Source organism: Cervus elaphus, chromosome 29, assembly GCF_910594005.1.
Source record: "Cervus elaphus chromosome 29, mCerEla1.1, whole genome shotgun sequence".
Taxonomy (NCBI): domain Eukaryota; kingdom Metazoa; phylum Chordata; class Mammalia; order Artiodactyla; family Cervidae; genus Cervus; species Cervus elaphus.
In genome coordinates this window covers 28,889,343-29,033,521 of record NC_057843.1, presented here as the reverse complement: position 1 = coordinate 29,033,521, position 144,179 = coordinate 28,889,343, and the positions used below count along the sequence as shown (strand labels likewise).

Here is a 144,179-nt window from a genome sequence, read left to right as displayed (position 1 = left end):
CAGAGTGAGAAGATTTATGCCGTTGCAAATGCAGTGTTAAGAGGAAGGCAAAGGTTTGAGTCTATAAACCATTGTAAAATGGATGTTCATAATAAAATATTGGCAACAAGGTTATCACAAAGCTGTGTATGTTTTGTATGGTGGCTAAGGCCCTGTCAACCCATGGCCTTATGTTTTGGAGGAAGATAACTAATGAAGAACAGGTGTTTGTGTTTATGGGCACAGGCAGCTCTTGACTTGCTCTAGTTGGCTAAGCACAGCTGCCTTGAGAATGGAACTTCTCTTCCTGCCTCCTGTCTCCACCTTTGTGATCAGTCCCCACCCGGTGAGAGACCCATTGCTGGTGAGAGTCTCATTTTTTTTTTTTAAATCAACACCACCTATTATTCAACTGGAGAGCCTAGATTCCCTAAGATTCCCATCATGAACAAGTATCGAGTGGTGGGATGCCGAATAGACTGGCGGGATAGAAAGAATAGAGTAGAAAAAAGAAAGAATAGGAAGAAGATGTCTGTTACGTCCACCTGCAGTCCTAACCCTCAACCCTCACTACTTCTGTCCTATAGTTTTGGGCATGGGAAGAAACCCAAACAGAGGAAGATGGAGAGAAGGGGAAACCAAGTCATCAAGGAAGAAAAGCTTCTTCCTTCCCTGCCTTGTCAGTAATAGGAAATGAAAGAGGAGAGAGACAAGGTGGAGGGAGGAATAAAGGGTACCAGCTGTTCCTCCTCCACCCTTACACTCTCCAGGGGCCCCAGGCTATACTACTGGTTCTCAACGCCCCTTTCTGAAGCAGACTAGTGGAGCCTACCCTCAGTCCCTTAGAGATGGGGAATTCCTTCTCCCCTGTTGAGGAGGGGGCTGATGAAAGGAGGGGCTGATGAAAGGGCCCTTTCCCTGAATCAGATAGGTGCTATGCACCTAGCCTTGGTTGCCTGCAGCCACTGTTGCAGCTGGTATACTGTGGGTGAAACTGTCTTTGATGTATCCTTTGAAAACCTACTGCACATCTTATAGAATTTCTGATTGACTTCTGGTGAGCTTCGGAGCACAGCTCATTTGTAAGTGATGTGTTTGTTTAGAGGCACCTCTATGAAAAGCAGAGCTGACTTTATAAATGTATGTATTATTAATTGATATATATATAATTTATAAATTGTGTGTCCAAAGTGCCAATGATCAGCTAAGAAACTAGCACCTAAGGCAAGCTCAAGTTCATTCAACACGTCTTGTAGATGACCCCTGAACAAGGATACAGGGGCATGGGAGAAGTCAAAAGAAGAAACATAAGGCCACAGAAAACCTGATCTGTTTTCCAGAAATTTACCACTGAGTTCAGTGAAAACATGAAATCAGTGACACCTGTATGCAGACTAAAATGGACAGGAACTCAGAATCTAGAAGTCACTTTGTCAGAACAAGTAGTAAGTAGAGTCTTTCTGGAACTGAAGTCACTGACTTAATAGCTAAGAATCATTTCCCCAACATGTAGTTTCAGTGGCTTTTTTGGTGGGAAGGAGAAGTTGATTTTAATTTTTAACCTTATTTTTTGTTTTTCCTTACATGTAGGATTTATTTATTGTAAAGCATTGCAGTTATATTTTATATGTGGTTAATGATATTAACGTGAAGACTTTCTATACACTGGGCAGGCTTATGTATATTAACTCAGTGAATCCTCTTAGCCTTCAGAGTAGATCCTGCTACCATCTCCCTATATAACAGTTAAGGAAACTGAAGCGCAGAGAGGTTACATCATCTACATTTATCCCACTGGTCAATAGCATATTTGGGATTCAATGCCAGGTAGTCTGATCTTAGAAGCCCAGACTGTTTATGGCTTTTGCAAATACATGCCATTCTGACTCCCAACATTATCTGAAACACCCTCCAAAAACCACTTTTATATGCTATGCTCTCTTCCATTTTAATTTTAGCTGCCCCTCAGTTCTCTCCTTTAAAAATATTATAAAATGCAGATTACTGAGAATATGAAGTTTCCATATTCTAAAGAAAATATTTATACTTTCTCACTTTCATCCATTCCATATGGGACACTGCAAAGTGCAACAGCTATTACCTTACAAAGCACCTCAGATTTCCTTCTAAGAATTTCAGGGGGAAGAAAATTCTTTAAGAAAACACCTATTTCATCCATCTTATTTTTTTTTCTTACCAAAAGGCTATTTCTTTATGTTTTCAGTGGGAAATTAAAAATTAAAGGTGTACACATTATTTTCCCTCTAAACTTCTTCCATCTCATTTTATCACATTATTTGCAAAACGAGGGCCTGTCCTATAAAGTGTTAACTCTCTGATGAAGATAAGAATTCAGCCCATGTTATAAATATGAACCCAGCCCAAGAGCCATCACCTCCGTTGTGCCCTTCCTGTTCTTCCTCCAAGGGCTGACCAGACTGATTCTTTTATCCTTCTGTGCATGTGTGCTCAGTCATGTCCAACTCTTTGAGACCCCATGGACTGTAGCCCGCCGGGAGCAGCTCACAGGAAAAAAATCTCAGTGGAATGTTCTGCAGCCACAGACCCCCAAGCAATCACTCTCTTCTAATAAGTATGGAATTCCTTTAAAAGGTGGGGTTCAGATAATAGAAGACCTCTAAACACAAGAATCTGAAGCACGTGTATGCAGATAGCAAATGCAACCTCGGAACATACTCACCCTCACTTGGTATTTTTCAAACCAGGTATCATGACCCGCTAGTGGTTCAATATATCAATTTAGTTAGACAACACCTTCATTTGAAAAGATGAGAGAGAATCAAACAAAAACGATTAAAAGCACATTACAGGTATTAGGAGTAACGAGTGTTCTACGAATGTTGAATTTTCATTCTACATATTTAAATGTGTGTGTACTAGGTTATGATGAGAGGCCCATAAAAATTAAAAACCACTGCATTTCATTTGCTTCTTACAGTGGCTCAAAGAAGCAGGCAGAACTCAGAGGTTAAATGACTTCCTTATGCTTACAGACCAACTCAGGAACATCCATCTAGTTCTTTGATTATCAGTGCCACGGTCATTCCACTGCCCCCATTGATTCAGGACAAGAAAACAAAGCCAAACGAAAGAAAGCCGTAACACTGTTAACCCAGCAGCGAGAGATTCAGAAGTCTTTCAGCCTTTTTGAAACTCTCAACAGTACATTCAAAGGAAGGTTTCCGAGAACTTCTAATTAAAAGATGAATAAGTTATGGGATCTAACATACAGCATGGTGACTATACTTATCGGTCCTGTCCTGTTACACTTGGAATATGATAAGACAGTAGATCATAAATGTTCTTACCATACACAGACACAAACACAGGTTATGAGGTGATGGAGGTGTCAACAAACCTTATTGTGGTAGTCATTTCATAACATAAAATGCATGAAATTATCACAATATACACCTTCAACATATATAATGGTGTTAAGTTTATCTCAATAAAGCTGGAAAAATAACCCAAGAACTATTTTCTTCATATTTCACAAAGCCTTTCAGAAATGGTAGGTTTATCCAGAAAGGGGAGACTAACTAAAACGTCAAGTTCCTTTTCTCTGACTAGAACTGCATCAACCCCACGCGGTGACGTGGGTTGTGATGTGCTGGTCAGATGTTCTTTGATGTCTCTGGTTAATCCCGACGTGGGGAGGGGCCAATGCACTGACTCTCGCTGATGGCACTGCCGGTTACTAACTGTGTAAATTTGGGCAAACTGCTTAAATCCTCAGAGCTTCCATTTCTCCTGCTATGAAATAGGAGTTACATCCACTCTTCAGTATTGTTGCAAGAATTAAATGAGATCATATACAAGATGTGCCCAGCAGAGGAGCTGGTACCTAGGAGTGCTTAGAGATGGTCATGTCTTAAAAAATGCAACAACTCACAGTTCAATAAATGTAACTTGCTCAGTTAATGGATTCTTTCAAAATACAAGGTAGAGGTGGAAACAGAATGAAGGAAGTGCCCTTGGGGGTGATGGTGAAAACTGATACCTTTGGAACAACTTAACCCCTATATGCTTCCTATTTGCTAAGAGACTGGCATGCTGTTTGGGGAAATGGCTTTGGTCAAAACCTTTTGGATGCTCAATTATTATTCACCTTACCCACTGATAGTCCTTTGGCCAAGCATTTAGAGAATATTAATCAATACATCAGCAACATTTCACTACACCCATGCTGTTGTTTAAAATTCCCTATTAAAGCTTAGAAAAATGCCCATCAGCACAAGCAAATGTTTTCAAAGCACCTGATAAGAAAAGCGCTTGCAAGGGAGATAAAGTGAAGGGAAGCATCCTAAACTGACAAATGTGGCTGGTTCTGAACTGATTGATTGATTTGTTAATTAATTTATGATGGCACAACAATAATTACAAGCTACTGTTTGTCAGCCAAATCACTTGTGATGAAGTCAAAGGTTCACATCTGTGTGCATGTCCCAAGGATCAATGCATCACATTAGCTTGGTTGGCTTTTTTCCCACTAAAAGCTAACATGCGTCATCAATATTCCAGCGTTTGTGTGTGTAAACTAATTGATCGAACATTCATGCTACATAAACATGCGGCTTGTATAACGCGGGGTACCATTTATAAACATCTTTGGTGCCAAAAAAATGAATAGCCTCACATAAGGTAATTAATATCTTATTGGAAAAATAAATGGCAATTTAGTGTTATTCCTTCTACTTATGGATAAAAAAAGCAGTCCCGCCTCTTCAATGTCTTGGTCATTATTGTATGACATAGTATTCTACAGTTCCTCCTAAGAGCAAATCTGAGGAAATTTTACAGAGGAGAAAGAAGTTTGTGTGAGGTTGTTCAGACTTGTCAGTAACAGCTAATGAATTGTGACTCTAGAAAGTTACAAATTATTCCTCCGCAATGCATGCTATAACACACATACTGTTGTTGTTTAGTCATTCAGAAGTGTCTGGCTCTTTGCGACCCCATGGACTGTAGCCCACCAGGCTCCTCTGTTCATGGGATACTCCAGGCAAGAATACTAGAGCAGGTTGCCATTTCCTTCTCCAGGGGAACTTCCCAACCCAGGGATTGAACTCACATTTCCTGCATTAACAGGCAGATTCTTTACCAGTGAGCCAAGGAAGTCGTAATATATATGATGTTATTTTTAGCCTTATATTCTCCCATCTGTATCTACCCAAGGTCCACATTTGAGAAATCCAAGTTTATTTTCCTGTGCATAACCTCTACCAGACAAGCTCTCAGCATCAGCATTAAACCTCGATACTTGGTTGGAACACTGAAAACACCTGGGAGGTAGAGTAACCCTACTTATTTAGTAGTCACAGCTCGTTCACTGCTCCTTCAAGCCAGAGGCTCTGCTTTCAAAGAATGACAGTGTTCCTAGTTGCTTGCAGTGATGGGAGTGTTTGGGAGCAAAAGTTATGATCCACAATTTTTGCCCCCATGTCTCTCTACCATCGTCTCACATTAAAATATCCAAAAAGAAGCTTGGGAGGGGGACAGTAAACAAAAGCAGTTAAACAAAACCATTATCACTAGTTTCTTAGATGTAGAAATGAATCTAATATACTGGCAGGGGCAGGGTCTGGCCGAAAGGGCTCTCATATTTTCCAGGGGACTCCAGAATACTCTTCCCGATTCACAGGTCTTAGGAGGAGGGGTGGGTAAACTTCCAGCTTTGGAGATGAAGCTGCAGAGTTTCTAACACTGGAGCAGCACTCTCAGTGCTGGCATCAGGAAACAGTGTTCTCAGTTTTCATTTTGACACAGACTTGCAGTCTTTGAAAAGGGCCCAGTCCACATAAATGACTGTGTTTTCACTTTACCTCCTTTCTCAAAAATTATTTAGAAGCTGTTAGTGTTATCACTTCAGTTGTGTCCAACTCTTTGCAACCCCATGGACTGTAGCACACCAGGCTCCTCTGTCCATGGGATTCTCCAGGCAGGAATCTGGAGTGGGTTCCCATTTCCTTCTCCAGGAGACCTTCCTGACCCAAGGATAGAACTCGCGTATCATGCATCACAGGCACATTCTTTACCATCTGAGCCACCAGCTTGGGTACTTTCTTTCTCACTTTGCCAAAGACCTCTGTCCCTCCTAACCTATTGATTCCATTTGAGATTTTGGTTATTCTGATGTGTCTTCTGGAGTCCTCATCCAAACACCAGATGTTAAAATGCTAATCCATAACCGAGGGCTTTTCCAACATTACAATAAAGGTAACACACGTGGAAAGATGATTGAAACCTTAGAGTGGGAAAATAATCAATTCTCTTAAATGAAACTTCTATCATCAAAAATAAGAAATTTCAACAAAAAGTTCACTTATTCCAAAGTCTTCTTGCTTTGGTCATTTACCCCTCAAAGTATATTAGCCTTTTCCAAAATCTCTAAATCTGTAGACCCCTGAAAAGTCTTAGTCACCATGATAAAGGTAGAGTTGAGAAAATAGGAAATGGCAAATGCTGATAACAATGGTTATTTCCCTGCTGGCTGACTTGGTGAAAACCATGGGCCTGTCTGCTGGAAGGGAAATACTATTTTGCAGTTTTAGCTCCTGGACCTTATTCCAACTCTCACTGTCAGCTTTAAAACTTTGCTGCTAATTTCACTGTAATTCCTACATGCTTTTAGCACTTAAGTTTCATCTTGAAAAGGGCAGCATGGTGTGTATAACTTGGGCCACAGATTAGACGCCCATCAACATTGATCAACTCAGAACTTCTTGTGTCTCTTAGTCGAATGGGTTAGCAAGGGTCTTGATGCAACTTAACAATTATTCATTAAGGGCCTTTTATGTGCAAAGTGTGTTTGAAAGTGTTAGTTAGTCATGTCTGACTCTTTGCAACTGCATGGACTGTAGCTGCCAGGCTCCTTTACATGGAATCTCCAGACAAGAATACAGGAGTGGGTTGCCATTTCCTTCTCGGGAAGGAAATCCCCTTCTTGGGTAGGGGATTTTCCCGACCCAAGGATTGAATCCAGGCCCCCTGCATTACAGGCAGATTCTTTACTGTCTGAGCCACCAGGGAATTTGGTAAGTAAGACTTGGTCCTCATCCTCTTGGGGTTTATAATTTTGGTTGTACATCTGAGCAATAAATAAGACAAATCTTATATCCAAACATAATAAATATCATATGAAAAACTACTATCATTTATATGGAATACAGGTTAAACACAGCATAGAAATATCAAATATGCTAGCGTGTCTCAGTTCAGACAGTTGTTGATACTGTTACTTCTAACAATTGTGAAAATGAGAGAAAAAAAATCCCATTTAGAGTATATTGTGCTGTCCATTATATTATGGGATGAGCTAAATCATTCCCATTATAATACATGCTAAGTGTGAGTTGCAATAATAACTTCATCAAGGGATTATTATAACCTGAGTTTTTGTGGTACAAGAACGAGCTTATATCAATGAAAAATCTGAGATGAACTGCAAGGTGGTACAGATGACCCCTGGGAAATCGTCCTTATGTCTTCGCCTTAAATATACAAAAGTGGGTGGTGGGTATTGTTATCACTGCTATTGCATGGGATGTGGGTGAACTAGAGGTGCACTGTTAGATGAAGGATTAAGCCCTCTGAATTTAGCAGTAGATTTTGCGAACAGCATCATATAACGTTTTAGATAGCGAGCATTTTCTCTGTGCCTGGTGGAAATTTACCATTATCTCATGCTCCAGAACACTGCAAAATTCTGGGAAGCTTTTCTTCACCTACGCATGTTTAACACAACCAGATAATAATATGTGTACCTTCGATTGGTTTTGCATTTTACAGTTTTCAAGCATTTATTACGTATTATCTCATTGGAGCCTCACAAAAACCCCATGAGGTAAAGAGATATTATCAAAACTCGAAAATGGAAACGCTTTGCTTGCCAATTTCTTTCCAAAAAATTTCCCCCAGATGGCTTATGACTATAGCGAGTCTAATTGTCTTGAGGAAAGATGAATGGAATCACATTTCCAAAGAATTCAGCCACCTCCAACCCTGGAACTGTATAATTCTCAGATTCAGCTGGAGAGGTGGTGAGCTGGCCCAGTGGACACACAGGGAGAGCTGAGCCTTGGGAAGAGGTCAGGCTCCAAACCAGAGCGGTAGGCAGGTGCCAAGGAAGCAAGAGCACCATACCTGACTGTGGTCACAAATCCTGAGTCGTAACCCAGGTCACTGCATGAGACTGTTGACTGGTGGGTTTTGGGGGAGGTGGAGCAGACAAACCTCAGACTTGGTGAATTTCAGTGTTCTTTTGCCCCCCTATTAATGGCATACACTTCAGTAAGTTTCCTGACCTCAGAGTCCAGCGGCCGCATCCGTGAAATGGGGCTGATAATTCCTGTTTCATTGTGCTATGCTGAAGACTGAATGGGATGACGGGTATAAATTGCCTCCCCAAGTACCCAGCAAATACCTGGCAAATAAGAGGCTAATACTAATCATTAAGTCTTCTATCTTTAAAAACATAGTATTTTAGTTTAAATTAGCTTAAAATTAATTTAATATGTAACGTTGACCATTGAATATTGCTAAGCCCCAGGAAATACTTCAGGAGGGTCTGCTTTTAAGAACCTGCTACAATCTGCAATGAAAAATACTGACTTTTTAGGATTCATTTAATGCAGTGGTCCCTAAACTTTCTGGCAACAGGAGCTGCCTGGTTTCGTGAAGGACAATTTTTTCACGGACTTGGGAGGGTGGTTTTGGGATGATTCAAGCACATTGCATTTAATATTCACTTTATGTATATTATTATTATTATATCAGCTCCACCTCAAATCATCAGGCATTTGCTCCAGAGGCTGCAGACTCCTGATTTAATCTACACAATTCCCACCAACAAAATTTAGATAAACTCAAAAGGTCAACATGGTTATGAATGCCCCATAGGAAGTACTAGAGTTATACTTACTTAAGCCACCTCATGTATTTTTGGAGCACCTACTAAGTACGCAGACTAAAAGCCTGTATAGTCAGAGTTTGTTGTGGCCCCTTGTGCCGTGAACGTGGTATTTACACTGCATTCACCAGGTGCCTCACTGACTCCATCTCATTCATCCTCACGACAGGTTGGAGCGACAAATAATGAGTATGATTATCTGCACTTTACAGCTGGCTCTACCAGGCACAAGAGGAGCAAATTCATTTGCCAGAGGTCACCAAATCTATGTTTCCCAGGATTCAGTCCTGTGCCCATAAACATATCCATTATGTTATAACCTCAGAAAATGAACACAGCACTGAGAAATTTAAACACTGCTTTCTGAATAAAGTCATATTTTAGAAAGGTGCTGGGATGAAATTTGTGTTAGAACATAAGAAATGAAAATTGTTATTAAAGCTGTCCATTACATGATATGCTAAATCTGCCACATTATAAAGCATGCTAAGTATAATCTGAAATAACAATAATGATCATAGCTAACATTTACTGAGTTTTTTTCTGCTTACTCTTTGCTAAGCATTTAAAATCCAACAAGATTTTAAATGCTGTGTTAGTAAAACACATAATATAGCTACACATATGCCTTAAGAGAAGTTCTTGTGAAAAGAACTTTTGCCTGAAGTGCACTACCCCATTTTGCACATTGAGACAGAGGAAGATAATTCTCTTTTACTGGGCTGATATGTTTTCACTGGTATGATTTTCCTATATCCAAGTTCATTTTCTCAGCCCCTCAAAATATATATTATAAACCATAGTATAGAAAAATATCACAAAATAATCTCAGAATCAAAAAATGCATACAGGATAGTGCTTGACATCATTCATCATCTTCCAGAAATACACTATAGTTTCAATGACATTGTAAGCATCAGATATCTCTCTCTTTTTTTTTTTGACTAGTCTCTAAACTGGAAAATCAACACCAGCTTTCCCATAGATTGAAGAGATAACACTTCTTGAGAACATGACCCTTTGCTTCCAAAAACAAACTGAAAAAAAGGATAGACAAGCACTTTGTTTCCTTACTCACTGATTAAATTAATAACCATCTAATCACTATTTATTAAGATAGGATCCAAAAGATATTTTCCTTATGTAAAATGTATATGGTGAATTTGTTATGCAAGCACATAAGTGAAAAGAAACCATGAAAAATGAAATAAAAATCATTCTGAGGGAAAAGTGTCTTAGAAAAATATTAACATATTTGTATTTAATTACATCTTCTGTAGAGTTTATTTTTATTTAAATATGCTAAAATGGTATCACAAATGAAAATATATCACTGAAGAATATAGGTATGGAAGATGTGTAATAAAAATCCAAATCTACCTTTGATAAAATTTGAAATATTAACAAAGTATGAACATTATTTACAGATGTTGAAATCATGTTTTTCACTCAGACATCACCATCATCATTATCATCATTTTGTTTTTTGACTCAGAAACTGATATTTAATAAATGCTTAGTCTTTATCCACATCATTTATTGCACAGGAGATGGATTAGATAATGGTAATGTTAACATGTTAACATTCACCCACATGACTAAGAGAAAGTATTGGAAAGACATATTAACTACCTTGGACAGTGAGTGACAACTCTGCAAATGTAGTATCTACATGTTTACCGATGCTATAGATGAAACAGAAATCATTCTGAAGCTTTCACTAATATGGGTATCTCCCGCTTATAACATTGGGACCTAGGTTTGATTCCAATATGGAGAAAGAGTCTTGCTTGCCTCTCCACCTAAAACACTGTCTGGAATATAGTAAGTTCTTAAATATTTGTTGAATGAAACATAAGTTTCATAGCTTTTAATTCTGGAAATAAATGTATAGACATAATATCTTCATGTAACTAGTTGACATGGTTATTATCTATACTGTGTGTATTAGTTTCTATTCCATCGCTAAAGGAAATATAATAAAATTCAAAATCAAATATTAACTTTTGATTTTCAGATATACATTTGCATGGCTGGTAGCTTACAAAACAATGTGAATGTATCAATAGACTAGGTATGAAGTTTCTCATAAATAATTTTAGCATGTTAATTAGGTTGTTTAGGAACTCTTGTAGTGAAGTAAAATAAAATGCAGATTAATGTATACTAGTTCTAGCATTTGTAAGAAGACACATTAACTTTATAATTTTCAGTTAAAAATAATAGTAAACCAAAGTTCAACTTCTCAAAGACTTTAGAGAAATATTTGCTGTGAAAATAGTCTCTTCAATGTTGTTGTATCTATACTGATATTTGTTGTCAAGTCACTTAATTAAAATTTGTATTAAGAATAGGATTTGATTTTTTAGAACAATAAAGTGATGAGTTTATCACCCTACTAAAATGGATTTAAACCAAATGATAAAATTATATAAAAGTACCATATTTTAATAAATCAACTTTTCAAAAAGTAAATTAGATTCTTTCAAGAAAAATTAGAAGTATATTAACCTGAGTAATTTCATTGGTGTTCACCCAGGAATCACCTTTATGCCTTTGATAACGTGAAAACTGGTTAAACTTTCATGTTCGTTTGCCTGTTTTCTTTGATTAAATTTATAGGACCCTAAGAATTTCAAGTCTCATAAACTAACAATTAGTTTTTAAATTAATCTTATGGATTAATATTTATATAATTGTCTTTCATGATTAAAGTAAATTTACAAGTGTTCTAGCCCAATTTTGTGGGATCAAAGGATTAGACTTATGAAATTTAGAAAAAAATAATGTCTGGTGCATACTGTTACCCTGAAGTTCTAAACAGCTAACAAATAAGTCCTAAGTCTTACAGAGAACTTTAAATAAGCAGCAGAAAATAGAATGGAAAGTCTAAAAATTGCTTTTTGTTAGTTTCATTCTTTCAGTAGTTCAAAAGGAAACATATAGCATCATCAGTAACCATTAATGAAATAGTGCTATTTATGATACAGATCTTTAAAACATTTCAAGTGGTATTTCTTTTTAAATAATGTGAAAGGTCATCAACAGAACTCTAAATATAGCCAACCAACTGTAATTTAAACTGCTTACATGATCTTTCTCTTTGAAAGAACTTACATGCAAAATAATCTAAAGAAGTAAAACATACATGGATGCCTTATTTTAAAAACTGCATATATGTAGATTTTCGACACACACACACACACAAACTCATTCTTCTTGTGCTTGTTTATTTTTAGCTGTCTCAATAAAATGTTTTTCCATCCTCTGTTTTACTAAAACATGCCTATCTAGGAAGGGAAACAGATGTAGAATTGGACAACCACGTCTTGTTTGGGTTTTTTCCCTGTCAAGTAGAATTTATGATCATTGTCACACAATAAGAGAATCTAAGTGAAACGGACAATAAGTCAGGAAGCAATTGCTGGATACTCGAACACTGTAGCTTTGGAATTCAGGATTTGGTTACTAAAACTTCATTTGATTAAGCCAAACAAGGATACAATATCCTTTCTTACACAAAAGCCTCAGAGTAATTGTAAAAATAAAAGAAGCAGTGTCATGGTGAGAGAAGAATCACAATAAACTCCTTTGTAAGAATCTTAAAACACCTTTTAAAATTGTTCCTTAAACCCCAAACAGGGAATCATGGTAAAAGTAATTCACATGCACTTTCTCCCTCTTCTGCTAGTGATAAGCAATAATTTCATTTAATTAATATAGGTTTTCCACAAAACATCTGTCATTCCAAGTTTTCAATGACACATTATATGTTAATTGCTTAGACATTTTTTCCAAAATTAACCAACTTTATTAAAACTGAATTGTCCTTAGTAAGAAACTTACATACTATCCACGTAACCTAACAAAGATTAAATATGAAGAAAATACTTCATGCAAACATTTTTCATTTATTATTTTGTCTCTGAACCTGTCCTAAACATTCTGCATCTTCTCAGGCAATAAAAAAGTAATTTAAAAAAATGAGTAATCAGCTTACACACACCTTTGACAATAGTACTCACAACATACTTCTCTTGGGACACTAAGATCTCTCTGTACAGAATTAGAAAAATGAAACTTAATGGCAAAATATTTACAGTGATTATCTGAGCATACCCGTATGAATCTGAGTTTTTAAGTAAAAAAAAAAAAAATTAGAGTAAGACCTTTGACTTTTTTTTCCCCAACAGAGAAAAAATGTTTCATTTAGTAAAAATATTGATTTTAAAACTTGCTTCTGGGAACATTCTTAAATGATAGTGAAGAGACACAGTAACTATTCAAATAACGCTTCCAATTCTTGGTACAGTCACACCCAGCAAGGCTTTTAAATACTCATTTTGTAATATCTTTCTCCAAATATCTGCCAGTTATTTTAAGAGTTCACTGCACCCATGCACATGCCAGAGCTAAAGTCTAAGGAGATACAACCACCCATGGACATGTGCCACCGCAGAGCTTTTATCCCTTGTAAAATGTACTCCAACTGGAGTAAAACGGTTGAGGGAGAGGAGAGATAGAGAAATGGGAAGAGGGAGAGAGAGAGAAATGCAGAGAGGCTTTTGTCTCTCCTTGAGGAACTGGCCTTTCTGAAACTCAAAACAGCAACAAGTAGCAGCAGCAGAGAAATTTTCCTGCAGGCTCCCACATCTCACATTGGTGAGAAGGTACAGGCAAGAGCTGCCGTGTCAGAAAAGCTTCTGCACACCAAGCTCCCAGGAAGAGCCCAGAAGCAAGGGCACAGCATTCACCTTTCAGGAAATTCAAACACATTAATAAGAAACCCTCTTGCCCAGCAGAACCAGAAGCCCAGACTCATCAGAAGGCTTTCTCCTCCATCTGACCACTGGGGCTGGGTTGGCCATACCCCTCCCCATCTAGAATAAAGTCCCCATTGTCTTACACTGTACTAATTGAGGGAAAACAGCCCTTGCAGTAAGCATAATAATTATCAAAGCCAGCAAGTAAAAGCAGTCAAGACGTAAATGAAAGGGGCAGGAGGAGAGGAGAGGAGAGGAAGAAAGAAAGAAACGGAAGAAAGGAAGGAAAGAAAGAAAAGAAAAAAAGAAAGACAATAATGCTCAAATGAATTAACCCAAGGATGAATTTAATATTCATACTGGAATGCTTTCCTGCAGAACGTTTGCCCATTCATGTCACGACTATTGCATACAAGAGACCATTGTCCACACAACAGAAATCAGTAGATTGAAGTTTTTCATGTAGCAATTTTTTGATCTGAAAAGTTTCCTTTCCCAAAGCCATAGCCTTGAATCCCAGCATCCTGATTAAAGAACATTACAACTTCTCTCCTCTCAGTATTATTTTTAAAGTTGAATCACCAGATTCTTCAACGTCCTGAATTTTTATGTTGTTTTTCCTCTTCCCCAAATTTGCAGCTGGACAAATATGGAGATAAAAAAAACCCAGCAACAACAAACCCACACACATTTGCCCGAGCAAAGAAAAATAATGAACTGAATATGCATATCCTCATTAACTAAATTTAATTACGCTGAGTGGCATAGTAATCAGTGGTTGCTCCAGTTACAGTATTCACTGAAAGGGAGGTGGATTCCAAATTAAGGCGAAGCATGGGGGACAGTCGCATACTGATGAGGGAACCGCACACAACATGATACAATACGCTATCTAAATCATTATTCACAGACGCTGCAGAAAGAAGTACATTACCCTGTTCTAAGGCTAATGCAAGAACAATTAGCCAAGAAGGCTCCAGTCCCCCACTGACTGTCCCACCTCCATACATTTCACACCAGCCAGCCTGGGGCCGACTGTACCATTTGCATTTTTTTTTTCAAAAAGTGAACAAAAACTCACACTGTCTTTTTTTTTTTTTTTTTTTAAAGCAGGCCTATGTCCCTGGCCACAATAGCAGGGAAATCCTATCTTACACACTGGTGTGCGGAGCCACGCCAGGCTCCCACAAGTTCAGCCTGAACTTTCCGAAGGCAAGGGAACTTTATAACACGTGCATGGAACAACAAAACAGGGAAGCGGAAAGTTTGGGGCGGGGGGTGAAAAATAATGGGATCACATCAAACTTACCATCCACCAGGTCCTGGCTGACATGTCATAACATAGCTGCCATTTTATGGAGCTGTCCGACGTTTTCCCAGCCATTATGCTGTCAGCGGTCTTCATCAGATGCAGCTCATTGGAAGATAAGACACCTAATCAAGGAAACATCGGCGGTGGCTTTCTGGACTACATGTAGGCCAATCCTTATCACACTGCATCATGGGAAAAGCTCCTTTATTAGCAGGAGGAACTACTGCAACCTCACAGATAGAAAGACAAGGATCAGTTCTTTCCTTTTTTTTTTTTTTTTTTTTGGTCTAAAGGGATTGGTGAAAGTAGCTAGCGTTCTTTGTGTATCATGTGTACAAGAGTTAAGTATCTTGCAAGTGGGCGGCTAACTGCTTTGCTGGGCTATGCAGACTAAAGTTTATTTGCATTCTTCTGTGTTGTATATTGTTTGACATGGTCCATGGTCCTTGCTGAGCAGATGAAGGGAGGGGAAGGGGGTGGGAGGGAGGGAGGGAGGGGAGAGGGAGCCGTAATTGCTCAGAATTAATATCTCCCCCAACAAAGACATAACAGTTTCATTGACACAGTCGGAACATGGTTCAGATGTCAGTGCGCACACGGGCGTGCGGGTGTGTGTGCGCGAACACACACACACACACACACAGTGGAACACACAGGTAGCAGCTGCAGCTGGATTCAGCCGAGGTTGCCAAAGGCTACAAACTCCACTCTCATGCTGGACATATGGAAGCAGTTTAACTCTTTGAAATCTCTGTTCAAGAAGAGCCCTGCCGTCTGCAGAGATAAATCAGCCTTGAGAACACTTTCTCAATCAGGAGGCATCGGGCCCAGGGCTCTCTCCCATGTGAGCATAGCCTGGAACCATTATTTCCTTCATCTAAGAAAAGTGATTAAAAACAATGAGAGGAGAAGGGCAGGTTTGCCTGCAGTCTCAGCTCTGGACTTAATTCCTCACTCAGTCCCTCTCTGTCCTGCTTGTAGAAAGGGATTCCTTTATTTTCCCAGCTGATCATTTTTCCTTCATCCAGGACTTAGAATAAGTTCTTCCAATCAGCATGCACAGAAAACAGGAACCAACATTTACTCAGAAAACCACTTGCCCAGAATAGATTTTCTTCCTTTCTAAAGAGTAAAAAGAAAATCTGAATATTTCAGGGAGAAGGAGTCATACAATTAGAAATCCAGGCCAAGCAAGTACACGCCTGCTCTTCCTTTTCAAATACAAAAAGGCAAAAATACCTCTGTGAGTGGTGGTACTGATTTTCTGGGCCTCTACAGTCCACCCCCAAAACCAAGCCACCATTTTTAAGGCATTCCGTCATCTTTTTTTCCTTTCCTTAGTGTGCACTAAGATTCTCCAAATGACTTTTAGGCTTAGAATTTACATTTGCTGCAGACAATTTAAAAGGACAAATTCCTACTTGATTCAGATAGAGTGAAGGGGACAAAAAAAAAAAAAATATTGCTGTATTACCGGCATTTTCTTTTCTCTGCATGCGGTGTGTGAGGCTGCAAAGGCAACTTGTTTTGGCCTGGGAACTTCAAAGAGGAAAAGTGACTGCTGTGAGGAGCCCATTTTTATATTCACTGGGGAGGCCTGTCAGCCACAGTGTCAGGCGGGACAGGAGCTTACAGAGGCCTGCCTCTGGGCTGGCAGCAAAATAATCTGCCCTTCACAGCCCTGGTGGATCATCTCCCGGCCCCAGACTCTGGCTTCTCCGTCCTCACGTCGTTGGTTGTGTTTCTTCTCAGACGAGTGGGTGGGGGCAGGGGACAGGAGTGCCCACCCAGGCCTCTGCCTTTGAAGTATCCTATGACCCCAAAGCCTCCTTTTTTCTCCTTTCTCTTTCTCCACCTGCTTCTTCACATCTTATTATCATTTTTAAAATTTTGAGCAATGATTGTACAATAAGTCCAGGAATGGAAATCATGCTTTCCGGTTTTAATTTGCTCAGCTAACAGCAGCTCTGCCGAACGCCTCCTGTGTGTCAGGCAGCCCACAGTGGACATGGGCTGTAGAGGTTTATGAGATATAGTCCATGTCCCAGTCCTCTCAGAGCCATCTTTACCCAAAGTTGCGACAGGCAGGCTGAGGGGAAGAGATGGGCTCAGGAAGGCATTTCGTCCGGCTGCTCAGGACCATCATCTCCCTGCACCCAAGACCTTGCTCTACGTGCATTTCCAGGGCCTTCTTGCGGGCCAGCTTGTGGGGCTGGATATGAGGCTGGTGTGGCTTGCACACTTCCTCCCTCTCCCCTGCAACCAGACCCTGCCATGGCCCTGTCACCCTCTCAGCTGCCCTGAGTGGACGGAGGACCCGCGTCCTCCTCTTTCTGCTGCGCTGCCTTCGAGGGGCTCTGTAGGGGCAGAGCCTGATGGTGGGGTGCTGGTGAGAGAACACTCCTCAGCCGCCTTTGCGGCCTGTCTCAGGATCCCTGAGGAATCCTGGCATGGCTGATGCTCAGGTCTGTCTGCTGAGAGTGTCCGCTCTCACTGTCATTGCCCCAACAGGGGCACCTCTGTTGGTACGTTAACAACCACACGTGGGAAATAATGGGATGACGGGGTAGCAGAAGCCAGTGGGGCAGAGGCTGCGGTGCTCCTCTACAAACATGTGAACCGTGGGGAACACAGCCATGGGGCAGAAATAACAAATCTGTGTGCCTCACTTGCTCGGCTGGGAAGCGCCAGGGAACAAGAGACTGGTGGGGCGGGGGGTCCCTGGCAGAGCTAGAAAGGGGGTAAACTCAGAATTAGGGTCACAGTCAGAAGACGCACACCTGGGGGCTGGTCACTCACCATTTGCGATCCTGGAGGATGTCTTTCACCAACGGGGAAACTTCTGAGCGTGCCCATGTCGTCCACACTCAGAGAGACCAGCCCAACGGGCTTATGGGTAGAAGCCAGTGTGACTGGATTCATTAGCTCAACTAACCTCACCTGACTCGGGTCAAAGGTTACCTCCATGTTACAAAATACGAATTACGCTCCCAAAGCACTAATGACAAATGAGGAAGGCTTATGGGGAGGTGAGCGTTCTATCCCACCTGATTTAAATCCCTAACATTCCATGAATCTTGGGCTATTCCCCCTTAAATTCCTCTTTCCAAATTCTTAATCCCTACTCAGTTCTCTCCCCAACCCTAGTCTCCCATCCTCTGCTTCCAGCCAGGCTGCCTGTAGCCACCTCCACCAGTTTCTTCACCTCACTCAGTAAAACAAAAGCTCTGAAAAAGCCAGATCTTTAGCCCTAAGCAATGACCAATTATGTCCTGGGGGATGGGGTGGGGTGGTTGGATTCTTTCTCACAGACAAATAACCTAGAGATTGGCCCAGAGCTGAGGTGGAGGACCCTAATATTTACAGACAGGCTACTATGCCCAGCAGGGCTTCCCTGGTGTTTCAGGCGTAAGGAATCTGCCTGCCAATGCAGGAGATGCAGGTTTGATCCCTGGGTCTGAAAGATCCCCTGGAGAAGGAAATGGCCACCCACTCCAGTACTCTTGTCTGGGAAATGCCATGGACAGAGGAGCCTGGCGGGCTACAGTCTAGTGAACGTTACTGTCAGTCAGTAACGTCTGACTTTTTGTGACCCCATGGACTGTAGCCCCAGACAAGAGTACTGCAGTGGGTTGCCATTTCCTTCTCCAGGGGATCTTTCAGACCCAGGGAGCGAAGCTGAGTCTCCCATTTGCAGGCAGATTCTTTACTGCTGAGCCACCAGAGAAGCCCTACAGTCTGTGGGGTCACGAAAAGAGTTGGACAGGACTCTTGTAGTGAACAAACAACAACAACTATGTCCAGCACTGCTTTGGGGGATTCAGCGTCTCCTCTTTGAGAAGCAGTCTGGGGTGAGGTCAAGGACCCTGAAGCCACGAGGCTGGGATTCAAATCACAGTGAGGCAAGTCAGTCAAACCTCATTGCCTCAGTGTTCTCATCTGGAGAATGGAGTTTTTAATAAGAAAGACCTTCTAATTGACATGAAAGTTTCCATCAATTAGTGTAAGTACAGGGCTTAGCCTCATGCCTCGTGGACCAGACCTGAGTGTGTGGTGGTTGCCATTAGACTTCATTTACAGATAAAGAAACAGAGGCCCATAATTTGACCAAAAGCATAGAGATAAAAATTAAGGGGAAATGAGAAAGAAAGAAACAATACCCTCCCCCTCTGAAAAAGAGAGATGTTTTTAAAACAACATATTAAAAAAAGAGCTATAAGATAATTGAAAAAAAAGGGAGAAATAAAGGGATACAGAGATAAAAAGACAGAAGGACAGCCAGAGAATGAGAAGCAAAACTGAAGCCCTTCTGGTGTCCCCATTGCCCCTGGTAGGGGCTCTGAAGTCCACTCTGCTCTCACAGACCCTCCCCAGGGTCCCTGCTGGCTAGTGGTCCAGACACTGCGTGGCCCTCAGGCTCCTAAGTCCCATGGGACCCATGGATGGGCGGGGTTACTACTGAGGGCTCTTGACCCATGAAGGCTACACGTCTAGATGCTGTTTGAAGGCTCACTCCCTTAAACTCTTGTGACTTATTTTATTTTTAGGTTTCTGGCCCTGATGTTCAATTCTAATCTAAAGCTGAGAATGTTAGCTCTGTGCTCAGTAAATAGCATCCCTTCTAGGGTCATTATGAGGATTGAATAAGACCGTGTAAAGCTCCATCACAAGCCGGAGTTATTTTTAAAATCAGGACAAACCACAGGGCTGTGTTATCTGCTCCAGCTCCGTTCTCAAGGTTAGGGAACTGACACTTCCCAGAAGTCACACTGGAAGGGAGGAGCTAAAATTCAGTCTTCGCTTTCTGACTCCTTTATCTAGTGCCTCTTCCCTTCCCTACCACCAAGAAGAGAGACAGTTTGGAGAGTTTATTTGTTATTTTGCTGGTTATTTTATTTGTTTTGCTTTTAATGTGCTGGACACTACACTGGAGAGTGAACTGGTCAGCAAACGTGAGGATGAACAGAGAAGCCCAGTGAGAATGTCTGGGTAAGACCGATGAAGACTTTAATTTCCTAAACTATCTGCTTGAGGAGGGCAGGGAGGGTGATGACTGAGTCTGCACATCACCCGTGCCCAGAGGCTGGCACACAAACACTCAAATACTTGTCAAATGAATGACTGAAATCAGAAAGTGGTGATGCCTGTGGAGAGTTATTACAGAGAAGAGAAAGGCAGATCTTCCGTGTGTGGGCTGAGGGAGACAGGGGGCCTACAATGCCTCCCGGGGTCCATGCTTGGGATCCAAATGGAAAAACACGGGAGCATAGCAAGTCTGGCTAATAACGGGAAGTGATGATTTTTCATGAAGAACCTGTTTGGAAGAGTCAGACACGTTCTCTGGTCATTTACCTAGACCTGGCAGAAGCAGCCAGGCTCGGGTCGGGAACGTTCGGTGAGCCTCCCATTGGGACCAGGTCAGGGGAGGGTAGCAGAGAAGGGAATGAGAGGCATGTGACAGGGAATGAGGCCAAGGGATCTATATCATTATGATTCTCCTCGGAGGGAAGCAGTCCCACTTTCCAGCCTTCTTGAGGATTCTGGGAGAGATGATGGTCTTTTTCTACTTCCCTCCATCCTTGGGTGCTGTCATCATACATTGCAACCCCGTCAAGTCAGAGCCCTCCCAATCTGAGCTCAGGGAAGAAGGGAATACTCCAAAGGATGAACCGAGAAGGCTTCCTGCCCCAGCGGCTGCCTCTCCAGCACCTGAGCCCATCAAAACAGTCAGTTGTCATCCACAATGCTACAAGTTGCCAACCCTCCTGGTGAGGGGGTCAGAAGGGTGTCACGGCCCCTGGGCATCTCCTTTCGCAGGAAGCCCAGACTGAGCCAATCCCATGCCCACCCACTGGAGAGGGCCCCCGCCCTACCACCTGCTGCCGTAGCTTCCAGCAGCCTTCCCACTGTGTCATCCTGACCTGAGCTCAACTGGTCTCACCCCTCCCTCATGAGTCCTGAAGGAACACCCTGAGCCCTGTCCAGCAAGCCGGACAAAAGGCCGTTTTTGAAGTGAGTAGCAGCCTTCTTACCTGTCCAAACGAGGAGAGGGAGGCTTGAATGGAAACAGCCGGTTCTGGAAGTTGGAGCCATCGCAGTAATGACCCACCTGAAGCTTCTCCTACAGACAGGTGTGTTTCCAGAGGATGATTTGACGGAAATCATGAACAGTCTTAGCTTCCCTTAGAACACTCCTTTTGAAAAGTAAGTGACTCTGGAATTGAAGTGTGCTCATTCTTACTAGCTTTCCTCAAGTAAGTTTCCCCCCAAATGACACTTTTTCTGAACATAACTGTTTGAAATATTTTGTTTTACGTACCCATTTTTGAGAATATGCAGCACCTCTGGCCGCTAACCCAGGAAGACTTTTGACTTAGATTCCGGTAAAGAAAAGGTTTGCTGGATAGAATGATTCCATTTTTGATAAACAGCTCCAATTGTATTAGCCTATTCATTTGTGCTTATAAAATGCTCAATATGGACTCAATAAGTAATGGGAGGAACTTGCACTGTATATACTTTTGTACTCTGAAATTTTATAATGTTCATACATTACACTTATAAATAATAAAAAGTATGGTGAAAAGTGCATGGGACCTTTCTGTACTCTTTTTTTGCAACTTACTGGGAATGTACAATTATTTCAAAAGAAAATTTTGGGAAAAGAAAATAAGTAAATACACTTCCAACTAAATATTTAAACTTGTGAACCCTAAGCCGGGGATGGATACTCTACAGAGAACTGTCTGTTGCTATAAGCAACGCCAGTCCATGGGATGGTACTTTGCTTTTGTGCTTTGGAATGCAAAGAATAAGATAAAGAGACAGTGAAGGCAGAGTAACAAGATATTGCCATGTTGCCCCTTTTGAACAAGGCGAACCTTGCCAAAAGATAGGAGAGTTTCACAGCTAAGATTCCTAAGAACACTCAGGCAGGCTGTGCAAGTTCAACATATGAATAACACAGGTAAACATGAAACCCACAAGTCCTGATGGAAAGCGGCGATAGGCGGCCTGGAGTGCCCTCCAGTGAAAAAGTTCTTAAGAGGGGATAAAGGCGACTGCTGATTTCTTAATCACTGCCTCAAAACCTCCCACTGCAGAGATCCTCAAGGGCAGGCTTCTCACTCCCAGGCTGCCATTAAGACAAATCTCTCGACTGCCCCAACATCCACTCCCTCCACTCTTCTCTGCATGCTATAGACAAGTAAAGGTTGGTACTAACCAACTTAGGGAAAGGGCCAAGGGGAAAAGAAAGCCCCAAGGCAGTCTGGGGGGAGGGAATGTGTATTTGGAATCTCAGAAGGGAGGGAAGGATGGATGGCAGAGTTTCACTGTTTCCCCTCCTTTTCCCAGACACAATTGATCCAGCAAATATTTATTGTGCCAGGCACTGTGCCATGTGCTAGTGAGCAAAACTACTACATGCTGCTCTCCCTGGAGCTGTTTATAATCTAGGGCTGGGGTCAAGGGGTGCTGTTAAATACAAGTAAATACAAAATGACATTTATGATATGGGTGCTTTGCCAGAGAAGTACCATGAACATTTGTAAATGGGAAGGCGGTGGGTTTGCAAGACTCAGGGAAATGGGGAAAATCTTCCCAGAAGTGACCAAAGGAGAGAGCTGAACACTATTCCTCACAATGGTGTTCAAGACAAGGTTAATCCTCTTCAATGTACAGAACTGGAGGCTCAGGAAAAATTAAGTCATTTGTCCCAGAGTAAATATTAGAATTTGGAATGCAAACCGGGTCTGTCACACTCTAAAACTAATCATTGTTCTGAAGCTTGCCAGGCTTTTTTCTCAGAAGCTGATACTATGTTTCAGGTTCTAGTCTTCCTTAAAGCAAGCTGACAGGGTGATCACCTTCTGGGACTAGAAGCTTGGATGAAAGCATCTTTGATTCACCATGTTCGAGGGGCAGTTCTGTCTTGAGAAAACGAAGATTAGAACTGAAAGTTCTGCTGAGGGTCCTCCCAAAGCTCCTCCTTTTACAATGCACCCAGGAGGACTGCAAGCCATAAAGACAGGATTCCTGCTGCCATTGATCATCTCAACAAATGGCAACCCACTCCAGTACTCTTGCCTGGAAAATCCCGTGGGCAGAGGAGCCTGGTGGGCTACACCCCATGGGGTCACAAAGAGTCAGATATGACTGAGCGACTCACACACACACACAAAGTTCCTCTGAGATACCATTTACATACAATGTTCTGTGCAAATCTTAAGTGATGAGTTTTTGCAAACACATCCACCTGGATAATCCACATTCCTGGTAAGATACAGAACATTTCCAATGCCCTGAAAAACTCCTCATTGCCCTCTTCATGGTATACCCACTTCCCCCAAGCCATACATGGCTACTGTTCTGATTTCTATCACTATTTATGTATACCTTTTCTAGACATCTATATACATGGAATGATGCAGTATCTGTGTGTCTGGCTTCTTCCCCTCACCTGTGTCTGGCTTCTTCCCCTCAACATAATGTTTTTGAGATTTATCTGCATTATTGTACACCACTGGTTTGTTACTTTTTACTGCTGAATCTTATTCTATTGTATGATTTTACCACAATTTGCTCATCCAGTCTCCTGTTGATGGACATTTGGGTTGCTTCCAGGTTTTGACTATCATGAGAAACATTATAAACATTCAGGGACAAATCATTTTCTGGGCATGTTTTTAACTTTTCTTGAGTAAATAAGTAATGACATTTTGGGACATAAGATAAATGTATATTTAATAACAAACTGCCATACAGCTTTCAAAAAGAGTTGTACCATTTTACACACCTTTGGGTGATCTACAAAAGTTCCTATCATTCCAAATCCTTGTCAACTCCTTGTGTTGTCAGACATTTTAACTTTAGACTTTTTGGTGAATGTGTGAAGGCATTTCATTGTGGTTCAACAAGCATTTACCTGATGACTAATAGTTTTGAGACCTTTTTCACTCAGCCATTTGTATCTCATCATTTGTGAAGGGTCTACTGAAGTCTAATGTCAATCTTCAACTTTTTATTATTGAGCTGTGGAAGCCCTTTGTATATTCTGGATACAAGTCCTTTGTTAAATATTTGTATTATGAATATTTCTCACAGTCCAGAGCTTCTTTACTTTCATGTTTTTCATTTTGATGAAGTCCAATTTATCTTTTTTTATTTGCATTTTATGACTAGTGCTTTCTATTTCCTATTGAATAAATTTTTACTTACCCAAAGTTCATGAAGATGTTTGTCTTGTCATCTAGAAGTAAAATATTAGTTTTTATATTTAAGTTTATGATTCATCTAAGGTTAACTTTTCTGTTTGAGTTAAGGTAGAGATATGTCTTCATATGCAGAGGTGTTTTTGTTTTTCATATGAATACCCTATTATTCCAGAATAATTTGTTGAAAATAGTTGCATTGCTTTTGTACTTTTGACAAAAAGCATTTGGTCTTATTATACATGTGGACCAATGGCTGGACTTTATTTGTTCCATTGCTAGATTTCTCTATCCTCTAACAAAAGACACACATTGTCTTGATTATGGTCACTTTTGAAAAGTGTAAGCCTATCAACTTTGTTTTCCTTTTTCAAAAATATCTTGGCAATTGTAGGTTCATTGCATTTCCATATGCACTTCATAATTGGCTTGTCAATATCTGCTTAGATTTTTTACTGGGACTGCACTGACTGTCTAGATCACTTCAGGGAGAACTGACATCTTAACAATTTTGAGTCTTTCTATCTATGAATATGTTATACATTTCCCTTTAGATTTTCTTTTATTTTTCTCAGCAATATTTCATAGTTTTCTCTGTAGAGGTGTCACATGTCTTTCTTTAAATTTATCTCAAATTTTGGGATGCTATTGCCAATGAAATTTTATATTTTCCTTTCCAACTGTTCATTGCTAGACTGTAAAAATACAATTGATTTTTATATACTGACTTCCAATTTTCAGAAACCTTGCTTAATTTGCTCATAAATTCTTGGTGGTGGTGGTGTTGGTATGTGTGCGTGTGTTGGAACATTTCTTAGAATTTTCTTTATATGCAATCATGCTATCTGTGAAGAGAGTTGTACTTTCTTCTTTTCAAACTGTATGTTATTTACTTCTTTTTCTTCCATTATTTCAATGACCATAGCTTCCATGTACAATGTTGAATAATAGTGGTGAGAAAATACCTTCTTGTTCCCGTCCTTGAAAGGAAAGGCTTCAATATTTCATCATTAATATGATGGAAGCTATAATTTTTCCAAATGACCTACATTGAGGAAATTCCTTTCTATTCCTAGCTGGAAAACAGTGTACTTTTTAAAAAATCAAGAATGTGAGTTGAATTTTGTCAAACGCTTTTTTGCATCTACTGAGACAATCATAAAATTCTTCTCCTTTAATCTCCTGATATTGTGGACTAATAATTAATTTTGGAATGTTAAATCAATCTTGCATGCTTGTAATAAATCCCATTTGGTGAAATATTATTCTTTTTATACATTGCCAAATTTGACTTGCTAATATTTTAAGAACTTTTGTATCTGTAGTCATAAGGGGCATTTTCTGTAATTTTCTTGTAAGCTCTTTGTCTGTTTTTTATATCATTGCAACCAAGCGTCATTAAATGAACTGGGAACTGTTCTGTTCCTCTATTTTCTGAAAGAGAGTGGTGTCATTTCTTCCTTAAATATTTGGTAGAATTCACCAGTGAAGCCATCTGAGCCTGGAGTTTTCTGGAAAAGTTTTAAACTAAATATAATGTTTTTAACAGCTACAGGCTATTCAGACTTCCTATTCATTATTGTGTCAATTGTGACAAATCATGTTCTAAAGAAATACATTCACTTTATCTAAGTTTCCAAATTAATTGGTAGAAAATTACTTATAATATTCTCTCATTATTGTTTTCATGTCTGTAGAACATATTATGATATAGTTCATTCATGAAATTGGTAATTCATTAAATTATTTACAGTGTTCTCTTATTATTGTCTTCATATCTGCAGAAAATATCACAGTAACTCTTCTTTCATTCTCAAAATCGGTCATTCTTTTTCTCTCTTCCTTTGCTTAGCCTTTGTGTGTGCTCAGTCACTCAGTTTTGTCCAACCCTTTGTAGCCCCATAATCAGCCTAGCTAAGGTTCAATTAATTTTCCTCATCTTCTCCAACAACTAGCTTTGACTGTTTCCTCTATTGTTCATGCTTTCTGTTTCATTTATTGCCACTCTTAGTTTTATAATTTCCTTTGTAAAAATTGCCTTTGGATTTAATTTTCTCTTTTCCTATTTACTTAAGATTGACCACAGATCACTGATTTTATACATTTTTTCTTTTGTTATATAGTCACTGAAACCTACAAATTTCCCTCTAACCACTGCTTTAGCTGCATCCAACAAACTTTAATATATTATCTTTTATTAGCATTTATTTCAAAATATTTTCTAATGTCTATTTTTTTGGTTCATAGATTATGTTCCAGTGTACTTTCAATTTTGCAAATATTTGGATATTTTACAGACAGTTTACTTATGTTGAGTCCTAATTTCATATTGGGTGGCCAGAGAACATCTGTTATATAATTTCTTTGTTTTAAATGTATTGAGATTTGTTTTATGGCCTAGACTAGGATACTATTATTCCTTGCTTTTAGACCCTTAAAATGTGGTCCTCTGAATCTCTTGCTCATGTCTTCATGTTCCCACCCTTTTCCACACTCTGGCCTTTCAGCTTCTTATTTTGCTGAAACACCTGTCAAGCGCCAGACTCACAGCCTTGTATTCCTTACAAGCGTCTCTTCTTTTTATGTAAACTAAACTTTAGATTTTTTTTCAAAGGCTTGCAATCAGACTGATTCTTTGAAAGATAGCTTTCAGGAATATATTCCAAACCTCTAAGAAAATGGAAATCTGGGAGTTAAGTTTATGTTTTTATATATCATAGAGAAATACATGGACTGAGAATAACAATAGTAATAAATAATAATAATGAACTCTTTAACATTTCCTCCAGTGATTTACATCTTAAATGGTATCTGAAACGAGATCATCACAAGGGAAAGCTAGCCTAATATTAGTATCTTGAAGGTGTGGGTTGTATTCACCATCCCAAACATCTGTTTAGTCACGTTTAGTGAGTTGTAAGAAGACACTGCCGTTGTTTCTCAAATGGAAACTCAAGTACGCTCCTGCAGCCACTTAGCACTATTGTTGGGTAGCAGTAAAATGTGTGAAAGGATAAAATCGAAATGGAAGTAGAGTGGAAATTACTAGTGCTGTGCAATTACTCTCCCTGGTATCCAGGTAACCTCTCATTTCTGGGCACAAGGAAGACTACACTTCCCAGACTTCCTACCTCTAGACCAGATCACATGACTAGTTCTGGCCAATGGCATATAAACTGAAATTATGTGAATCACTTCATGTTATGGTTGGAGAAGGAAATGGCAACCCATTCCTGTATTCCTGCCTGGAGAATTCCATGGACAGAGGAGCATGGCAGGCTACACTCCATGGGGCCACACAGAGTCAGACACAGCTGAGCAACTCACTCATCACTCAGGTTAAGGTAATAAATAGTACACAGGCATCCTTTCAACATCTTATTTTCCTGACTTGGCAACAAACGATTTCCTACCTGGAAAATCATTGTCAGTTTAAGTTCCTGAATGGCTATGCAGATGGCATCACCAACCCGACTCACTTTAGATATACAGCAAGAAGTAACACCTTATTTTGTTAAGCCATTGTGGTTTCAGGATACAATTGTTGCTGCAACCCAACCCAGCTCCTTCTGACTCAAAGCATCATCCCTGGACCAGCATCAGCATCACTCGGAGACTGGGGAAAGCTCAGTCTATACACTGGACCTCTTGAATCAGAGTGCGCCTTTTAAGAAGATCTCTGGACAATTTATATATTAGTTTTCTGGGACTGCCATATCAAAAAAAAACACAGAAAAGGTGGCTTAAACCACAGAACTTTATTTCTCACAGTTCTGGAGTCCCAAGATCAAGATGTCAGAATGACTGATTTCCCTTGAGGCTTCTCTTCCTGGCTTTCATGGCTGGCAGCCGTCTTGTGTCCTCACGTGGCCTTTTCTCTGTGTGCATGAATTCACGGTGTTATCCTAATCTCCCGTTCTTATAAGGCCACGAGCCAGATTGGATTAGGGCCCTCCCCGGTGGCCTCATTTTAACTTAATTACCTCTTTAAATCAGTCACATTCTGAGGTATTTGGGTGTTTAGAGTATCAACACCGGAATTTGGGGGGAACACAAATTTTCCCTAACAATTCATATTTATTAGGAACACTGACCTAGCCAAATGAATAGCAAAATGTCATCCTGAGACTATACAATGACTACTGTGGTCTGATTTGTGCTTCAATTCAGTTCAGTTCAGTTCAGTCACTCAGTCATGTCCGACTCTTTGCGACCCCATGAATCGCAGCATGCCAGGCCTCCCTGTCCATCACCAACTCCCGGAGCCCACCCAAACCCATGTCCATTGAGTCAGTGATGCCATCCAACCATCTCATCCTCTGTCATCCCCTTCTCCTCCTGCCCCCAATCCCTCCCAGCATCAGGGTCTTTTCCAATGAGTCAACTCTTTGCATGAGGTGGCCAAAGTATTGGAGTTTCAGCGTCAGCATCAGTCCTTCCAATGAACACCCAGGACTGATCTCCTTTAGGATGGACTGGTTGGATCTCCTTGCAGTCCAAGGGACTTTCAAGAGTCTTCTCCAACACCACAGTTCAAAATTTGTGCTTAATTTAACGTAACTGCACGGTTCCTTCCTGACTTTGGGTATTTTATAATCATTTAGACCCACCTTCCCATCAGTTTTTGAAAGAAGTAATCCTCAGAGTGCTCCCATATTCTACTTCCGAGGGTTGATAAGAAACCAATGGCACAGCTCTGAAATGCAGATTTTGTTTTGGTAGTATGGTCTTGACATCCCAACATCAATTCAAAGGCTAAAGGATCCTTACTGGATGCTTCCAAAATAAAACAAGAGCATATGTTATTTTCTTTTGCAGAGATCCAAGCTCTACCTACTGCTACGCATCACACAAGGGAGTTTATCTGTTGAATGCTGGACATTTAGACTAGACAGACATCTTCACAATGGTGCCAAAATTCATATACTGAGGTCTAAATTTAGATTTAGAAGGGAATCATGCAAAGCTTAAAAACATACTTTGTCATTTCAACTCACAGACTCTTAAGGATGTAGAAATGTAAGCCAATAATTTGCCCATGCATGGGTTGACTTTACAATGTGCCCACCAAGTTACTGTGTACCCTGCATGAACAGCTCCAGTTCTAGGGGTCCACTGTCTTCCAAGCTGGCCTTCTCTCTCTTCCCACAGAGCTGTTTTTTTATCCATTGCTATCCTTGTGGTCATATCCACTGTTCCCAGCCATGACCCTTTGGTCATATAGAAACCTAGTGCTTTCTCATAAAATTGCCTTCTCAGGCAATTTTTCTCCTTCTCAGGCTAACCATATCTATGTGACCTTGGGAGAAAAACAAAAGAGGTAATCTCTTGGGAGAAAAACAAAAAAAGGTAATACTCTTTTAAATCCTAACACCATACTTCTTAATAATACCATAATAATAATACCATACTTCTTAATAACAAAACAAAGGGTCCCTTATAAAACTTCTATTCTGTGACTCTGAGCATTGATCCTGCATTTCTGATTGGCAGGTCATTTGGCATTACTTTAAAATTTCACAAATTGCAAGTTCAGAATACCATTAAATCCAGAGAACAGATACCAAGGAGCACAGTACAGGAATCTAGAGCTATGCTATCCAACATGGCAGCCACAAGTCACACATCTGAATGGTCAGGCAGCTCTTGGCTTTAACTCCAATTCTGCCACTTGGAAATGCTACTTAACCACTCAGAGTCTTCATTTTTCCCTCTGTAAAGTGGGAGTAATAATAGAACTCAAAAACAGAACTCACTTTACATTACCGGTTCTTGTTATGACTTCATGTGATAATGTGAATAAAGTGTTTAACACAATAAATACACGTTCCTTCTCAGAAGGTGAGAGATTATATAACAGGACTAATGGTAAACATCAAGTTGGGGACAGTCCATTCAAACTCTATCAATTTTATAACCAAAGTACCAACAAACCTGATGATCAGTGGTAGCTGGGAGAGAAATTGGACTGCGCAGTAGCCAGGTTACTATGGCTGGAGGCTGTCATCTAGATATTAAAAAAAAAAATGCACAAAATAATAGAGTGGAAATGCTGGAAGTTAGAGCAAGACTAAAATGAGATGTAAGAGTGCAGTCAGAAGTGGAGGGTATAGCCATGCAACGGGCCATGAGGGTGGGCATGGGAGGAGTACCACCTGGAGGCCTTGCAAGCCTGGGGTTGGAGCCCCAGGGTCAGTGTCTATCTTGAATATTTAAAACTACAACCAACAGGGGCTCCTTCTGCCATTACAACAACAAGCTAAGGCTTCTTTCCCTCTCCCACTTAAAGAAATAAAATTCTATTTTCACTATTCCAGATTCCTTTGCTAAGGATAAACTGTGTGTATATGAACCAGCACAATTTCCTCATTGAACCAACATCATTTCTCTTTGACCAACTGCGCATGAGCTAATCCACTTTTACAGAAACACGAATGACTGTAGAGCAGGCCGTAGTGGGGAAAGGAATTGAGCGTAGAAGTGGGAAAAAGGTCAAGTCCTGGCTCACCCGTAAAAGCTTTATCAACAGCATGTATCATTCAACTTCTCTGAACTGCCAGGTCCTCTCGCCTGTAGGATAGTGTTCCATGCCTGATAGTTGCATGGATTATTTGGAGGTTCAGACAAGAAACTGTGGAGCACAGCACCAACATAAATTTCCTGGGAGGATGGAATTTGAATGAGGTCAGTTTGGCTCGACTGTGACAGAGACATGGGCGTTGCCAGCTGCAGTTCGGCTCTTGGGAGTTCCTGGATGATTTAGGAGGTACAGGGTCTTTTTCTGCTTCCTTCTCCTTACGTCACCAAGAAACTGAACCCCAATCACCCCCTCATTCCTGCTGCCGCACAGGGGACTCAGGAACCTTGGACAGGTGCAAGGATCTCTGATCAAAGAAGCCCACAGATCTTTGGGCCAACAGAAACCTATTTTGCTTTTGATTTATGCATTTTCCCGTACTTTCTGCAAATGAAGCAACACTTGGGAAAAAATCCTCTCCCCTCCCTCTCTCTGCTATACCCCCAAGGCCAAATCCACTCATAAATCCTACCTGGACACCACCCACCCCCATTAACTGTTAAGGTCAATGTTTCAGAAGGGACCCATTTCTCTGTCTACTCTCCCCTAAATGCAAAGGCATGATGGAGAAGAAAGATGACTCAATACTGCTTTGTTTTAAGCACTTTGGAGACAACAGACCAGTTTTGTACTGGGTTTTTTAACATCTATCACTTGAGATAGAGAGCCTTTTCTCTGGTACTGTGGTCCTTATGCAGTCCATCCTTCTCTCTCTTCTATCTCCTCCTCTAATTTCCCCACTTGGCTTATCTCAGACCACAATTCACAGAAAAAGAATTGCAGCTTCCTGCCCTCCCAGCGGAATGTCACCTCCACAGCTACAAAGGGAATGTGGTCATTAGTTTGCTGTTACGCAGTGGGGCAGAGCCTGGATCAAGCCTGGAAGATGCCAGAAGGCTGGCTTCTCAGTGGTCTTATCTTTGCAGATGTCACTGTATAATGGAAGAAACTGAACTGAGAGTCTGCAATTCCTTCTGCTCCCAGGAGTTCTACAATCAGCTGTATGAACTGGGTTAACTCACTTCTCCATAGGCCTTCACCTAGTCTCCTTATCTATAAAGTAAGAATGGTGAGTAATGATGATGATGATGTTAACTATCATCTAACGAGAATTTACTATGAACCAGGGATGTGCTAAGCTTTTTACATGAATTTCCTCACTAGTATTATTTATCACATTTCTACTGATAAGGAAATCTGCCCAAGGTCCTGGAGTTATTTTCTCTGTAGAAGTGTGATTTACATCCAGGCTGTTCCACTGCCTGTGTTGGGGACCTCTGTGTGTACAATCATTTCTTCTCTGAAGGCTTCTTTGTTGACCAAATAATTGTAATACATGCTTCATCATTTTCACTTATCACACTGCAATGCAGAGAAGTTTGAGGGCCTGTATCTCCCATTAGACTTGAATTATGTCTTCCTAAGATTCTGTCCTAGCACAATTCTTGGTACATAATAGCTAGTGAAGATGTCATGAATCAGCAAACAGCTTCTGCACATCATATCTGAAAGCACTAAGGTGACTTAGTAACTAACTGCACCCCATTCTCCCTTTGAATTTAAGCACTCCAACCCACCATTCTCCCAGAGTGGTGCTTTAGCCTCCAACCTTCACTCATGGGGAGGGGTGGGGAGCAATATGTGGATTTCACCAGAGGTATGAGACAATTTCCATGTGATGAAAAATAAAATGTTTAGTTTAACCAACATTATTTTAGTATCACTGCTATCTGCTCCTTCAATATATTTAGACTTAAAGGTAATAAGTTATAAGGAAACACAGCCAGAAAAATGCATAACTCAATGAGATGTGGTTTCCAATAAAAGACAGAAACTTAGGCACAGATTTTAGCACATTTAAGGGAGATATGCTTTAGTCTGATTTTATATAGCTTGGGGAATTTATTTCCATACTTATCACATGGTACTAAAGGACCCAAAATAGATAAATCTTTGGTTATACCAGGAAAGCAGTTCATCTGTGATTATGGAGAAATACACATTTAATAGTTGTTACAATTTAGCATCGGCACAGCCATTTACACTGATAATGTATGAAACCCTCCTTTTTCCTCTCCTCAGGCACAGTGAATGACTCCCTGGGCAGGATTACCTTCCACTAAGCAGATTTCACAGCTCCAAGCCTCAGCAGGGAAAATGTGAGGCTGAACCAATTAAAAAAAATAAAAACCTTCCTGAAGCTCACAAAAACCACATAATTAAACTGCATCACTTAGCATTTTGATTGTTTGAAAATCCTGATACAAAGACTCAGAAATTACCTCAAAATGCATCACAAACATGGTGCTTTTACTTATGTAAACTCTAGGCAAAGATGAATGCAGACAGAGGAAGATAAGTAGAAATGTAGGGACAAATACTATAGCTATTTTCCCAATCTAAGTCCATTAAGTATTATTTTTGGTGTTTAATCATTTTCATTGCTGTTTCACATTTTAAATAGCAAATTGTCATTTTGCTTGTAGAAATACTCAGCAGTGTAACCACACTATTTCTTTCAGAGTGTCTATTTGTACGAAAGTACACAGGCCACTGGTGGTGATCAGATGATGGAGTTTGACACTACATTTTCCTTTACCCTAAGATATGTCATTTAGTTATTTTTGGTACACAGTACTTCCATCAGTAAAAAAGGGACTGTGTGCCTACCTCAAGATTAGAACTTAAGGAAATTCAGCTTGTTAGTCAAAGCCACAGTACAAATACTAAACAGGTATTGGGGACAGCATGTATTGCAACATGCTATCATTGCACTTCTTTTTTGGCCCTGAACCTGAATGCATTTTCCCCATCCACTAACTCTGCAAACTCCGACCTCCCCATCAGTGCCATCCCCATGCACTTGGTAGTATTGGTCTTGTCCTCAGTCTTCTCATGTTACTTTGCTTTCAGACAAAAGTCTGTCTGTAGCCAAGTGTGGTTAGGTTTCATCCACAAACAGAGATCTGGCACAGGAACCCAAGATAGAAAGGTGCTTGATGGAAGCAAAGAATAAAATTAAAATGAATGCTTTCACGGAGGCCAACAACATCAGGGAGGAAACAGGAAAAGCAGAGAAATACAAAAGGGGGCCTGAGAGCAGGGATGAAAAAGACACAAAACAGAGGGGAGAGAAAGAATGAGCATGGTTTTGGGGGCCAGGGTGTAGATATAGACAATGGCTTTTTTTAAAAGTTAGTTAATTAAAATATTACCTATAGAAATCAGATTGCACTCACTATCTCTTCTACATAAAACAAAACCCTCCTTACTATTTCTTTTCCTTCAAGTAGATAAACAAGATAGAAGAGATACCTAAAGAATTAATATTAAAACCTTTTTAAAATCATCAGAAACAAAACATTAGAAATAATCTAATGTTCACATTAGAGTATAACCTGCCAGGCATATTCATAGCTTGTTTATTTAGGTTTTGACTTTTTATACAAAAGAAAATATTTTATATAATGTCTTATAATTTTCTTTTTTTACTTAATAGCACATCAAAAATAGCTTCCCACATCAGTAAACATATATCAATGTCATTATTCTTGATGGTTATCTCATTTTTCAATACATGAGTGAATGAAGTTTCATTTAACCAGTCTCCTGTCGGACATGCAAGTGGACTGGTTTTTGGCAATAGTGCCTTATCAATTAGCTTTCACTGGATAACAAAACCACCCCAAAACTTCACAGCTTAAAATAACAGCCATTTTTGGGGACCTAATTAAACTCAAAAGCTTTTGCACAGCACAGGAAACCACAGACAAAACAAAAAGACAACCCATAGAGTTGGAGAAAATATGTGAAAACAATGTAACCAACACAGGATTAGCCTCCAAAATTTAAAAACAGTTCATGTGACTCAACATCAGAAAAAGGAAACAACCCAATCAAAAAAAAGGGCAGAAGACTTAAATAGGTATTTCTCCAAAGAAGACATACAGATGGCCAAGAGGCACATGAAAAGATGCTCAACACTGATAATTATTAGAGAAATACAAACAAAACTACTGTATACCTCATATCAGTCAGAATGGCCAGCATCAAAAAGTCTACCAACAATAAATGCTGGAGAGAGTGTGGAGAAAAGGGAACCTTCCTACACTGTTTTTGGGAATGTAAATTGGTAGAGCACTTAAGGAAAACAGCATGGAGGGTCCTTAAAACACTAAAAATATAGTTACTATTATAGTCCAACAATCCCACTCCTGAGTACATGTTCAGAGAAAAACAAGGGTCAAAAGGATTCATGCACCCCAATGTTTGCTGCAGCACTGTTTACAATAGCCAAGACATGGAAGCAACCTAAATGTCCATTGACAGAGAATGGATAAAGATGTGGTCCATACATACAGTAGAATGTTAGTCATTGAAAAGAATGAAATAACACCATTTGCAGCAACATGGATGGACCTGGAGATCATCATACTAAGTGAAGTAAGTCAGACTGAGAAAGACAGTATCATATATCGCTTGTATGTGGAATCTTAAATGATACAAATGAACTTATTTACAAAATAGAAACAGACTCATAAAGAATGAACTTATGATCACCAGGAGGAAAGGCGGAGGAAAGGGATAAATTAGGGAGTTGAGATGGACATGTACATGCTATTATATTAAAAACAGATAACCCACAAGGATCTACTGTATAGCATAGGAAACTCTGCTCAGTATTATGTAATAATCTGAATAAGAAAAGAATTTGAAAAAGAATAGATACATGTATAACTGAATCACTTTGCTGCATACCTGAAACTAACACATTATTAAGCAACTATGCTCCAATACAAAACAGAAATGAAAACAACCACTTTTTCAGCTTAACAGTCTCTGAGGAAACCACAGGAGTTGTCACAGGTGACACAGCTGGGGCCTCTCTCCACACGGCTTCTCATCCTCCAGGGGGCTGTCCTGGACTCCTTCACGTGGCTCAGTTCAGGCAAAATCACACAGGTCTCCTGGGCCCAGCAGAGAAAGCAGTTGAGCACGAAGGGAAAGCCCAGCAAAGTGGGCAGTGCTTCGCCTCAGGTCTGAAGCCAGAAAGACACAATGGGAGCTTAACTGAGTAGAGTTCAAGTCTCCGGGAAGGCAGAAACTGCCTACATCCCATTTCCAGTTGCCTGTGTATCACTATATTTAACATATAATATATATATATATATATATACACACACACACACACACACACACACACACACACACACACACACATATATCACTGTATTTAACATATAATGATAGAAATTGTATGCAGTTGAGTAAGCGGTGTACATGGTAGGTCTTATTGGCTGGAAGTCTAAGAGTCTGAAAGGGTTGTGCTCACGGTCCCAGCAGTTGGGATTCCAAGGCTACAGAATAGGGTCTGGTACCCAGTGAGCCCTCAGTAAATATGTCACATGAACATCTAATAGGGTTACTAGACAGGTAAAAGCACACAGGTGCTCAGGACACTGTGTATCTTGATTTTGACAAACAAAATCAAGCGGATGAAAGTCTGTGAGTATATCCTGTGATAAGGGTACTATGTGGGGTGGGTAAGAGCTCTCTTATGTGTATTTTTACCTGATTGACCAAAGACAGCCATACTATGGATTAATAGTTCAGGGTATATGTCAAAGGGCTCTGTCTTTGGTTTTTTTCTGGTTTAATACATTCACAATTTGAAATTTTATTTCTCCAAAGTGATTTCTTTTAAAAAAAATTTTGACAGACCCTCATGGTGCTAGTGGTAAAGAAACTGCCTGCCAAGGTGGGAGACATTAAGAGACACAGGTTCAATCCCTGGGTTGGGAAGATCCCCTGGAGAAGGGCATGGCAACCCACTCTAGTATTCTTTCCTAGAGCATTCCATGGCCAGAGGAGCCTGATGGGCTACAGTCCATTGGGTCTCAAAAGAGTCGGACACAACTGAAGCAACTTAGCACATATACACATGCAGTGTTTGACTTAAACTATTTTAATATTACTTAAATATAGACACAAATAAGATTCAATGTTGCTGGTGGTTTTTATATAACTCCAAAGCTGAAAGTTAAAAATAAAATGCAAACCCCATGAAAGTCAAGTGAATAGCATTAACATGACAGGTGATATTCTCTGGCTGACATGAAATCACTGGTTGAGCTCACGTGGTCCTGACAGTGACAGTGGGTGCTTTCGAGCTCTGTAAGGTAATCCTAGAAGGGCTTGGGGATGTCTTTGAGTCATCTTTCCTCAGCCTGATGCAGTGTCGTCAGCCTCAGCTCAGCTTGGCACACACCCACCCAGTTGCCTAATTTTCTTTTCTCATCAGCCTGGACCACTTGTTACAAGGGCAGTCTTTAACACCAATGGAAACTCATGCACCAAATACCACATTGGTGTCAAGACAACTAGAGCTTTCATTTTTTATATGTTCACTGAAAGGAAAGCAGAAAGTTTCCGATTCCTATAGAGAACTCTTTCAAACAAGAACGGCTGAGCACCAACAAGGTGCTGGGCAGCTGCTAGATGCTGTAGGAACACTGATGGACTATACTGAGCGTGCCCCCACCTGCAGGATGAACTGAACTGGCGATGCTGGGGTTTGCAGCTGACACAGCATTGGGACAGGGAAGCAATACATGAAAACAGGACCTGGTTACAAAGAATCCTTACATTTTCTTCTCATGGTAATATTTTAAAATTTCTAAGTCAACTACATTTACTGTTTAGAACTTGCAAGTGATATGAAGTCTGTAAACCAATAACTGTAAGCTGGTACCCTCTAACCCAACTCCTCAAGAGTCACAACTGGGCTAACCTGAACCTTCCAGACTTTTCCATGAGGTCAGAAGGCACTGAACAAATTGATTGTGTGCAGAATTCCTTAGTCTCTTGCCTTCTTCTCCCCTCAGTGACATTTTCTAAAAGGATTCCTTCTTCTGTGAGAGAATCTTCCTAGATTGAAGCTACCAGGAATCATAGAGGCTGGCCAAAACTCTTCAGTTTTGTAGAATCATTACCTTGTTCTAAGATTCATGAAAAGGATTAAAGATACTGTATACAGAACACCTGGCATACAGTAGACACTTAATAAATGTTGACTGCTATTATTATAATTTAAAATACTGGTTGTTCTTAAAATGTACCAGCTCTTCCAAGTATAGGGTTCTATGTCTTGATTATGGCGTGATGGCAGTTCTTTTTCCAACAATCCTGGAAAAAAAATTGTCTTTTCATGTGGCTGCCCACTGGGGATTACAGCTTTCCATAATCTTTGGAACACCACTTTGCGGTTGCCCTTGCATTTAATATAATATCTCCTTGTCCCCACAGAGGAGATGTTGGAGGAAGGTGGAGGTTTGGTCATTTGAATTGAGACAGGGTGTAAGTGTCGGGACCATATTTCTTTTCCAACTCTAAAATCTAATTTCCTCAGAACTGTGTTTAACAGTTCAGCATTTACAGCTCAAGTTCCTGGCGTCCCATCCGCTCACATTCACCACATCACTTAGGTAATGCTTGGAAAGTACTTTGGAGGAAATGGGCCCAGAAGTGCTAAGTAGAATTACACGATACAAGTCGACAGTGGGGAGCCACAGTGAATAGATAAAATCTCCTGTCTGCACTACATCTCATTTTCTCCAGTAGATTTTATGGAACCCTCACGTGTTACACTGGAAATAAAGCAGGAAGTCACATTTTTATGAGTAATATGTGTGTTGAATATTGAAAAAAAAGTAACAAAGTAGTGAAAGGCATTATTTGCACTCAGTTGGGCATAATAAAAACAGTCGGAAATTAAGGGTCAGTCACTTTCCATTAAGTAATATTTTTAATAAATAAAAAATAAAGATAGGAGGAGGTAAATCGCGAAGGGGAAACCGCTTGGGACATTTTTCTTATTCAGGGAAAGTGGTTCTGGAGAATTTTAAAGGTTCTTTGTGCATGAAGAACTTCCTAAGAACATTCACCCATACATTCATTTGCTCATTAAGTCAACTTTTACTACATTCCTTCAGAGAGTCGAGTGCTGGGCTAGATACTGATGTAGAAGGTGTGGTCTCCTGGAGGCAAGGTAAAGTGTGTCCCTGCAGGACACAGAGAAGGAAATCCTCTGAGAGGTTCATAGAGAGTGTCTCTGGAGGAGGTAACAACCAAACTGTCACGAGGATGAGTGTTTTCTAGGTGGAGATAAACAGGAAGGGATTCGTGGTGGTGGAACAGCAATAGGAGAAGCACAGAGGTGAGAAAGGCAAGGACAGGTGAGGAAATAAGGTTTAATGACCTGGAACCATCATGTTACGTCTAGAGGTGAGGCCAGAACAAGACGCTAGCTCTCATTTCGCAGCACCTTATAGGGATTGCTAAATGTGAGCATCCTTTCTCCCTTTTTCAGAGAGGCCTATGCTGACATATCTGTGGAAATGGTGCATTCCACTCAATTAAATTCAGCAAATATGCCTAGGGCTATCCTGAAGACAAGGAGATGAACATAAAAAGATTCCCATGGTCCAATGTTTGCAACGCAGTGGCATAGTGTTCCTCCACACACTTTCAGCATTCACTTCAATCATTCGTTGCTCTATCAGTGGGCCTCACATGCTGTGCATCACTTCTAAGATCAAGAGCAGTACAGCACCAAGGGAGGTGTGGGGCTCTGGCGCTGGACTTCCTAGGCTCAGATCTCGAGTCCCACAAATTCTAGTCTAGCCGTGTGAGTTCGGGCAAGCTAACAGGTTTCCTTCTCTGCAAAACTGGAACCCTCGTGGTTCAGACTCACAGGGCTGTTGTGTGGATGAAGTGAGAGGAGGCAACATATTTCTCAGTTGGCACCTGGCAAGTTATAAGCAGTGGAGAAATGGGCGCCGTTGTTACAGGCACATCAGATCTGTGCTCCATGGAAGACCCGTGCCGCTCCTCAGGGAAGAAACCACTACCGCCCACTGCTCCTGTTCTGGGGCTGCTCTCTGTACACTCAGAAATAGGTAAGATGATAGACTATATGTTACAAATATTTTGCCACAATAAAAAAAATTTTTTTTAAAGCAAGCAAACAGGTCAGTGGCCAAATTTATGCCTTGGGCCATAGTTTGCCAACCCCTGGTCTGAGGTTAGGGGTGATGATAATCAAAGAATAGAAAGAAAACTTCTGCATTAAGCGTTGGTGAGCACTGTGGAGGCAGGGCATCTTGGAGGCCTCTCTGAATCTCTGAGACTCAGCCATGTGGGTGGTCAGTCACAGACGCTCCGCACACATTCGATGAATGAACTGTAGTTCCTGAACTGCAGAGTCCTGGAGAGGGTTGAGTCTGGAGTGAATCAAACAGGGAGGGAAAGAAGGGAAGGAGTAACAAACATCATTTCCATTGGAGGAAAACTGGTTTCGGTAACACCGAGGCTCTCCCCCAAAAGTAAAAGTTCCAATCACCCACATTAAAGGTATCCCATGTCCAGGGACCCTTAATAAGCCTCTGAAAAGCCACCATGTCTGTCTCCTCTACGGAGCTGCTTTCTTTTCAGTGTTCGTTGTTTTTAAGGTGTCCCTAAGGCCATGTCAGAAAATCTTTTGGGAGGATTTCCAACTCTCCTGCTGTACTGGAAATGCAAGGCATCTAGGTTTAAAATAAGAGAACAAAGTCAGCACCAGTGGCCTGAAGACCCACATCATATGCACTCTCTTGGCGCCATGTTACCTGAGCGGGGGAATGGGTGACAAGAGGGTGGCTTGGTTTCCTCACGCATAAACCCTGGAAGCTGTCACCCTCAGGGACAGCATTCACATCCTCCACTTACGCCCACGCTTCCCCATTCTCTCTGAACTACCTATGGGCACAGTTGTTCTATCAGACCCATTTCTTTAAAAGACACCTCCCCTCAAGTTTGGAAAAGATTTTACTGAGAAATGGAGACGACACAGAATCACATTATCAAGGGGCATCATAAAGGATTCCTGGAGCCTTCAGAACTAATGCCCAGTTCTTAGCCTTCCTCTCAGAAAGTCAGACCCGGGTCGGGGGCGGGGAACTCTAAAATCCATTTCGAAAGCCAAGACCTGCTCCCGTTTTATAAGGTTAAATGTTGAAAGTGGATTTGATTGTTGGCTCCACAAAAATGGAAAAGGAAGAAAAGGGACAAAAATGTGGCTTTTCGGGGTAAGACTTTTATCAAAAGCAGGTACACTGTTCAACACAAGCTGAGAGACAAAGGGCGCCTTGTGTAGCTCCCTCCACAGGTGGTTCTCAAGCTGCAAGGGGAGGAAAGGACTCAGGGAATGTTTTCTGTGTGCCCTGGAAAAGAAAGAGCGATTCACGAGAGCTGCACAGAGGACCTGGCTTTGAGGTGCGCCTGCAGGCCCCGCCGGGCCAGCGGTCGTGTTTCACCGTCAGGAGAGGAGGCCTGCAGGGAGCCAGGCCTGAGGGAGGCAAAGGTTTCCCTGTGGCCCGAGGGCGACGCAGCCTCCCCTGAAAACATAATGGGAGCAGGCAGGCGTTCAGCAGGTCCCTGGGCAGGCCTCCCCAGGTCTGGGCGCCCAGCAGGGAGGTGCAGGTGACGAGAGACAAGCCCTTCTGCTTGGCAGTCTGTTCTCTGAGGCACTTCTGAGCGCCACGGACCGCGCTGTCCACCACGCGGCCACTGGCCAAAGGCCCATACTGAGGACCGAAAAAGTGGCTGCTCTGAAATGAGGTGTGCTGACAATTTAAAGGCAATTCCGAGAAAAGTGAGCTCAAAATAAGGAGCTGTGAAATGTCTCAATAATTTTACAACTGGTTTTGAGCTTTTGAATTGTTATGAGAGGATATACTGAGTTAAATAAAACATGATTGATTTTACCTGCAAAAATTGATTTTACCTGATTTTACCTTTTTACTTTTTAATAATTGTGACTGCTAGAAAATTTTAAATGGTACATATGGCTCATATTATATTTCCTTTGGGCTGTGCTACCTTGGAGAATGCTCAGCCAGAATGGCTCTGACATTCTGAACTAATTTTCTTTGGGGTGCTGGATAAAGGAGAGATTAAGAGGCAGGGACACATCGAGTGAAGAACGTGCTTATGGTTCCGAGTCCTGCAGCCCCTGATTTGACGTAGCTCATTCCTAGAGCACCAAAGCAGCCTGTCTCCCTCTTTGTGGTCGTGTCCCTCATGCCTGATTCACACTGTGGTCCCGGCACCCAGCCTGGCGTGGAGAGGCCCCTGGGTTTGTCCTAGGAAGGGGTGTTTTGTCTGGCCTCAGTTAAGCTCCCTGTGTGTGTGGTCATCTGTAAGTCACCCTAATGTCTGTTTCTGGGGACCGACAGGATATCAGGGAGAGGGACAGAGAAGACTGGGCTGCATGTCTCTCATCCTCCAGCAGCAAACTTGAGCTCGTGGCACGTGGACAGGTTCCAAAATGGCGAGTAGAAGGTGCAAGGCCCCTTGCGGCCTAGTCAGAGCCATACACTGTCCCTTCTGCCACATTCTGTTGACCAGAGCCATCACCAGGCCAGTCCAGATTCCAGGGGCTGAGGAACAGACTCTCTCTCCTGACGGAGGAAGCTTCAGAGTCATAAGGTAAGACCTATGCCTCAAGGGAGGGAAACAATTCGGTCCATTTTTAAAAACCAGTCTATCACAGGGGCTGAATACTTTCCTTAGTTACCCCTTGTCCATTATAGCCTAGACTCCAGCCAAACTGTAATCCTCACTTCCCAAACACGATGCCAAACGCTTTCAGACTTCTCTGTTCTTGCTTGGACTTGTTGTTTCTTTGACCTCAAGTGCCTTTTTCATCCCCTCATGCCTTCACCCTTACTTAAACTGTCTTTGAAAGGGTAACTGATGGCTCCAGGTTTAAAGCAGCTGATTGAAGATGTCTTCTCCTCTGCTCCCTCTTGAAAACCTAGGAAAAGGATATAAAGGGGACTTTCTATAAAGATGCATAAACCCACAAAGGCAAAGAGAAGAGAAACTGACAGCTGGTAAAGTATTTCAACAAAATGCAGGGATGTGGAAAGCAGATGCACAGTGCCTAGCTGAGCAGACCAGAAAGGGATGTGTGATCAAGCGATCAGTCTCCAGCAGAACCCGAGCAGCCAGGAACCAGGGGCTGGGCGCCCGGCAAGGCGGGGTGGGAGGCGCTCAACTGTGCATTTGTTGAGTGTACAGGAAGCCACTGATCCCTGGATCTTCCCATCCTCCCCACCCAGGCAGGTGAATAGCCTTCTTCACCCAGAGGCTCATAGGTTTCATCCTGAAGAGGCTTAGCCTGAGGAACTCTGGAGTTGGGAAGGGTAGACATAGCTCATGGCGCCATTCTGAAAAGAGAGATTAAGGAGATGTCTATGCACAAGAGGGTGAAACTTTCAGCTGCATGCCCAGCCTGGCTCTGGAAAAGTTGGCAACCAGCTTTATACTTCCTGAGCAAGAGCCCAAAAGATTCCTCTTTAGGGAAACGGACCAACTCAAAAAGAAGATGTTAAAATGCTGACATTTGTGAGTTGCTCAATAAAATTATCAGGATAGCTGCCTGATTCCCTCATAGGGAAGCCTCCATGCACAGCCCTAGCTAGCTCTTCCATACAGGTTGTTCCAGGCAGCTTGAAACAGGAACTATTTGCCAAGGTCAAGAGACATTCGAACAAAGCCTCTGCTATGACAGACAGCAATAAAACCAACAACAACCAAAGAGATGGGGAGGTGGGTGGCAGAAGTCGGGTAATAAGAAAGGCAAGTCTAAGTCTGTATAAACAAAAGTCAATATATACTACTTACCTCTGAAAATATTAAGCAGTAGCATCATAGCATATTAGTTAGAAATATATTGGTAGCAGAATTAAAAACTGGAAAGTGCTGGAAATCATTGTTTCTAAGGAGGAAAAAGAGGGCTTGGCTGATTTCATGAAAAGTCTTATAAAACTATTAGATGGACTCAACTCTGTACATGCATTAGTTTGTCAGGAGAAAAGATTATTGTTTTTTTAAATAAACAACACTTACTTAAACATCCTCTCTTCTGAAAAGACTTTGCAGTCTCCCAAGCAAGTCTATGGCTATACTTTATGTGTTTTCCTGTAACTACATTCAAAGAACTATGCTCATAGTTTATTGAAAGTCATGAATGAATACATTGAGGAAAACACAGTCATGCATTTAACCATGTTTTATCTGTAATGTATCTGTTAGACTGCCTACCTTTTTACTAGACTTTATGCTTTTTGAAGTCAGAGCTAAGCCTTAATTTAGCACTGGGCATTCAGAAGATGTTCCCTACCTATGAGGGGTAGGGAATGGAGATTAAATTACAGCTACTTCATAAGGCAAAATTTTCTCCCTTTAACTCATTTTCTATTTTATTTTTAATTTATCAATTTGTAATTAGTCTTGTTCCTAAAAGGAATCTACGCTGACTTGTTAAAACATATCCAGGTACAAAAAAAAAGTGAAGAAATCAGGGCACATGGGAAGCCTGTCTTTAAAAAGTCACACCAACATACTATTTAAAACAAGAAAGAAGGAAGGATTGGGGACAGAGGGATGAGAAACACAAGCAAGACAGCAGGAAGGAAGGACATTTAAGTCACTCAAATGGCCAAAAGAATTTGCCCAATGCTTGCACTTCATATCCGCCCCACCATCCACTCTGGAAATTTCACAGCCAGCTCTTCGCTCAGGCTGTCTGTCCTTTGTGCTAACCAGTCCTTTCCACTGGCCAATGACTGATACCGACTCATCCTATAAGACCAGGTCAGCCAAGGTATAGTCCGTGGATGTGCACCTGTTTTCTGCATTTTTTAAATTTACATTGTTGTGCTAGTTTCTGCTGCACAATGAAGTGAATCAGCTGTCTGTGCAAGTATATTCCCTCCCGCTGGTACCTCCCTGCGACCCCCCACTCCAGCCATCTGTTATCACAGAGCACCAAGCGGGGGTCCCTGAGCCATGTGCAGCAGCTTCCCATTCGCGATTTTAAACCAGTTAATTGAGGTAAGTCTGCAAGCTGAAGGACAGCATTTAGATATGTTATATTATGATATGTTAATTTCATATCTTTGTACTCTAATAACAAAGTTTGGCTTGATTTTTTTTAAAATTTTACTTTCCTAGTCAATCATTTTATTGTATTTGCAAGGTAGACTGAAAATTAAAAAGAGAACAGCATTAGGCCTTTAGTATAGTTTGAAAAGCTACTTTAAGACTCCTTTCAGATATCACCTCCTCCAGGAAGCCTTACTATTTTCTCTCAGGTTCGGGGAGGGTGCTTCTCCTTGTCTATACTTCCACAAAGCCAAGCAAGTTTCTGACCTTGTGCAGTTCAAGTATCCGTTTGTAACTGTTTCCTCCAACAACTGTGAGCTTCTTGAGGGCAAGCACTGTATCACTCTATCTTAAGCTATCTTTGCACCAAGGACAAAGCCCACATCAGATGTTTAATAAATGTTTGCTGAATATAAGAAACTGAGCAGTCCTGCTTGGGTATACACAGCCAATATGGGATTCAGTAGTACCTGCTTATCTAAGTTTCCATTATTAATCAAATCATCCTCTTATTGACGATCTTTCTTTAAAACATGTTTAATTACTAGACACAGCTATTAGATTAGATCTGATAGGCAAACTGCCTGAAGAACTATGGATGGAGATTAATAACACTGTATAGGAGCCAGTGACCAAAACCATCCGAAAGAAAAAGAAATGCAAGAAGGCAAAACTGTTGTCTGAGAAGGCCCTACAAATGGCTGAGAAAAGGAGAGAAATGAAAAGGAAAGGAGAAAGGAAAAGATATACCACACTGAATGCAGAGCTCCAAAGAATAGAAGAAACAGATAAGAAAGGCTTCTTAAGTGAACAATGCAAAGAAATAGAGGAAAACAATACAATGGGAAAGACTAGATAGCTCTTCGAGAAAATTGGAGATACCAAGGTAACATTTCATGCAAAGATGAGCACAATAAAGGACAAAAACAGTAAGGACCTAACAGGAGCAGAAGAGTTTAAGAAGATGGTGCAAGAGTATATAGAAGAACTGTACAAAAAAGGTCTTAATGACCTGGATAACCACCATGGTGTGGTTACTCACCTAGAGCCAGACATCCTGGAGCGTGAAGTCAAGTGGCCCTTAGGAAGCATTACTATAAATAAAGCTAGTGGAGGTGATGGAATTCCAGCTGAGCTATTTCAAACCCTAAAAGATGATGCTGTTAAAGTGCTGCACTCAATATGCCAGCACACTGGAAAACTCAGCAGTGGCCATAGGACTGGAAAAGGTGTTTTCATTTAAATCCCAAAGAAGGGCAATACCAAAGAATCTTCAAACTTTCGAACAATTGCACTCATTTCACATGCTAGCAAGATAGAGCTCAAAATCCTTCAAGCAAGCCTCCATCAGTATGTGAACCAAGAAATTCCAGATGTACAAGCTGGATTTAGAAAAGGCAGAAGAACCGGAGATCAAATTCCCAACATCTGCCAAATCATAGAAAAAGAAAGAGAATTCCAAAAACATCTACTTATGCTTCATTGACTATGCTAAAGCTTTTGACTATGTGGATTACAATAAACTGTGGAAAATTCTTAAAGAGATGGGAACACCAGACCACCTTACCTGCCTCCTGCAAAAGCTGTATGCAGGTCAAGCAACAGTTAGAGCTGGACATGGAACAACGGACTGGCTCCAAATTGGGAAAGAAGTATGCCAAGGCTGTATATTATCACCCAGCTTTTTCAATTTATATGTAGAATACATCATGTGAAATACTGGGCTGGATGAATCATAAGCTGGAATCAAGATTGCAGGGAGAAATATCAACAATGCAAATGACACCACCCTTATGGCAGAAACCAAAGAGAAATTAAAGAGCCTCTTGATGAAGGTGAAAGAGGAGAGTGAAAAAGTTGGCTTAAAACTCAACTTTCAAAAAACAAAAATCATGGCATCTGGTCCCATTACTTCACGGTAAATACATAGGGCGACAATGGAAACAGTGACAGACTTCCAAAATCACTGTGGATGGTAACTGCAGCCATGAAATTAAAAGATGCTTGCTCCTTGGAAGAAAAGCAATGACAAACCTAGACAGTGTATTAACAAGCAGAGACATCACTTTGCCAACAAAAGTCTGTATAGTCAAAGCTATGGTTTTTCCAGTAGTCAGGTACGGATGTAAGAGTTGTTCCATAAAGAAGGCTGATTGCCAAAGAATTGAAGCTTTCAAAGTGTGCCATTGGAGAAAATTTTTGAGAGTCCTTTGGAATGTCAAGGAGATCAAACCATTCAATCCTAAATGAAATCAACCCTGAATATTCATTGGATTGTCCAATATTCATTGGACAAATGCTGAAGCTCCAATACTTTGGCCACCTAATGTGAAGAGTGACTCACTGGAAAAGACCCTCATGCTGGGAAAGATTGAGAGCAGGAGGAGAAGAGGGCAACAGAGGATGAGATGGCTGAATGGCATCACTGACTTAATTGACATGAGTTTAAGCAGACTCTGGGAGACGGTGAAAGACAGGGAAGGCTGGTATGCTGCAGTTCATGGGGTTGCAAAGAGTTGGACACAACTTAGGAACTGAATATTACTATCCTGGGAGCCATTCTGACAAGTTTGTTTAGCATAAAGCTGTAAATCTTTTCTCTGTGTTTCATTTTGTGTTGATTTCATAGATTAACTCTGAGTAATTTTTCTAATTTTTGAGTTCAAATGAAATTTTTGCTCTACCACACTGCTCATATGGGAAAATGAAACCATTTCCTTGTATCACTGTGAGGAAAATAGCATATAGTATATTCATATAACAGTACTATACATAGCACATATTAGACTTACAATAAGTATTTCTCTCAAGGTATGGCAAACTTTAGGCATATAACTTCTTCCTCTTGTATCTGAGGCAAACATTGCTAAACAATCATACTTTATTATATGACCTAAACCATCAGGTTTCCCTGGTGGCTCAGTGGTAAAGAATATGCCTGCAATGCAGGAGATGCAGCAGGAGATATGGGTTAGATCCCTGAGTCAGGAAGATCCGCTGGAAGAGGGCATGGCAACTCCAGTCTTCTTGCCTAGAAAACCCCATGGACCTGGCGGGCTGCAGTCCATAAGGGTCACAAAGAGCCAGACACAACTGAAGAGACAGCATGCATGCTGCACGCACCCACTGACATAAACAGACCCTAGGCTGCTATTCAGCCACCATCAACTGAAGAGAAATGGAAATACACACCTTATCTGTCACCCTCAGGACATATCATGCAATTCAGGATGTGAGTGTATGCTAAGGCTGAAGTGAGTGATGATCCCAATTTCAAACTAGTTTTTAACGAGTGTAGGATAGCAAGTCTAGTCAGCTTGCATTAGATGGTATAGAAAATGAGAACATACTTGTCTTCAGATTTCCTGAAGATGCAAGAACTATCACACTATGGAAGGAGAGGCAAGAAGTCCTTCTGGATGGTAATGCAGTCTCTGATTCTAAGAAACCAGAAGAAATGTAAACAGGTTATAGCTGGATTGAGATCTAACAAACCGGACTTCCCTGGTGGTCCAGTGGTTGGGAGTCTCCCTGCCAATGCAAGGGACATGGGTTCGATCTCTGGTCCAGGGAGATTCCACATGCCATGGGGCAAGTAAACCAATGAGCCACAACTACTGAGCCCATATGCCACAACTACTGAAGCTCAAATGCCCTAGAGCCCGTGCTCTACAACAAGAGTTATTGTTGTTCAGTTACTCAGTCATGTCTGACTCTTTGCGACCCCATGGACTGCAGCATACCAGGCTTCCCTGTCCCTCACTGTATCCCAGAGTTTGCTTAAACTCAGATTCATTGAGTCGGTGATGCCACCCAACCACCTCATCCTCTGTTGTCCCCTTCTCCTGCCTTCAATCCTTCCCAGTACCAGGGTCTTTTCCAATGAGTCAGCTCTTCGCATCAGGTGGCCAAACCATTGGAGCTTCAGTTTCAGCATCTGTCCTTCCAATGAATATTCAGGGTTGATTTCATTTAGGATTGACTGGTTTGGTCTCCTTGCTGTCCAAGGGACTCCCAAAAGTCTCCTCCAGCACCACAGTTCAAAGGCATCAATTCTTCAGTGCTCAGCCTTTTTTACTGTCTGGCTCTCACATCCATACATGACCACTGGAAAAACCATAGCTTTGACTATACGGACCTTTGTAGGCAAAGTCATGTCTCTGCTTTTTAATACACTGTCTAGGTTTGTCATTGCTTTTCTTCCATGGAGCAAGTGTCTTTTAATTTCATGGCTGCAGTCACCATCAACAGTGATTTTGGAGCCCAAGAAAATAAAGTCTGTCACTGTTTCCATTGTTTCCCCAAGCATTTGCCATGAAGTAATAGGGCCAAATGCCATGATCTTTGTTTTTTGAAAGTTGAGTTTTAAGCCAGCTTTTTCACTCTCCTCTTTCACCTTCATCAAGAGGCTCTTTAATTTCTCTTTGGTTTCTGCCATAAGGGTGGTGTCATCTGCATACCCGAGATTACTGATACTTCTCCTGACAATCTTGATTCCAGCTTGTGCTTCATCCAGCCTGGTATTTCGCATGATGTACTCTGCATATAAGTTAAATAAGCAGGGTGTTCAATACACAGCTTTGATGTAGTCCTTTTCCAGTTTGGAACCAGTCCGTTGTTCCATGTCCAGTTCTAACTGTTGCTTCTTGACCTGCATACAGGTTTTGCAGGAGGCAGGTAAGGTGGTCTGGTGTTCCCATCTCTTTAAGAATTTTCCACAGTTTGTTGTGACCTACACAGTGAAAGGCTTTAGTGTCATCAAGGAAGCAGAAGTAGATGATTTTCTGAAATTCTCTTTTTCTATGATCCAATGGAGGTTGGCAATTTAACAACAAGGAGTCAGTACAATGAAAAGTCCAAGCACCTCAACTAGAGAGTAGCCCCCACTCGCTGCAACTAGAGAAAGCCCACACACAGTAATGAAGATCCAGTATAGCCCAAATAAATAAATAAATAAGACCTAACCAACCAATGCATTTCCCTCAAGAGAGAAGAGTTGGTAAATACCCAATTCCCAATAATTTACGTGACAATGTATGAAACCTTTGTGTCACTCCTTAGGATGAGGCATGGAGAGCGAATGGGTGCTTCAGACATAAAACTAAAATGAGAAACAATATAAAACTGTATTAGACAGTGAGTACAATTATGTAATAACTATCCATAGCATAAGAAGACTGGATGGGAATACATCCAAATAAAGGCTGTAGTCTCTCTTAGAATGTAGTTATAGATATTTTTCTTGTTTTCAGATCTTCTATAAGCAGTTTTATTAAAAATGGGGAGGGAGGTTCTAGAGGGAGGAACCATGTATATACCTATTTCTGGTTCATGTTCATGTATGGCAGAAACCAATAAACATTATAAAGCAATTATCATTCAATTAAAAATAGATAATTTTTTAAAAATAACATTAAAAATGAATTAACTCTTTCACATCCTACAATATTCTAAATAAAAGGACACTTAAGAATAGGGCAAACAGGGGTCTCTTTAGCTGTAGGGGCCTGAAGCAGGGAGGTTGAATAAGTAAGCAATGAGCATTTCGTTGGTTTCCTGATTCTTTCCTGGCTAAGTACAGGAAGAGAGAAGAAAAACCCATCTAAAGGAAGCCATATGCCAAAAGCATAGGAAACTGAGATTCCCATATCCCCCAAGGAGAGAGCTTGATACCTCAATGAGAGAAGTGAAGATTGATTCGTTAATTGTGCTATTTGTGTGTGTGTGTGTGTGTGTGTGTGTGTGTCTTTCAAGGTCAGAGGTAAGTCTGGACCATCTGGGATGAGTCTCTTCTTTGCATAACCTGGTTTGATTCCAAAGCACACAATAGTATTACCACATCCACACAGCTTATGAACTGGAAGTCTGCGAATCCTCTTCAAATATGCCAGTGTCAACTGGGGGTTTCTGAAAGGGCCCATTTAAACCTGACCATCACTATAATACATTACTGAGACAGCAGTGTGCAAAAAAAGCATCAAAGGAAAACAAAAGAATGTTGTCCTTTTATTGTAATCCATTGGAAGAGAGGTGACGAATGCTTTGAAACAAAGCATTTAACAGGAGAACACTGAATACTGTGTCACTAGGAGGAAATAGTCTTGTTTATCTACAAGATAAGGGCCATGTGTTGCCAGGTGCATTGCTAACTCTTTCCAGAAACTTGGTGTCTGGGTTGGAAATGACCTGAGTATCTCTTCCCCCAGAGGCTTTGGTTTTCTAATTATTAGTGGAATGTGGTATAAAGGCCAAAGATGTGATCTTTTATTAGGTTACAAGTTCATTGCCAGCCTGAGGTGTTGTATTTTTTATCCACTTTCTTTAGAATAACTGCCTTAGATGTCTCCTTCATGTTGATTCCTAATGCTTTTTTTTTCTCCAAATCTCCTGAAACCTAGATAAACTCAACACATACCCACATCCTCTAAGTACAACTGTCAGGGGCTCTTTTGCATGCTTAAGAGACTGAAGGGATGGGGTTTAGACTGACAGGGCAGGCTGGGCACTCACTGAGCCCATGAGAACCTCTCATCAGCACACACACACCAGCCACGAGGCAGGGCCGGATCCCTACGAAGTTGCCAGAATTCAGCCACTAACTATAGTTGCTGTCAGATGGGCTGCTAGGAAGGGCTACTGCCATGTGAGCCTCCTCCTCCTTGACTATCTTTTCACCCTTGCAGTTTGATAGTCAGCAGTTCTTTTCTGTTGGTTGGTTTTGTATGTTTTAGGGGATGGGGAGCATGATGAGAAAAGGTATTCATTTCTATACTGTTGTGGCTACTAAAAGACAAAGTTGAGGGTAACTGCCAAAGGCTACTCCTTTCTCTTCTTTTTGTTCACTTGATCTGTTTGGACCAATGCACAAGGGAAAAAGGCAGACAGAATGGCTCTGAAAAGTTGCACTGTGTTTTAAAGCTGATAAAAGGATGTGTTTCAGCTTAGGAGAAAAATATATTATAAAGTGCCTGAGTAATTAAACAAATGGTATTTGCAAACATCTGCCATCCAGTACTGTTGCCTGTGTTCAAACAAAGCCTCCCAGTGTCTTTGGCAAACCAGGGTGAGATAAGCTGGGTGCCATTTGCTAAATGAACTCTTCCAGATTACAGTTCTATGGCCTGAGGGAATTCATTCAAACCCACATGGGAAAATTAATTGCCAAAGAGGTAGATATTCCCTAAAACAAAACAAAACAAAACCCTAGAAACAAACAAACAAAAAAAAACCTGGAACCTGGAGTGAAGTTGGCAGTAAGTCAATGAGTATTTTATTAACCTTTGCCAAACCATGTTTATTATTTACATCTGAATCACAGAATCCTAAAGTTATAAAAGGGAAAAATGAGACTTCTGGTTGATAATGGCTTCTAACAGGACTACTGCTTCCCTTGCAATTTCTCCAGTCCATACCTATAAAGATAAACCCAAACAGAAACTTTCAATAGCATCAAAGACGACCAGTCCAATGCACAATATGGGGGAAATGGCTAAAAATGCAGACGCATTCTGAACTTTGGCTCTCCTATTTAATAGTTGAGTAACTTTTTTTCACCTGCAGAGTAGAGATGATGGGGACATTTTCATAGGCTGGTTATGAGGATTGGAGAAGATGTGCCTGTAAAGCTTTCACCACTATGCATGACATCAAGTAAATACTTAGTAAATGTTAGCATGAGTAGCATAGCTTCATGGTTATTCATGTTGTCATTATAAAACAGGATTTCCTCTGTAGTCCTGAAATTGTAGCAAATGGAGAAAGTAATGGCAAAGAATGTTCTAGATTTACTGACAGGTGCTCATTTTAGTTTATCTCCTATTCCTAGTCCCAGTCCTATCTGCAACTAATATAAAGGAGAAACTGGCAGAGAAGTGTGTCCTCTGGGTGAATATTTGGAAAAAGAGACTATAATAACCTCCCCTTCCCCATGGGGGAAGACACCTGGTGTTTCTTCTCTAAGAGGTTGAGGGAGGGAGATCCTAAGAAAAATTCTAACTATGTTTTGGGGTTTCCAACACCTCCATTTTTCATTGACTAAATGACTATCCTTCCCCTGAAGGTTGGTGAGGCAACAGGTCTGCTGAGTATCCAATGTGTCCCTTGGTCTTGGAGAAAAGACAAGAAAGAGATGGTAGAGTTGAGGGAAGAAGTGACTGAGCGACTGCTTAGGTTTCCACTGCATTCACTGCAAGGCTAAAACAATGTTCCATGGTTGCATGGACACCACTTTGAGATGGCTGGCCTTTTTTCATTTCACCTATGTGTCAACAAGGAGCCCCATCTACCATGTAAAAGCAAGTCAGTCACAGAGGCTGCTGGAATCAAAAGGTGGGAGAGAAATCCAATCCCTCAAGTCAAGGGCTCTACAGAGTTCAGGATCCTTTGTCTCCCAGCTCCTCCAAGGAGACCATCAGAGAGCCAGAGCCAGCAAGGGGAAACTGGCCACACATAGAAGTGTCAACGATCCACTGGATGCAGTCAGAGAAGCCGAGACAATGAAGAATGAAAGGACCTGCCTCTTGTCCTCTGTCCTGTCCTTCTTTCCCACTTAAATCCCTTGAGAGGAGACAGCTCTGAAGGGCCATCTTTAGCCCAATTTGCAGTAGGAATGGGGATAGAAAGAGCTTTGAATTCAATGTAAGACTGACACTTAAAACTGATTATGAGTGAGGCTTATTAATCTATTCTAATAATCAAAAGTGACTGAAAACACTGCAGAATCTGAGCAAAATACCAACAAGGGAACCATCACCTGGTGGTGGAAGTGGCAGTTAACAGAGCATAAATATTTAGAAAAAATTTCGTATTTTTGATTCATTTTTTGAGATTTCTTAATAAAGTATATGTTATTATTATTACTAGTTATAAGGCTGATGGGGCAAGATTTAAAAAGAGAACTGTATATAGAGGTTTCAATTCACAACCAATGCTGGCTTTAAATCATGAAACAGAAACTGTCTGAGAAAAGGCATAAAAAGATGCCAATCATTCTACCATGAGCCCACTGACCCAGATGATCAAGCCGACACAAACCAGAAAACGGGGCTACGACCCCTCTCTCTCCACTAGGAGTGCTCTGTGAAAACATTTTTTTCCTGCAGCAGTCTTCATCAGCATCGTCCTGTAACCAAGCAAGTAACACACACACACAAAATACCTTGCTCAGAAATTTAAGGACAAACCACGGTGTTGTCTGAAGTCTACAGCCCACATCACAAGCACTGGTACATGGAGACAGCCTCGACAGTGTACCCTGATTCCTATACTTCATTCCTTTCCTTGGCTCAGAATACCAGAGAATCACACAGGAAAAGAAGCAGCATCTGTTGAGAGCAGAGGTTCATTAGGTCAAAGTTTCCCGGGAACAAAGGGTTGGAAGGGAAACAATATACACTGACTTGTCTTTTAGCTGAAGAGGCATCAACTCAGTGAAGCCTGTGACCAGGTGAAACAGAGATATACCTAGGGAATGCATTCGAGAGTCCAAAGCATTCCTAAAACTGAAGATTTCTAATGTTTTTTAAAACCACTTTATTATACGCTACATGTGTAAAATAAATAGCTGGTGGGAAGCTGCCGTGTAGCACAGGGAGCTCAGCTTGGTGCTCTGTGATGACCTAAAAGGTTGGGATGTGGGGTGGTGGTGGGAGCGAGGCTCAGCAGGGAGGGGATGTATGTATACACACAGCTGATTCACGCTGCCGGACAGCAGAACAAGCACAACACTGTAAAGCACTTTTACTTCGATTTAAAAAAATAATAAATAAATAAAATCCCCACTTTATGGAGGTAAGTTAAAAAGTTGTACATAGTTAATATATACAACTCGATGAGTTTGACGATAAGTTTACGCCTATGAAACCATCACCACCATCAAGGCCATAAACAAGAAAGAAATCTCAGTCACAATATGGATGGACCTGGAGAGTATTAAGCTAGGTGAAATAAGCCAGGTACAGAAAGACGACGATCATATGTTCTCTCTTACACGTGGAATCTAAGACAGTCAAATTCATAAAAGCATAGTAGAATAGTGGTTGTCAGGAATGGTGGGGATAAGAAAATGGAGAGGTGGTATCCAAATAGTACAAAGGTTTAGACATGCAAGATAAATATGTTCTGGAGATGAACTATACAGCTTAGTGTCTGTAACTAAAAACACTGCATTGTATACTTAAAATTTTCTAAGAGGATAGATCTTATGTTAACTGCTTTCACCACACACATGAAAAATAATAAAGCAAGTTGGGGGAAACTCTGGGAACTGAGGGGTATGTTTAATGTCTTGATGTTGAAGATTTTAAATGTCTTTAATGTTAAAAAAAAAGTAATGTAACCTCCTATAACAATGAAAAAAGTGAACAAAAATGTGTTAATCGACCATTCTGAGACATTGGTTGATAGGCAATATCATTAAGATTCTGATCCTTAAAGAAGGGAAAACAAATGAGGTAAATCCTGAAATCCCTTGGATTTCTGTTAACAGACACTCTGTAGGTTGCTAAATAAGGAAGAGAATCCTCACAGAGCATGGTACTCTCACTGAAGTCAGGGAGGCAGAGGAGACTGGAATTTGCAGGGCAGAGTATCATAAGGGAAGGTACCGTACAGAACAAGAACTCCAGAAGTTTTTCACGAGGATGTCTGAGACTCCTGCTGAACACTATGCCACCTTTGTGTAGGATGAGACTCCACAAGGTTGACCAAAAAGTGCTGGGGAAATTATAAGCTGAACCACTTTCCAAGCTCACAGTGGATTGGAAATGTTCACGCTTAACACACATGCGGTAGTACTAGGAGCAGTCTAGCCTTCTTTAAACAAAATTTTCAAAGGATCAGGTTGATCAACAAGTAATTGCCTGTCATATCAAAGTCCAACACTCTAAAGGAAAGATAGTAATCTCCAGTGCTCAAAAATATAAAAAAGTCCAGCATCCAACCAAGAATCACTAGACACAGAAAGAAGTTAGGACATATAAGTCATAACGGGAAGAAAGGTCAGTCAGTCAAAACAGATGCAAAATGACAGAAATGGAGGAATTAACTGACAATGGGCCTAAAACATGATTGTAACAGTTGTGTTTAAGTATTTAAAGGAAAATATGTACATAATAAAAAGGGAAATGTATGACACAAATAACTAAATATAACTTCTATGAATGAAAAACATAATATCTAAAATGAAAAATTCACTGTATGGGATTAATAGTAGATTAGACACTGCAGAAGACAGGGTGCTGAACTTGAAATATCAAAAAAGACACTATTCAAACAGAAGGACAGAGGCAGACTGAAAAAGTCTTAGTAACCTATGAAACAACACAAAGTGTTACAGTGTATGTTTAAAAGTGATGGGGCAGACAAAATCTTTGAAGATATAATGGCCAAAGTTTTCAAATTTGATAAAAATAATAAACCCATAGATTTAGGGTATTTAATAAACTTAAGCAGCATAAACACAAAACAATTAAACTACAATTTAATTAATTTAATTTAATTACACTGTAATTAAACTGCTGCAAACTACAGATAACGGGTAAAAAAATTACAACACAATTCTCACCAAAAAATAGGCATTCCAGAAAACAATGGAATGGAAGGGGCTGAATGTGTGTCTTGTGAGGTGAGGTGGGGGGCATAGAAGTCCTATACTTAGAATTCTATATTCAATAAAAAACATCCTTCAAAAATTAAAGTGAAATAAAACTTAACCAGACAAACAAAAGTTCAGGAAATTCATTACCAGTAGGCCTGAATCATAATAAATATGAAAGGAAATTCTCAAGTAGAAGGAAAAATATTTACTTACACCAAGATCTATAAATGAAAAAAAGAAAAGCACCAGAAATGGTAACGAGATGGGCAAATCTTTAAAATATTTTTCCTACTTGAAAATTTTTTAAAAGACTATTGACTAGTAAAAGAAAGGTAATAACAACATAGTGAGGTTTATAACACATGTATCAGTAAAATATATGCCAACGAGATCCAAAAGGGGAAAAAAGGGAAATGGAAGCAAAACAATATATGATTTTTATATTATACATGAAATAGAATAATATTTAAAAGTAGACCAATAAATTAAAAAGGCATATTATAATTTTGAAAGAAACCATTAAAATTAAAAGAGGTACAGTCAGTAAACCAATAGTGGGGATAAAATGAAATATTAAGAAAACACTAAATTAATCCAAAAAGGTAAGAAAACAGAACAAAGGATAGGACAAACAGTAAATAAATAGCAAGATGACAGATTTAAACACAACTATAAAAGTATAAAAGGGATTCCTGGGTAGCTCAGATGATAAAGAATCTGCCTACAATGTGGGAGGCCTGGGTTTGACCCCTAGGTCGGGAAGATCCCCTGGAGAAGGGCATGGTAACCAACTCCAGTATTCTTGCCTGGATAATTGCATAGACAGAACAGCTTGGTGGGCTACAGTCCATGAGGTCTCAAAGAGGTGGACATGACTGCGTGATTCACTCACTTTCACTCATAAAAGTAATTACATTAAGTGTAAATGACCTAAATGAGTAGCTCTGAAACTGTGGTCTACTGGCCCCTCAACAGAAATCAGCATAGAACATCAAACTGTACTGGCAACCACTGTACTGTTCATTATCGTTAAATGCACAGAGCAAAGACTCAGTCTCACTTAAGAAAATGCTTCATGTAGCAGTACAAATTATTGACATTATTAAATCATGACCCTTAAGTACCTCTTTTATAAAATACTCCCTCCTCTTTGTCTTTCGTAATACTTCATGGCATAAAATCTATTTTGTCTGATATCATTAGAGCTATTTTATCTTTCTTATGATTACTGCCTGCATGGTATATCTTGTGTAATCCTTTTATTTTTAATCTATTTATGTCTTTGAACATAAATTTTGTCTCTTGTAGACAGCAAATAGTTGGATCTTGCTTTTTTTTATCCAGTCTGACCATCTGTGCCTTTTGATGGTTCTTATTCAATTTATTATAAAATAGTAATTGATACAGTTATAAACAGATATGTTTATAATTAGGAAGTTATAGCAATTACAAGTCCATTCTCATCTAACAGCAAAACCTTAAAATAAAATGATGCAAAAACTAAAAGAATTGAAAGGAGAAACACACAGTTCAACAATATATTTGATCATTTCAATAGTCTACTCTCAATAACTGACAAAATAACTAAGCAAAAAGCCATCAGGGATAGAGACTTGAACAAACATATTAATCAACATTCCAAAACTGACACTTGTAGACCACTGCATCCAAAACCAGCAGAATATACCTGCTTTTCAAACATACTTGGAACATTCTTCAAGAGGTATGATATGCTAGGCCATAAAATAAATCTCAAAAAATTTTGTAAACGTTGAAAAAAAGTGTACTTTTCAACCATAATGAAATTAAATTAGAACTCAATAGTTGAAATAAATTTGGGAAATTCCTAAATTCTTCAAATTAAACAACACACTTCTAAATAATCTATGGTCAAAAAACATGTCATGAGGGAAATTACAGTGTTTAAAATTGAGTGAAAAACTACAGCGTATCAAAATTATGGGATACAGCTAAAGCAATACTAAGAGGGCAATTCATAGCTTTGAAAAATCTATGTTAAAAAAGAATAATGGTTTCAAATCAGCAATTTAAGCTTTCACCTTAAGAAACTAGAAAAAGAAAAACAAACTAAACTCAAGGTAAGCAGAAGAAAAGAGAGTGGAAATAAGAAATAATAGTACAAATCAATGAAATAGAAAAAACAGGTGGGATGCATGAGACAAGTGCTCGGGCCTGGTGCACTGGGAAGACCCAGAGGAGTCGGGTGAAGAGGGAGGTGGGAGGGGGGATCGGGATGGGGAATAAGTGTAAATCTATGGCTGATTCATATCAATGTATGACAAAACCCACTGAAATGTTGTGAAGTAATTAGCCTCCAACTAATAAAAAAATTAAAAAAAAAAAAAAAAAAGAAAAAACAGAGAAAATTACTGAAAAAATATCTTTTACAAAAAATCACAAAATTGACAAAAAAGAAAAATAGGTTTTAAAAATTAAGAATAAAAGATGGGACATTGCTATTTAAATGTCCATCAACAGAAGAATGGATAAAGAAGATGTGGTACATATATACAACCGAATATTACTCAACCATATAAAATAATGAAATAGTGCCATTTGCAGCACAAGGATGGACCTAGAGCTTATCATATAAGTGAAATGAGTCAGAAATAGAAAGGCAAATATCATGTGACATAACTTATATGTGGAATCTAAAAAAAAATGATAGAAGTGAACTCATCTACAAAACAGAAATAGACTCACAAATATAGAAAACAAACATATTTCCCAACGAATAGGAGGGGAGTACAGGAAGAAGTAAATTAGGAATTTGGGATTAATATAAACACACTACTTACTATACATAAAATACATAAACAGCAAGGTCATACTGTATAGCACAGGGAACTATATTCAATAGTTTATAATAATATATAATGGAAAAGAATATGAAAAAATAGATATTTATATACTATATAATATGTACATACATGTTACCGAATCATTTTACTTTAGCTGTATAATTGAAACTAACATTGTAAATTAACTATTTCAATTAAAAATGGTTAAAAATTCCGAAAAAAAAAGAAGAAATAGAAAACCTGAGTAGATCTCTAACAAAGTAACAAATTGAATAAGTAACTAAAAATTTTCTAGCAGAGAAAAGCTTAGGTCCAGTTAGTTTCACTGGTGAAATCAAACATTTGAATAAACAATACCAATCCTTCCTAAGTGTTTTAGCAAGTATATTAGATTAAAAATTAGGATTATTTATAAAACAAAATACCACTGTAAGAAAAGGAATCAAATTGATACTCACAACATGAACGAATCTCAAAAACATAATGCTGACCAGAAACCTGTAAAACAAAAAGGACATACAATATAATTCCATCTATGTGAAGTTTTAGAAAAGGCAGATCTAATCTATAGTGAGAGAAAGCTGACCAGTGTTTTCTGGAATTGGGAGTGAGCTTCCCCAGGGAACTTTTTGTGGTGACTGAATATTCTGTATCTTGACTGTGGTCATCACAAGGTATAAAACCAACTGAAAAGTGGGTTTCCCCTGGTGGCTCAACAGTAAAGAATCCCCCTGCAATGCAGGATATCCAGATTTGATCCCTGGGTCAGGAAGATCCCCTGGAGAAGGGAAAGGCTGCCTACTTCAGTATTCTTGCCTGGAGAATTCCATGAACAGAGGAGTCTGTCAGGCTTAACGTCCATAGGGCCATAAAGAATTGGACACGACCGAGTGACTAACACTTTCACACACACACACACAACTAAAATGTACATGTAAAATCGGTACCTTACATTTCATGCAATCTACCTCAGTAAAACTGATTTTAAAATGAAAGATACAAAATATTATCTGACTTTAAAATTTCAAATTATATTCATTAAAAAATAAGTGGAAATATGGAAAGAAAAAATAAAAAAATTCCTTGCTTCAAATGGGTAGAGGTGTTAAAAATACTTTTTTTTTTCATTTATTTTTATTAGTTGGAGGCTAATTACTTTACAATATTGTAGTGGTTTTTGTCATACATTGACATGAATTTAAATGAAGGTCACAGTGAGGAAAATACAGGTGAATGCTTCTGAAATTTTAACCAATAATTATTAGAAGCATTAAATGCACACTACATACCTTCAAGAATATAATTAACATTATATATCATATATGAAAAAGTGAACTGTGCAAAAAGTTGTGGTGATATTCTGTAAATGTAAACAAATTTAAAGTTAGTCTTCTGTGTGTGTATGTGTGCTCCGGCGCTCAGTCATGTCTGACTTTCTGTGGCCCCATGAACTGTACCTCGCCAGGCTCCTCTCTTCATGGGATTTTCCAGGCAAGAATACTGGAGTGGGTAGCCATGCCCTCCTCCAAGGGATCTTCCCAACTCAGGAATCAAACCTGCATCTCCTGCACTGCAGGCAAATTCTTCACCACTAGCTCCACCTTTTTAATATATACTTTTTACAAAAATACAGGTTTATAGAAATACACAAAAACACTGAAGTTTTAAAAAATTAAAGTTACATTGGAGTTTATAGATTGGAGTAAATAGATTCAGCAGCCTAATACAAATGAGCAACACTATCAAAGTTTTCTAAGAAATAAAGGAAAATACATAATGTTGATTTAGGAAAGGCTTTTTTAAAAACAAGGTAAAACCCCAGGCATCTTACAATGCTTAAATTTCAAGATAATTTAATACTTCCATAAACCATAATGATTGTAGCAAATTTTATTATCCATATTTGTCCTCAACAATATCTTCCTTTTAAAATGATTTTCCTGTTAAATGTGAACTTGACACTCTTCCTAAGAAGACTGTCAAATTCTCTTTCACTGAATCTGGGTAGGCTTGTAACTACAGCAGGCTTCTGAGTTCTGGAACTAGGTCACAAAAGGTGATACAGCTCTTAACCTGCTTCTCTTGGGCCACTCTCTCTTCTGGAACCCAGCCATCATGAAGTGAGGAAGCACAAACAGATTTATGGAAAGAACCATGTGGATGTCCTCAGTGACAGCCCAGTTGAAGTCCCAGCTGAGAACCAGCATCAACCATCAGACATGTGAGCAAATGCGGCTCTGGCTGATTGTGGTTTCCAGTAATACATTCCTTCGCAGTCTTCAAAACTTTCTAGCTGAGGCCTGGGACACTATGGAACAGAGGCCTGAGACACTATGGAACAGAGAAAAACTGCTGTGCCCTTTCTGAATTCCTGACCCACAGAATTTGTGACCATAAGAAAATGGTTGTTGGTTCTGTATCACAAAGTTTGGGGTTATTTGTTACACAGCAGTAAAGAAAAACCATAAAAAAAAGAGACTGGGATAAAATATAGAAACATGTTGAATAAGTTAAAAAAAATATACAGAAAATATGAAGTTAATAACACACAATAAGGAAAAGCAAAGAGTCTAGTCAAATATTCAAATGCCATACAGAAGAAACTTGGAGAAGAAAAAAACGAACAGATGCTCACCTCTATTAGAAGGACATAAATTTTAAAGAATAACAGTACCAAGTGAGGCTGTGTGTAAACTAAAGAAGTTTGGAAGGCAATTTGGTATTTCCTATCAAAATTTAAAATATGCACATCCTTTGACTTGTCAATGTCACTTCTAGAAATCTACTTATAGAAATACTAGCAAATGAATGTTAAGATTTTTGTACAAGTGTTTACTGTAACATTGCTTCTAATAGCCAAAAAAAAGAGTATATTTGATGTTCATTGTAGAGGCATAGTTAAATATATTATAGGATATAATATAGGATATTATAGGATATGATGAAATCTACAGTAAAGGTAGAAGGAATGGGGGAAGACTATTATGCCTTCATAGAGATGATCACCAAAATACATTGTTAACAATGAAAAGCACAGAAAAGTTAGTTTGGTCTTCCTTGAAAGCCAAACAACTGTGCATGGGAAAATACTTAGGTTGTTGGGTAGGTAGGCAGATATGAGATAAGTGAAGAAAAGGAAGAGAAATGATGGATACTAAGCTACTGTCAGTAGCTGCCTCTGGGGAGCACAGAAGTGGGGATTTTTCACATTTTGTTCTAAATGGTGATAAGTGCTATGGAGAAAAAAAAATAGCAAGAACAAATAGATAAATGCTGGTGACAAAGACACATGCACCCCAATGTTCATTGCAGCACTATTTATAATAGCTGGAACACGGAAGCAACCTAGCTGTCCATCAACAGATGAACAGATAAAGACGCTGTGGTACATAAACATAAGGAACGCATTTGAGTCAGTTCTAATGAAGCGGACACACCTAGAGCCTATTATACAGAGTGAAGTAAGTCAGAAACAGAAATACAAGTATCGGATACTGGTGCATATATATGGAGTCTAGAAAGACTGTACTGATGAATTTATTTTCAGGGCAGCAATGGAGACACAGACATAGAGAACAGACCTAAGGACAGAGGGGGAGGGGAGGAGGGAGAGGGTGAGATGTGTGGAGAGAGTAACATGGAAACTTACAATACCAAATGTAAAATAGCCAATGGGAATGTGCTATCTGAAGCAGAGAAGTCAAACAGGGGCTCTGTGACAATCTAGAAGGGTGGGGAGGGAGAGTCAGGAGGGAGGGGACATGGGTTCACGTATGGCTGATTCTTGTTGAGGTATGACAGAAAACCACAAAATTCTGTAAAGCAAATACCCTTCAATTAAAAAAAAGTGGAAAAAAAAGAAATGCTAGTGAGGAGGTTTATGTAAATAATCAAATAAAATACATTTCTCATCTTTACACACATGAAATTTTTTTTTCATTTATTTTTATTAGTTGGAGGCTAATTACTTTACAATATTGTAGTGGTTTTTGTCATACATTGACATGAATCAGCCATGGATTTACATGTGTTCCCCATCCTGATCCCCCCTCCCGCCTCCCTCCCCATCCGATCCCTCTGGGTCTTCCCAGTGCACCAGCCCTGAGCACTTGTCTCATGCATCCAACCTGGGCTGGTGGTCTGTTTCACCCTTGATGGTATACTTGTTTCAATGCTATTCTCTCAGAACATCCCACCCTCGCCTTCTCCCACAGAGTCCAAAAGTCTGTCTGTTCATCTGTGTCTCTTTTTCTGTTTTGCATATAGGGTTATCATTACCATCTTTTTAAATTCCATATATATGCGTGAGTATACTGTATTGGTGTTTATCTTTCTGGCTTACTTCACTCTATATAATGGGCTCCAGTTTCATCCATCTCATTAGAACTGATTCAAATGAATTCTTTTTAATGGCTGAGTAATATTCCATGGTGTATATGTACCACAGCTTCCTTATCCATTCGTCTGCTGATGGGCATCTAGGTTGCTTCCATGTCCTGGCAATCATAGAGTGCTGCGATGAACACTGGGGTGTACGTGTCTCTTTCAGATCTGGTTTCCTCGGTGTGTATGCCCAGTAGTGGGATTGCTGGGTCATATGGCAGTTCTATTTCCAGTTTTTTAAGAAATCTCCACACTGTTCTCCATAGCGGCTGTACTAGTTTACATTCCCACCAACAGTGTAAGAGGGTTCCCTTTTCTCCACACCCTCTCCAGCATTTATTGCTTGTAGACTCTGGGATAGCAGTCATCCTGACTGGCGTACACACATGAAATTACAAGAACATCTTTGGAAATAATACATGCCAAACTTAGAATAGTGTTTACTTCAATGGAGGGAAAAGGGGAAAATCCTCTAAGAGTCTGAAAACCAGGAGATGTGGATACCTGAGGCCCTCTTAGAGATTATCTACCACAGAGATCACCCAAATTACTGAAATTATTTTCAAATATCAAAAAATACAAACAGAAAATGAATGGCAAAAATCAGAGCACTTTGTATTGATTGGTATTTTCCATATTGTGGGTGCATTTTCCATATTGAGAAGATTTGAAATGCTTTCAAACACTTAAGAACTCTCTAAATCAGACATCAAGTTATAGTGTAGATAGACCACCCCAAAATTTTGATATTTCTTATTTTTAGCTACCATTAAAATATGAACGTATTAAATGGAACGAGGGTTATTTGGCCCAACTGCTACACAGCTTACATAATTTATAGAACAAAATTTATTAACTTGATGGTCATTCCTTATTCATCAAGATTACTCACCCATAGTTCCAAGGTTGAACTATAAAAACTCCACATTATATTAGATCCTCAATCATTCAACATATGCCAAGAACCAGCACTAGCTAGAGGGGCAAGAAGGATAAGTATCATCTGAACCATTCCACAATTTACTACTAACAACACACGTAAGCACTTATGCACAGTACCATCTGAATGTTTGGATTTGTATATTCCAAGTTTCTCTATTTCTTGATATTCTGGCTTTTTTACATGCAAAACACATTACCATTTGGGTGTTTGATCTTTAAGCAGAGGCACGCTTTTGTTTGGAAAAAAGGACTAATTTGAAAAATACTAGGCAACCAGAGGACATATAAAGAATGTGCTGTGACTGATACAAGTATTTTTTTAAGTAAGCTTAGATGTATTTTTTTCCCAAAGCAACACACATCCTCTATCCTTCCTCAGAGCCCTGTTTGCTCAGCTGGATGTCCACAGGGTCCAATTTTCCCTCCAATTGCCCTTGCATGCTAATATAATTGCTGCTCATATGGGTAATTGGTCAGCCTAGAGCAGCATTTGTATGCATTTGTTCACTTACGGTATCTGGCAGCTTCTCAAATGATTTTGCAGTATTGTTAATACTGTCATGTATTTTTAGTTTTTGTCTCTTTATAACTAGCTAAATAGAGGTGAATCCTTAAGAATGCTATATTTTAAGTGTTTCAAAAGCAGGCATATAGAAATACAAATTCTCTTTTTAAGCAGCTCATGTTCCTTTTCACTTATCAAACGAAGAGTAAATGAACTGGAGTCTCAAGTGGATCATGTTCTGTCTTACCTTCCCTCATTGCTTTCCTCCCTGTGTATGCATGCTCAGTTGCTTCAGCCGTGTCCGACTCTGCAACCCTGTGGACAAAAGCCCGCCAGGCTCCTCTGTCCATGGGATTTTCCAGGCAAGAATACTGGAGTGGATAGCTATGCCCTTCTCCAGGGGATCTTAAATTAAGTAGATGCAAACAAAGTTCAGCTTAAAAAGGAAAATGACAAGCCAGTTTCACTTAAAATGCCCTTGATGAATCAGTAAAAATAATAATTTTACTAAACCTCAGCCTCTGAGTACATTTTCAATATTTTCTTTGACAGCATAGGAAGTAAACATGAGGCACTCTACCTGTATTCCAAAGTATGGCTCTTCATTCTTGAGAGAAAAAAGCACTGGTGTAATTTTTGAGTTGCAAGCTGAACTAACCACATTTTTCATGGATAGCATTTTTCACTTGAAAGAATAACTGACAAACTTTCATTTTTCAGACAGGGATATATGGCAAATATTCTCTCAAGATGAGTTAAGTGAACCTGCCACATTAAGGGAAATCACTGACACTGTGGTTACCGGTAATAAAACTCAGGCTTTTACATGAAAATTAGGATTTTGCAAAATGTTAATGCATGAGCTAAACAGTGGTCTAATACTTACTTTTCCTAAACAAGATCAGTGGTGATATTAGTTTTAAATTTTAATTTAATCTAATTTTTATTTTTATAGAATGAACATGTCAACACTTGAAAGATCTGTGTTACTCCAATAGTTTCCAAATGACTAATGAATGATGTCACAGAATCATGTATGGGTTAAAAGAACTTTCCAAAGTGAAAAAAAAACCCAGTGGCTTTTAATGTAACAGAGTTGGAAAAGTCCTTGGTATTGTTTCTGGTTCTACAATGCAACTAAACTTTAAGGAACTATGACTTGTTAAGACTTTTATATTATCAAAGAAGAATATCCACAGACAATTGAAAAGACTATTAAAATATTCTTCCTTGTTCCAATTCCATTATTTGAATGAGCTTTTTCTAGATACTTCAACCAAAATAACAATGTAATGGATTGAGTGTTCTATGAAGATCCAACTTTCTCTTTTAAAGCCATATATAAGAGCTTTGAAAAAAATTTAGAATCATGACTCTCTAAGTAAAAAACATTATTTATGTTAACAAGCAATAGGTTTATTATATGTTTAAATGAATAAATAAGCATTTAAAATACTTCTCAGTTTTAATTTCCAATATAGTCAATATTGATAAAGACATTCTATATAAGCAAAAACTCTTTGGGGCGTGTAATAATTTTTATGAAAATAAAGAAGTTCTGAGACCAAACACTTGAGAATTGCAATTTATCATCACTGAGAAACCACAATTATCGTATATGCTGCTTAGAATCAGAGCCAAGGAAACTGAAGAAGGAACAAGAGTAAAGTTTTATAATCCTTTAAGACTTGTCAGCATGCAACAATTTGCTTTGAATTACCAACACAGCAAAGTTTATAGTTTCATCTGAAATCCTACCAATTTATTTATCTATTAATTCAGACTATTTATCAAATTATTTTTCTGGTAATAAAAATTTAAGAAGGGGTTTTAAAAATAAGAGTTAAGCTCCTATCTATCAATCTCAGGGCAGTTTCTACTTCTTCATTCTTCCTAACACACACTGATTTGTCTTTTCAGATGATATTTTTGACCCATTTATACTCACTAATATATATGTCTCTCTTCTGATTTCTTGCATATACATGTAATTAGTCGAGACTTAGGAAGGTATTTTTAGAACATAACTCAGTGAGAGCAAAAACTCTAAGTAATACCCCTAGAAAATAAACAATGCCTAGACATATACTCTCTGCATTTTACCTTACATAGATTACTCCACAAAGAGAAAATATTTCCATAAAATAATGTCTGGCACAATAAATGTTAAAGGGGTGACTGGATATAGTCAATTGGGTCATCTCTACACAAATATGCCTAACTAGAAGTACTCTGTCAATTTCAACTCTACTATGTATACTGAGTTTTTCTTGAATATGTAAACAATTCTGAGATTATAACAAAACAAAATCTTAAGGGTACTAAGTATGAATAATTATCCAAATTATATAAAACTAAACAAAGTGGCCAGTCATACTGACAGTCCTAAATTCTAGAATTTGGGTTTATTTTAATAAATACAGAGGTGCGAAAGAAAAACAGTCCTATGTTTTTAAAAAATATTTATTTAAAAATAAGATATCTAAAAATACAGTACATAATACATTTTGAGAGAAGTAAAAACTTCACAATTTAAATTAAAAAACAATCTGCAAAGAAAACAGAAATATTACATGAATAAAACTAAACAAAATAAATTAAAAACAAAACAAAACATCATTCTTAAGGTAGATAGATACATGGTTTGTTTTTCATTCAAAAACCAGTGTAGACTTTTCATTTCAACAAGTGTATCTCGGATACATGGCTCCCACTTATCATTTTCCTCCCTCTTCTCAATCTAGTTTCATATCCCTCAACTACTATTTTCTTTATTACCTTTAGCACAAGAAACATCAGTGACAATATTTCTTTAAATGTTGTTAGGGGAACTGACAAGTTAACACAGCAGACATGCAGCAGAATAACACTCAGATTTAAACAGATGCACTAAATGTAAAAATGCCCAACAAATTTAAGAACAGAATCGCCACATGGCGCTTGGAACATACCACTATCAAGGAAAAGTCTTTTATTTTAGGGAGGATATAATATTAAACATCACTTGAAGTTGACACAAAATTTTAAGAGCCTCAAAATATCACAAATTTTGCCAATTCATTAAACTTGCCAGTCACATTTTAAAAGATTAATTCTAGGGACACAAAGCCCATACAAGCAAGATCATCTACACTCAGTTCCTTCAAAGGTCTATTTTATTCCCTCAGGTTAAACTTACAACTCATTTGCCTGAGTATCTCCAGTTGTAGAGAAAATTCTTCCTATGATTTCATTTAGTCACTTTATTCTACCTATGCTAAAGCAGACATTTCTTTTTAATACTCTAGAGGACAACAGTTGCGAATCTCCTACTACCCAACAATTTAAATAAATGACTGCATTTAGCCACATTAAATTAAGTGACACATAAATAATCTAATCTGAGTAACTCAGAACTGATACTGCAGCAACAAGACCTAGAAAATATATTTGGATAATTAGAGACAATGTTGTTTCTTCCCAGTTTGCTTTTAAATTTTGTCTTTCCCCCTAATAATATGTACATTTGTATTTCAATATGCCATTCACATGATCCTAAGTCACATCTCACATTAGTTTCAGGCATGATTTTTTTCCATTCAGAATTCACTGCAAAACCATATATTATATCTACATTCAAAGACAGAATGATTTTAGTTGATTGAAAACTATGCAGAACATTCTCAAATGTGATTGTCTACTTTTCCAATACACACACTCAGTTATCTTCTTGCCAGAATTTTTAATCAATTCAGCTACATTTTTCAAGGACACTAAATGAATGCTTTAAAGGTTTGTGGGGAAAAAAACAGGGAAACAGGAGAGTAAGCATAACAGTATTCAGTATTACACTGGACGGTTACAACTACTTCTAAAGGGTGTTTTCTTTCATTTTTCACAAAATGAATCACTAAGCAGAATTAGTTTTTAAAATACTCTTAACTATAACTTACGTGAAGGGAGTAACAACATCTAGGTTTTTTGGGGGGACATAAAGTTCAATTTCCTATTAGTTTTGTTTAAATGAAAGTTTTGCGTTTCCTCTTAGCGTATGTGTGCTTGTGTGCATGTGGTGTGTGTGTGTACACACATATATATGTGTATATTTTAACATTTCCTTTGATTTTATCTTTATTTGCAAAATAGAAAAATGGCAATATCATTCTTTAATACCACTAATACACACACAGATGCAGAAAACTTCATCTGTTATCAGAATGGGCCTTTAACTTTTCCTTTTAGCATTTTGCTTCAGAATTGATTAAAAGGGCCCAACAAGCCATACAGTTCATTTGTAGGAAGAGTGGAGTTCTTATTATTTCTCATTTATTCCTGCAGATTAAGACAAAAAAAAAAAATCTTGTGAAAAGTGTTTCAATTAGCTTTTGTAAGTTCAACCTACCAAACTACTTTTTACAGTGGCCAATCTATATGAAAATACAAAATTAAACATCATACTAATCTTCCTAACTAAAAAATAGAAAGTCCAAATGAGAGACATTTAAAGCCAACTAAATTGAGGCAGCAGTGTGCAAAAACTAACATCTATTAAGCAGAACTGTTCTTAGTAACATCAAATTCTCCTTTATAAACACAAGGATGTGAGAAGAGAACCCTCTGGGAACTGAAAAGAAAATTAACTCTTTGGTACGGGAGTTAAAAATGTCACTCAAGGCTAAAGTGAGTAGCACCAGGATGTTTTAGTTATTGAGGTTGTAAAACACTAACTTCAGGCACCAGTAGTGCAAACATCACCCAACACATACTGGCAAGAATGAGCTTGCAATATGCAGACAAGATTTCCCTTTAGTTAACAGCCTACACAAATAACCCTGTACTTAGTCAACAGACAAGCAAAGCCACAAAAAGAAACACACCTTTTGTTGCTACTGGTTTGTCCACGTCTCTGTTTATATATAAAGCTATCAATACCAAAAAGATCAGAGTGTGCACGACTGTGGTAGGCACCATATTACACGTTACAGGAATTCACAATACCAATAGCTATGGAGACCCTCAAGATCTCAAAATATCTGAAACAGTCCAAAATTTAGAGTGAAAAATCACCCTTCATATACAAACAGTTGATTTTCTCTCTGTTGACAAATTCTACTTTAATACATAGTATCCTTTCTCCATAATAGGAGACTTATGAAAAGGTCCTAGTTTTTTCAGTCAAACTTTAGGCAACCTATTCACTTCTCCTTGGCATTAAATAGCTGTACTACCGCATAATTCTTGAAACTTCCTGACAGCAGACACTATACAATTATGATGTTTAAAATTAAAAAGAATTTCTCAAAGGCATCTGACTAGCTGACAAGAATCAGCAATATAAACTCCTTAGGTAAAATAACTCAAACGAAATGCTTACGTGCATTAACAACTCTAACAGTAAACGGTATCAACAAGAGCTAAGGCTGAAGTGATTGTAGCAGGGAAATTCTGTGTCCAGTAAACCCTGCTGTTAAGATGCTGATTATACATCGTCTGTCTAGCCTTCTCTCTATCTCATTATGTTCCCCTACTCTCTTTATCCAGTTTTGGCTACTCACTCCTCATTTATACCTGTACTTTATGGTAGAAAAAGGAAAAAGGAAATAATACAGCAAAAAAAAAAAAAAAAAAAATTAATGATAGTGGAAAACACCAAAAACGTAAGAATAAAGATCACTACTATTTCTGTTTCAAAATAGCACTAGCAGGCAGTATACGATAACATCTGAAGAACGACAAAAATGCACTAAATTTAGTTGTTAAAAATTACACAATGATAATGAAAGGAGACATAAGAGAAAACTTTCCTGAAGTTAAACCATCACCATCCCCAACACAGCAGAAATGTTAAATATTGACTGATAGACACAACAACATTGATTCAAAATACTTCAAGCAAGTTGATTCTATTACTTTTTCATGTTCTACTGAAGAATATTCTAGGATTCAGTCGAGAATGGCTAAATTCAGAGTTCAATGAAATTAGTGATTTACAGAGAAATTCAGAGGATTCTTAGGATCTAAAGTAATAAATGTGGACATTAAATACTACATTCATTCATTTATTAGTTTTATGGCTACTAATACTAGCAAGTAGAACATACTAAATGTGCATGACTTACTAACTACATTTGCTAATACTTTTTTTTTTTAAAGCAACAGTAGGAGAATTGGGTAAAAAAATCTCATATCTATTAATAAATTATTGAATGTTTATAAGTATAAATTGTACCAAATAAATTCTAGATATATCTACACATATAGAGGTCATGTCAAAAACTTATTTAATAAAGCAGCAATAGTTCAGTAAACTTGAGCTAAGTAGTCTATTCATACAAGAAGCACTAAGGGAAGTAGACACTAGAGAAAAGTCCAGGGAAAGACTAGCAGCTCTGTTAATATTAATGCTTCTGTAAACTACAGCTGCATATATTGTGATTTTATACCAACATAAGTGAGAACATTCAAACCACTCCATCATCTAACACATAGAAAGCTACATGGTTAAAAATCAAAATTACTTCATACGTCTTGGGTGGAGGTGTTCTCCTAACGCAAGTCTTCATGATTAGCATCAAAACACCCTTTGGGGTGAGACATACCTTCAATTTATTATTTGTACAAAAGTGGCCTGAAAAAGCCCGATAAAGAATAGTTATAATTAGCCACCGTCCTAGAGAAAAATACTCCTAAGCTTTAGCAAACAATCACTAATGCCCATTCTGACAGAAATTTTAACTTAGCTGTTACACTAAACTTTATCTATGCTTATGTTTTCTATTTCTATTATTTAAAACTATGCTTTCTTCTGCTCAAAGAGATTAATATATTACTATTTTAAATATACCTATTTCTTAAGTTAACCACAAATATTTTTAATACAATTCTTAAGCAAAATAGTTATTTTTCTTACAGTGGAACGTCAGCTGACTTAATATTTTTAAATTTTTGAACTCAGTCAATTTTTGCCCACAATATTGAGCCTATAAAATATTTTTGTTTGCAGAAAGAAATAGCAACAAACATAATTGTTCAAGAGGTGTAAATTCTAATAACTACTTAAACATCTTTCATTTCCAGAAGCCCAATTAATGACTTTGCTGACATAAAACATCCTTTAACATACATTTCACTTAAAATGAAATGGAATGTTTATAAGGAAATATTTCATCCAATAAATAGATTACATCAATAATCTCATTGCTCATAATTATTTTTCTAATGTTCAACATCATTAGTTATTTTCAAGGTTATCCAGAATACATAATAAATCAGCTACTAAAGGTACAGTTCTAACTCACAGTAGGATAATTAAAAGGAATGAAGAAAATTACAGAAAGAATTAGTAATCTCATTATTTTAATGCAATTGAATCAGTAAAAAAAATTCATTCCAAAACTAGGATTAAAAACTAAATGTATTTTTTTATATATTCAGTAAAACACACTAGACGCTTGCTATTTTAACTACAATAAATTTGTTTTGTAGTAAGTTGGTAATTTTAAGGTAATGGTTTTTTCAATTCTAAGGCTTAATTTGCCAAAATAAGGTTCAAAATAAAATTCCTGAAATGGTTTCATGTGTATTTATCCTCATCTGATATAAATCTGACAGTAAAAAAAAATACAATATGAATACACATAAATGAGGAAAAGAGGTCATACCTGTATGAACTAGACATCAAAATCATAAATAGGAACACATTAATGTTCATAAAACCTTAAATTTTTTACATAGACTTCCCTTAAATTTGTACCTTTGATATGTTCAGAATTTGACTATACAATTCACTTGTGGGGCAATAAGTCTCTAAAGCCAGTATAATTACATCAATTAGCCAAAAGAGGGCGTAGCGAGAACGCTCGAGTTCATGCACGCCCCAGCAAAGTGCCAGGGGGCTTCTCTCACGTGGTCCACCAAGAATCACAAAACCCAGTTAGGTGTGCTAACTTGAAAATACTTAAAGTTACAACATAAGTATATATAGCTATACTTTATATAGACTCTTATATAAATATATTGATATGTAGCATTTCTGCCATTCAAAGAAAAATAAATATATGCCTTGCCTAGCGTATTGGTCTGTATTTCAGTAACTTAGAAGAATCAGCTACAGTGGGATCAGGATCAGGGAAAGTAAAGAGAAAGAAGCGAAAAGAATGTGCCCTATAATTGGGCAATCTAAGAAAGCCAGAAACAGAGACTCTTAGATGAGGAAAGAGACCACCTCTGGTTCTCATCACCGAGGCAGAGGTTGGCACTGACCTCCCCACTACCTTTCAAGGTAGCTACTGCTACTACATGAAGTATAAATACATCCATAAAGCTCTTTAGGAGTCCTCACTTGGCTATGCTGTTTGCTCAAGGTCCTCATTTGAAAGGAATGTATACAGCATAAGGCATTTGACTGATATCTATCTACATTATCTACACTTCTTATAACTTCTGTCACTAGGCCAAATTTGGTTAATACGTTAGCTTGCACAAAACCCTACCCATTTATTTGCCTGGCATGAATATACTAATTTTGTGGTTCATTAAGCTCTATAAATATATTTCTTATATTAAATTTACTATGCAACTTATCAGCACCAATAAATATTTTTATCTGCCATGTCTAGGTTTTTACATAATAAAGCATTGTAATCAGAACATGAGAGACATGGTACTTATTTCTCTGAGAAGACCTTATTCTATTACTTTAGAAGATTATTTACAGTTTCTAAAAACTAAACACAGTCCAGTTAACTTGCTGACAATGGTTAACCTTCTGTTTCATGATTTCTCAGGTATGACTCCTTGCTATCAAAATTAACTAAAAAGGAAATACTGCTATGCTCCAAGAACGCTAGACACCCCTTCAATCCTCTCTTCAAGAGAAAGACTGAATACATAATTTCTTTAGAAAAGATACATGGATTTTGCAGTATTCTAATGGAAAAAAAAAATGTTAACTGAATTTTTTTTCAAAACATGCTAAATATTTTTTTCACACAAATGTTCTATACTTTCCAAGAGACCATCACTATCAGCAATTCAAATTTTTATAAGGCTAATCATGAATACAGATCACTATACTTTCTTATTTTTAGGTCATTTCCTAACCTGAGCTACGACGAAAGGTCTCTCCATCCAGATTACAGCTGGGCAATTAAAATTTAATTTCAATTTGGGTGATTACAGGTACACAAAAGTTACTTACTTTTACTAGTAACTTTCTATAAATAAAATTTCAATATTAGTTGGCCAATATTTATTACATGAAAATCTTAAAGGTGTCATTTAGATCTAATAGGTAAACAAAAGTCAAAAGTATACATTTTTTCAAAAGCACAATACTCCTCTTTATACTAAACATTACATGTTATCTAGTTTACAAGCATTTAAAAAACATAACACATTCTAATATAACTACACGAAAAAAGGTATCAGTGGAATTATTGCAAATTCTTTATGCTTTTGCTCATCAAAATCTTAGGGTAAAATAGGAACACGTCTGTTTAGTCAAAAATGCTTTCTCAGAGCAAATATCTCAACAAAAACCAATAATTACAACAGTAGAGGGAGAAGAAATGGGAAAGTTAATGTGGAAAAAATTAATTTTTCTTTTAAAATAAGGTAGGTAGTTGGTATTTTACTTTAGTGGTGTTTTTATTTAGTTTTTGGTGAAGAGAAAAAAAATCAGAAAGCTACTTCTAAGAAAACACAGTCCTTTTTTTGTGTTGCTGCTTTTGGTTTTTGTTGCTGTTCAATCTTATATGCTGCATTTAAAAAAAATCTCGCAGCACATATAAAAGGGAGTATATCATATTTTTAAACTGTATTTGAAAAAGAAAATTTACATAAAAGGTATATCAACTTTTGTAAAACATGAAGAATTAAATTCAGATTTGGTTAGTACTGCTTAAGAGTGAAAATTTTAAATAAACATCTGAAGTTTCCCATAAATTGAAACCTGTAACACTGTTAGTACTAAAAGAAATTATGTACAATTATTTTATCCCAATCAGTGCCTTTTGAGTTTAATAACAAAAGCATTTAAAGAAATCCCTGTGGAAAGCTAATTTGAAAGTAAACATGCTTTAAAACTTAAATATAGATCTTGTATTAGTCCCACAACAGGATCAAGATCACTATTAAAATAAAGCCTGGGGCACATTATGATGCTTAAGATTGGTGGGTGGATTTTAATTGACTTGAAGACTGTCATAGTTCTATTATCAGAAAACCTGTAACGCATTTCCAGCATGGAGGACCCATCTGTGCCCACCATCCATCTGTTTAGACATGATTGGCAAAGTGGTAGGGAACTCGCAGTGGTTGCCTCCGCCTGAAAGGAATAAACCACAGGATCTTCCAACGAGTGCCAAAAACTTCTGAGAAGGTCTGCTGCCATGGCTTTCGGGGCCTCGATCTACAGAAGACAGCATTATTAGTGAAAGACAGCACTCCCATGGTGCACTCCAGTAAGCTAAAACAATACAGGTTGGCTGGGGATCCATTACTGGACTCTGATGAATTGTGTCCCAGCATCACAAATACAGCTTTTCTTTCATTATGGCATGCAGCTGAGTTTTAACTCTGGATAGCAGATATTGTATCTGTGTCGTCAATCAACCTAGGCAACTTTTGAAGCAGAGGAGAATCTCAGGATTAACAGAATGTGTGTCAACAACACAGTAGCAAATCTCTTTTGATGTACTTTCAGGACAAATAATTTAACTTACTTCAGTTAGACAAGGGACAAGAATGATCAGTACTTATTTTGTTTGAAAACTATCACAGCTAGAAGACCCCTACTGTAAGACTGGGTCATGCTTGTCTAGCTCAGACCTTAGATAAGGTACCGAGAAAAAGCCATCATTATATTATCTTTTCACTACATGCACACATTTTTCAAAGGTAACCAGTTGTTTACATTTTTAAATAAGAAACTTACAGAGTTCACTTTAATACTTACATTTCTTCACAACAGTTTGACATCTTTTCAATAGATGTTGTATCCTATTAAAAATTTAAAAAATTATACTCAGGTATAACAAAGCTTTCAAGGCTTTATTTTATATCTATTTTATGGGCTTTATTCTATATCTACTTTATGATGTTTTTAATCATATTAAGGGAATATTCTGAAGATATAAACAGTCTATATATATGTACTAAGAATTCTAAATTATCCATGTACATTGCTGAAATTCCCTTGGAAAAACAGAGTCAATATTACCTTATATGCTAAAAAAAACCAAAAAATTCAATTACAAACCCCATTCCCCAAATTGTAGGAGTCTCACTTCATTAAAAAATACCTTTCATTACATTTGCCTTCTTGATAATTCTTTTAAAAGCCTATATTTAATTTAACTGTCACATGCATTCAAAATTAAATACCAAAATATTAAATTAAAGACACTAGTGGACAGAAAACTTTAAAGAGTCAAAAATTGCTACTGGTTATGGATTTCTGTAAACCAACACAAATTCAACAACGCAATGGATGCATTTACCACGCTACAATACTATTACTCGAAAAGTAAAGCTAACTGATTAGTATTCAGTAAAAACTGCTTCAAAAGAAAAAAAACAGTCCCTTCATAATAATGCAATATCTCATTATGTGTTTTCTAAAAGGCTGTTAACACAAACATATAAGAAAAAGAACTCAACAAAGAGAATAAAGTTTCTAGACATGCTAGTCTAATTCATGTTAATGGAAGACTCATCATTAGACTGAGACACTGGGATGGATAAGGAACATAGAAATAATTAAAAACACAAGTTACATAATCTTATTTTAGATATATATTTACATTTTAAAAATACTTTTAAATAGTACAAAAAATATTCTTTTTAAATATACAAAAAAGTTAAGAGTTTTCCTCCTTTTACCCTATTTATTAGCTTCCTCATATACAGCAGGTGGCCTGCACTATTATTAAAGCAGTACTATTCATGCAAATATTTCTAACTCCAACTCCAATTCCAAGAACTTCTTTAGATGTGACTGTCTTCCAATACTACTACTAAAAAATACCTTTGCTTCAAAAAACTCTTTAAAAGAAGTTACATGAAGGCTCATAATATTAAATTCTTCTGTATGAACAGCTGTCTAACTTCAGTTGGCCCACACACAGGAAAACAAATCTATGGTTTTTTAGATGACTAGTAACCAGTAACAGGGCTTCACTTCCAGATTTGTCAGAATGTGTGAGGAGGCTGTGAATTAGTTACTCTATATTCACTAATGTTCCTAGCATTTTCTGAAATTCATGATATCCAATGACAATTCTACTCATAATTAACCTTTCCTGGTTCTATTGCATAATTTGCTCAAAATAATGTTTTACTTCGTGAAAACATCATCTGCAAATACATGTAAACATTGATTAGAGGCTTAGAGAAAAGTTGGGACTCTGGTTCTCTATCTGAAAAAAAAAGTGAATGAAGTAATTTAAATGGTTTCTTAGAACTGATGATGACAGGTCATTATGAAACAATTAAGACAGTTTGCACAAAAATGTGAAGGAAGAAACAGAAAAGAAATTTAAAAGTGTTATGAGGAAAGGTGTATAAATGACCCTGAATTCCAGGTGTGGATAATATTTGAAACTAGAAACTATTTTGAGATAAGGAAGGCAGTTATAAGGTTAGACTATTATAACTAGCTAACAGTACAGGAAATTTTTTACCATGCCTAAACTCACAACCTGATTATAATTTTGAGGAATGTTTTTGTGACAATAAAAGATCAACTTAAAAGACTTTGTACTTAGACTTCCTATGGGGAAAGAGCTTACTTTCAAGTGCTTTTGTTGCTATCTTTCTAGAATCTGGTTCAAGAAATAACAGGAACACTACTTTTCAAGTTATCATAAACAGACAGTCATTCTATCTATTGGTTACCATGACTTTATGAACATGATTTGTGAGGCAACCTATAAAGAACTATTTTTTTTCCCTCTAGAAATGGCAAATGCTTACCTCTCAGCTATCCAAAATACTATTACGAGAACAACAAATGGCCAAACAAGTCACAAAGTTTTTGCACTGGCTTCTATACAACACACTCAGGGCAACAAAAGTTATCAGCTATCACATTCACACACACAATAGAAACAGTAAACTAGAAGAGAGATTACTAGTGAAGGAACGTTGACAATTACAAATTATTTTCAAGTGCCAAACTACATTCAATAAACTTCTGTTTTATTTATGCAGGGAATTGTGGGATATTTCACAGAAAAACTAAAAGTAATTTAAATAGATTTCGTTGCAAATAATTCCACTGAACATAAAAGACTCAATAACCTTTAGTGACTATCACAAAAGGACCAATAAGATAATTACTATCTTCAAGGAGGAATAATTCAGCCTTATAAATTCCTGCTATATGTAGGACAGCTATCTAGAAAAAATCAGATTCTTCAAGGAATGATAAGAAACACATTTTTATTGTGTGTTGTCTACAATCAAAATACCTTATTTCCAGTGAAATATTTATGTCTTGATTATGGTCTAATGATCAAAATAGCTAAGACTTGTGTCAGTCTGCATAACTGAGATATATGAGAATACTTTCCTAGTTTAAAAACCAGAAGTTTATTTTCTAAAAAAAAAAAAAAAAATCTAGAAATAAGCAAGACTCACAGAAATATAGCCCTCATGTATTTTATCAAATATACTTTGTCTTCTCCTGATGGCCGACCTTACTCTAAGAAATGATCTTTCAGGTTCAGTCTAAGGAAATATGTTTGACTATAAAAAAATGATGTATCTCATCTAATAAGATTATAACTGGTATGAAAAAAAAAGTTTCTAACGGGAAGGGAGAGGGAGGTATTATTGCATATGGGAAAAAATGGGGGTAAAAGAGGCAAAGAGCAAGAATTTATAACCGAACATTTCCTGGTTAACAGATCTGAGAATCTAGTCCTCTTGGGATAGACTGCTTGATGATACAATTCATCCAACGAGCTCCCTCTGCCTTGAGTTCATCCTCACCAAGCAACACTTTGCTGCATACACAGTTGTAGAGGAGAGTGTACTGCAGAGTCCTTTGGTATCTGACAGTTGTACATAAGGGAATAAACAGTCACCCTGGTTATTTAACTATCACTTTTACATCCAGAAGTAAGAGTTACTGCTTCTGGGCCTGATTAATCCTGGAAACATTTTCAAAATGGAGCTTCCAGAGCTATCAAAACAAAGGTCTGAGGAAAATAAGAACATTCTATCAGAAAGAAGACAGTTCGACCTAACTGCCTGCTCTCATGAGTCTTAGTATAGGTCTTCTTGATAGTTTTTACTCTGCTGCACATACCTGACTCAATGACTCTGCTGATTTAACCTGGAGTAAAAAACACTATTAAGGAAAGTTTATTTCAACTAGAGATGATATACCTGTTGTGTCTACTAATAATTTCTGTAATTCTAAAACAGACGTTAGTTGACTTCCTATAATTTCTGATCAACATACAGAGAGCAACTCATTTCACTTTGTATCTTTCATAGCACCAAATCACACAGAAAGAAGGTAGTCAATATGTGTTTGCAGCACTAATTGAAAATGGACAGAAATAACATTATTCCTTATCTTTATTTTTCTTCAATCCAGAGAGAGAAAACTTCCTCCTAACTTTAGACCTCTCTTATCTTTTGAAGCCAAACTCACTATATTACTCACTTGGAAGAGATAGTTGTTTAAAAATCCATCTTCCACAAAGGATCAGCTGTATCTTTTATTAGAGATCTTAAGTTCATATAAACATTTAATCAATCATGAAACCAAACTGAGAAGGCAGGAGATCTTACATTTATAGCCACTGAAAATTTCTTTCCAAAAGAATTTCTATACTCCTTTTGTGTGTGTGCTTAGTTGCTCGGTCATGTCCAACTCTTTGTGACCCCATGGGCTCGTGCCAGGCTCCTCTGTCCATGGGGATTCTCCAGGCAAGAATACTGGAGTGGGTAACCATGTCCTTCTCCAGGGGATCTTCCCAACCCAGGGATCAAATCCAGGTCTCCTGCATTGCAGGTGGATTCCTTACCATCTGAGCCACCAGGGAAGCCCAAGAATACTGGAGTGGGTAGCCTATTCCTTCTTCAGGGGAACTTCCCGACCCAGGAATCGAACCAGGGTCTCCTGCATTGCAGGTAGATTCTTTACCAGCTGAGCTACTCAGGCTCTTAATCAGCCTTTTTCTGGTTGTTCAAATACTACTACTAGGCTTTTGTAGGAATCAAATGAATTAATATGTTAGAGCCCTTAATAACTCAATAAATGGCAAACCTAAGCTTTTATTGTAGGACTTGGAGATATCTCAGTTATATTAGATTGTAACTAGGCAAAATTATGTTTAAACAAAAGTGGTTTTCATAATTAAAATGACATGGACTGTGGAAGACTACACAGATAAAATAGTCCACAAGGGACTTATAATCTGGTTGAAAAAATAGGTAGTTAATACATAAACCATTATTCATTTACTCATTTATTCCTCTTATAAAAAATTTAATAAGTACATATTATACAGTAACAAAGAGCTTACAGGCTAGTGACAGTTAAATATATAAGAAATAATTATACAGAAACATAAAGAAGATGTCAGAGAGGATGATCATATATAACAACATATAAGGAAGCAGCAATTGTTGATTGGAAACAGCAATCAACAATCAACTCAAGGTCAATTATCCTTACATTTTTAATACAAAATTATACTTTCAAGAAGATTTTTTGTTACCAGTAGAAGATGGGCTAATGTGCCCCTTTGGCTTGGATTTGAGGAGTAAGTAATATAGTGACAGAGAAAAACAAAGAATCACTGTGGGAAAAGATCTACCAAGTTAATTATAAATATAAAGTTCATTGTTTTCTTCAATTCTATAAGTTGTAAAGTTAGAGTAAAAAGTCATGTGGATTCAGAACATGAAACAATAAAGTGGGAAAAATCATAAGTAAGAGGGAAACTCATAAATGTTTAGCTTCCTTACCAGGAAAAAAAAAAGCATCTATTTAATCACTGAAGCAATTAGTCATGCCTTAAGAAAATTAAAATGCACTATTCCTATTTTAAAAAGTACAGAAATAGATCTAAGTTGGTAAATGACTTTTAATCTTATCAGAAATAATTAATTACACTGAGTAAAGACAGAGGACATAATATAAATACATTTACACACAGGAACTGCTGCTGCTGCCGCCGCTGCTAAGTCGCTTCAGTCGTGGCCGACTGTATGACCCCATAGACAGCAGCCCGCTAGGCTCCCCCGTCCCTGGGATTCTCCAGGCAAGAACACTGGAGTGGGTAGCCATTTCCTTCTCCAATGCTTGAAAGTGAAAAGTGAAAGTGAAGTCGCTCAGTCATGCCCGACTCTTAGCGACCCTTAGGAGCCCTACCAGGCTCCTCCGTTCATGGGCTTTTCCAGGCAAGAATACTGGAGTGGGGTGCCACTGCCTTCACACACAGGAACAGTTTTATGCTAAACAGCAATCCAATTCCATACATAATAATCATGATGCTAGCAGGCATTTTTAGCAAGAAAGCTTTTCTATTACTACGCAATGTAACTTAGCATGTATTTAAACTAATTCTTTTGCTAGAGTGAACCTAGTTTCTATACAGGTCTCTACTGTACCCAAAATTCAAAGAAATACTATAGCCAATATTAGAATATGATACTGAAAGCATGTAAGAAGTAACATTCTAAATTTTAATGATTTTTCTAGGTTTTAAAAAGCTACACAGGTACTTCCTGTAATATTATGATTAGAAATGCTGTATTAGAAACATATTTTGTTTTTATTAAATGAAAATATAATTCAGAAAGGAAAACAAAATGCTGCACAGAACTCCCTTTTTAGAAATGTAAGTGAGCTAGGTTCAGCATAATTGGCAATGATATCCATATTTGCAATGCTGATTTGGAGCTGAGTAAACCAAACATAATTTGTACAGAGACTGTACTGAACACTTAATTCATCGCATTGATTCAGGGGATACTTAGCAAAATTTCATTATAAGTCTTAGGACTACATTTTTGGGTACATGTCTAAAAGGCAGGTAAGTTCACTAACTCTGATTAATAAGAGTGCTATTTAATAGATAATCTCATTTAAGCTAATTTAACATTTTGAACATAAGATACTTTTCACTGTAAAACATAATCAAGTTAAAATTAAAGTCACTCCTGCATCTGTGATTCTGTCTGTATTTATTTAGGTAACCATGAGTGAGTATTTAGGGAGGAAAACATTTTCTCCTTTTATTTTGAAATACTTTGCTTTAAGCTATCTTCAGTAATTTAAGTAGTGGTCCAAAAATAGTACCTGTGAGACCAAATATAAAAAGCTCAAAATTTTTTCTTTGGGAACTTAAAGCCTTTTACAAAATTGCAACTAAATATATCTTCCCCAGCCTACCCTCAACCTCACCAGGACTGAGAAAAGCACTAAGCTCCAGAGACACCATCAAAAGCTTCAGCTTTTACACAAACTCCACGGTGCCCTGAAAATAAAAATGCGTGTATACAAAATTGAGATAAACTGTCAGAACAGTGTCATGGTATACAATAGCTCACTGTCAGACCCTCACCAGAAGGCACTGTACCAGCTGTTACAGGCTTCTTGATTAACTCTCTCCAAGCCCAGTGACTGCAAACATGACTGATACAATCACCCAGCACCATTAGTGTTGGTGCTCATCAGAATGGACATTGTTCTTGGCTGTGTGTGAACTACTGCATGATAAGAAATACTGACAGCAGCAATTACACTAATAACATCACTATCCATTTCATTCAGAAACAAACAAAAAGGCTAAATAGTCTAAGTGAGGAATAATTAGAATAATCTGTTCCCTGAATAAAGAATGTTTCAAAGCAGACTTTGAAAAACACTTTTAACTTCAATATTAATTGTAGTCAAAAGGAGCAAGAATATGTATTTAAACCTTGTTTTTAAAATTAAGTCTAAAAATAATCAAAGGCAATCCTTGAAAATTGGGTTTAAAATTAGTTATTTCATAGAAACATCTGGCTGGGTTGAAATCTTTTAACCTTGGAAATGAGATCACAAATCCAATATTTTTAAATATAAGTAATTTCTAATTATTTTATCTGGGTCACAGTAATCTGCTCTTGCTAGGTCTAAAATGACACTGGATTATCATTACTATGATTATCCTGTTACCTTCTACTATCAGTAAGAAGATGGGATTTTTCCTCTTATACAGGAAGGAAATGGTTTATTTTTCCATAAGGGCAGATAATGGGAAAAAATTACCGAAAATTAACATGTAGCTTCCTCAAAACTTCAACCTAAACCTAAACAGAAATAGCACTTGTTCTGCTTGTTTGTTGTCTAATTCAAACTATGTAATTACATAATTTCTATAACGAAACGATACTCCTACCAGTGTTTTCCCAAAATCTATCTTGGTCTTTGGGGTGCAGGAGTAGGGGAAGGAGAAGCCCATCAATGGAAGCATTAAATTTACTATGATTCCTTCTCCTCCTTTTCTTTTTTATGCTACCTGACAAATTCGTCACTATTTTCACATTGTAAAGAGAGATCCATGGATTCTGACAGTGACAAAAAGATGTCCAGATGTGAAATATCCTATAGATAGTATCCATTTTTTTCATTAAATTAAACAGGAGGCATATATTACAAAGAAAGGAAAGCAAAATCTATATTTTAAACTTTAACATTAAATCTATTTTAAATACAAGTAATTCACTAAATTTAAAATTAAATATTGAATGCACTAACAATATAATTAAGCTCTAAAGAACCTTATATCAATGTGGGAAGTAGTGCATTCTGGAAACCTAAAAAGAAAAAGTCTTTTCTTCATTAAGAAGAGTGGTCCTTGAAGTACACTATGAGAACCCAGGTAAATGCAATTGAAATTTACTATAATTTTTTTAGGGATTTAGATTCAAGAGGAAGTACAATAACTAAAGGTTGGACTAGCAAATGGAATATATAAACAGCAAGCAAATTTTATAAAGAAAGGAAGCAAAAATCTTTATTTTAAACTTTAACACTAAATACTATTTTAAATACTAATCAATTCATTAGATTTAAAATTAAACAATGAATGCATAACAACTTTATATAATTAAGCCCTAAAGAATCTTATATCAATGTGGCTAGTAGTGCATTCTGGAAACGAAAAAAAATTTTTTTTCATCAAAGAGTGTTACTTGAATTACACCATGAGAGCCCAGGTAAATGCAATTGAAATTTACTTTTTTTTTTTTTTTTAGGGATTTAGATTCAAGAGGAAGTGCAGTGACTAAAGGTTGAACTAGCAAATGGAATGTACTCTGTCTCTTAATACTTGCATTCTTTTTCAAATGTTTCACAAATGTTTAATTTCTATAGACATGAGACCTGTCTACTATACTATATGTATACAGAAAGAGATGAAACTCTGGGAGAGAGCTTTATTTAACAAATGGAATTTCTGCTCGAGGACTTCCCTGGTAGCTCAGCAGATAAAGAATCTGCCTGCAGAGCAGAAGAGCCGGGTTCGATCCCTGGGTCTGGAAGATCCTCTGGAGAAGGAAATGGCAAACCAGTCCAGTATTTTTGCCTGGAAAATACCATGGACAGAAAAGCCAGGCAGGCTGCAGTCTACAGGGCTGCAAAGAGTCTGGCACGACTGAGCAACAAACACACACTCAGTTTTAGAAATGTCACAACCTTAAAACCAATATCCCTATCTTAAGAAAGACAATGAAATGTGGTTCAATATTATAGCAAAAGAGAACATCATACAATTTGAAAATTAATATTAATGTACTGGTAGTATGGAACACAGTCAGAAAGGAACCTGATACTGTATGTCCTTTAAAAAGCATAAATATATATATATATATATATATATATATATATATATATATATATATAAATTATATAACTATACTATAAAAAACTTTAGGTCCAACTCAGAAGTGAATAAGATAAGTAGTTTTATGTCCAACTCAGAAGTGATACTAAAATTTGAGAGCAGAATTTCTTAAATGATCTTGAAGCCTATGCTGCCAAACCCCATTTTCTGAAGCTACTAGAACTGCTTAGGTGAGAAGGAAATTGTTACTGTCAGATATAACCCTGATGACTCTCAGAAGTAACTCATAGTCTTAACAGCAATGCTTTCAAATGTCCATTTCCAGTCATTAACCATAGGAAATTGGGGAAACCAGAGAAACTTCATTTCAGGAAATATAAATATGATTTGGAAAAATTCAAAAGTAGAAATTTAAAAATGCAAGCATAATTTAGACTCAACTTAATGAGTGGACTATAAAGTAATAATTATGAGTGAGTGTAAAAGCAGAGAAAAAAGATTTTAGGGAACCATCTATTCTTGTCCACAGGAATGTGATTAATATCATATTATTTATCATCACCATTAGACAAATCACAAGAGATATTAGAAAATAAATCAAGCCACTGAATAATAACAAAGGTATATCTAAACAGACATCATCCAATCCATGAATGACCAATAAGCACATGAAGAAGTGTAAAATATCATTAGTCATCAAGGAAATGTAAATTAAAACAACCATTTATTATTAAAACCTATAGAACAGCTACAATTAAAAAGACTGGCACAATAAATATTAATGAGTATGTAAAGCAACCAGAATTCTCATACACTGTTGGCAAGAGTGCAAAATGGTACAATCACTTGGGGAAGAGGCCTGGCAGTTTCTTATGAAATAAAAGATAAACCTATCTTAAGTGACCAGCAATTCTTCTAGATATTTACCCCAGGATATGAAAACATGTTTCCACAAAAATACTTGAACAAGAACGTTCATAGCATTTTTATTCACCATTACCAAATTCTGGGACCAGACGAGTTGTCTATTAATAGAATGTATAAACAAACTGTGGTATAGTCATACAATGGAATATACTCAGTAATAAAAAGAAATTATTAGTACATGTAAAACATGAATGAATCAAAAAATATTACGCTGAATGAAAGAAGACCTAGATAAATGGATGTGAATCAAGTTCTATAACCAATACTGTTCTATGATGGAAAAAAAACCAGATCAATGCTGCTTCTTCATAGCACATGGATCTACTGATAAGAGGCATGAGAGAACGTCCTAAGGTAACGGTAGCAGCTCTAGTGAGAAAGAGGTTTGCGATGCTCATGTATGCAATTATGCCATTGTATGTAAATCTTGTCTATAATACATTTTGAGTAAATCTACATAGATGGTATGAGTTAAGGGCTCAACTTCATTCTTTTGCATGTGGATACCTAGTTGTCTCAGCAGCATTTGTTGACTTTTCCTTCCCCCATTGAATTTCTGTTCTAGATACAAGTACTGTATCGGTACTCATATAAATGGAATCATACAAATTTGTGACCTCTTGTGACTGGTTTCTTTCACTCAGCATAAGGCTCTCTGGGTTCATTCATATTGTTGCATGTATCATACTCCACTTCTTTTCATGGTCAAATAATATTCCATTTTATGGACACACCACATTTCATGTATCCATTCATCAGCTGACAGATATGTGGACTGCTTTCAGTTTTGGCCTATTATGACTAATGCTGCTATAAATATTCATATATAAATTTTTGTGTGAATATATGTTTCATTTTTCTTGGGTATACACCTAGGAGTGGATTTGCTGAATAAAAGGTAATTTATGTTTAACTTTTTAAAGAACTGTCAGACTATTTTCTAAAGTATATGCACAATTTTACATTCCCATTAGTAGTGTATGAGGGTTCTGATGCCTCTGCATCCTCACCTCTGTTATTATCTTTATGATACCCTCCTAGTGGCTGTGAGAGAGCTTCCCTGGTGGCTCAGTGGTAAAGAATCCACCTGCTAATTCAGGAGATGCAGGTTCAATCCCTGGGTCAAGAAGATCCCCTGGAGAAGGAAATGGCAACCCACTCCAGTATTCTGGCCTGGAAAATCCCATGAACAGAGGGTCCTGGCAGGCTGCAGTCCATGGGATTGCAGAGTCGAATAAGACCTAGCAACTATAGAATAACAAGGATGCATAAGAAGTGATAACCTAATTATGGTTTTCATTTTCATTTCCCTGATGACTTATGATGTTGAACATCTTTTCATGTATTTATTGTCCATTTGTACTTTCTCTGAAGAAATGCCATTCAGATGCCATTCAGGTTGGCCAAAAGGGTTGTGCATTTTAAATTCTGATAGACACTGACAATCTGACCTTCAAAAACTTTGTACTAATTTATACACCCACCAATAACAAATGAGAAAGCCTATTTACATCTGAAATGCAGTGTATTTCCAAACGTTTTCTGAAAGTTTGTTTTTTTCTTGTTTTATTTTTCTCAGTGTTATTTTTCACATTTTTAAAATCTTTTCTGTTGTGACAAGTTCACTTTGGCTAACAAACACATGCAAAAAAAAAGCCCTTTACTTACTAATAAAATGTTTATACCTGCAGCCCTATTTTTTAGAATTTACCTTAGATTAGAAGTTAAAAGAGAAAAATAGAGATGTTCAAAGAGCTATCTGTAATATAGAAAAAAAACTGCATAGTAGATACTGATCAACAGAAAAATGATTAATTGAAATATGACACAGTCACTATATCAACAGTATATCAAACTATTAAAAACTATAAGCATGAAGTTTATAGCCATATAAAACTACTTTAAGCTAATTTTTAAAAGCAGGATACAAAATTATATGTAACTCTGTACACTGATTATAACTACTTTATAATTACACAGGCTTACAAAAATGGTACTATATAAATGACGATGGGTAAGTTTCTCTTTAATTTCTAAACTTTTTGTAACTTTTTAGAATTAAGTTCATAATTAGGACATATGTTCATAAATACATTAAAAACATACTTACTGTGATGATGCCAATTAGTTGAGTATAAAACAGTCCAGTTATTCCAACTAACATTGTAATGCCCATAAAGGCAGCTAGTCTCATTATGGCCAATTCATGTCTAACAACAAAGAGGTCCTGTAAGAAAAAGAAAGCCTTAAAAACAATTCAAAAATTACTTACAATTGCAATAATAATCAAGAACTGAGCCATAACAATTTCCCTTATTATCTTAAAAGAACTACACTCCCCTTTTGTGAGTTTATTCCACTTTATGAATATATAAATATCTGAAATTATCAAAACTAATTGTTTGTAGTTCACAGTAGCAAGCTGAGAAACAGGATTTTACTACTCTATTATCAAATAAAAACTCAATCCTAAAGTCGCAAATTACCCATGCTCATTTGGAGCAAAAACAAAACAAAACATTCTTTAAAAAAAAAAAAAAACAGATGGTGCACAATCTCTGGTTCGACAAACAAAAATTTTATTATGGCACTGCTAAAAAGCTTGAATGCACAAGTCTGATTCATAATATTAAAGTTCAAGTGGCCAAGATACCTAGAGATTATGTATTTTAGTCAAAATGAGAGGAACACACAAACAATAGGATCACATGAACAGCTCTCCTCAAGCCCCCCTCATTCATTCATTCATCCACTCATCCAACTACCATTGCCAAGCACTGAGCTATGTAGGAGAAATGTAAAAATGATAAAGATGCGGTCTGTGCCTTCAAGAAGTATGCAATTTGTTCACAGAGAGAAGCCAACTTTGCAAAACCCCAGAACAATGAGATATATGTTTTAACAGGAATGTGTGCACAGAGGACAGGAGAAACAAAGAGGAATGCCTAGACTGGAAGGTCAGAAAGAGAAAAGCTGTGAGGGAAAACTGATTTTCCAGCCCAGGGCATGAAGAAGAGAGTCTTGAAAGTGATCCAAAGAAACTGTGGCGGGAGGTCAGGAAAACAAGGAGAAGCCATTTCATTTACCTTCACAGTTCTTTCATTCTCTCTCCCTCCTCTGGATAGACTAGTCCAGTCAAGGGAGACAAAGTGAAAGAACAAAGACTTCTGGAAGCCTGTTGCTGTGAAGCTTTGGAATAAAAAAGTCACGGTGGATAAAAAGCAACAAAGGAATGGGAAGGACCCCAAAACATAACCATCCACATGTTTTTTTTAATACTGATTCAGGTAAAGGCTTAACAGTACTCTGGTAGCAATACCAGAAACAGGGAGGTCACTGAACATGATGATCTTGTTTGAAACAAAAGAAGTGATGCTCTCCTGTGTACCACAGTGATCATCCACTAGGCTCAAGCACAACCCTGAGTCCACACTCAAACCACTCAGCTTATTAGCTGGGAAGAAATTAAAATTCACCAAGACACTTAAGATGTCACGTAATAGTCACATATTAGGCAATCATTTAAAAACTTCAGTAAAAAGAGAACAGAGAATCCCAACACAACATGTTGGGAAAAGATGGGGCTATAAATGACACCACGAAATCAGTACAGTAAGCTCTTCTACAATGCTTTTTCAAAACACAAATATGTTCCAATATGACTGATACATTAAGCAACAATTTGACCATAGCAAGACTCTTGCATTTGTTTATATGTGATTTTATCTGCAAGAAACCCAAGATGAACAATAAAATCTTCACCCAAGTCACACTGGAATACACAAAATACACACTGTCAAACATCTACCAGCTACCTCAACTTGTCATAAGTGTTATGAGTCACATTCATCCACACCTGGTATTACAATTTTCCCTCCAATTTCACATGACTCTCCTCCCATCACTTGTAATAACTCACATAAGGCAACCCTTCTGGATGCCCACTTCCATGAGAAAAGTTTAGGTCTCTTTTAAGGTAAAATGCAATGTTCATTATAGCATATCTTAACTAGTTAACATGTAAAACCATGCTGCTATTTGTATTAGGTGTCCTTTTTAAGTGTCACTGACAAAGTTTTTGAATATTTTCAGTTCTTTGCATAACCCCTATGGTTTTCTTTGAATGATTCTGCATAGTGGGGCAAATTTTAGGAATTCACACATTGTGCTATGTAGAGCTTACCCTAATAAAAAAACATATGGTCCCCAATTGACAATGGTTCACCTTATGATTTTTTGACTTTAAGACAGTGCAGCCTCAGATATTTTCGATGTAGAATGGGTTTATCATGATGTATCCCACTGTAAGTCAAGGAAAATCTGTGACACATGTGACCAAATAAAATGCATCCTCTTTTTCCCCAGTGAAAAGATTAAAAAATTCTTTGCCAACTAGAATTTATACCTCTTAGGGATGAAGATGAGACTATAAAAGATCTATTTAAAATTACATTTATCCACTTAGATACACATTTATTTTTAAGAGTATTTGTGTAAAATAATTCAGAATTGCTTTTTATCACTCTTTTTCAAAAAATGTATTTCAATTTTATACACACATGATTAACATTAGTACTAAATCCATATTTTGAGGCATTTAACACACATCTCCAGAGCACATTTTTACTTCTATGTTCGATTTTTCTTCTTTTTTTTTTTTTTTTTAGATACAGCACTTTTGAATCCAAAAATTGGCTTGGGAAATTTTATCTAAATCACAAGTACCCATTTGCTATTCAAAGCTTTACTACATAATCAGTGTTAAGGCTGAATTATGGCTCTCCAAAAACTTGTATGTTGAAGTCCTCATCCCACCCCATCTTCAGTACTTCAGAATGTGACCGTATTTGGAGAAAAGGCCTTTAAGAGAGCAGGTGAACTTAAAATGGGACCCTTAGGGTAGGCACTAATCCAGTCCAACTAGTATCCTTATTAAGAGGAAACTGAGAAACACAAGAGAGACACCGTGGATGTTTAAGCACAGAGGAAAGACCCTGTGAGGACCCGGAACAAGGCACCACCTGCAGGCCAGCAGAAAGGCCTCCAGCGGAACCAAAACTGCTGACGTCCTGACCGTGGACTTCCAGGCTCCAGAATTATGCAAAGATGTGTTTCTGATGTTTGTGTCCGCCAGTCTGTGGTAAATTGTATCAGCCCTAGAAACCTAATAATATAGTAACTGTGTTTATAGTTTTAATTTCTTCCCATTTTTGTTAAGAAATGTGTTTATATATAGATGAACACATAAAACACAAGTTCAGTTTAGAGAAAAGAATGTGAACATTTGAGAACATACAGAGGCTTTCCTCGGTGCATTTCTTCCCCATCACATCCAATCCCTCATCTCTAACTTAAGGGAAAGGTTACTGATTTGTTCTTCAGACATTTTTGATACTACATTTCTGTTGCTTATCACAATTATCTATTAATACTCTGAGTCTACTTTTTCATTCTCTTTATGGCAACTTTTGATAACCCCACATTCTTAATGTAGTCCAATTTATCAATCTTTTCTTTTAGTGCTTTTTGTTTTGTATTTAGGAAATCTTTCCCAATCCTGAGGTAATAATGACATTCTCCTATATAATCTTCTAAAGCTTTTAAAAGCTTTGTAATTTTGCCTTTCACATTTGGGTCACTAATCCACTTGGAACTCATTTTTGTACACAGAGAAATACAGGGTTCTAAATTTACTTTTATTGTATGGATATTCAATAGTCCCAGGATGGTTTATTTAAAAAGCTGGCCTTTCCTCAGTGATCAGAGGTCAAGTCTCCATACATGCATGAGTCTGATGTGGGCTCTTCTATTCAGTTCTCTTGGTTTATTTGTTTATCCCCATACTAGTGAGCACAACTTTGTTACCATGGCTTTGTACTAACTCTCCATACCTAGGTGGCCAAATTACCCCAACTTGTTCTTTTTCAAGAATATCTTGGTATGAGATTAAGAGACACACACTTCTAAGTGTTAAGTAGATAAGCAATAAGGATATATTGTTCAGGACAGGGAAATTCAGCCTTTGTATTGTAATAAATTTAAATGGAGTATAATCTATGAAATATTGAATCACTAAGTGTGTTACATCTGAAAATAAGATAATATGGGAAATCAAGTATACATCAATTAAAAAAGGAATTATTGGTTATTCAAAATATAGCTGACCGCTGAACAACACGGGAGTTAATCTGTATATAATTCACAGCAGGCAATCAATATCCACAGTTCCTCAGCATCAGGAGATTCAACCAACCGCTGGAGTAGTTACTACTAAAAATACACACAGGTAAGCAGTCCTGCATAGTTCCAATCTTTGTTGTTCAAGGGTCAACTGTAATTTATATTTCCATAATAACTTTTGAATCAGATTTCAAGTTATGACATACACACTCATACATACACACACTTGACATATTCTCTCCACTAGAGGCCTTGTGCTTCTTCTAGTCAGATTTAATTCAGGAACTTCCTATTTCTTGATTCAATTATAAATAGCTCTGCTATTAATTTCACTGTCTAAGGCATTGTTTGCTGGCATTTAGAAGTAAAACTGATTTTTAAGAATATTTTATTAGAGTCACACTTCTTAAACTTTCTCTAAAAATCCCGAAGAATCTATGAATAAATTATTTACACAATCATGCCATCATGACTTTTACATCATATTTACACAAGAGTAACGATAGGCTTATTTATTTCAGCAGTTCTTCTGTTTCCTTCTTCTTCCTGCTTCACTGTATAGACTAGAATTCCTAGCACTGTGTTTCATAACAATGGTTACCGGGGCACAAAGGCATCAATACCTTGTCCTGCAACTTGGAGGTCAACGTTTTATCATTAAACGAGCAACAGCTGCTGTGTTGTCTTCTATGTGTGGTTTGTGGTTGTTGGTTTGTTTTGGAACCATTTATCTCACTCAAAAAACTCTCTAGTTCTAGTTTGCTAAGAGTTTATACATGAATGGAGGCTGAATTTTATCTCTGTCTTCATATACTGATACATGTAGTCTTCATACACCTGGCAATCTTCCCTAATCTGCTTGTGTGATAAAGCATACTGATTGATTTTCCAGTGTAAAAATAATCTTTCATTCCTAAGATAAACTTAACTTGTCCAGGCTGGTTATATATAACCAGATACAGTCGGTTAAAATTTTGTTTATCTATGTTCATAATCAGATTTTCTTTTTCTTATTATCTTTGATAGGTTATATATCCAACATATGTTATACACATAAAATGAGTTGGGGAGAGTTTTCTCTTTACCTATTATTTTAATAAGTTTGCATGTTTTTCCCTTTCATACATGACAGAGTTAGAACTCACTGGTAAATGCGTGAATATTCCTTGCAGAAAAAGTTTTAACTACTCACTCATCATCATTGGATTACCCATGATTCCAGTTTCTTCCTGCTGCTATACTATGTTTACGATCAGGAAACTCAGTAATGTACAGATGTCAATTATCCAAACTGACGTATAGAATTAATACAAGCCCAATAAAATTCCCCCACCAGCAGAGTCCTACTGGTAGGAGTTCTTCACTTTCTTTTGATTCGTAAACTGCCAAGTAAGCGGTTTCTAAATTTCATTGGGGAAAAAAAAGGCAAAGGACAGCACAGCACTCCTATATAAAAAGAACAAGGGGAGGATTTGTTCTACTGCATGCATTCTCAGTAGGGGCAGTATTTGCCCCCAGGAGAGAGAAAATTGGTTCCTGGAGAATAAAAAATCTTAGCTATTACAGTGATTTGTGGCTGTTCAAAATCAGTCCTACCTGATAAAATCTAATTCCTTTAGTATTTAACTTCACAGAGAGAAGAGGAGCAAGCATCTACAAAGGCTCCTGAGGGGAACAGAAATAATGGAAATAAAAAGGCTGAGAAACACTCCTATACGATATAACAAGATTTATTACAGAACAACAGTTGTGGATTCTCCTGGTAGCACAGTGGATAAGAAGCCGCCTGCCAATGCAGGTGACACAGATTCCATCCCTGGTCCAGGAAGATCCCATCTGCCAATGCAGGTGACACAGATTCCATCCCTGGTCCAGGAAGATCCCATCTGCCAATGCAGGTGACACAGATTCCATCCCTGGTCCAGGAAGAACCCATCTGCCAATGCAGGTGACACAGATTCCATCCCTGGTCCAGGAAGATCCCATCTACCAATGCAGGTGACACAGATTCCATCCCTGGTCCAGGAAGATCCCATCTACCAATGCAGGTGACACAGATTCCATCCCTGGTCCAGGAAGATCCCATCTACCAATGCAGGTGACACAGATTCCATCCCTGGTCCAGGAAGATCCCATCTGCCATGGAGCAACTACCCAATGTGTCACAACCACCGAGCCCTTGCTCGGGGTCTGCAAGCCACAACTACTGAAGCCCATGCTCTTAGAGCCTGCGCTCTGCAACAAGATAAGCCACTGCGATGAAAAGCCCACACACAGTAGCTAGAGAATGGCCTCCACTCACCACAACTAGAGAAAGCCTGTGCACACCAACAAAGACCCAGTGTAGCCAAAAAGAAATAAATATTTTGTATTTTAAAAAGCCCTAAAAAAAAAAAAAAAACAGTTGTAACACATAACATTGTCCATGAGGTGGTGACCAAAACCATCCCTAAGAAAAAGAAATGCAAGAAGGCAAAGGGGTTCTCTGAGAAGGCCTTACAAACAGCTCAGAAAAGAAGAGAAGTGAAAGACAAAGGAGAAAGGGAAAGATATACCCACCTGAATGCAGAGTTCTAGAAAATAGCAAGGACAGAAAAGAAAGCCTTCTTAAGTGAACAATGCAAAGAAATAGAGGAAAACTACAGAATGGGAAAGACTAGAGATCTCATCCAGAAAATTGTAGATATCAAGGGCACATTTCATTCAAGGATGGGCACAATAAAGGATACAAACAGTATGGACCTAACAGAAGCAGAAGATATTAACAAGAGGGGGCAAAAATACACAGAAGAACTACACAAAAAAGATCTTAATGACCCGGATAACCACAATGGTGTGATCACTCACCTAGAGCCAAACATCCTGGACTGCAAAGTTAAGTGGGCCTTAGGAAGCATCACTACAAACAAAGCTAGTGAAGGTAATGGAATTCCAGCTGAGCTATTGCAAATCCTAAAAGATGATGCTGTTAAAGTACTGCACTCAATATGCCACCAAATTTGGAAAACTCAGCAGTGTTCACAGGACTGGAAAACATCAGTTTTCATTCCAATCCCAAAGAAGGGCAATGCCAAAGAATGTTAAAACTATCATACAATTGTACTCATTTCACATGCTAGCAAGGTAATGCTCAAAACTCTTCAAGCTAGGCTTTAACATTACATGAACTGAGAACTTCCAGATGTACAAGCTGGATTTAGAAAAGGCAGAGGAACCAGAGATCAAATTGCCAACATCTACTAGATCATAGAAAAAAGCAAGGTAATTCCAATAAAACATCTACCTTGGCTTCACTAATTACATGAAAGCCTTTAACTGTGTGGATCACAACAAACTGTGCAAAATTCTTAAAGAGATGGAAATACCAGACCATCTTACCTGCCTCCTGAGAAACCTGTATGCAGGTCAAGAAGCAACAGTTAGAAACAGACGTGGAACAATGAATGGACTGGGTCAAAACTGGGAAAGGAGTACATCAAGACTGTATATTGTCACCCTGCTTATTTAACTTACATGCAGAGTACATCACGTGAAATACTGGGCTGGATGACACAAACTAGAATCAAGATTGCAGGGAGAACTATCAATAAAGGGAGACATACCTGGTGTCAGATATGCAGATGACACCACTCCAAAGGCAGAAAGCAAAGAACTAAAGAGTCTCTTGATGAGGGTGAGAGAGGAGAGTGAAAAAGCTGGCTTAAAACTCAACATTGAAAAAACTAAGATCATGGCATCCAGTCCCATCACTTCATGGCAAACAGAAGGGGATAAAGTGGAAACAGTGGCAGATTTTATTTTCTTGGGCTCCAAAATCACTGTGAATGATAACTATAACCACAAAATAAAAAGACGCTCACTCCTTGAAAGAAAAGTTATGAAAAAACCAGACAGTGTATTAAAAAGCAGAGATATCATTTTGCCTACAAAGGTCTGTATAGTCAAAGCTATGGTTTTTCCAGTAGTCACATATGGCTGTGACAGTTGGACCATGAGGAAGGCCGAGTGCTAAAGAACTGATGCTTTCGAACTGTGGTGCTGGAGAAGACGTTGAGAGTCCCTTGGACAGCAAGGAGATCAAACCAGTCAATGCTAAAGGAAATCAACCCTAAATATTCACTGGAAGGACTGATGCTGAAGCTCCAATACTGCGGCCACCTGATGTGAAGAGCTGCCTCACTGAAAAAGATCCTGATGCTGGTAAAGATTGAAGGTAGGAAGAGAAAAGGATGACAGAGGATGAGATGGTTGGATGGCATCACAGACTTAATGGACATGAGTTTGAGCAAACTCCAGGAGGTAGCGTAGGATGGGGAAGCCTGGCGTGCTGCAGTCCGTGGGGCTGCAAAGAGTTGCTCATGACTGAGCAACTAACACACACAGGGCTTAGTCTTAAGATCTGTTTTCTTGTCTGTCTATACTCACTCCCTAGAAAATCTCCTATCAGGTTCCATGGCTTTAAATGCCATCTTTATACCTAAAGGCCCCAAACTTATATATCTAGCTCACACCACTCTACTGAAATCCAGACTTCTATATCTGTCTACTTAACATCTGTTTTTGGATACTGAGTTGGTACCTCAACAGAATCAAAATTTTTTATTTCCCTAAAATTTATTCTTCCTCCAGGCTCCTCCCTCTCAGTAAATGGTATCTCTATTCTTCCAGTTCAGGACATAAAACCTTACAATCATACTTAGCTTGTCACTTTCTATCTCATATCCCACATCAAAATCATCTCCAAATCCTGTTAGCTCTTAAACTAGAAGGCACCACTTTTCAACACTTCCACTATTCCCCTATCCACTGTCACCTTGTTGGGACTGTATTTTAATAGTCTAACTGATCTTTTTGCTGCCATCATTGTCCCTAAATTTATTCTTCCTAGCAATCAGTTTCCCTTCTAAAATGTAAATGAGTTTGTGTAATATTGCTAAAAATCCTTCAATAGATTCCAAAGTTCCAATCTTTAAATTAAACCTCCTGACACAACAGAGTCTCGCCTCCAATTCCAGCTCTCACTGCTCTCAGTTATCCCCTACTACTGTTGCCCTACCTCACTCCACTCAAGATCCACTGGCCTCCTTACCGTACCTGGAAAATATCAAGTATGCTCCCACCTCACCGTCTTGGCATGGGTTCTTTCCTCTCCCTGGAATGCTCTTCCTTCCAGTATCAGTGACATGCTTGAGATCCAGGTCTCTGCTCTAGTGTCAATGAGAAAGGCCTCCTGTGACTGTATCAGCATGACTTTCTATCCCTTACCCACCTTTATTATACTTCATAATACTAACCTGGTATACCATACATTTGCTTATCGCCTGGCTCCTCCAATTAGGATGTAGGCTCCTTAATGCAGGAACTTTATTGTGGTCTCTGCTGCATCTTCAGAGCCTAGAAGAGGCACCATGCACAGAGAAGACACTCGACAAATATCTTTTAAATGATTCATGAGTGTTCTTCAAAATTTTTGAAAATAACTGTTTTACAAAGAAAATTTTACATCCAAAGTGGTGATAGTCTCAGAGTAATCAGTAGAAAGCAATTTTATTTATAACTATTATTTGTAAGTTATTTTCTGTTTTGTTTTTTTGCTGGCCCGGCATGTGGGATCTTAGTTCCCTGACCAAGGATCAAACCTGTGCCCCCTGCAGTGCAAGCACGTAGCAACCACTGGACCACCACAGAGGTCCCCGTTTTCTGTGTTTTTATGAGACTAGCCTGAAAATTAACACAAGAGGTATTTGTGATCCTTCTGCTACTGTGAAGGGGTTTCTCAGCCTCCACATTACTACACTTTGTGCCAAAATATCCTTTTGTAAGGGCTGGCACTATTCACGCAGGACATTTAGCAGCATCCCTGCTAAACGCCTGTAGCACTCTCCCAGTTGTGACAATCACAAGTATCTCCAGATATCCTTATCAAACTCTCCCTTCTTCCCCCACTGCACTCCTGGCACGGGGTTTGTTTTCCCTCTTTTTCAAAGATGAAAATAGCTGAGATCACAACTAAGATATCTAGAGTATACCGATTTGAATTTTGAAAATGGCTAAATAACCAACTGCACATGCTGAGGTTAGGTTCATGTGGCCCTTGCTTTTGCATAAAGTGAAATCCTACCACATATGTACAGTTAGCAGCACTTTCTGGAATGGGCTTCACCTTCAGTTTCACCATTACATTCAAAATCACAGACAAGTTACAGGATTATTCTGTATAGTACTCTCACCTCCAGTCCCCAGGTAAAATGTACTTTACAGTTTTGTCAAATTCTAGTGCAAATTAATATCTGAATGGAAAAAAAATCACTCTTCATACCTGACTTAAGGCTCTTGCTGAGTGATCAGAATCCTACATTAAATTTGGATACAGATATAAATGCAGCTTTCTCAGGGAGCAAATTTCACTGGCACCTGACTGCCAGGTTCATGGCTGAGGGTAAAACATCTCAGAAAAATAATTTTGTCTGCCTTCCTATCTTTTAGCAGGAAAAACTCTAGAAAAGTTAGAGCAAATTGGTAAGAAAGCAGGATACCATACGTTCTTGCTATATGTGTTTGATAAAAAATGAGATGAGTGAGATTGTAAAATTGCTGACAGCATTTAACCACTTAAACTCACAGTGACTGAAATATTCTCATAGAGAAATAAAACTGCTAAATTTTTACATTAAGTGTTATAATATTCATAAATAATTAGCTATATAGAATTTAATGAGAACATACATTCAGGAGACCTGATACTGCAAGGCAAGATCAAGATTTAGTATAAGCTTTCTTTGTTCCACCTGTCAGTAAAAGCACAAGGATATACGACATATAGAATTGACAACTGTTAGAACAGTAAGGTATTCTTATATAGTTTTTTTTTTACACATATTAACTAATTATACATCTGACACCATACCTTCCAAGCAAAAAAAAAAAAAAAAAGGAAAGAAAAATTTACCAAGAGATGGTACTTCAACTAGCATTTCAGGAAAGAGACCAAAAAAAAAAAAAATTATCTCTATACTTGTTAATGAAATAATTTTCATTTCATATTTATCTCAATTTCACACTATTCTTGGCTATTCTTGCCAAAAATAAACTAAGTACATATTTCCAGAAATTTTATTCATTCTAAAATGTCCACACTAAATGACTCTATATAAAGCCTAAATCATTTTTTAAAATAGCAATAAATAATTGAAGTACTCAGTATACTTTAAGATTGATTATATAAAAAGATTAAACTAAATTATAAAGAGATTTATTAATACTCAAAGCTACCTGCAACCAAGTCCTCTAGCTGCTTCTATTCTTTGTTAGCCAAAACTCTATGCAAATAACCCCATGGCAAGGTTCTATCTGACATCAATCCCTAGCAACACTATTAGATAGGAGCTAATTGGAATAATAATAATGCATCTTCCTAGCAGAAGAGTTGGCTGGACTGCTAAACATTATTTATTTTCCTCTTCTGAATACTGGCAGCATGTCCTTTATTGAAATCCTTTCCCATCCTTTCCCACTTCTGTCACTTACCCCATAGCCTTAAATGCAGTTAATATATTAGTTTTTGCCCTTCATATAAAAACAGATACAAAAGAATCAACTAGAAATTATCTGAATCTACTTCATCTAAAAACAATTTAAAAGATGTAACTTCAGAACTATGCCACAAATGATCAGTTGCATAAACTCTATGCTAACAGTTAGAAATTATTAAAGAAAGAAAATAATCTCTTATTTTCTCACGTAGAATGTAGAGATAGTACTGCCTACAATGTGTGATTGTCAGCATTTACATATTTTTAAAAATATTTTTAACTTTCTATAATGCTTTTATAACATGTATTTTGACAATCTTTACATTAGATTAACTACTAAAAATGTGCTGATTCAATTAAAAATGGAAACAGCCAAGTATGAATTTACCAATCAGGAGATTCAATAAGATTTCTCTGGAGATTTTGTGGATGTTTGACTATTTTTTAAACTGCTGAAAAATCTTCCTCAGGGTAAAGTGCAAACAGTGAAATAGTAACTTTATAAGTACAGAAAGAATATTGATTCAGGGATCAATGTATGACAAAACCCACTGAAATGTTGTGAAGTAATTAGCCTCCAACTAATTAAAAAAAAAAAATTAAAAAAACAAAAAAAAAGAATATTGATTCAGGGATAGACAGAAAGGGACCCAAACACCCCTCTGCCAGGTGGGATAATTCTCTGCTTAGACAAGTTACTGGACCTCTCTGAATCTCAGTACCTTTTCTGTACAATGGGAACCACACTACTTATCCTCTCATGGTATTTTAAAAGAGCTGACTTTTCCACTAATTCAATTGTTACAAATCGAGAAAAATATAATGTAAAATTCCTGAAATGAATGAAATATTCATGGATCAATAAATAATGAACTATAGAAAGCATATTCTCTAATTATAATGATACTTTCCCTCATATTTGATTAAAATTTTATAATTTTCTAATAATGGTTTTGGTAAACAATTAGCATACAATAAGATCAACTACATTTTTGTAATTTAACAAGATGCCAAATGACCAGACATTTGCTTATAAACATTTAAAATTTATTTAAAATGTAAAATATAGTCAAATAGAGTCTCTGACTAAAGAAAATTTATTTTCTTTAATATCTATCCATTTTGTTAATTTAAAATGCCAAATTGCTCCCCAATCTACAAGTTTTTAAATCTTTAAGATGATTTTCACCCCAATCATACTTAAAGGAAGACATTATATTCAAGAGGATTTTAAATAAAAAATAACATTATAGTGGCATGATAAATACAAATGATGGTTGAATTAATCTGACATCTAACATTTGAAAATATCTACAAATATCTCCAAGTTTATAATTTTTATTAATTTTGGATTCTGTGATTCTAACTGAAAATGTTTTATTTATCCCCATTTATTTAGAAAGACGCTTATTATTTATGTTTCTGCAATTTTCTAAATATGAATTTTTGTCTCAATGTTACCTGAGAATTTATAGAGATTTTTTTTGTTACTATTCACAAAGAAGATGGCAATACTAATTCTTCTTGGGTTTGTAGGCCTTCTTTACTGTCTTAGGCTATAAATCAATATTTACAACACAAAAATAAATACTGATTTGGGGCATTGATACATGGTGAATAAATTCCTTGTCTTCACTTTTTCGTATTACCCCTTTCTCTGACTAAGGGATATATTAAAGCATTTCCTTAAAACTTCACATAGTAAAAACACATAAATCCTTGGAAGCCCATGATAGGTGGATATTTTAAAAGTAAAGATTAAGAAGAAATCTAAAAAGCATTAAGTTACTCTCAAAAACAAAGGGGTTATTGCAAAGCTATTACAACAATCCAGCAGAGACTGTACTTTCCTGAAAGGACAAAGCCAAGAGAAGAGAGAAATGGAAGAAAATCAGGTTCCAAACCCTTTACATCCCAGAGTTTGTGAACCCGCCTGCTTTCTCTCAATTCTTTCTCTCCTACGCACTTAACCAACAATCTACCAGTTTTCTCCTAAATACAGGTTAAGTAACATCACCACAAGTTTAAAAGTCAGTCTTTTTCTTTTGTTTAATGAATACTTTCACATTTAAGAAAAAGAAAAAAAGAAACAAATACCTAAACAAGAGTTGTTAACACTTTCTTTTCCCACCTAGAGAATAAGCACTCAGCTTTAGAACTGAAGATGGTCTAGAAAAGATACATGCTGCCATCTATCTACCTGAAGGGGCATAAAGAAAAATACAGACTAAAGCTTTCACTTCCTCTGGCTGACAGAATACAGGGTCAAAGACCATGGCATACTCTGATTGTACTTTTTCTCCACAAGAAAGAAGCACAGTAACCAGAAACATGATCTCCAAAGATAATTAGGGTTATCTGGGGATCTTTATACCATATCCCAAATAACAGAAAGAACAGCAAGTTTTATGAACAAGGTTTCTGATACTATCAAGACAACTTTACATACAAAACAAGAACTGGATATACGTTTTTTGTTTGTTTTAGAGAAAAATGAGAGACAGGCAAGGGCTTAGGTAAAAATGGCTGGGGCTGGATTGTTTGAAGAATATTCCACTACAAAACACTACTTTATAAAAAACACCAATAGTGATTTTTGTACTGAAATTACTGGCAATTTTCTACCTCTATGGAAAATATGATAAATGTCATTACCAAAAAAAAAAAAAAAAACCTGCTATAGTAAGGAGAGTTTTCTATTATTTAGACTTAAGAAAATTTTCTATAGAGTTTATTAGTATCTTAGAACAAATGTGACCTTAAAACCAATTTCCAATTAACTGCCTCAAGCTTTTTAGCCTTTTGTTATTCTCTTGTCCAGCAACGATTTCCTCCGTTTCTCCATCTGGTTTAACACTACTGATACGATAAGGCCCACCGCCAGTTTAATTCTCTACAGCACAACAAGAGCTCTCAAACCTTCCAGTTACAGGAGCATTTTTCGGTACAACTTCAAAGGATCCGGTTTACACAGATTGCGATATGAGTGCTGTCTCCTGGAGTTGTGCAGTTCGGAAGCAATGATAAAATCACCTGGGAAGAAGTTTTTAAACAAAACTGTATGCCAATGATACTTATGAAAGAGGAGATTGTATGAGAATAACCCTACCAATAAAAACACTACTAAAAATCAGACAAAACCCAATTAATTGGTAAATAAACAGCTGACTGAAGACACAGAAGCAGCCAAACCAGCCAGGGTGTAAACGACTAACATTCCAGAAAGGGCAGACATGCACTAAGGTGAGCTCTACATTCCACACTGTTTTTTACCTAAAGGTAACTGTCAACTCATAAACAGCACTGCATGAAAGGTCAAGTAGACATGGAGGCTCAGAGCCTTCTACAATCCCCTAGAGCTGGGGAGACGCCATGGCAGAAGTCACTGCACACGCTGAAGTTTCCAGCTGAAAAACCCCCCAAGGGCTACAACGTGAGAGAAAGGAGAAACGGAAACCAGTTCTTCATGAAGACTAAACCCAAATCGTAAGCCCTACAAGGGCTCAACGGATGTCGTAAATTTCATCTTCAAAAGAACTGCTGTGTTAAGACCGATGTTTTGTTATTTTGCCTTAGAAATATATATTACATAAATCTTTGGCTGGATCAAGATGAGTCTTCTCTTATTGACTGTCCACAAAGACAAGTAAATCGTATCTTGAAAAAGAAAGCATCAACCATGTCTTCTACAATTTGTCATATAAAATGCCTAGTATCTAACAAAACTTATCAGATATATCAGAAGAAAGGACAAATATCTGAAACTAAAAGAGAGAAGAAAAAAGTCAACAGAAGCAGATTCACAAGTGGATCTCAACACTGAAGATCTCAGACATAAACATTAAAAGAACTTGCATTAAAATGTTCAAAGTTTAATGACAAATGAAGAATTTCACCAGAGAAGTGATCTATGAAAAAAAAAATCAAACGAAAATTCTAACAGTGAAAAATATTGTACAAAGCCAGTATTAACCAGATATAAAAACCAAATAACACTAAAAGTAAATTATAGAACCATATATCTGATGAACAAAGATGCAAAATTCCTCAACAAAATATTTAGCAAGTCAAATTCAACAATACGTTAATAAGATCACACACCATGATCAAGTGGGATTTAATTCCAGGGATGCAAAGATGTTTCAACATCTGCAAATCAATCAGTGATTGATTGTATCAATACACTACATTAATAAACTGAAGGATAAATATATGATCTTCTCCAAGGACACAGAAAAGCACTTGACAAAATTCAATATCCATTCATGATAAAAACTCAACAAACCAGGTATGGAGGGAACATATTTCAATATAATAAAGGCCATATATGACAAGCCCACAGAAATATCACACTCGATAAAAAGCTAAAAGATTTTCCTCTAAGATCAAGAATGAGACTAGAACAACCATTCTCATCATGAATATTCAACACTGGATATCAAAACAATCAGGCAAGCAAAAGAAATAAGATATTCAATTAGAAAGGAAGAAGTAAAACTGACATTATTGGCAGATTACACAGTATCACATATAGAAAACTTAGAGATCACCAAAAAAGTGTTAGAGCTAATAACCAAATCCATAAAGTTGCAGAATGCAAAATTAATATACAATAGCATTCACATTTCCATAAACTAATAGCAAATTATCAGAAAGTTAAGAAAATAATCCTATTGATAATTGTATCAAAAAGAATAAAATACCTAGGAGTAAATTTAAACAACAAGGTGAAAGATCTGTTCAGTGAAGAAACTGATGAAAGAAATTGAAGACAACTAATAAATGGAAAGCTCTTCAAGGCTCACAGACTGGAAAAATTAAATATTCTTAAAATGGCCATACTACTCAAGCAGTCTACAGATTCAAAGCAATCCCGATCACAATTCTGACTTCACTTTTTTCACAGAAATAGAGCAAATAATTCTAAGATGTGTATACAACCACAAAATATCTCAAATAACCAAAGTAATCTTAAGAAAAACCAAGCCGGAAGCATCTCATTTCCGGATTTAAAAATACATTACAAAGTTACGGCAATCAAAATGGTATGATACTGACATAAAGACACTGAGATCAACAGAACTGAACAGACAGCTCAGAAAAAGAAAACAAAAAACACTCTTACGTGGTCAATTAATTTATGATGAAGAAGGCAGGAAGAGTCAATGGGGAAAGGACAGTCCCTTCAATAAACGGTCCTCGGGAAACTGGACAGTAACATGCAAAAGAATGAAACTGGATCCCTACCTTACACTATACACAAAAATCAGCTCAAAATGAATCAAAGACTTGAATGTAAAACCTGAAGCCATAAAACTCATGGAAGAAAGGGTTTTGGGTAAGCTCCATGACACTGGTCTTGGTAATGATTTTTTGGATTTGACACCAAAAACAAAGCTACCAAAGCAAAATAAACTAGTGTGGCTACTTCAAACTAAAAACCTTTTGCACAGCATAGGAAACCACCAACAAAATGAAAAGGCAACCTATGTGTAAAAATATTTGCAAATCACCTCTCTAATATGGGGTTAGTATTCAAAATACATAAAGAACTCATATAACTCAACAGAAAAAAAAAATGATTAAAAAATGGCAGAATACCTGAATAGACATTTTTCCAAAGATATACTGATAGCCAACAGGGAAATGAAAAGGTACTCAATATCACTAATCATCAGGGAAATCCAAATCAAAACCATGAGATATCACCTCACACCTGTTAGATTAGAATGGCTATCATCAAAAAGTAAAAGGTAAGTGTTATCAAGGATGTGGAGAAAAGGAAACCCTTTTGCACTGTTGGTGGGAATGTAAACTGCTATAGCCACTATGGAAAGCAGTATGCAGACCTCTCAAAAAATTAAAAATAGAACTACCATATGACCCAGCAACTTTACTTGCGGGCATATATGCAAAGGAAATAAAAACAGAATATCAAAGAGATATCTGCACTCTCATGTTCACTGCAGCATTATTCATAACAGTCAAAATATGGAAGAACCGAGGAATCTATTAATGGATGAATGAATAAAAAAGACATTTTATACACACACACACACACAATGTAATACTATTCAGCCATGAGAAAGAAGGAGATCCTGCTATTTCTGATAACACGGATGTACGCTGGTGGCGTTACACTAAGTGAAATAAGCCAAATGGTATCACTTATCTGTGCAATTTTTTTTTTAAGTTAACTCTAGAAACTGAAAGTAGAAAAGTTCCCAGGGGCTGGAGTTGGGGGTAAAAGGGAAAGACAGATAAAAGAGTACAAATTTTAGGTGTAAGATAAATAAGGTCTAAGGACCTAACATAAAACATGGTAACTACTGTTTTATTACCATATTGCACAACTGAAATTCACTGAGAGAGAAGACTTAAATGTTCTCATAAAAAAGATTAATATGTGGGGCGACAGAGGTGTTAACTAGATGTGGGAGTCCTTTTAAAGTATATGTGCTGTGCTAAGCTGCTTCAGTCCTGTCCAATTCTTGGCGACCCCATGGACTGTAGCCTGCCAGGCTCCTCTGTGCACGGGATTCTCCAGGCAAGAGTACTGGAGTGGGTTGCCGTGCCCTCCTCCAGGGGATCTTCCTGACCCAGGGATCGAACACAGGTCTCCTGCATTGCAGGCAGATTCTTTACCAGCTGAGCCACCAGGGAAGCCCTTCAAAGTGTATACATACATCAAATTATCGTAATGCACAATTTAAGTATCTTATAAATGTATACGTTAATTATGCCTCAACAAAGCCAAAATAATATAAACAACTAAATCATAAAAGCAGTTAGAGAGAAAGACACATTACTTCAATGAACGAACTATAAAACTAACAACTGACTTTACAACAGAACTGATGGAAACCAGGAGACAAGGAAATAATATCTTTTAAAACCTGAAAATAACTCTAAACCTATAATTCTATGCCAAGCAAATAAACCATTCAAAAATGAAAGAGAAATAAAGACATTTTCAGGTGAACCAAAAACTGGCAAAATTTGTTTCAGTACACTTCCACCAAAAAGCAGGAAAAAATATTCTCAGAAAGAAGCTTAGAACTTATGAAGTCATGCAGGATCAAAAAAAGCATCAATATGTGGGTAACTCTAAACAAATACTGACTTTATACAACATATGCATTATAACACATAATTTATAAATGAAAATCAAATGATAATTGTCATGAGTTTTATTTCTACATCTATTTTATGCCCCCACAATACCAAAAATGATGATAATAGGAGGGGTTCTAAGGCTACTCCATTTATTATCTTGGTAATGTTTAAAGTACCAATTTATATTAAACTTCAGAAAACCAAGGAAGAATGTTTTGATCTCTGGGAATACCATTTTTAAAAGAGTAAAAGAGAAAAAGCCTCAGAAGGGGTATGTTAGAAATTTCTTTTAATTGAAAATTTCAAAGCAAATAGAAAAGGAGAAAAATGTAAACAAAGAACAGAGGGGTGAAATAAAAAATAAATAGTAGGAAGATAGGATTAATATTAGTCAAAATAAATGAAATAGACCATTTCAATTAGAAGACAAAGATTATCAAACTAGACTTTAAAAACAAGAGAAATATTTGGTGTCTACAAGACACAAAGACAACTGATAAAGGTTGTAAGTAAAAAGTTGAAAATACTAACCAAAATAACATAGCTAAATTAATAACAGAAAACACTACAAGGCAGGAATAATTACTGCATATAAAAAGGTATAATTTATAATGATACAAGAGTAAACTCATTAGAACAATATTAGAACTCTAAGATTGTATGTACTTGTGTGTCACTTCAGTCATGACTCTTTGCTACCCAAAGGACTGTAGCCCACCAGTTTCCTCTGTCCGTGGGATTCTCCAGGCAAGAAGACTGGAGTGGGTTGTCACACCCTTCTCCAGGGAATCTTCCAGACCCAGGGATCGAACCTGAGTCTTTTAGGTCTCCTGCATTGGCAGGTGGGTTCGTGACCACTAGTGCCACCTGGGAAGCCCTATGTACCTGGAAACATAGCTTTAAATCATCAACATCTTAATCAATGAAATGATTAGAATTCATTTCAATGAATGCTAAGTACTATTGAACATTCATTTTCTTTCAGATCCTTGGAATATTTAGGGCTATATATTCCAAGGATCTGAAGGAAAAGTTTAACCCCTGGGTCAGGAAAATACCCTGGAGAAAGAAATGGCAACTCACCCCACTATCCTTGCCTAGGAAACCCCATGGACAGAGGAGCACGGCGGGCTACAGTCCACGGGGTCGCAGAGTCAGAGACGACTGAGCAACTAACACACTAGTGAGTTTCAGTAGGTTAAAGACACCAATGATAAACATACTATATAAAAACAGTATTAGTCAAACAAAAGAGTCTTTTCTTATACTGGATAACATTATGGTAAAATTCTCCTCTCCATATACCTAACTTTAAAATATTATGAATCACTTCATTCAGAAAATACACCATAAACAGGGTTAAAACACAATGGATTCCTCAATAGGATGCCAAATGCTCTCAGAAATATCATAACATAAACGCTTTGGGTTTCAATTCCATTCTCTCTAACATGAAGGTAATTTTAAAAACATCCTACTTAATACAACAAGGATACTATAAACCTTGAACAATTCCTGCTCAGCACTGCTAGCTAAAAACTCTGTCAGGTCCATAGAACTATCTGTAATTTACTATTACCAAAGTAGCTTTATTACAACCAATATGATAGAGTTAATTATTTGATGTTCACCTGGTAATCCTACTGACTAACAATAATTATGATTTTTAAGAATTTTAAAAGTATCTGTATTGTTTCTACAAGTGATTGCTCTAAGGAAACTCAGGTTTGAATTTTTAAAACCCAACTTGTACTGCCTTTTTATATTTTCATCCTGGATTTTACATTTCTTAATCAACCTTTACTATGCTGCTAGTCTTTTGTCATTATGCATGTAAATACATAGATATGTTTCTAAGTATGTTAGTATCATCTGTAATCAGTTTTTCCATTAAAAAAAAAGTGCTCTTTCCTCTAAATGATAGCAATTTTTCCGGAGTTTCTACCTTTCGTTTGGAGAGACAAATCAGTTTGTAATTTGTAATGTCTTAATCCTTCACTTAAATATTATCATTATATTCTTATTTGAGTGATGGAACTTTTTTATTCTGTCATCGATCTCCTGGTAACATTGTTAAACAGTCTGTTAAATGTTCATAAAAATTAAAGGGGCAAAGAAAAACTGTTCCCTTCTTCTGAGAGCTTTCACCAAAATCAAATGTAACATAAATTGAAAATTTCTTATCTACCAAGAACTTTTACACATGCTATCTCATTAAATCTCACTACTATTCACATTTTTCAAGTGGATATTACAATTCAGAAAGGTTAAATGATGTGTCAAAGCTTATACTCACAATAAGAAAAGCCAGGCTTAATTCTAGGTGTGTCTGTTTATAAAATCAAGATCTTTCCACTACCAGAAGCTGGTAAATGCAAGATAAAGAGCCCGATACCTAATATTTTAGGCTTTTCAGTAGCCTCTGTCACAGCTACTTAACTCTGCTGTTGTATTGCAAAGGCAATTGCAAACAAAACATAAACGAATGAGAGCAGCTATGTTTCAAACAAAACTTGATTAATAAAAACAGGTAGAGCGTCAAATTTATCCCAACACCCACAGTGTGCCAATCCCTCCACACTGCCACAGTGCACTCCCTCCTAGAGAAATTCTGCTAGCTTTTCGTTAATACTATGAGATTCTACCTCTCTCTCCATTCTCAAAACATTCTGATCTTCATCTTACAGGTACATTTTTATTTTAAAGCTCTTCTTATTAGGCTCAATCTATTGAATATTTGAAACAGATTACTTGGAGAATACATATAACATTTTACATGTTCTAACTACAATACCAAATACATCAGAAATTAATCTATCATTGAGATTCAAACCCAACGAGTCTGGCTTTAAAGTCACACTCACATCTTGGCCACCTCACATGGTGTGGGAATTAAAAGAAATGACACGTGCAGAAAGTACTTTGCTAACCCTAAATGATTCTTTAAATGTTAACTGCTATTGTTTTAGGGCTTCTGATCTGGATGCTTTGGGTGACCATTCTTTTGTACCTGGTTTTATCAGAAAGTAAAATCAAAATATAAGAAAGCATAAAAAAGAAATTCATCTATAAGATAAAACATTTCTAAGACTCCAGTATTAGTATGCACTAAATTCTTAGTGTGATAAATGTCAAACACCTATATTTACAGTTCTCCTCCTTGAACTTTTTTCAGTTATTTGCATCTAATTTTAATTGTTCATTCTGCATTTAATATGTAGAATTACCTTGACAAGGCCCACTAATATATGCAACCAAGCAACAACAGTAAATATCCTCTTTGAATTATACAAAATGATCATGTGTACAAAAAAGATCTAAATACACAGAACTCAAAGACCTTCTCTCAACTGTTCCATTATTACAAAATTTACTTGTATGTGCTATCACTAAGCTTGTTATTTTTAAACGAAAAGGTTTAAAGAGTATAAAATGACTTAAATAGGAAATAAAAAACACCCTTCTTCATCAGAAATTCTATTCCTCTTCCCTGTCTCCTTCCCTATCTTGCTTCCTGTAAGTACACAAACTCTGTCTCTCTCTCTCTCTCTCTCTCACACACACGCACATACACAGAGCATTCTAAAAACACAATCTAAGTCAAAATGGCACACAGGATCAGGCTGGAATACAAGTTCTACAAACAAAGCACGCAAGATATGATTCAGAAAACACAAACCCAGATTCAAATCCCAGTCTACAACTAAAACCAGTTAAATAATCACTTCCTAGCTTTGTTCCTTCAGTAACTGCTTATTTAACCTCTAGTAGTCTATTTCCTCATCTATAAAAAATGGAGGAAAAATCACATCCACCTCATGTGATTGTGGTGAGCATTTAAGTGAGAATTAAAATCACATGTCCATAGCACACTGCTGACATATAGTCAAGACTTAAAACTCCTGGTTGATGCTGTTACTACTATTACCTTTAACACCAGCGTTCTGGGCAAATCTTATTAACATATATTGTAGTTCCTCTACGAAGTGGGAAAAGCATTGCCTCAAATGGATATATAATAACAACTTTTTAAAGCATCTGAAAATTCATCTTATCACCAATGTTAAAAGTTGGAGTTGGGGTGTGGGGGAACGAATCCTTTTCTCAAGAACTTAATGTTCCTTTGAGAACTTTTAAGAATTAAACAAGTCTATTTTCACTCCTGAAAAGAAATAAGAAGCTAACCTTTTTCACTTTGCTTTTCACTACTGCAGATTTAAAACGAAAATATCTATATATTGAGAGATCTAATATGTCACTTTTTAAAGAACTCGACACTAACAAGTAAGCATAAATAGATTTGGTTAAAAGGCAATGTCAGAATAGGTCCATTTTCTTAATTCCAATACATTTTAAAACGCACCAATTTGAGGGTTTATGTTCATTACTTTTGTTCTCAATTTTCTACACTTTTAAAAGCACCACATGTTAATAACTATATACTACAGCTGTTCTAACATTAGTGGATATAAACATTTCTTACCAAATTACGCTTTTTTAGCGGAAGAAAGTAATAATAGTGGCAGAAAGAAAACATCAGTGCGTAGCAAGTAAGAAGTTCAGTGTAGAAACACAACTGCAGAAAAAGCCAATGGTTATCTTCACCAACACAATTGTTAATCCTAAAGAAAAAAAAAAGGAAAAAGAAAAAATATTTCAAACTTTAATAAGATGTTAATTTTAGGATGGTAAAACTAGAAATAAGCACAAACAACTTCTTAAGTGCTTAAGTTCATAGAGATAAGTCCAACCCACTCAAACCTAAAAGCAAAGAGTACATAAGAAAAGATATGACATAAACATGCCACCTCACATTTGTAAAGCACATTCTACTTGTCAAAGGAGTCCTGTATATGATTCCCCATTCAACTCAACAACAAGCCAGTGAGGCAGGAAGAACAGATGGCAGTCTCCTTGCTTCACCGATACAAAAGAGGAACAGAGGAGTTAGGACAATTGCCAGAGGATGTACAGTTAGGAGAGACTGTGGTCAAGAGAACAAGAACCCTCTTCTGTACACTGCTCTTTCACTGCAGCATTCCAGCTGTGGAGATCAAGTTGAATGATGTAAAAGCAAAGTAACTTAAACCTGCCATTCTGACATACTGCTAAGCATTCACAATTTTTCTTACTTTTACAGTCTAACCCTTGGTGGCTGAAAATAAACATATATTCAAAAGTACGTATAAGTTCTTAGAGCTACGTTTCCACCAATACAACAATGAACCAAAATCTAGGAAAAAGGATTAATGTTAGCATTCCAAAAATTCAAGATTAATGCAAGCTGAATATTTTATTGTTCCAAAGTTACTGTATCTAAATTTTCTAAATACTTTACAATTCCAGCAGAAAATCCTAGTTCAAAACTACAAATTATCTTTCACAATGTTTTAATTTCAACATATTATAGCATTATACTGCCACTGTTTGAAAAAATAATAGGGCCAAATTCCTAACTTAAACTGTATTAAAGATGTGCTGTCTATTTTTTAAAAGCAGATATATAACTGAACAGAAACCTGAAAGAGGCATTTCTTAGACTGAAGAAATCATGCTGAATAAACAAGAAAACTTCCTGTGTTTTGTTATCTGTAAGCAGGGCTACCAGGGAAGAGTACTTCTGTGTGCACTCAAAAACACTCCCCAATAGCTACTGCTTAAAAGATGCTTTATCTTTGCCCCACCCTTTCTGTCTCCCCAAAATCTGAGATACAACTGCTATGAACATTGCATTCTTCTTAAGAATAGAACTGTAAGAAACACTACTATCATCTACATGTAAAAACTGTTTTGGTAAGGAATTCCTTAGAAAGAGTGATCAGAGTCAAAAATAGAGTAAATCTTGAGGTCATCAAGAGAACTGACCTCTAAATCTAAAGCTGTTAAACAGTTAAGATAATGCAATCTCTGAAAATATCGAAAATTCTCCTTGCTTCTGCTTCACACTGTACATTTCCCTCACTCTCTGAATAGCTCAGCAATGCTTTATTAGGGAATTCAAGCACATAAGTCCCTATATCTATTCATGCCCCTGATCGACCCTCTTTTCCTGTCTATAGCTCTTTGACCTTCCACTCCTCTTCTCACCAGGGCTCTGAGAAGGTGACTAAACTGTGGAAACAGAAGGCCTAGAAACAGAGAGCTTACCCCAATCCTAGAATTTTGGTTAAAAAGAACTTTATTTGGTCACCAAGACAGTCTTAATTCCTTGAAAATAAATAAATAATATCACTAATCTAATCTATATAATCTATATATAATCTAGATAAAAGTTATAAAATAGTTGATTATTTTTAAGCTTAAATCACTGCATTCACTTAAAAGGAAATATCGATTATTTTTTAAGCTTAAATTACTGCATTCACTTAAAAGGAAATATCGATATCCAACCATCATGAACATTCATTATATTTTTAATCAGAAATGTTACTCAAAAATTATATAAAATTGAGTTTTTCAGTGTGATTATCACTTACCTGAATACATGCTTTACACAGCTTTAAAAAGCAAACCCTATTACTATTGTAACTGTAAACAGATCATTGAGGTTTATAAAATCATTTGAGAATTAATCCAAATAAATTCCAGGCACACCAACTGTATGTTATATACTAAACTATCCTGTGATGGAATTTTAAACCTTTTACATAGTAACACAGTGCTCTTATTTTTTCTGAATCTCAGGAAATTATCTTCTAGTCAAATAATCATTTTATAGTGAAAACCAAATTCCCACTAAAAGCTTGCTGATAACTTGTGTATCAAAAATAAAGGCAGCTCTAAATGATTAGCATTACTAGACAAAACTAAAATTTACCCTTGAGACATCTCAGATAAATGCAGTTATAAATTTACGAAGATTATTATGTAGCTAACTCTGTATACATGTGTGTATAAACATAAATATACATGTATATAGATATATTTATAAAGTGCTACACCATACCAGTTTAAATATTTATGCAGAGATCCCATGCTAGAAAAACAGAATTAAATACAATATCTTTTCACAGATTTTTGTGACAGCTTTGAAATGAGATACAATGCAGAACTCTCACAGCATTTGTTTTCAAAAATTCCATTTCTCAACTGAACATTTTCTTTAAATATTACAAGAGAGCCCCCTACTGACCAAAAATGTTGGCAGTTCAGCAAAATCAACTATTCTGGTTTTTTTTTTGCTTCTAGCTAGCATGTAATATTAATCCCTATATCCAACACATAACACTGAAAAAAAAGGCTGAAAGGAAGTGAAGAGAGGTATAAAGTATCTGAAATGTTACTCTTTAATTAAATTGGAAGGGAAATACAAACAATGAGATGTATATGGTTTAATTACAGTTAGAAACAGTAACAGCTACTATATTTAAATTTAAGTACTCTCTGTATGTCTTATACTATACTAAATGCTTTACCTACATTGCCTCATTTAATAAAACCACTTTAGTTCTTTTGTATATTTGGGTGCGTGTTAATTTTTGGTTTTCTGCTCAAATATCTCCTTGTTAGAAAAATCTATGATCTCAAAAAATGACCCTGGGAGTTGATAGAACCATATTGATCAGTTAAAGGTCTCCTTATAAAAAGGCTTTCTTAAACTGTATAACTCTGATATGACCTTTTTGTTTAAATCTGCTAAGTACTAATATCTATTTTTTACTACGTTCTTTTTTCAAAAAGTGAATTATTCATTTCTTACCATGGACAGTGATGATCCATTCTCCTAACACAGTGGCCGCAGCGGCTGCAGTGATGGGAACGCTTCGGTCTCATCAAATTACACTTGTTACACAATTCCCAGAACTCCCTTTCTAGAGAAGGAAATTAAAATTCATTTAGTAAAGGAACATGAGTAATGGTGAAATTTAGCAACAAGTGTTTCGAAGAGTTTATAGGAATTCTTCGAGATATGTGCCTAAGTCTCTACCGTAAATGTTTGCCGTGAACGTTGCTTCTCTATTCTCTGCATGTTTTATTTTGTACGTTTCTAATTTTAAACACTATAAAATAAGACTGTTAATAGTCAAACTAAGGGATAAAAAACAACATATTTGGGTTTAAGTATATTGCTGTAAGTAAAATTTAATGACAAAACTCTTATTTACAAGCAAATTATTACATTAAAACAGAATTTTATTGAAACAAGTTAATTTCTAGAAATTTATTATCTAATGGTTCTAAAGAAGAGATAACGCTGAGTACTGGTTTCATAGACTAGAAAGTCAAAATCAACTGCATAAACAGAGATGGCATCCCCCCAAACTTCCCACACAAAACCATTTTTTGAGTGGATTTATTTGGGAATATTTACGACAGAGGGATGGAAAAACAGTTCAGATGCGTTTAAGAGGTACTAGAATCGTTTCAGAAGTGAAGAGGATTACAAGAAAATCACTATTTAATGGAAATAAAGGAGTCCTCTACAAAACTCTATCCTACTACCAAGGAGCAGTTTCTTCTAGTCTGTTGTGAAAGTGCACACGACTAGGCTCTGTGCTAAAAACATGAAGTTTACAGGAATAAAGGAAAAAGTAATTTATTTCCATTAAGAACTCCTGTAGTCAGAGCCATTAAAAACTCTATGGGACTGTCATCTACCAAGACAACTGTTATACAGGATATATAATCTTAATATTTCTTGACATGGAATTTTACCTCTATAAGAATTCTTAAACTTTGTATCACTTATGGAAAACCTCACTAAACCCTAACCTCATTAAAATTATGGGTATAGTAAAATTAACCTAACCTCAATGCTCCAAGTGAATATTAGTATATGCAAAGTGTGACCGAGCACACCATAGGTAGTCACTAAATCCTTGCTAAAACATGACAAGTTTAATTTTTTTTAAATGAAAGATTCTAAACATAAGTAATAGAAGAGAAGAGTAGGTAGTTTTCAATTTTTTAAAAACATACCCTACTTTATTTCCATTATTTCTAGTTTAATGACCAGAAGTAAGATCAATATACTGGAATTTTATGGTAAAGTGTTGGAAAAACATTCTGCTATAAACATCTCTGAAGAAATCAATAAAGCATGAATAACAGCTATACCAAATTAATTGCTCCAATAACATGAAAGTTGAGAAATTATCTTTTACATTTAAAATATTTCATTTTAAAATAAAATTATCTTCCATTTCTTACTTACAATTCTTATTTTAATGAAAACATATTACATGAGAGAGCAACAATAATGAAGCTTAATTTAGGTACAATTAAACAACTGCTATTTAACTGTTAGTGACATAGACACTCATTTCATATGTAGCATAATACAATGTCACATACATATCACTTTTTTCCCCACTTAACTAGATGTTCCAAAATATTCCAATGTTAAACTCTGAATTCACATATTTCAAGGAATATGTGAAGGTGAGCCCATTTTCATTGAAAGACAACATGAAAACTATGTTCTTAAACCAGCTTCTTTAAAAAATAAACATGGGCAATTTGGGGCAATAAATATTGGCAATTTCAGCATAAAATAGTCCAAAGAATAAACCCTTTATTTCATACTTAAAATGCTGTACTCTCAGGAAAAAAGACAGAATTTGGCTATAGTCAGAGAAAGACTGTAATTCATTCTGTGGTGTAAACTACGGTCGGCAAACTACAGTCCACAGGCAAACCCAGGCCATCACCTGTTTTCGGGTGATCCATGAGCTTCCCAGGGGGCGCTAGTGGTAAAGAACCCACCTGCCTAATGCAAGAGATATAAGAGATGACTGGGTCAGAAAGATCCCCTGGAGAAGGGCATGACAACCCACTCCAGCACTCTTGCCTAGAGAATCCCATGGACAAAGGAGCCTGGAGGGCTATGGTCTACAAAGAGTCGGACACAACTGAAGCGACTTAGCATGCATGTGTGAGCTGAGTATTTTTAACAATTTAAATGATAGAAAATAATAACAACAATAACAATTTGTGGCATGTAAAAATCTTGGAATTTAAATTTCATGTCCATAAATAAAGCTTTATTTAAACACAGCCATGCCCATTCATTTATATACTGTGTATGGCGGCTTTGGGGTTACCACGACAGAGTGGAGTTGTGACAGAGACCATGTGGTTCATAAACCTAAAAATATCTATCTGGCACTAACACTACAGTAGAATTTGCTGACCTATGGTCTGGACCATAAATTTGTTCAAACAGACTTTGAGTCACTTAATGCTCAATTTAAGATACAAAAATCTAAAATGAAGATGGACATTTTTCACACACAAGCACACACACATTTATGTCTTAAGAAAGGAAAAAAAAATCACTATTTTTAAAATTCAGAAATTTAAAGTATCATCTATGTTTTTGCTTTGCAGAACAAGAAAAAAGCCATCCATCTTAACCTACCCTATGTATCCAGAAACCATTTCTTAGTCTTCTCCTTTTTTTCTTCTTCAGGATTTATTCAAGTCCTAATAGTATCTTGGTGACTGATACATTCTGGTGTCTGATGACTACCTACAAGACTTTTGCACTACCCATCTAACAAAATAAAATAAAAGCCTATGGGAGACAGAATCCACCTGCTAATTTATGGCAGCTATATAGAAAGTTAACAATTAAGATAACATTTTTCAAAGGAAAGAAAAGTCAAAACATAAAACAAAAGAAAAAAGGTAAACTCTATAAATGATCCTCTTTAATATAAGGTAAACAGTGTCATACTGTTTAACAGGGAAACTTATTAATGCTGTAACTGCATGAAAGACTATAAAGCCAGATACGGTTTGGTTTGGTTTATCCCTCAAAAAGGAACAAATCACCTTCCCTTTGAGTCTTTTCAAAGACTCACATATTAGGGGGAATTTTTTCAATGACGATGTTTCAGATCACAAAGTAATGTTTTGGGGAGAAAAATATAACTTGAAACTAACAAAAATCAATACAAGGACCGAGTCTTACTAGAGGTTTTCTGGCAGAACTTGTTGGCAATGCAAGAAATCAACGAACAAACAAAACAGAAACAGACTCAAGAAACAAAGAACAAACTAGTGGCTGGTGGCTGGGGGCGGGGGCGGGGGGGGTGGCGCGCAAAGTAAGTGAAGGGGATTAAGAAGTGCAAGTTTTCAGCTATAAAATAAACAAGACTCAGGGATGCAAGGTACAACAGGGGGTATGTACAACAATAAAAAAAATAAAAACAAAGTGGCACTAGTGATGACAAAAACAGAAGTCTAACATGCAAGTGAAGAGCTTAATGAGGAAAATGTTCTAAGATTGATTGTGGTATTGGTTGTATATCTCTGTGTATATATAAAAGACACTAAATTGTACACTTTAAATAGGTGAATAATATGATGTGTGAATTACACTCAAAGTTGTTTTTTAAAAGTTAAGAGACTGAATAAAATAATTTCATAAAATTCAAAAATGTTGTAATCAGCCTCCAATTAAAATAAATAAATTTATATTAAAAAAATTCAAAAATGACAAAAAGTAATATTTCTGTATTTCAAACATGCATGTAATTTAAATAGACATTTAAGAGTTTCATTTGACTATTCCATCTACATGTCCCAAAGTTTATAAAATCAAATTCTTGGGATCTTCACACGGAAGCATTCTCTTATATTCAAATTTCTCATACTTGGTGGGTCATATAGAAACTAAAGTTACTATGTTTAAAAAAACAGAAAGGCATGTAAAATATTTCAGAAAGGCATGTAAAAATTTTTTAAAGTAGCTAAAATAATAAAAGCATTAGGGTTTAAGTTTCCATTTCTAAGGAGTTCAATTACATAAAACTGTTCACCCTTAAAACAATGCAGAATAAGGGTCACTATTTTGTAGAACCCAACACTTTAGTCATTATTTTTCACTATTAAATTTTTATTTTTTTTAACTAAGTTAAAACTGTATCTATACAATTATCAAGTAACTGAGCAAAAAGCACATGATAGCTTTAATTAATTTCCTTCAAACCAAAGCAAAGATGAATAAAGGGGTAAGATAATTCATCTGTAAGAGGATTCATGGTAAAAAAGATGATGGAGACAAGGATCTGGGCTTCACAGCAACTCTGTAACAATCTAATGTATGACCTGTGAAGGACAATCTATGCTCCTGATTTACCCAGTCTACTCACCTCATACAACCACCTTGAGGATCATATGACAGGAGATACCAAAAGACTTTAGAAACTTTAAAATGTGATAAATAAATGCGTGGATTTTTTTTTTTGGTTGGTCAAAGGGGAACTCTCCACTGAAGAAAAACAGCCCAAATGTCAATGAGAGCAGATATAATGCAGATAACCAAAAGGCTGGCAAGATGCCATGGTATCCTCATCACCTGAGCCTAAAAATTAAAGGTAACACAGCAGCTTCAGATGGATTCAATCTGGCCCTCAGGTATAATCTGTTTGGTATTCATTTAAAAACAATGCTTTTAAAATTTTGAATTAGTTGCTAATATTTTTTTTAAATCATAAAATGTCTCATAAAAACTGAGATTCCGTGTTTTCTCTTCAAAAATTCCAAGACCTAAAAATACCCGTCCTGCATGACAATTTCAGTGTAGCTGATTAGTGCCACTTCCTTTAGATAGGATAGGAGATGTTCAAGATGAAATAGTTCCTTCCTGGCCCCTTTCACTGATTTGTACTATCTGACAGATGTAGGCATTTGAATATTTGACCACAGCAAACTGAAGTTTTCATCAGAAATGAGTCCTGAGTTAGGAAAACCCTGCTTCCTTGATTTTCTGGGAACATCAAGTTTCAGAGTTGAAGTAGAAAAATACATGTATCAGTATTTTAGACAGTCTTTTGTTTTAGGTTAGTTGAGAAGAGAGATTCTATACAAATTACAGACTGCCATCCTCCCTGCCCAAACACAGGCATACACACACCCACAATAACCATTAAGTGACAGTGATACTGTTCTATAAATTAATAAAAATACTCAAGATTATTTTCAGAAATTTCTACAACTACATAAATATCAGTGTCATTCCCACTTAATCATTAAATGTGCAAGGTCCATTAAGCCCCAAAATCATGGATCTCAAAAACCAATCACAAACTCAAAGAAGGCTCTCTAAGTGACTTGCCACTTCTAATTTTGGAAAGAACGACTACATTGCTTTCCAAACTTCTATACATTCGAGTCACCTGGGATCTTTCAAAAGCATGGATACCTGGCTCTTACCCCAAGACATTCCGATTTAATTAATATAGGATGTGATTTGGACATTGAGGTTTTTTAAAGCTCCCTTGGTGATTCTAATGTACAGCAAGTTCAGAAACTACTGCATTACTATAAAAATATTCTGGTTCTATAATGTATAGAAAAGACATGTGAATTTCTTCCTAGAAGAAAGTACAGGGTTCTCAAAGATTACATAGCAAATGTTCAAAAGCAAAACTTAGGAAAGAGGATAAGGGAGGTTTACTATATCTGGCAAGCAATACATTTTAAATTTATTTCTGTGATTAAATGGTTACTATGCAATCAGGTGACCAAAAATTACTTCCATTGACACTAGAACAAAAGGCTTTCAAATTTTTCACTGAATTGTTCCAACTTGGAGAAAAGCAAGCAATAGCATTATAATAAAACACATATTTATTTTGTAAATATTTGTAAATATATTGTAAGCAATATTATATTTATAATATCATGAGGTAAGTGGCACCATGAAAAACTCCTCTACTAAATAAAAATGTGATTTTTCAGGTAATATCATTCAACAAATATTTACCCCAGCAATTATTACTAAGTGACAGACTATTTAGGCCCTAAGGATATAGTACTGAACAAATAAGCAAACAAAACAAAAAATCTACACCCTCACAGAGGTTATACAGCTCTAGAGTGGAAGGAGTGAGAGACAAATAAACAGCTAAACTGAAAAGGAGAGCCAGAGAGGGCAGATACGAGGAGTAAGCTGGGATTTGTGGTTTTAAATTGAGAAATCTGTAAAGAAAACACTTGAGAAGAGACACGAAAGTGGCTTAGATGACATATGTAATTAATATACCAAAGGCAATAATACACACTAATAAAGATGGTGATTCTGGCATAGTAAAAGTGATGAATGTTAAGAGCACCATACCTCCATGTGGGATCTTTGGGTTCTCAGGGAGTCTTCCTGGATCAGTTATTGAGGCCCTCACTAAAGCAACCAGACAAAACATGGCAATGCCATAGAATACTTGAAAATAAGCAAATAAATAAAATTAGTATTTACCCTTCAAAATGTTTTTTGAGAAGCATATTTAAAGGCTAAAAGCATATTTTAATTAATAGCATCAGCCTAAATTCTCAGAGATAAGATGGAAAAATGATTAACTCATTTCATTCATCAAATAATACTGCCAAGAGGACTTTCTAAAATATACTAATTTTAAACAGTTATTTTGTATAAAATTGACAAACTTGTTGTAAATCAGATTCGTTATGAACAGAAATTAATGGTATATTAACTAACAGAAATGAATTCCTTTTTAAATTACTACATATACTATATTTGATAGAATCAAAGCAGCATTTTTAAACCTATACTACAATTAAACTTCTTAATTAACTCTAACTGGCTAGCTTCAAAATTACATTGGATTAGTGATGTTCAACTGCTCTTTTCAATAGATCTTGAGATTCTCAATTTGAAAATAAAGAATCTAGAAACTTTTGAATTTTACAATGAATAACACTTTAAACTATATACATTTATACATGTACTTTAATTATCTTAATTTAAATTGTATAACAGAAACATTAAAAATACACACACACCTACATAAATAGAACTATTGTGCCAGTGTAGCTTTAAACAAAATGGTTTTTGTGATTTTGTAGAGTTAGATATGAAAATATACCAATTACCTTACGCTGCAAAATATATGAAGGTCATTCTTTTAAAATGAGTAAATAATTTCATATTAATAGCACTGAATAATATTAAAAGGAAGGTTATTATAGTGGTATTACACTCCAAAAATATTCACAATGAGAAAAAATCTTTAATTATACAAGAAAATAAAGATTTAGAAACTTACTTATTATTAATATGCCTGGAATATGTCCTTCTTCATAGTGAGGAAAGAGGACAATTTTGGGAATTAAAAAAAAGTTGTATAACCAGACAAAGACAATCAAACCCATGCAGCACCAACCATGTGGGTCAACAACAAAGTGAATCCGGAGACCCATTCTGCAGCCCTGTGACTGCCTACCAATCCACAAGCGAAGATGAACCTAAGGAAAGGGAAAAAGAAAAAAATTGCTTATATAGGAAAAATTATCTGACTAAAACAAAACTACCTTATTGGCAACTATAAAATGACACGAATTTCCTTTGTACATATATTTTTGACATTATAAAACCCTTTGGAAAACAAAGGGAAGTTTTAGGCTATTCAAATTTCACCATAAGCTTCAAATAATTTAATTTCAATTTCTATTATGGATTGAGATCACAGTGTAAACTGGCATTACCTTCTGAAGTTAAACACAAGTCTGTCTTTAGCTCAGCAATTCCATGTGTAAGTTCAAGAGACATAGTGCATATATTCACCAAAAGATATTATTAAAACTACTAAAAAAAATCTTGTACATAAGACTAGCTGATGGTCATCCAAGTCAAGAGTACCCATCTCATGATGGGAAGTATGTTTAATTGACTGGAACAGGACATGGGGGAAACTTTGAGGAGCTAGAAATGTTTCATATGTTGACCTGTTGCTTTATGGTATGTATATATGTAAAAACTCACTGAGCAATACACTTAAGATTTGTTCAATTTAATTCTTAAATCATAATAAAATGCTTAAAAATCATTTTGAAAAATTATAATAAAAAATGAAAAGTAAATACAAATTGCCAGAAATACTTAAGTTCATGGAATGAAGCCCAACTAATATTATTAATACTACCAATTCAAGAAGACTCCTGCTTAAAATGTGGCTTTTTTCAGTTCAGTGTTAACAAAATGCTAATACATCTCACAATGAGATGCTTGAAGTTAAGATATTTCTACACGGGTATGAAAAAGTGACTTAAAATATGTCCTTTAGGAGATACAACTTATAAACCCTCAATAATAAATTATCATGTAAGGTTTGGGTCTCCCATGTGACACAGTGGTAAAGAATCTGCCTGCAATGCAGGAGACGTGGTTTTGATCCCTGAATCAGGAAGATCCCCTGGAATAAGAAATGGCAACCAACTCCAGTAGTTTTGCCTGGAAAAATTCACGGACAGAGGAGCCTGGCGTGCTACAGTTCATAGAGTTGCAAAGAGTCAGACACAACTGAGCGACTGAGTATACATGTAAGGTCGAGGCAGCAACATTTTTTACATAAAATACAATGGAATAAAACAGTAATAAACTAGTTCAATATTTCTCAAACCTGTAAGCAAACAGGAATCAGTTGAGGCGCTTTTTAAAAACACTTATTCCCAGGCCTCATTTCAGAACTACTGAATCATAATACTTTACAGAGTAATGCCCAAAAACCAATAAAATGTTCTATTGATAAAATGGTCCCCAGGTGTCTCTGATACAGTTGACTGGTATCCAGGAACCACTAATCCAGGAGCTTCACTATGACTTCAAATGTAGAGCAATGAGTTAAACTCATTTCAACAAATATTCAATGAGCCTCCACCATACACCTGTCACTTGCTAGACACTGTAAATACAATGAATAGGACATGATCTTTGCTTGAAGGAACTAACAGTCTAATGGAGGAAAAAGTCATAAAATGGGTTTAATATAATGCATTCCAGGGATGTGGACAATATATTGGAACTACCCCCACCCCGGAGGTCAGGGGTCCCACGCAAGAGGAGCTACCCCACCTCCAAGGAGCAGCTGCTGCGTGGGCGCAGGAGGGCGAGAGGAGCTACTCCACGTTCAAGGTCAGGAGGGGCGGCCGTGAGGTGATACCCCTCGTCCAAGGTAAGGAGCAGAGGCTGCGCTTTGCTGGAGCAGCCGTGAAGAGATACCCCACGTCCAAGGTAAGAGAAACCCAAGTAAGACGGTAGGTGTTGCGAGAGGGCATCAGAGGGCAGACACTCTGAAACCACAATCACAGAAAACTAGCCAATCTGATCACAGGACCTCAGTCGTGTCTAACTCAGTGAAACTAAGCCATGCCGTGTGGGGCCACCCAAGACGGTCGGGTCATGGTGGAGAGGTCTGACAGAATGTGGTCCACTGGAGAAGGGAATGGCAAACCACTTCAGTATTCTTGCCTTGAGAACCCCATGAACAGTATGAGAAGGCAAAATGATAGGATACTGAAAGAGGAACTCCCCAGGTTGGTAGGTGCCCAATATGCTACTGGAGATCAGTGGAGAAATAACTCCAGAAAGAATGAAGGGATGGAGCCAAAGCAAAAACAATACCCAGTTGTGGATGGGACTGGTGATAGAAGCAAGGTCCGATGCTGTGAAGAGCAATATTGCATAGGAACCTGGAATGTTAGGTCCATGAATCAAGGCAAATTGGAAGTGGTCAAACAGGAGATGGGAAGAGTGAATGTCGACATTCTAGGAATCAGCAAGCTAAAATGGAGAGGAATGGGTGAATTTAACTCAGATGACCACTATATCTACTACTGTGGGCAGGAATCCTTTAGAAGAAATGGAGTACCCATCATAGTCAACAAAAGAGTCCAAAATGCAGTATTGGATGCAATCTCAAAAACGACAGAATGATCTCTGTTCGTTCCCAAGGCAAACCATTCAATATCATGGTAATCCAAGCCTATGCCCCAACCAGTAATTATGAAGAAGCCGAAGTTGAACGGTTCTATAAAGACCTACAAGACCTTTTAGAACTAACACCCAAAAAAGATGTCCTTTTCATTATAGGGGACTGGAATGCAAAAGTAGGAAGTCAAGAAACACCTGGAGTAACAGGCAAATTTGGCCTTGGAGTACGGAATGAAGCAGGGGAAAGGCTGATAGAGTTTTGCCAAGAGAACACACTGGTCATAGCAAACACCCTCTTACAACAACACAAGAGAAGACTCTACACATGGACATCACCAGATAGTCAACACCGAAATCAGAATGATTATATTCTTTGCAGCCAAAGATGGAGAAGCTCTCCAGAGTCAGCAAAAACAAGACCAGGAGCTGACTGTGGCTCAGATCATGAACTCCTTACTGCCAAATTCAGACTTAAACTGAACAGAGTAGGGATAACCACTAGACCATTTAGGTATGACCTAAATCAAATCCCTTATGACTATACAGTGCAAGTGAGAAATAGATTTAAGGGGCTAGATCTGATAGACAGAGAGCCTGATGAACTATGGACGGAGGTTCGTGACATTGTACAGGAGACAGGGATCAAGACCATCCCCATGGAAAAGAAATGCAAAAAGGCAAAATGGTTGTCTGAGGAGGCCTTACAAATAGCTGTGAAATGAAGAGAAGGTAAAAGCAAAGGAGAAAAGGAAAGATATTCCCATTTGAATGCAGAGTTCCAAAGAATAGCCAGGAGAGATAAGAAAGCCTTCCTCAGCGATCAATGCAAAGAAATAGAGGAAAACAACAGAATGGGAAAGACTAGAGATCTCTTCAAGAAAATCAGAGATACCAAGAAAACATTACAATCAAAAATGGGCTCAATAAAGGACAGAAATGGTATGGACCAAACAGAAGCAGAAGATATTAAGAACTGGTGGCAAGAATACACAGAAGAACTGTACAAAAAAGATCTTCACTACCCAGATAATCACAATGGTGTGATCACTCAGCTAGAGCCAGACATCCTGGAATGTGAAGTCAAGTGGGCCTTAGAAAGCATCACTACGAACAAAGCTAGTGGAGGTGATGGAATTCCAGTTCAGCTATTTCAAATCCTAAAAGATGATGCTGTGAAAGTGCTGCACTCAATATGCCAGCAAATTTGGAAAACTCAGCAGTGGCCACAGGACTGGAAAAGGTCCGTTTTCATTCCAATCCCTAAGAAAGGCAATCCCAAAGAATGCTCAAGCTACTGCACAATTGCACTCATCTCACATGCTAGTAAAGTAATGCTCAAAATTCTCCAAGCCAGGCTTCAGCAATACGTGAACCGTGAACTTCCAGATGTTCAAGCTGGTTTTAGAAAAGGCAGAGGAACCAGAGATCAAATTGCCAATATCCGCTGGATCATCAAAAAAGCAAGAGAGTTCCAGAAAAACATCTATTTCTGCTTTATTGACTACGCCAAAGCCTTCGACAGTGTGGATCACAATAAACTGTGGAAAATTCTGAAGGAGATGGGAATACCAGAGCACCTGACCTGCCTCTTGAGAAACCTGTATGCAGGTCAGGAAGCAACAGTTAGAACTGGATAGGGAACAAGAGACCAGTTCCAAATAGGAAAAGGAGTACGTCAAGGCTGTATATTGTCACCCCACTTATTTAACTTATAAGCAGAACACATCATGAGAAACGCTGGGCTGGAAGAAGCACAAGCTGGCATCAAGACTGCCGGGAGAAATATCAGTAACCTCAGATATGCAGGTTATTGATATGCATATGCATATGCAGATATGCGACACCACCCTTATGGCAGAAAGTGAAGAGGAACTAAAAAGCCTCTTGATGAAGGTGAAAGAGGAGAGTGAAAAAGTTGGCTTAAAGCTCAACATTCAGACTAAGATCATGGCATCTGGTCCCATCACCTCATGGGAAATAGATGGGGAGACAGTGGAAACAGTGTCAGACTTTATATTTTTGGGCTCCAAAAGCACTGCAGATGGTGATTGCAGCCATGAAATTAAAAGACGCTTACTCCTTGGAAGGAAAGGTGTGACCAACCTAGACAGCATATTAAAAAGCAGAGACATTACTTTGCCAACAAAGGTCTGTCTAGTCAAGGCTATGGTTTTTCCAGTGGTCATGTATGGATGTGAGAGTTGGACTGTGAAGAAAGCTGAGCGATGAAAAATTGATGCTTTTGAACTGTGGTGTTGGAGAAGACTCTTGAGAGTCCCTTGGACTGCAAGGAGATCCAACCAGTCCATCCTAAAGGAGATCAGTCCTGGGTGTTCATTGGAAGGACTGATGCTGAAGCTGAAACTCCAATACTTTGGCCACCTCATGTGAAGAGTTGACTCATTGGAAAAGACCCTGATGCTGGGAGGGATTGGGGGCAGGAGGAGAAGGGGATGACAGAGGATGAGATGGCTGGATGGTATCACCGACTCGATGGGCATGAGTTTGAATAAACTCCGGGAGTTGGTGATGGACAGGGAGGCCTGGCGTGCTGCGATTCATGGGGTCGCAAAGAGTCGAACACGACTGAGTGACTGAACTGAACTGAACTGACTGATAGGCACAGACGGGGACTAATTAAATCAGGACAAGACTCCCTGGAGCAGAGTTCAATCTTAAAAGAAGAGTAAAAGTTATCCAACCAAAGAAAAGTGTCAACTGTACTGCAAACAGAAGGAAGTGTAGAAGGTATTTAAGACTTAAAAACTTTTAAGGGAGAGCAAGCGGTAAGAAATGAGGGGCTATATCATGATGGGCATAAATTGCCATTCTTAGACACTGGAAAGCTACTAAAGCAGGGGGGCAGGGTAACATAGTGAGGTTTATACTTTAAATAAATTATTAAAGCTCTGGTGTGGAGGATGAAATTAAAGACAATTCATTTGGGCTAAGAGAAGACAGAAGTCAAAATTAGTTTTGGAGAAATTAGTTGTAGAATCAAACCAGTAAGCTTTTGGAGGGTATCTCCCAGATCTCTAACATATATCAGACTACTTCATTCTAGGAATAATTTATCATCAGTTGAAGAGCCTCACAGAACTACCCTTTAGAGACTTTGTCAATGTTCTTTAAGTTACAAAGCTACCAGCACAAAGGAAAAAAGATTAAGGATTACTTAATTCTAAAAGAACACACTTATCCTATTATCCCTAGAACCTTGAAACACTTGAAATGCAGGGAAAAAAAGACAAGAAATCAAATGCAACACAACCCAACCCTTTAAATCAGATTTGGTCTTTTAGTATTTATGCATGAATTTTAAAACTGAAATAATGCCTAGATCTTTAAAAAAGTAAAAGTTGAACTTCATTACCTTTTAACTAAAAAATTAAAAGATCTATCAGTATCATTAAAGTAAGGAAAGCCACAGAGGATAAAGCATGCTATTTAATTTTCTAGGTATCATTATTTTAAAAAGTAAATGAACTCAAATGCAAATAATAAGCTATCAACATACCTAAAAAAGAGAAACATTAAAAAGAATGTTTATTTTTACAATCTTGCCAATTATCAAGTGCTAAAAGAAATGACAGAAGTCTCTGTCTCTCAACATGATCAGTATCATTAACTTCACGTATCTTCTTTCTTTTAATCTTTCAGTTCCATTCAGAACTAAAAAACAGACAATGAATTTTAATAATTATATATAACAGAGTAACTTCATTACTTATTTCTAAATATATAAGTATCAGAAACAGAGATGCATAAAACCCAGCAAAACAAGTAGCAAAATGATCACTTAACTCATTTTTTAAACTCTATTTTCATTCTCCTCTACCACAGAAGAACAAATTTTTCTTATCACTGCAACACATTTCTCACAACAGAAACTATTAATGAAAAGTACAGTTTAAAATGTGTCTGTTTTTCCTGGATATAAACATACACAGACAACAAGCTCTAAAAGAACAAGAATCCCCAAGGAAAAGTGACCTGAGTATAGAAATATAAAAGAATGAACAAGTAAGACTTTGAATATTTTTTTAAAAAATACCTGATCAGTGAAAATTAGTGCCACTGAATCCTGACAACTGGATTGTAGAGACGAAAACAGAGCTCCAAATCAGATTACAGCCAGAAACATGTAACTGGTAGGATTGCAGGGTCGCGCCTCTCAGTTAATATCTACCAGGCGTGGCTCACGGCTGAACAGAAACTATTACACATCCTGAGCAACCACCAAATTGAACACTATGTTGCTACATGGTTTTAAGGGTGGCATCTGTAAATACTTTCATCAGCTAGAGAATTCAACGTATTAATTTGTGTATTAAATGATGAGCTCATAACTCTTTGATGTAACTAGTGGACACACCGGTCCTTCAACATTTTTGAAGATTGCTATCTGGTAACTATACTTGGGTGCTGTGACCAACTTCATTAATAATATAAATTACTACAGCACAACATTTTTTTCCCAAAGAAATTATAACTCAACTCTAATAAACTAGGCCATGTAAATATTTACAATGTTCAACCTACTCTGGTAGGAAGCCACCTTTCCTTTTCTGCCTTCTTCAGGCAACTAAATTTCACCTAAAATAATTTCATGTATTTTCCTCAGGAAGAATATTGAAGTCACTATGAAAAGTATCAGAAAACTATGACAAAACTATAACACCAGAATGCTGATTTTGGAAAATGATAAAAGTGAGCCAAAATAATTTACAAGAAATTGAGCCAAATGAGTATCTCTAAATTCACAGTTTATATGACTCACCATGTCATCCAGTGGTCTTATTATTGTTCCATGAATAAGAATATATATACCTCTCTCATTCCTTCTGTCCAAAATGTCCCTGCCATTTTGTTTGCTCCATTCAAATTCAACACATACTTCAAGGTCAATTTGAATCTCACTCTCCATATGAAATTTTTTTACTGGCACCTAAGTTCACAGCGAATTTCTCTTTCTCTTCAAAATTTCAAATAAAAAGAAAAACTAACAGAAGACTATATATAGTAAGTGATTTTATAATCTTAGAATGAGAAAGATCTTTAGTAAGACCCCATAAGCCATGTTTAATCACAGAAAGATTAAAATCTCTGAATCTCAAAACACAGCAGAAGCAAAATTAAAAGACAAAGCATCCTTGGAAAAAAGAATATACCATGTTTCTAGCAAGAGTCATTAAAGTAAATACATGGAGAGGAAATTCACAAAGGACAAAAAAAAATCCAATGGTTAATCACTGCTGACTAGAAAAATGCGAAATCACTAGTTGTATTTTTCATCCTTTGTATTGACAAAATTTTAGAAAGACAGATGACACCCAATGTTGAAAGGGCACAGAGAAAAGGACACTTTCAATTCATTGCTGATAAGCATGTAAACTGATATAGTCATCTTTGGAGGGCAATTTGGCAGTATCTACTAAAATGTCAAACTCTGACCCAGCAGTTTTATTTCTAGTCATATCTATAAAAATATTCACTAGAGTGTACAGATATATATATATATATATATATATACAGCACTTTTTATAGTCACAAAAATACGGCACAACCTATATACCCATGTAGGGACTTCCCAGGTGATCTCAGTGATAAAAATCCACTTGCCAAGCAGAAGTGAGGGGTTCTCTCCCTGAGTTGGGAAGGTCCCCTGGAGGAGGAAATGGCAACCTTCTCCAGTATTCTTGCCTGGGCACCTGGTGGACTACAGTCCATGGAGTCGCAAAACACCGGACACAACTTAGCCCTAAACAACAACAAATGCCCATACAGAGAGAGGGAAATGGTCATATACCGTAAATCATAATATATCCACAGCATAGACTATTTCCAAGCTACTGCAATTTTTAAAGAAAAAAAGCAAGTTGATCAAGATGTGCATATGGCTACCCACACAGGTGTTGAGTGAAAAGAAGAGAGTTATATGGCAAAATCTATAGGGGGTGCATATCTTCCTAAAAGGAGGGCAGGATAGAGTTGAACTAGGAAAAGGTATAAGGGCACTTTCTGAGGTGCTGATAGAGATCTCTATCTTGACACAAATTTGAGATATACAGGTTATAAATTTGTTGAAACCCAGCAAATGTGCACTTAATATTGGTGCATTTCATGGTATGTCAGTTCACTTTAAAAAAAAAAATCCTTTAAACCAATACTGAACTCTAGTTAATGATATGTACACTGAAGTACTGGGGAGAGGGGGAAAGAAGTATACAGATGACTGCAGTTTACTTTCAAATGAATCCCAAAAAACATGGATTAATGGGTGGACTCAGAGATGGATGAGCATGTGATGTAGTTCAGTAAAACATTAGTTGTAGAATCTAGGTGATGGGTATGAAGGTATTATAGTATGAAATTCTTTCAGTTCCTCTGCTTAAAATCTTTCATAATTAAATGTTGGAGGGGAAAGTTACAGAGAAGTTTGTGCAATGTGATTCTTTTTTTGTTAGAAAAAAAATAATGTGTAAGTTATTTCTGTATGTGTGGAAGAAAACACACCTACCAAACTGTTAACAGTGGTTATCACTGGGCTGAGGAAGGAAAGAGTAGAGAGAAGGAATGCCATCACATTTTGTACATATATTTATGTATAAGTCTAAGCTCATTAAGAAATAAGTGTGCTTGTGTTCAGTCGTTTCAGCTGTGTTCAACTCTTTGCGACCCTATGGACTATAGCTTGCCAGGCTCCTCTGTCCATGGGATACTCCAGGCAAGAATACTGGAGTGGGTTTGCCATGCCCACCAAAAATTTTCATTTTAGCCTCTCTTTATCACTATGCATTATCTTTACGTGGAATGTTTTTCAAATTAGTATCTTTAAAAATGCAGCACAGAAGCATTAGCGATAAAGCCATATAAGACATACACTTCAGGAAGATGTTTCAATATTATTTACAGATTTTTTTCCCTCTGTGGAAAAAGCCTTGTTTAAGAAAATGTTTAGTTAAGATTTTAATATGAAAAACTTAACATAAACATACAGTAACTATAATTTTTTACAAATGAAAGATTGTTAAAATTCATCTAAACATAACACTTTAAGGACACTAAGAATAAGAAACATATTCCCATTAAAATTAAATGCACTTACCACTTGCAAATTCACTGAGATGTGTTGTAATTGTCCTGGTACTTGAATTTAGCAGTTTTATCTTGATTTATTCTTTTTTTTTTATTGCATCCCAACAAATGGATCTCTCCTCAACAGCGGTTCTCCATGAGACTCTATTAATGGTTTAATAAAAATGATCTCACAACAATGATACAAACTGTAAACAACTAAATATTCTAACTGCAAAATCACCAATTACAAAAAGTTTAAATTTAGAAATAAAATGATCCAACTCCACTTAATTCTGTCTTCATACCTAATCCTGCCAGCCCCCAAAAATCTTTATCTGACTGCCATTATACATAAAAGTTTTCTCTTTTGAAATGACCCAGTTCCCATAAAATCAAATTAAGTGTTGTGTGTCCAGCATTTGGCTTCATCAAACTTCCTGACCACAAATCACAAAATAACAGTAGATTCTGAGGTCACTGATGTGACAAAATGCAATGTAATATCTATCAAGATGTTTAGTGTTTAGTTTAGTGAAGTAGCTCAGTCGTGTCTGACTCTTTGTGACCCCATGGACTGTAGCCTACCAGGCTCCTCCCTCCATGGGATTCTCCAGGCAAGAATACTGGAGTGGGTTGCCATTTCCTTGTCCAGGGGATCTTCCCAACCCAGGGATCGAACCCAGGTCTCCCACATTGCAGGCAGACGCTTTAACCGCTGAGCCACCAGGGAAGCGTTAGGCCAGGACTATCTAATCACAATTGATAAACGTAAAATAAGGAGTTTAAAAATAGAAGCACATATTAATTTAAATGTTTTAAGGAAAAAAGTTATCCTCCTATAATGAAATCATTAAAAGAATCAATCATTAATTTCTATAGTTCAGGCATAAACAGTAAGAGTTTAAGAGTTACTGTAAAGAGTTCTAGAAAATATACTGATCCAGAATTTCACTAATTCAACCATTTCCTGTTGTCTATATACCAAGCCTTGGCACTGTGTATAGATTTAAAAAAAGAGAGAGAAACCAGCCCTATTCTCAACAGAGACAAACTAGTAAACAGACATGATCAACAGCAACCAAGACAAAGTAAGATAGCGGGCAATGGGGCAATAATGTATCTCATAGAGGATGGGTACTGGTTCATGGGACTTTTTTCAGTCATGTGAATATTTATGTGTCTACCAGGCTGCGGTGAAAAATTTATTTCTTTTGGTGTTGCCACCAAGAAAAGATTTCTGGAGCGAGTGAAACCTACGAAATGAAATGATGAAAAACGGAGGCTCTTCTGAATAAGCAAGTAAAGTAAGCAAAAGTATAAGGGCAGGCAAAGAAAATCTAAGTAAACTGAAATGACTAGAGTCATTTCATATGCAAGAATCAGATAAAACATGTTTAACCTTTCGAGAACAATCATCTTTAAGAAATATAGTTCAGAACATCTAGCAGCAAATACACAGAAATACATGAGATATGTGAGTTATATACTGCATATGTATAAAATATATAACTGAAAAAGTTTAATGAAGTGATATTTATCCATACTATATGTGATATAGACTGCACTATTATATTGTATTTCACTTTAATGAAAATATATAGTGTTGGTCACAGCCTACTAGACTGATTTCATGACCTACAAGTTGACAAAGTAAAAAACACTGTTAACCACGCCAATGAGTTTGGACTTCACCCTGAAGACGGTGGTTTCGAAAACCCTAAAGGATTATAGGCAAAAGAATGCCGTGGTGAAATGTGCATTTTAGAAAGAAGAGCAACACTCTGAAGAACAAACTTGGGTGGATGGATAAAGCTCCAAGACTGACTATATGAAATAAGCTAGGTTTACTGGTTATTCAGTTGAGAGATGAGGGCATATGCTAAGTACCCCAAAAGCAGTAGTTTCTAAGGGAAGTGGGAAGGAGTAGGGGTGAAGATGGAAAACTTAAGACAGGAGGTATGCTGGAAAAGGGCAGAAAAAGAACTTAAAGAGTAAAACTAACAGGATATAGTGATCAATCACACATAGGGCAGATTCTAGGATGACTCCCAAGTTTTAGCTTAGAGTCTAGGTGAACGGTGGTACCATTCCCCAAGAAAGGAAATAAAAGACGAGTTGTGTTTGCCATGCATGCTGCTTACCATAGGAATAGGAACCTATTACATACAGAGGATGTGGAAGAAAATATCAAAATCATTATCACTGCATTTCCATTCCCCTTATAGACTTCTTTTTTTTTTTAACTGCATTTTTCTCCCAGGGTCACTTTTTCTATGGATCATGATTGTTCGATTGTGAAATGTAACTTGTTTCTACTCTAGCTTGCTAAGCTAATTTAAAGTGGTCTCCACGGCTGCACATTTGCTTCTCAGGGACAAATACTGAATGACTTAGCAAAAGAGATGCTACGCTAACAGCAACGGATGAACTCATCTTCTAGAAAAGACCTCAAACAGAATTAAGTGTGGTCCAAGGAAGTGCTCTGAAACATGGCCAAAGTCAGTAATTCTGCTAGGGCTATGCCTCCAGCGTGGCTTCTTAGCATTACAGCGAAACAGTAGTTTCTGTCAGTAACATTAGTAACAGCACAAGTCAACCAACCATGAGTCAAACCCTAGGCATTCACCAGCTTAAAATCAAGGGGAAAAAATCCTACTTTGTATTTACAGTTATTAGAACTACATCACAGCCATAGCACTGAAAATGAGATAAGCATTTTATCTATTCAGCGTGGCCATTACTGTAGAATCAAATCTCACCCATGTGATATAAAAGCAATCCTAGTCTTAAAAACCCAACAAATTTTATGACAGCAAAGAATATCTCAAAGTTCTGTAAGTACAAAATGTTATTTATTTTTAACATTGCTGTGTGTGAAAGACTGCAATTGATGATTTACAGGGCAAACCAAAAAAAAAAACCCCCCCCCAGTGTCAAAATAAAATGGTTAACATATTATACAAATATATAAAATGTAAACCTTATAAATGCAGCTTTAAATAAATCTTAAAAATATAAATATATAACTGTATATATTTATACAGCTATTTAACTTCCAATTTTATCGCCTCTGAGAAACTAGTCAAGTAATTCTACCTAAAATATCAGGATACAGCTGTCATTAATAATTAGCCAAATAGGTCATGCAATTTTTAAAATATCACAGAGGTATTCCGTTTATTTTAATAGAGTAGGAAATTAATGTTTAAGAGAGTCACATTCAAATTATTACAGAGCCTTTATTAGCTCTTCAAGCTTCAGTTTCTTTTGAAGCTTCAGTTTAACCATCTCTAATATGGTGATTAAAATACCAACACACAAGGTGACTGTCATACCTAAAGGAGAAATTGCCTGGCAAATAAGAAACACCTCCAACAATGGTAATTTTAAATGGGAGTTTGTAAGGGGAAAGAAGGACTTAAAGATGAATTTTACATCTAGTCTTAAAACCTCCAAGATGAAACAATGTTTCTATGTTGCCATCATTAAAGCAGTGATTTGAGGTGGCGCTAGAGGCAGGTAAGAGACGCAAGTTCAATCTCTGGGTCGGGAAGATCCCCTGGAGGAGGGCACGGCAACCCACTCCAGTACTATTGCCTGGAGAATCCCATGGACAGAGGAGTCTGGTGGACTACAGTCCATCAGGTCGCAAAGAGTCAGACGAGACTGAAATGACTTAGCAGGCACACACAATTTAACTATACCCAGCTATCTACTTTTTCTAACACCAGAGTCTAAGAACTACTTGTCAAGGGATGTGAAACCTCAGACAGTATACAGCCTTTTCCCTTGCATCATACTATAAGCACGTAGGGAGGCTGTATTTCCACCAGGCAGACATGAAGGCGGTCTCTTCAAGCAAAAAACCAAAAACAGAGATCTGATCTAAAAATAGAGTGACTGAGCTAAATCTTTTCCAGGTAAAAAGTAGAAGGCCTGGTGAGTTAAAGAATGAAGCATGGGAGAAAATAAGGACCTGATTTCAAAAGCTAAAGAAAAATACAGAATTACAGTTGGGAATTCTGGCCCATCTGCTAAGGTCTCCAGCAAGATCCTGTGAAAATGTGGGTGAACAAAGTGTCAAAGCTGTACCACTGATGGTTTCAAGAATCCACTTCCTAGAACAAGTCTTTAAGTCACTATATTATGGGCAGAACTGAACATAAGCTGAGGCTCTTCTGTATATCTGCTTCACAGGTGAAAAAAAAAAAGTAAATTTAATACCATTATTAAAAGTATTGCAATACAGTAACTTCTTCTAACAAAAAACAAACCTCCTAACAAAAAAACAAAAATAACTCAAAAGGTGTGGGATGATATGATTAAAGACTACCTAATATTGTTTCAGTCAGCACAAACTGCCCATGTGGGACTCTTCATTTAGGAAAAGGGACAGGGCAACCAGGAAAGAGCTGGTATTAAATGCAGGGCAGGGACAGAAGCTCCCTACCTTTGAACGCAGGTAACTTCTGCTCAAACAATAGCACAAGAAAAAAACCTTCAGCTACAGGAAAAGCCAGAAATAAGGCTCTGGCATTTCCTGGCTGTGAATTAGGCATGTTCTTCCATGAGAAAAGGCAACAGCTACTTACCCCTATCTAGTAACCACTGCACCAAGAACAGATTGGGAAAAAAAAAAAAAACCAAAAGGCTAAATTAGATTTCCGTCACACCAGGCTTTACCAAAGCAGACATGATTTAAAAACAATAATACTGAAAGAAAAAAGAAAATCTCTCCTTGCTTGCTGAAGCTGAAAATCCTACAACAGTAAAAAAGAAAAAAAAAAAAAAAGGTTATTTATTCCATAATTACTGATAAAAGGCTTAAAATCAGAAGCCAGGTTGAGACCACAGTGGAGCACGTTAAGTTAAAATTAAAATTAAATGAATCAGTGAGTAGTAAAATACTAATTTTTACCTAACCTGCCTTTTTGTGGAACTAGTAGCAACAGACAAGAGAGCAGAAACTTATTCAGTCCTTAAATGGACAAAGTTAATCCACTTGAGAGAAAAAGCACCAGGAAACAGAGGTCTAAAAGGCAGAAGACAAACTTTGCAAATATCACATTTTTTCACCAGAGCACATCAAAAGAGGGAAATAAGTTAATAAACTACCATCACATTACTTTGGGATAGGTAGCTACCAATGAAAGTAGTGCTGTTTTGTATCTATTAAGATATGCTTTTCAAACTAGGCCAACTCAATTTCAGTTCAGTTCAGTTGCTCAGTCGCGTCCGACTCTTTGAGACCCCATGGACTGCAGCACACCAGGCCTCCCTGTCAATCACCAACTGCTGGAGTTTACTCAAACTCATGTCCATTGAGTCAGTGATGTCATCCAACCATCTCATCCTCTGTCATCCCCTTCTCCTCCTGCCCTCAATCTTTCCCAGCATCAGCGTCTTTTCAAATGAGTCAGCTCTTCGCATCAGGTGGCCAAAGTATTGGAATTTCAGCTTCAACATCAGTCCTTCCAATAAACTCTTAGGACTGATCTCCTTTAGGATGGACTGATTTGATCTCCTTACAGTCCAAGGGACTCTCAAGAGTCTTCTCCAACACCACAGTTCAAAAGCATCAATTCTTCGGCGCTCAGCTTTCTTTATAGTCCAACTCTCACATCCATACATGACCACTGGAAAAACCATAGCCTTGACTAGACGGACCTTTCTTGGCAAAGTAATGTCTCTGCTTTTTAATATGCTGTCTAGGTTGGTCATAACTTTCCTTCCAAGGAGTAAGCGTCTTTTTATTTCATGGCTGCAGTCACCATCTGCAGTGATTTTGGAGCCCCAAAAATAAAATCTGCCACTGTTTCCACTGTTTCTCCATCTATCAGCCATGAAGTGATGGGACCAGATGCCATGATCTTAGTTTTGTGAATGTTGAGCTTTAAGCCAACTTTTTCACTCTCCTCTTTCACTTTCATCAAGAGGCTCTTTAGTTCTTCTTCACTTTCTGGTTCCAAATAGGAAAAGGAGCACATCCAGGCTGTATAGTGTCACCCTGCTTAGTTAACTTATATGCAGAGTACATCATGAGAAACACTGGGCTGGAAGAAGCACAGGCTGGAATCAAGATTAACGGGAGAAATATCAATAACCTCAGAAATGTGGATGACACCACCCTTATGGCAGAAAGTGAAGAGGAACTAAAAAGCCTCTTGATGAAAGTGAAAGAGGAGAGTGAAGAAGTTGGCTTAAAGCTCAACATTCAGAAAACTCAATTTACCAGGTGCTTAACCAAAAAAAAAAAATCAATATTCTAATAATGAGAAAGACGTGTTTTTCCATTTATTCTTTTCAGTTATCTATATTTTTTAACATTTTCAACTTTATTAAGATGTATTAATGCACTGGTTTCTCTCAATGCTAAAGTGCCATTTGTTTTTAGTGTGTTTGAGAATCTGAAACGGAGTCTTGATGTTTCACTCCAGTAAGATAAAATGCCCTCATTCCTTAACGCAAAAGTACAACTAAGCTTAGGACACAACTTCCTGGGAATACAAATAGCTTTTCCTTCGCCTTCCCTGCTATGTCTGGTAGAACTGATAACATCACTATGTAGTCTTCTACACTGAGAAAGATTTTATCGACTCACATTCAATTACAATTCCTGAAAAAAAAAGCTCCACAGAGACATTACTAGACTTCTCAACTCATTTCTTCACTAATACATGACATTATTTTACCCATGTGCTTTTCCACAGGCTCTGAATCCATCTCTACGAATTAGAGAAATCAGGCAGTGAGTAAATAAGAAGTAAGAAATTTTATGAGTCACTGATTACTTCTTAAGAACCTACCTGTTAAGCTGATGGTTCCATGTTTGCATTTTTTAATGCTTAAATTTCTTTCATTAAGCGAAACACCCCAGAGGTAGGCAATGTGACACAGTTATCATTTTATTTAAAATACACTCTAGTTCATTTATTCCAACTATGGCTTCAAAAGTATGTTAAATTAAACAGAAATCACAACAGTTTGAAAGGACTTATATAATCCTATTGTTTTATCTCCAAATGAGGAATTCTGGAATAGTACTACACCAAATATTACGCTAAAAGTATAGAATTATACATTTTTGGTTCTATTTTGATATAATTTTACTAATACTTCTTTGGGTATCTTTAACATGTTAAAGGGTCTTAAATTATTTACAAACTTAGCATATTCCAAATAAGCATGGGACAGCTAAAATAAGGCTTAAAGAATTTGGCCCAACTTCCTGGTTGCTCAGACTGTTAAGGAGTCTACCTGTAACGCAGGAGACCCAAGTTCAATCCCTGAGTCGGGAAGATCCTCTGGGGAAGGAAATGGCAACCCACTCCAGTATTCTTGCCTGGAAAATCCAATGGATGGAGAAGCCTGGCAGGCTACAGTCCATGGGGGTCGCAAAGAGTTGGACATGACTGAGTGACTTCACTTCACCTGGTTGTATAGATGAAAAATGTCATTGGTCACTGACCTACCCAGGAAACCACAGCTAGATAGTGTCTGAGTTTTTCTTTCCACAACACCAAATTATTTGGTTCTTTCTTTCCAACTGATTTCTCATCTTTTCAAAAATACTTTTTGCCATGACAACACAGCACACCTAAGGCAAAATAAAGCAACTCTCCGGATTTTATTCTTAAAATTTAAAAAAATCTGAGGAGTTGGAAGGATTTAACAAGACACTACACCAAAAGTCTTTAGTCAAGGAATGGCATGTACCAAATAGTCATCAAATGAAAATTATCATTATTACTTTTTACTTCAAGGAAGGTAGTGAATATTTAAAGCACGCATATTAGCATAACAGATCTTGGATCCATTTGACAAATAGTTTTAACCTGTGTGCTTAATTATACTTACTGGTCTTTATTTTATACTGTAACTTCACACTATGATTTATGACCCGCCCACAACGACCTTGACTTTTTTTCCTCTTGTACTTTTATAGATGGCTATATTGCAATATTTTCAAATAATAACCAGTCAGGTTCCCTTAGCCCTGGAGGTACCGACATCCTCCACAGACTCACAAAGGATCTTAATGCATGACCCAAATACAGCTTGAAAAAGACCACAGCATTAAATGGTTAAAATTCAGTGGCCTATTATAGTGAATGGTAACAAGTGCAAACTGCTGCCATCCATAAGCCATTTTCTCAAAACCACTCTTGGATCTGGGGGAGGGAGGCAGAAGGTCAGCAAAGGAGCAAGTTGTTTCTCCTCCCGCAAATTCTTTGAAGCCTCACCCCAGCGATCTGGGAATGAATGAAAAGCTGAGATCGCAAGAACAAATCCCAGATCTCTAGCAGGTCCCCGGACGTGCGTACAGAGACGGGAAACTAGAGTTCAAACGTGAGAAGCTCAGGGCACAGATTTTTTTTTTTTTTTTTCTTTTAATAAAAAAAAAAAAAAAAAAAAAAAAACCACCACACAAACAAAAAACTACCCCAAATCACCTAGACTGGAACAGGAAACCACCAAACTACCAGTAATGGGAGGGGCAGCTGACGGGTGGCTGCAGCTCCCTGGCGGAAGATACTGAAAGGCCAGACCCCAGGGGTGCAGGGCACGGAGAAGCCCCGGGGCTCTGAGCAGGGGTGAGGGCAGGTGCGGGCAGAGGACAGCGCGCGGGGCAGGGCGGGCGCCGGGCTGCCGTGGCGTTCCGCGCCTGCACACACTCACCGGCGCCGGGGGCTCGCTCTCCCCGCGACTGCTCTCGCGGCTGCAGGCGGCTCGTCCCCCTCCACCTCCACCTCCGCCGCCTCCTTCTCCTCTAGTCCCGCCGCCGCCGCCCAGCCGGGCCTGCGCTCCCCTTCCGCTTCCGGAGCCAGAGCGCCGGGCAGGCGGGAGAGGTGCACCCGCCCGCGCGGTGGAGTGACCGGCTGCGGCTGCGGCTGCCGCCGCGGTCCCCGCTGCGCGCCCGGGGGGCCGCGATGGGAGCCGCCGAGGGCCCAAAAACCACAAATCGCGCTTGGGGCGGGCGCTGACGCGCCGCGGCCACGTGCCCCCCGGACAGCCGCTCCCCGAACACTCGCACCTGACGCACCTCGGCGCCGCCACCCTCCCGGGCTGCCACCTTCCCAGCTTTGCCCAGGCCGTCCTCCTCCTCCTCCTTCCCCACCATTGTCCCCACTCTCCTGAGTGACTGGAGAGGGGCCTTTAAGGATCGCGTTTATCCTCTTTCCTTCGAAAGGGCTGTCCCGCGGGCCTCTCTACCCCTAACTCACACTGGATGGCCCCTGGTACCTTGCCTCAAATTGCAGTCCCCAGCATCAGTATCCTCTGGAAACTTGTTAGAAACGCGCCATTTCAGGCCTGCTGAATCAGTATCTACATTTTAAGAAGGGTTACAAGTGATGCCCACACGTGCACCTTGAAGGTTGAAAAGCACTGGACTCTAGTGAATGGTTTTGCCCACTTCAGACCCTCTGTGTAACAAGAGCCAAAGTTGCCCAAGACAACCAAGATTTTTCTTTTTCCTGTCGGCAACCAAAATTCGTAGTGAAACAAGCTTTGCTTTGTGTTTGTCATCCAAAAATTACTGGCTTTCCCATCCCTGCAACCTACGAAAAACACATTGACTCAACACTGCAAATAATCCACCTCTCAATCTCAATTCCTATCTTTGTCCAACACCAAAGATAAATCAAAAGCTTTCCTCTCCCCCTCACCTCTGCTGAACAGTACTTTGGGAAGGTTAAAAAGTTTGCAGTATGCTGGATCTTTGAGCCTGTCTGCCACAGGAAGAATAATGTGTGGATGGAAAAGAAAAAAAAAAAAAATTCTATTTGCTGAACTCTAAAATCTGAACTCTACAGAATGGCATTGAACGCTGTTCACAAACTGGTCCCTACCTATCCCTCTAGCCTTATCTCTACATATCTTGCTTCTGAATCTACCCTTCCTAAAATGCCCTCCATCTTCCTCTCATGATCTTAATTCTATCCAGACCTGGGACTCAGCTCAAATCTTGCCAGTCCAGAGTTCCTCTCTCTCAATATCTCACACACTGTAGTTTAGTTTGGACCCTCATGTTACCTTGTATTGCTAGGTATTTTCAAAGGTGTTATGTCCTGGTTTCTGAATTAGTTACAAATATAAGACCTTGCAATCTTAAAGTCTTACATTGGTGGTTATCAAAGTGTGGTCCCCACACCAGCAGCAGCAGAATCACTTAGGAACTTGTGAGAAGTTCATGTTCTCCAGCTGTACCCAGACCTACTGACATAGAAACTTTGGGGGTGAAGCCCAACAATCGGCATTTTAACAGGCCTTTTAGATGATTCTAATACATGCTCATGTTAAAATTACTGAGTTGGAGTGCTCCTCTGGTGGCTCAGTGGTAAAGACTCTGCCTGCCAGTGCAGGAGACATGGGTTCAATCCCTCATCTGGAAGATCACACACGCTGAGGAGCAACTAAGCCGGCGTGCCACAACTGTTCAGCCTGTGCTCTCGAGCCAGGAGCCACAGCTACTGAAGCCCGCGTGCCCTAGAGACCATGCTCTGCAACCAGAGAAGCCACGACAATGAGAAGCCTGCACACCACAGCTAGAGAGTAGCCCCTGCTTGCCACAACTAGAGAAAAGCCCATGCGGAAATGAAGACTCAGCACAACCAAAACTAAATAAATAAAAAATGAAATTACTGAGTTGGAACATTACCTGTTAATCCCAAAGGAACTCATTGATTGGGGTTGATTTGGCTATATGCAAGGTTTTATTTTTGTTTTGGGGTTGTTTTTTTTTTTGCATTTTAGCTTGAGAACTAAGCTCCTTCATTCACAAATAGCTAGGTTTGAAGGTTGTCACACTTGCTTTTGGAAGAATTATCATTGTTTATCATAATGCTTTTTATGTAGTAGGATTTTTATAACTGGATTGGTTTGAAAAGAAAGAAGTCATAATGATACTCATTTTGAGGAAGAGGAAACATGTGAAGTTTTACCCCCTTAAACCCTGGTACTGAAGTGCATATTATTTGGCTGTCTCTTAGTATACCCTTGTGAAAGAATAATTTGTGGCAAATGATCTCAACAGGTGCCAAAATGAGACTTAGTTGATGAGCATGTGAATGCACATGACTATGGAAGTGTAATCTTGCATGTAATCATGCATCTTTAAAATATTATTAGCCAAATCAGTTCCATGAAGAATTTTCTAAGGAAGGCAAGGAAGGAGATAAGTGGCAGGAAAGATATTCTCAAAATCATGAGTCTTTTTTTGTTTTTTTTGCATGGGCAGTTAAGAAGTATCATCAAGGGCCTATCCCTTACATTGAAGGTCAAGTCATAATTTTATCATTCATGCTAAACATTGACTATATTGTGCTGCAACATATACACTTAGAAACCTATGTTATAGAGAAAGAATAGGAAGATATGGCATCATGTAATCTTTTTGAGGAGCTTTTCTACTTAGTTTTAGAGAAGACATATGCCATGCACTATTTTTTTCCCTTCAGAATTTTAGTTTTTCATGGTGCCTGTGACTGACTGAAACGTGATTATTAATCAAACTAATATTTATCTGGGAATAGAAAAAAGTAGAAAGGAGAAGTAGCACTGCTGCCACTGCCAATTTGGCTTCTCAACAAAGGCACAGTCAGGGCATTTATGTGGATAAACTCAGCCAACGACTGTGCTTCTGTGCCTTGACTGGGGAGGACAGAATTTTACTGCAATTTCCCAAAGTCAGTACAAGTGCAGTCCAGAGTTTAATCAGTACTGGCTAATAGCCCTTGGCAGCTTGGGATGGATAGCGTTCTCCACCTGCCCAGCTGGGTACCATGCCCTAAGCACCCACATTTGATGCACATTCATGATTTCTTGGTTGCTTATAGTCATCTCCCCCATCTGTTTGAGTGGCAGAGTGCCCATTCCACAACAATCTAATATTTGAATAGTTTTTCTTAACCTCTTTGGGGTTATGCATCTTTTTGAGCATCTGCAGAAAGTCATAGACTCTCTTCCTAACAAATTACACAAGTATATAAACATGTACATATATGTTTTATACATTTAGATTTATACTTGCTGTGAAGTCGCTTCAGTCATGTCTGACTCTGTGCAACCCCACGGACAACAGCCCATCAGGCTCTGCCGTCCTTGGGATTCTCCAGGCAAGAACACTGGAGTGGGTTGCCATTTCCTTCTCCAATGCATGAAAGTGAAGTCGCTCAGTCATGTCTGACTCTTAGCTACCCCATGGACCACAGCCTACCAGGTTCCTCCATCCATAGGATTTTCCAGGCAAGAATACTAAAGTGGGTTGCCATTGCCTTCTCCAGATTTATACCTAGAGTTTCACAAAATGCTCTACCTTCCCATGTTCCCAAAGAACCACAATGAAGTAACAAGCTTCAGGTTAAGAACTTTCCCTAGGAAATAGACAGTAGGTAAAATAACTCTTTTCTCCCCCAAAATATTAAGGATAACTCTAAAAACCACTGCATTCTTAGGAGACAGAAGAAAAGCAATGCTAACCAGAGGTATGGACAAGTTACTATGGGAAGTGCTAAAGAAGCAGCTAACAGTGTCAACAAGATGATTCAGGGGTGGGTTCATGGAGAAAGTTCTTGCATCAGATAAATGAGAGTAAGATTTTGATTAGACAGAGGATCCCTCCAGGATGTGGGAAAGTGTAAGCAAAGGCATGGAGGTGTGGAAGTGCAAGAGTCCCTCTGGTGTGGCTCAAATGTAAAACACAGAGAAAGACAGAGAGGAGAATGGAAAGGTAGAAAAAAGCCCAATTATGGTGAGCTTCAAAGACAATGAGATTTCCAGTGAGGAGTCATTAAGCTTTCAGAGTAGAGTAATAGACCTGCCAACAAGG

At 37.5% G+C, this 144,179-nt stretch overlaps 1 protein-coding gene across 5 annotated transcripts; it reads right to left on the bottom strand.

Annotated features, from left to right (window-relative positions):
* Positions 1 to 67,456: 67,456 nt before the first annotated feature.
* On the bottom strand, positions 67,457 to 140,325 carry ZDHHC21 (zinc finger DHHC-type palmitoyltransferase 21). 5 transcript variants are annotated; one of them, XM_043891094.1, is made up of 9 exons: positions 140,030 to 140,323; positions 131,379 to 131,512; positions 121,608 to 121,806; positions 120,665 to 120,763; positions 114,296 to 114,407; positions 111,080 to 111,218; positions 87,879 to 87,995; positions 75,946 to 75,989; positions 67,457 to 75,399 (listed from the first exon to the last, which is right to left on the bottom strand). In XM_043891094.1, exons 3-9 carry the CDS (start codon positions 121,759 to 121,761, stop codon positions 75,267 to 75,269), a joined length of 798 nt encoding a protein of 265 aa, XP_043747029.1. In that variant the 5' UTR covers positions 121,762 to 121,806; positions 131,379 to 131,512; positions 140,030 to 140,323; the 3' UTR covers positions 67,457 to 75,266. The 5 variants fall into 5 exon arrangements, with proteins under 5 accessions (XP_043747029.1, XP_043747031.1, XP_043747032.1 ...); XM_043891096.1 differs by lacking the exon at positions 140,030 to 140,323 and adding an exon at positions 131,936 to 131,971; XM_043891097.1 differs by lacking the exon at positions 131,379 to 131,512 and having other exon boundaries at positions 140,030 to 140,325.
* Positions 140,326 to 144,179: the final 3,854 nt, after the last annotated feature.

Coding starts and splice junctions, on each gene's coding strand:
- ZDHHC21 (XM_043891097.1), bottom strand. CDS start 121,761: ATGGGTCTCCGGATTCACTTTGTTGTTGACCCACATGGTTGGTGCTGC. Junction 120,764..121,607: donor TCCAGGCATATTAATAATAA/GTAAGTTTCTAA, acceptor CTTATTTTCAAG/TATTCTATGGCATTGCCATG. Junction 75,400..75,945: donor TCAAACTGTTGTGAAGAAAT/GTAAGTATTAAA, acceptor TGTCTTCTGTAG/ATCGAGGCCCCGAAAGCCAT.